This window comes from Lampris incognitus, chromosome 1, assembly GCF_029633865.1.
Source record: "Lampris incognitus isolate fLamInc1 chromosome 1, fLamInc1.hap2, whole genome shotgun sequence".
Classification (NCBI taxonomy): Eukaryota; Metazoa; Chordata; class Actinopteri; order Lampriformes; family Lampridae; genus Lampris; species Lampris incognitus.
In genome coordinates, this window is record NC_079211.1 from 131,356,501 (window position 1) to 131,478,548 (window position 122,048).

General features: G+C 42.0%; 5 protein-coding genes across 7 annotated transcripts; 2 read left to right on the forward strand and 3 right to left on the reverse strand.

The window, feature by feature from the left end:
• Positions 1-1,300: 1,300 nt before the first annotated feature.
• Positions 1,301-5,636, reverse strand: LOC130109196 (ubiquitin-conjugating enzyme E2 G1-like). Its single transcript, XM_056275972.1, has 6 exons — positions 5,488-5,636; positions 4,500-4,602; positions 4,252-4,349; positions 3,866-4,044; positions 3,635-3,749; positions 1,301-3,541 (listed from the first exon to the last, which is right to left on the reverse strand). The coding sequence occupies exons 1-5, from the start codon at positions 5,528-5,530 to the stop codon at positions 3,663-3,665; spliced, it is 510 nt and encodes a 169-aa protein (XP_056131947.1). The 5' UTR covers positions 5,531-5,636; the 3' UTR covers positions 1,301-3,541; positions 3,635-3,662.
• Positions 5,637-7,759: 2,123 nt separating this feature from the next.
• anapc7 (anaphase promoting complex subunit 7) lies at positions 7,760-27,228 on the forward strand. The gene is made up of 11 exons (XM_056286147.1): positions 7,760-7,954; positions 9,139-9,325; positions 19,177-19,296; positions 20,706-20,817; positions 21,129-21,282; positions 21,424-21,566; positions 23,000-23,117; positions 25,068-25,264; positions 25,389-25,613; positions 25,910-26,060; positions 26,361-27,228. Exons 1-11 carry the CDS (start codon positions 7,854-7,856, stop codon positions 26,548-26,550), a joined length of 1,698 nt encoding a protein of 565 aa, XP_056142122.1. The 5' UTR covers positions 7,760-7,853; the 3' UTR covers positions 26,551-27,228.
• A 122-nt stretch (positions 27,229-27,350) lies between these two features.
• Positions 27,351-64,039, reverse strand: LOC130123620 (sarcoplasmic/endoplasmic reticulum calcium ATPase 2-like). 3 transcript variants are annotated; one of them, XM_056292859.1, is made up of 21 exons: positions 63,732-64,039; positions 63,384-63,608; positions 62,329-62,346; positions 62,152-62,234; positions 58,980-59,084; positions 57,066-57,204; positions 38,231-38,311; positions 37,549-37,634; positions 36,936-37,400; positions 35,595-35,683; positions 35,358-35,460; positions 35,117-35,248; positions 34,908-35,027; positions 34,532-34,750; positions 33,938-34,273; positions 33,602-33,822; positions 33,069-33,271; positions 31,619-31,704; positions 31,394-31,527; positions 31,141-31,258; positions 27,351-30,442 (listed from the first exon to the last, which is right to left on the reverse strand). In XM_056292859.1, the coding sequence occupies exons 2-21, from the start codon at positions 63,499-63,501 to the stop codon at positions 30,173-30,175; spliced, it is 3,126 nt and encodes a 1,041-aa protein (XP_056148834.1). In that variant the 5' UTR covers positions 63,502-63,608; positions 63,732-64,039; the 3' UTR covers positions 27,351-30,172. The 3 variants fall into 3 exon arrangements, with proteins under 3 accessions (XP_056148834.1, XP_056148826.1, XP_056148842.1); XM_056292851.1 differs by having other exon boundaries at positions 63,384-64,039; XM_056292867.1 differs by lacking the exons at positions 38,231-38,311; positions 57,066-57,204; positions 58,980-59,084; ... (2 more) ...; positions 63,384-63,608; positions 63,732-64,039 and adding an exon at positions 37,877-37,973.
• Positions 64,040-68,860: 4,821 nt separating this feature from the next.
• ift81 (intraflagellar transport 81 homolog) lies at positions 68,861-83,961 on the reverse strand. Its single transcript, XM_056288516.1, has 18 exons — positions 83,487-83,961; positions 83,216-83,319; positions 82,887-83,067; positions 82,682-82,771; positions 82,416-82,481; positions 81,994-82,104; positions 80,918-81,002; positions 80,157-80,320; positions 79,947-80,042; positions 79,436-79,582; positions 75,450-75,599; positions 73,764-73,892; positions 72,385-72,474; positions 71,479-71,565; positions 71,204-71,275; positions 70,948-71,033; positions 70,640-70,685; positions 68,861-70,392 (listed from the first exon to the last, which is right to left on the reverse strand). Exons 1-18 carry the CDS (start codon positions 83,628-83,630, stop codon positions 70,210-70,212), a joined length of 2,031 nt encoding a protein of 676 aa, XP_056144491.1. The 5' UTR covers positions 83,631-83,961; the 3' UTR covers positions 68,861-70,209.
• Positions 83,962-84,863: 902 nt separating this feature from the next.
• On the forward strand, positions 84,864-121,474 carry si:dkey-91m11.5 (PH_BCR_vertebrate and RhoGAP_Bcr domain-containing protein). Its single transcript, XM_056293972.1, has 23 exons — positions 84,864-86,568; positions 96,982-97,166; positions 98,213-98,317; positions 98,492-98,677; positions 99,732-99,839; positions 100,079-100,139; positions 100,244-100,296; positions 103,801-103,941; positions 107,597-107,718; positions 108,267-108,432; positions 108,970-109,089; positions 110,507-110,582; positions 110,662-110,766; positions 111,085-111,159; positions 111,710-111,807; positions 112,089-112,220; positions 117,450-117,509; positions 117,604-117,713; positions 118,668-118,807; positions 119,086-119,220; positions 119,315-119,420; positions 119,802-119,964; positions 120,060-121,474. Exons 1-23 carry the CDS (start codon positions 85,233-85,235, stop codon positions 120,147-120,149), a joined length of 3,873 nt encoding a protein of 1,290 aa, XP_056149947.1. The 5' UTR covers positions 84,864-85,232; the 3' UTR covers positions 120,150-121,474.
• Positions 121,475-122,048: the final 574 nt, after the last annotated feature.

The window sequence follows — 122,048 nt, forward strand, 5'->3', positions numbered from 1 at the left end:
GTATTTAAATTGTCAATATTGAAAAATTTTCTTCCGGGGGAGCATGCCCCCCGGACCCCCCTAGGGAATTCCAGGTCCATCCATAATTGGCCTGGCCCACCCAAAACTGAAATCCTGGTGCACAACCCTAAACTAATGCTTTGAAGTGCCTTCAGATATTATTTCAGCGCTCAGTCTTTTGGGGTAAGTCCAGCAGCTTGGCACATCTTGACTTGGCAATATTTTCCCACTCCTCCTTGCAAAAATGTTCTCGATCCGTCAGATTTTGAGGGCAACTCCAGTGCACATTCCTCTTCAGGTCACCCCACAGATTTTCTATTGGATTCAGGTCTGGGCTCTGGCTGGGCCATTCCAAAACTCTGATCTTCTTGGTGAAGCCATTCCTTCGTTGATTTGGATGTATGCTTTGGGTCGTTGTTGTGCTGAAAGGGAACATTCCTCTTCAGTCTTCTAGCAGATGCCTGAAGGTTTTGTGCCAAAATTGACTGGTATTTGGAGTTATTCATGATTCTCTCCACCTTGACTAAAGCCCCAGTTCTGGCTGAAGAAAGGCAGCCCCAAAGCACGATGCTGCCGCCACCATGCTTCACTATGAGTATGGTGTTCTAGATGATTTACTGTGTTGTTTTTGCACCAAACATACCTATTGGAATTACAGCCAAAAAGTTCAACCTTGGTCTCATCAGACTATAACAATTTTCCCCCATGGTTTTGGGCAACTGGGTGTATGTTTTTTGCAAAATTTAGTGGGGCTTGGATTTGTGTGTGTGTGTGTGTGAGAAAAGGCTTCTGTCTTGCTACCCTACCTCATAGCCCTACAGGAACAGGTGAACTTTATTTAGGGTCAATCACAGTGACTTTAATTGATGGCAGGTATACACTATTTAACATGAGCTTGAATGTGATCGTTCAATTCTGACACAGCCACATCCCCAATTATAAAAGGGTGTGCAAACTTATGTGACCAGGTTATTCTGTTGACCTTTTATATCCATTCTACATCCATTTAGTGATTCACGAAAATACATGTCTAGAAAATAACGTTTTCTCATTTTTACTTGTTCTGTCAATATGAGCTGTTATGTAGTTCATATTGTGGCTACAACCACGTTTTAGCCCATTTAGTACCGTATAATGCATTAGAGCCAGAAAGCCTGATACTCTGAAACGAAACCAGCATTGATATCTGATCAATTCCAACGGTTCCAATTACTGCAGATTTCCAAGGCACTTTACACCCAATACACGATCTTATCTACAACAACAACAAAAAATGTACAAGTCACTCTGTTCATGTGAGTTTACACACTTTATTCAGCGTCATGTCCAATATACATTGCATTAAGATAAATGGGGGGAAAAAAATAGTGGGGCTAGGATGGATGGTCAGGACACTGATTTCAGAGCGTATTGCTTAATGACATGTCATATGCACAAAGTCTGTGCAAATACAGTGAACACCGGTCAGAGGAGGTCACGGTAGATTTAGAAAACAAAAGTCAGAAGGTAATGTCAACTGCAGTTATGTGATCATTTTAGTGGTCTACTGAAATTAAATGTACACATCACATCCACTCAATGTATTAACAATGGTATGCCATTTAAATTTAACCGACTCCAGCAAACCTGGTTGCATGCACAAGTTGGTAATTCAATGTCAGTCATAGATCAGTTAGTCACTGATGTGACAGTATTCTAATTCAAAATGGACAAAATCATGATCTGAGAGTCAGCAAAACAATCAGTGAACATGGACTCACTGGAAAAGCAACTTGTGTCCAGTCCCCACAAAATTCAAACTGCGATTGTACAGAATATATGAAATTAAAACCGATGCGGCAAGATTTTGTCCATTTTCACTCAAAATTATCATTTCGAATTGTAGTTCAACTGCATGCCTCTGACGAATTAAAACCTGATTTCACTGGGTGAAAAAATAAGATGATAAAACACTGCCATAAGATGCACCAATTATAACTGAATGTTTATTGAGAAAAGGATCTCATTAATTATTCTAAATGTAGCCCTCAAAATCTGTGTGAAAGTGAGAATCATCTCACAATTTACTCACATTTGGATTGAAAGCCAAATGTACCACCACAAAAAAAAGCACTGAGGTGCCTATATCAACCATGTAACACAACACAAAAAAACCCAAAACAAAACAAAAAACAACTCATAACCTCTTCAAATGTTTTATACTGTTAAGTTGAGCTAAACTCAGATGCCAGCAAACACCTGGAAAATCATCCCCGTTTATGCTAATTTTTACAGACTATGTTCTGTTGTTAACAAATTTCATTTCATCATTGTGGGAACACATAAGACGAGCAACTTGATTAAAGACATCATGGTTATCCATTGGGGCTAGGGCACAAAGGGGAGGTTTGAGAATTTCAAACATCTATCCTACTGAAGACTTATCACGAGCTTTTTATGAAAAACTGCAGCAGACAGCTGGGAAATTGACACCAACCTTCGCACTCATTAGCAATGCTAGTTCAAGGTCAATGGCGTGTGCACTACAATTCAAAATGAATAAAATCGTTTCAATTATATGCAGAATTTTTGGTGGAATTGAAAGATTGAGAGTAATTGAAATTTTCGTAATAGCAGTCATTATTATTAAATTACTAACAAATACTAGATGGCCAATGCTAGATAAAAAAATACCATGAAAACATGATTTTATGATTGCAACTATTCCTCAATCCTCTGAATAGTACACATGGCCATGGTAACTCTAATTAATGGTCATGGCAATTTGCATATGAAACCAATCACTGGTTGCGGTTGTACGCAACTGTGCTGTTTATAAGGTTGGGGATACCTGCAGTCAGCTGACCGATGAAGTCATTTAGATGAGTGACGAAACATTTCTCCCAATAAACATTGTGTAGAGATGAACTGACTCAACTTTCTGTGATTTCATTACCTGGAAACTATGACACCATGAAAAATTTTTATAAGTCCTTGCAGTGGACATGAATAGTGCTCAATAAAAGGCTTCTAAAATCTTGAACATTTTCCTTCAAACGACAATTGTGTCAAAAGCTTTCAGAGGACAACCTTGATGAGGAATTCAGGGCATCAAAAGGCAGCAGTGATTTAGTGACAGAAAGAATTAGTCTTTTGACAGGACTTTGCAGTGCCAACATTAATATGGTGGTAGATATGCAGAAGTGATGATTTAATGATTACTGGCTCTCATTTGTTTTACACAATAATGTCCACTAAATTGCATAAGAAACCTGGTATAAAGTAGAAACTGTTCAGCAGCAGATAAAAAAGCAAGTTAATTTACAGTAGTGACATATCTTACATCATAATATTTCCAAAATAAATAAAGTTAAATATACAATTCCAGGTAGGAAATAAGTAAATTTCGCTGGTAGTTCTCAGATTGGCTCATCTTGCTGAAAAAAAAAAAAAAAAACCTTTCACAGAAAAATGGTTGGAACCAACCAATTCCTTTGACTGGCAAAAGAAGAGGTGCAAAAGCCTTTTGCTGAAAATTTTCCTGTGAGGGCATTTCCTTTGACTGGATAAAAAAGGACATTATTAATACTATTGTTTACAGATGCAAGTTGTCACATGTAGGTCTTATTCAAGTTGAACCATTACATTTGCTTACCCTGGAATTTAGCAACTGAATCTGAGTCCTAATCAAATGCCATCTCTTGACTTTTTCTTACACAGCGAGCCACCTTCCTCTTGAATTCACCATTAGGGTCCTCTCTCCATTCTTTCTGCATGAGCAACACAAGATCACTTTAATAACACATCCTACAATTTCTTCAACCAAGAAAATAATGAGAATAAGACATGGGAATTTACAGTATCAGTGGTATAGTAGTATACTCACAGCAGCATCCACATTAGCTGGTGAATCACTGTTGGGGTCAGCCAGCATAGAAATAACGCTAATCATGATTGTCTCTACTGTATGGATAGGAAGCCAGCGTTCTTCTGGTTTTTCATAGCCAAACTTATCTTCTCCGGGCTCATGAAGAATTGAGATACAAACATCTCCATTCTTTGCAACTGTGAAGAAGGGAATGTGTATTCAACAAGTAGATATTGCATGCAGGATTGTACTAAATACACAAAATTCACATTTTAGTTCAAAATTACAAAACTGCTGATTCACCGAAACCTTTGAAATAACCAAAATCTGGAAAGTCCAACTGGCCAAATCATAATGTGTTGATGATAACTGCACTGCGACTGTGCAGACTTAAATGTGTATACCATTTGGGTGCCAGATTTCAGTGATGAACTTCATCTTGGGAGGCCGTAGTGGATAATCATAAGGAAAAGTCAAATATGCTTTGAAAAAGCCACCTTCACTGTAATGAGACAAAAAAACAAAAACAAACAACAACAATCAAAACGGTGAGGTAAACAAAGCTATCAAGACAAAATTTTGATTTTGCACATTTACTCTGGACCCAAATGTTTTCATGTAAAATAAATACTTAAAATATTCCCTCACTTACAACAGGGTATCTTGTGGACCTATGATGACAACTTCCCATTTGTATATGTCTTCATCATCTATCAGACCAGCTGAAAAGCCTTCCACTGGATTCTTGTTTAGCTCTGAAACACAGGCAACTCATGTAAAATGTAAATGCAAGGAAAGGACATGTTTTGAGGGGAAAATAAATGGTCCATTCTCCAGTTTCAACGACTTTATGATATGCATTTTTTTTAAATATCTTGAAATAAAAATCTTGAAATTCGTGCTCGGATAGAAGTATTCTGTATTACAAATAAGGCCATGCTGGATAGGACCTGCCATTTTCTATTCTGATTCAGAGTTTTCTTTCTCCAATATCTAGTATCTCATTGAAAACTGAACAAAACGGAAACAGTACCATTAATGTATTACTACATTTTAGATGAATAATTAATTCTGGTTATTAACGTTGGGAAAGGTCTCCCCTTAAAAAATAATCATTTGCCATCAGAAACGTTAGCTTTAATCTCGTTTTGTCCGGCCAGTTAATGTATTTGTTAACTGGCACTAGTTGTTACTTTCGATGCGGATTGTTTGTCAAATAAAATGTTTAGTTTTATTGGTAGTGGTAGCTCAACTAAGCCATAACATCTGACAGACCGGACCCCGGACTGATTATTCCTTTGTTCCACTGCTAACATGAGCTATATAGAATGTCGGATTTGCTAACCGGCTAGCATGGCTGGCGTTGCGATTTAGTTTAAATTAGTGAATCACTTAAAATATTGAGCTTCGCACATTTACATACATATATTTACACCCGAAATAGTTCATCTAATAGTATACAAACTCCTAAATTGGGTTGCCGTGGTTGAACGACTCCAATCTGAGACCTAAACAGCTAGCCAACGGTCCCCCCCCCCTTTGGCGTAAAGATAGCTTTGCGCATCTAAAAGCTAATCTTAACTACTGGTTCGTTAGCATTAGCTGGGTTTGTTTATTTGTCATGCAGCATTTCCTTTTACCTGCCAGTTGCTTTCGGAGGAGTAGCGCTGACTGTTCGGTCATGGTACGCAGACTTTAACGAAAAAAATAAACGCTGCGTCGTCGAATTCAACAAAAGAAATAAAACTGAAATAGGAGTTCGCGTTCTCTGACTCGCTAACGTTAGCTGCCCCCCTCTGTGTTTTGACAGAAGGTTCAGCAGCTGGGTTGTTCCAATGCGCAGGCGCGTACTACACGGAACCGTCGCTGTTTCTGTCCGCGTAACAATCTTTATAAAAACAATCAAATTCGCAAGGAGTGGAGGGAAGCAGATCTTTTTTGAGATTCGGCCCTAAATTAATAAGCTTCAATGAAGAATTTAAAAAAATAATAATATGAGGTTCTGCCAAAATATAACGACTTTATTTGAAAATAAAGGAAAGGGCTTCACACTGTCCATTATTGTTTCTAACTTCCAGTAAATACAATGTTTATCAGATGAGCAGTAACAGGACACAATGTGACAGCTGCAGCAATGCAATGCCTTGACTTCGACTCTGCTCTCAGCAACGTAAGAATAAAAGTAACAAATGATAACATTTAAAAAGAGAAAGAATAAAACTAAAAAAGGTTACTTAACGTGCATGTTCAAGACAGTCATTTCACAATGCATTTCGAACGATGGATGTGTCATTAATATTAGTGACACCGAAATTCATGACATGACTTTGATTGTAATAGAGCCTCGTGGGGAAAATGCGAAAAGGGAAAAATATTTGTACAGGTACAAGTTTGTATTTGTACAGTTTCACGGACTAACGACTGACCTATAGATGGAAACTCCACTTCAGTGCTGACCTGTACAAAGGAACTTAATTTACAGTAGTGAGGGAAGCACAGCAGAAATTTTATGTTATTTATTATTTAATTGTATGCATTTGCATACAATTGTATAATACAGCACATAAAATTGTATTTGTATGCAATTGTATGTATGAAAGGCGACGGGCATGGGTGCAAGTTCATGAATACTGGGATGGCATCCAGCGCAAGAACCAGTGCCCCGTCCATAGGGATAGTGGAAGTGTCAGGAAGGGCATTCGGTGTAAAATTTTGACAAATGCGGATTGACAAGACTACCATCGGTGCTGCGCCCTCACAAGATACCGATGGAAACTATCGAATCCGCTGTGGCGACCCCTGGGAAACAGGGAACAAGCCGAAAGAAGATTATTTAATTGTATGCAGATCATGGATTCCATACGGTACTCCACCTGACATTTTAACAGCAATAGTGGCCAGGACTGACAACTATATACCGAGTTGTAATGGAAATTAAATCAGGACTTTGCTATTGAATATACATCACCTGACATTTGAAAATGTGTACTAATATTCGAGAGGGCGTACCCACATTTCGCAAACGCAACGTTAAGGGGACTATTGGAGGAAAGCAGCACACAGAACCCACTGAGTAAAGGGATTTTATTTTTTTTGTATAAAGTTCAAAGTAGGGTTGATGAAACATTTAGAAATGTTGGTAGATCAAGGAGAGTGGAAGTCATTATCGTAATGACAACTATAAGGCTGGGTAATTGCTAAATGAAATTGTAATTGTAACTATGTGACCTGTCAGGTCGGAGTGTAAGGAAATGAGCAAGAAATATAATAAATTAAAGGAGGGCTCGGAAATTATGCAGTTCGTTAGTTTGACATGGAAATAATTCGTAATTTAACAAGTGGTGCGAAGGCGCGGATCTACGGGGTGGCAAGGGGTGGCAGCTGCAACCTCTGGGACACAGTCTTGCCACCCCTGTTGCCACCCCATTCATAAATCAGATAATATGTTTTTAAAGTATATTTTATGTACATGCATGGTGAAGGTCAATGAAACCCGCACCAAACTCATCTCAAACAGTAGAGAACAAAATACATTCGATGAAATCCGAGTTTTGAATAATAATACGTTTAGAATAATGTCCATTGCCCCCTCCTTGAACCTCATGCCACCCCTTTGCCACCCCAGAAAAAAATCTCTAGATCCGCCACTGGTGGTGCGTGTCGGCCCAGTGATGGTCTGGCGGCCTGTCCAGGGTGTCTCCCCGCCTGCCGCCCAATGACTGCTGGGGTTGGCTCCAGCATCCCCGACCATGGGAGCAGGATAAGCGGTTTGGATAATGGCTGGATTAATGGGTTCTTTGACGTTATCAATCGAAGGGACCATTTCGCGCTGGTCCCACTTCGAAGCAGAAGGGGGCGGTAATGCACCGGACGTCAACCACCAACAGCCTTCACAAAGAAGAAGTCGGACGTTAAACTAGATTGCTAACGTTAGCCGTTCACTAGCTCCGAATCTATAACTTCAAAATTTTACTTCGAACAAAGTAAACCCTAAACATAACCCAGAATGAATACGATAGACCATGTACGGGATATGGCCGCGGCTGGGCTTCATTCCAATGTTCGGATTATGAGCAGTTTGTTGCTGACAATGAGCAACAACAATCCGTAAGTAGCATTGCCTTGGTGGTCGCCGTCTAATTAATTGCTTGGACAAGTGGTTTATATTTAGATTGGATGTGGTTATTTGCTAGTATACTTAGGACAGAATTTGTATTAATGTACGCAAATAAGTTTTCGTTTGAACCATCCTGTATTACTAAATTAGTGTAAACACACCTTGCAGAATCCCAGAGCAGCGTAATATTATAGTGCGTGTAACGCAACAACCCCAGCAGTTGGCTGATATTAATTTCAATAGCCAGTCGCAATTCGCTACCATAATGATTTCGATCAGCTGTCAGCCAGTTTAACGTAGGTTTCATCAATCAGTTGGTCAAACTAGCTAGTGTAGTGGTATTGTAAGATTCGACTGTTGTGCTGTGCTGTTTTCACAAACGGTGATGTTTCAAGTTGAAGTTGACCAAGTGAAAGCAATACCACACAACCAGTTGAAGTGCATGATCACAGTGTTTTAAAGGACCCCCCCCCCCCTCATTAGCTATGTGGCTGCAAACCAGCCTCAACAGTAGCTAAACGGCAATTAACTTGTACACATGTAGTGGAGCCTTATGTTTTTTTCCCCCTCCCAAAATGTGTGCATTCATGTCAGGGAGGTCCAGATAGCTCTTTTAAACGACAGTTTTGACAGATGACTGGTTGAATCGAAACATTGCATCGGAAAGGAGTGCACTTTAATTTCTACTTAAGTCTTTGAATAGCATTTCCTAGATGAAGATAGTCAAATTTAAAGGAAAGAAGGAAACGACACTTAATTGATCCCCGTGGTGAAATTGTCTTGCACACTGCAGGACAATACACAGTCTCAGAACAAGAGCATGAGCATGTATTAAAATATGACAATAACTTCTGGTCAGTAACTTTGTTGTGTGGTGTACACATATGGGTACATTATAGGTAATGGATAGAAAGTAAAATTGTGCAAAAGAGCCATCAAGTTTAAATGTATAGGTATTACAGGCAAACATGACTAATATGTTACATGTACATGAGTAAAAATAAGTGGTTAAAGGGAAGCTTGCATTGAATTAAAAATGACAAATGCTTCTAGATCTGCAGCTGGAACAACTATAGAAACATTTATTACTCAGAAATTGTGTCGACATATGAAGTTATGTGATCTTTTTTCTATTCTGATTTTACCATTTTCTTCTGTATTTCTTTCAATACAGAGAGCTGTTTTCACCATCCCAGAAGTACCAGTTGTTGGTTTACCATGCCGATGCTATTTTCCATGATAAGGAATATCGCAATGCTGCCTGTAAATACAGTATGGCACTACAGCAGAAGAAGGTCATCAGCAAAACATCTAAAGTTCGTACTTCTACTGGTGGAGGAGCATCTAACATACAGGGACAGGTAAGTTTTAATTGGTTTGATTATAAGTGTAATTCTATCAATAGTAATTTGTAATTGGCATTTGTTTTTTTTTTTTGCTTTTTTAACTTATTATCTGACTGCCTGATCTGGATTGAGGAATTGTTATTCCGTTCCAAATATTACTTGCCGCAAGATCACAAATGCAAAAGCTCACAATGCTATATGTTTCCAGAATCAGGTTTATTGGTCATGAAAGTTCGCACATGGCTCTCAGTGTACTTAACATAGAATAACAACACAACAATCTTGAGATATATACACAAGGGTTGACTATAAACTGGCAAAATAAGGGGCATTAAAGTGCAGTGGTGCAGGGAATATATCAAAGATCCTGAAATAAATGTTAACAGGTTACATAAAATGCCTGCGGTAGATGGACATGACAGAGCATACCAGTATACATACAATACACAGTATATACAAAATGGTTGGATTTATTTGACAGTATTAAGCGTTCATTTGAACAACAGCCCGTGGAAAACTTTTTTTTGTACTGTATATATAGGGTTTTTTCCCCTTAAAAATATAAACACAAAAATTAAAACATACAACCCCCCCAGAACAAAAAACAAGCTAGTGCTAAGTACATACGTATATGCACACACACACACACACACACACACACACACACACACACACACACACACACACACACACACAATACATATATACATATGTACAGTATATGTAAACATGAAATGTAATAGATACTGGGAGTATGCTGGGCCACATTAAAGGTCATTTACACGTGTATTTTCCAAACACCACATCTCAGTTGCTTTCAAACCCCAAAACATGCTGTGCCAGAAGTTGGTCCACCCCAAGGATCGGGTCCCCCGGCACAAACAGAGCAACATAATTTATGCTGTTAGATGGCAGGATGATTGCCGTGACTTGTACCTTGGGGAAACTAAACAGACACTGGCCAAGAGGATGGCACAACACAGAAGAGCTAATACGTCTTCGCAGTCTACACCCATCTACAGGCCAGTGGCCACTCTTTCAAGGATGAGGATGTGCACATCCTTGATAGGGAGGATCGCTGGTTTGAACGGGGAGTCAAAGAGGCCATTTATGTGAAACGGGAATGACCATCCCTGAACCGGGGGGTGGGGGGGCTAAGAGTACATCTGTCGCCATCTTACAATGCTGTGATTGCAAACATTCCCAAATCCTCTGTGGATTGTAGACATGGCCATTGAAACTCTAGTTAATGGTCATACCCATATTTGCATATGAAACTGGTCGTTGGTTTCGGTCGTTATGCAACTGTATTGTTTATAAGGGTGGGAATACTTGCAGTCAGTTTAGACTGAAGGGATCACATAGTTGAGTGATGAAACGTACCTGTCAATAAACGTTGTATCCAGATGAACTGATTCAACCTTCTTTGATGAAGAGGAGTATGGTATGGTTGCTTGGAGGAATCTTGGAGGCCAAAGTTGGACCAATTTCTGAGGAAAAAGCTATTAAAATAGTTGGCAATTGTGGATCAGTGATAAGACCCCTATCAACCTTAAATTCATTAGGTAACTGCTTGTATTTTTTTTGAGGATACAATTAATTGTTTTCCAAAGAAAGGTCATGTGATTTTTATGTTTAGATAGTTCTACATTGTAGTAGTGTTTTTAGCTCCTTCTGATAATATGGTTTAAATTATTTCTATAATTTTTTTAAATTGGGCAATTAAATGGAGTGGGACTGTAAAGATAGTTTTTGTACAGTCTATGTTTAGTATTCAAGGATTTCGTGATGGTTGAAGTTATCCATGGTTTGGTCAGTTTATGATGAGGTTTGGGAGACACCAGTACAAGGGGAAAGCACAGATCATATGCCAGGGAGATACATTCTGAAAACAAAGTAAAAGCCTGTTGTGGATCTATAGACTGAAGGATATCTGACCATGGATACTCGCTGACCGTTAATCCGAACTTCTTTATGTTCGCTTCATTGAAGGTTCTCTTCTATTTGGGATATAGTGTAAATGTAGGCTTATCATGTTCCTTGAATATTATTAAAAATATCGGGCAATGGTCAACAATATCCATACACAGAAATCCTGATTTCATGTTCTTACACAACACATTTGTAAATAAATATATTGTTTATCAGCGTGGCAGAGGTCTTTATCACTCTGGTTGGTACTGTAATCATAGGATGAAAATATGAGAGAACATTGTGTCAATAAAGTCCTTAATTAAATTATAGTTTACAATATTCATTCATTCATTATTATTTATTCCACTCATGGTAATGCACAGCTCCAGACAGAAACAAGCAATTCATAATCAAACACATCAATTTACACATTCCATGATTGAAAAGGAGCAGGGAGAAGAAAATCTCATTTTACCTGCCCCTTACTCAAGCCTAAATAAACAACAGAATAGATGGTCTGTCAGTCAGTTACTCAATGACTAATACTTACAGCAACATGAGAAATGAAAAAGAATCAAAAAGCCATACACAATAATTCACCATCAACTGAAAACCCATTACCGGACAACTCCATATTGTCTAATTATTCTTTCCTTATACATTTTTCTTGAACTGAAAGATATTTATACAATCCTTTAGATTGTTCTTTAAAGAATTCCACAGTTTGACACCACATACTGAAATACACATCTGCTTTAAAGTAGTACGTGCATACTAATGTTTAAATTTAAATTTCCTACTATGGTCCTCATCCTCTGAACTAAAAACAAATAATTTTTGTAAATCTTCTGGTAATACTCTGCTTTTTGCCCTGTAGATAACTAACAATGTCTGTAATTCAACTAAATCTTTAAGTTTCATTAATCCTGACTTAATAAACAGTTCGTTTGTGTGTTCTCTTGGATCCACTTTATGAATAATTCTTACTGCCATCTAACACGTACTTTGCTTTGTTCAAAACAGAAATATTCTTGGACACCTTTTTTTTTAACATATGCTATATGAGATTTCCATGTCAGTTTTTCATCCATTATTACACCCAAAAAAATCTAAACTCAGATACTCTTTCAATATCAACTCCATCGAGACAGTAAAACATTTTCATCCCTTTTCTGTTTAGCAAAAACCATGAACTTAGTTTTGCTCAAATTTAATGATAACTTATTTTCACCAAACCATCTTTTTAGTTTGACCATTTCATTTACAATGCTTTCTGCTAAACTTTTTAAGTCATCTCCTGAACTAAAAAAATTAGTGTCATCTGCAAACAAAACAAACTGCAGTATCTTTGACACTTCACATATGTCATTGATATATAAAATGAAAAGTTTCGGCCCCAACACCGAGCCTTGTGGGACTCCTCATTCAGTCTTCATGTACTCAGACGTATTGCCAGTAAACTGTACAAATTGTTTGCTGTTATCTAAGTAATTGCTTAACCAATTTAAAATTACTTCTCTCATACCATATGTATGTAATTTAGAAATTAATATGTTATGATCTATTATGTCGAATGCATTTTTAAATCAATAAATACACCTATTGTGTATTTCTTACATTCTATTGCTGTTGTAATCTCTTCCATTATTTTCATTAATAAATATGTTGATCGATTTGTCCGAAAGCCAACTGACTCTCACTCAGCAATTTTTTCTTTTCAAGAGAAGCATCTAATTTTTGTACAAACAGTTTTTCAAGCACCTTGGAGAATTGTGAAAGCAAAGACACTGGTCTATAGTTAGTAAAACTGTGTTCATCTCCCTTTTTAAAAAGTGGAATAACCTTTGCTGTTTTCATTCTGGCTGGAAAAATGCCTGTGTGAAAAGAAAGATTAATAATATAACTTAGAGGTTTGATTATGCAGTCAGTAGTCTTTTTCTAAACCCGTCGATCCTATCACTGTCAGTTGATGTCTTGTTTTTGGATTTTGCTACAATGGATCCAATTTCATTTTCACTTACCTCTCCTAGAAAAATAGACTACCACTTTACTTCCCTCATTCCGGCCAACTTCTACTTGCCCATCATTATGTTTTTTTAGTGGAATTTGAGAGATTAGACCCAACATTAACAAAAAAGGAATGAAATTCCTTTACCACTTCATTCATGTTTTTTATAACCTTATTATTGTCATTGATGAAATAATTGGGCAGGTCTGTAGACACAGAGTTATTTCTGATTACATTGTTTAATATTTTCCAAGTACCTTTAATGTTGTTTTGATTTTCTTTCAACATTTTATTATAATATTCTTTCTTGGCTTGTCTCAATATCATTGTCAACTTATTTTTGTAAACCTTATATTGCTTTTCAGCTATCTTTGTTCTAAATTTTATGAAGTCTCTGTAAAGTTTATTTTTCTTTTTGCATGCATTTTGTAAACTCTTTGTTATCCAAGATTTTCTATTATAGCTACGTTTATATTTGCATGGCATTATTGGACAATTGAATCATACAGCGATAAGTAGCTCTTCAGAAATGTCTCATATGAAGCATTTACCTCTTCTACATACACCCCTTTCCACTCTTCTTTTAAGAGGTCATTCCTGAATTTGTCTATTGCTTCATCGGTTCTTACCCTTACATATTGATAGAAATGTTCTTCCTTATTTCTCTGTATTTGACAATCATATGTTAGAAATACAGGTAAATGGTTGCTTATGTCATTTATTATTAGCCCACTTTTAACATTATTCTCCATAATATTTACAAAAATATTGTCAATTAATTTTGCACAACTTGAGGTTATTCTACTGGGCTTGGTAATCAACAGGTATAGCCCTCAGCTATATAATGCATCCAAAAAATCTGATGTTTTTTAATGTTTAGATACATTTCGAAGGTCAATATTGAAATCTCCACAGATTATAAATGTTTTACTTTCATTTAGCCTGTTCATTAATTCTTCCATACTATCTTTAAACATTTCTACATTTGACCCTGGTGTTCTGTATACACAAGTGACAACAATATTTCTCATCCTCTCCATTTGAATTTCCACAGTTACGCATTCCATTAAATCGTCAGTTACAGTTGTCATGTATTCAACTGGTTTGCATTTCAAGTCACTGTCCACATACAAGGCCACACCCCCTCCCCTCTTGTTGACTCTATTGATATGATGTAACTCATAACCCTCAATACAAAAATCAATACCTTTCTCTTGATTTAACCATGTCTCAGATAAGGCTATCAACTTCAATGTACTTTTAAATGTTTTCAATTGATCTTAGTGAAGTTTGCATAAAGACTTCGTCAGTTGAAATGTATTAATGAAAATTTATTATTCAGTTCAGCATCATCATTAAATTGATCCTCAGAACATTTACAAGTGTCACTGATAAAATTAAACACATGGCTCTCCGGATCGACATCATATTCAAAGTCATACATTTTATGCTCAGAGTAGTCAGGTCTTGAAAAGATTTGACGTCCCGAGTGGCTCAGCCAATAGTTTGTTTGAAAATAAATGTGTGTCCCTGCAGGGAATCACACCCCTGGACCTGGACAATAAACTCTGTTTTGGAAACCCATCCATACCTTTTCAGTCCTTTGCTCTTTCGTGCCAATCTAGAGAATCAAGTAGTGTCTTTACGCCTGACATCAGCTCACTTGCTGGCACTCTCCGGGTCCTGGAGCCAGTTAAATAACAGTTTTTCCCTTCTCTAGAAATAATATCAAGAACATTTGCAAGTATTGCTTGTTGGTATTGAATACAGAGCTAGCTGGTCTATAGATACATGCAATTATGGTCTGGCGGGTTTCAACAATTACAGCCGCAGCAGAAAGGAAAAAATACTTTTCAATATCATATCTTTCTTTGTAGACCAGGCTAGGGTTGAGATACAAGGAGACACCCCCACCCATTTGGTCTTCTCTGCATATACGTATACGTATATATATGCTTGTAGTTGTTAAATTCATACAAATCAGCATTGTTTTTAATCAAACAAGTATCAGTTAGCCCTATTACATTAAAAGAGAAATCGAGGTTGGCCAAACAAGGCATAAAGTGTCAATAGTTTTTTGCCAGGCTGCGGAGATTAATATGAAGAAGGAAAAAGTCACTCTTCATTTTTTGGCGGTCAACAGAGGATTTAAATTCATGGTAGTAATCACATATTCCAAAAGAATCAGTCGAGCAGGGGGCCTGTGATATCCTTCAGATGGGCCAACACCAGTCTGTCGAAGGATTTCATGACCACAGACGTTATGGCAACGGGCCTATAGTCATTTAATCCTGTGATACAGGGTTTGTTGGGGACAGGGATGATAGTGGTGCCTTTGAAGCAGGAGGGGACTTCGCGCAGCTCCAGTGATCTGTTTAAGATCAGTGTGAAAATCCATATTGTATGTGTGGTAGTATGGGTGACATCACGGGGGGGGCACGGGGGGCAATTGCCCCCCCCCAACTCACAAAGAATAATTAAAAGAATATATCACATAATGTTATTTAAAAATATACAAATACTATTTGCTGTAATTACACATACGGGCCGCTGGGGGCAATGTAACGAGCCGAAGCGAACCATGTTAGCTAGCTATGGGAGGCTAATTGAAAATGCCCAAACGTGTTAACACATTATTAAGTTATTTTACAAAGAGAACAAAAATGAAGAACCGTGTCAGGACGATGATGTGTCTCTCACAGAGACAGGCAACATTTCAGAGCAATCTCTGCGAGAAGTGAGCAATGCAGAGATGGAGCCTCCACAGCTTCAGCAGCGAGAAGCAGGCAATGCCGTGGTGTTACAACCTGCAGCTCGAGATCCTATTCACGGTGTAGGAAACTGTTTGAATTTCATGGAGAACGGCTCCTACCAAACTATTCTGTTATTCCCAGCAACAGGAGGGAGAAGATTTCGAAAAGAATGGTATGTTACCTACACGTGGCTTGAGCACAGCCCCGCCGCTGATCGGGCATCCTGTTACTCATGCCGCGCATTTAGCACTGCTGGCCACAACAGAGAAGAAACGCCTCGAACGGTAGGATTTGGAAATGGAAGAAGGCGTTGGAAAAATTCAGCGACCATCAAAAATGCAATGCACACATTTCAGCAGCTACGAAGCTGACCGCTTACATAAATTCATTAAAAACTGGCAGCGTTGCTTCCCAAATCAGTACAGAACATAGCAAGCAAGTGGATGAAAACGAGACAGTACCTGAAAAAAGTGTGTCTTTGCTGTTTATTCTGCCGTCGCACCTCTGGCAGCTTTGTACTGCTAGACAGATAGTTCACACTAAAGGAAATGATGTTGAGGCGTTGCTTGTTGTTGAGGGTTGATGTTTTATCTTTTCGTCTCTTCTCCTCAGCTTTATTTCTTCTCTTCACCAGAACAAGAACTTCTTATTTCCTTTGTAATTTTTTTGTAAGACTGCAAAGGCAATCAACAGAAAATAAACAAGACAAAATATACTGTTTGTTTTGTCTTGAGCTTAACACGTCTGTATTATACTACACATTTTAAAGACCAGGGTAACCAAATTGACAGATTTTTTTCAAAATACTTTATAAATGTGGGAGATGTATTGCTGTTGGGGGAGCTGTGGGATATACATATAACCGAGAATGGGCGGGGAAATAAAGCATCTTTCTAGTTCCGGACATCATGCCTGACGCATCTCCTTTATGCTCCGTGAACCTGTTTTTGAAGCTTTGTTTTATATACTTCGCAATATTTTTAATCATACAGAATTGGCTGGGTGGTTACTGATATTTTTTCCTGGGGTATGGGTATCCCAAAACACAGATTTGAGCTCAGTTACCCCCCACTTTAACATGTATATAAAATACATACATATGAAATGACACATCTACAGTAATAATGCAATATTACTCTGTTTTCCACACAATTTTACACTATCTAAACAGATACATGGCAACATATAACCAGGTATGTATCGCCATAAACAGCCTACATTAGCCAGTCAACATGACATGCTATCGCCAAAAATATGATACAAACAAGATAAAATGCACCAACCAAAATTACCTAAAGTTAGATAAGCTTGTACTATCATAATTCACAATCTTGAACATGTCAGTACTTACAAAGATTTAACTGAGGCTCGTAGTGGAGTCAACTCTAAACTGTAACCATGCTGTTCAGAATCCAGCCCGGTATCATGAGATTTTGTGTCATAGTCACGAAATTTAATCTATGAAATTGTGCTGGGGGACACAATGTCAATGAAATTTTCTTGTCCGGCACCATGAAGTTGTATTCTGTGGGCCAAGTTTTTCTTGCATGAGTCACGTTATCAAGATGCTGGCTCTGGCTGGTCTGGCCTCCAGGGAGAATGCCGGTTACTTACATATATTTGAAAACAAAAAAACTAACCTAACCCTAACCACCGTAGTTTTTGTGTAATGTGGAGTGTGGAAGGGAGGTGAAGAAGAGAGTGCAGTTGACCCCAAGTATTTAAACTCATCCACTTTTGTCAACTCTACTCCTTGTGTCCTCACTTTTCCGCTGTCCCCCTTCTCGTTTATGCATATGTATTCCATCTTGCTCCTACTGACTTTTACTCCTCTTCTGTCCAGTGCAAACCTCCACCTCTCCAGGCTCTCCTCAATCTGCTCCCTACTCTCACTACAGATCACAATGTCATCTGTGAACATCATAGTCCACGGAGACTCCTGCTTGAGCTCATTCATCAACCTTTCCATCACTGTTGCAAACAACAAAGGGCTCAGAGCCAATTTAGAAGCCCCTAAATCTGCATGGTGGCCCAGTTAGTTGTTAGTGCTTTTGCCTCACAGTAAGAAGGTCCTGGGCTCGTTCAAACCCCAGGCTGTTCCAGGTCCTTTCTGTGTGGAGTTTGCATTGCATGTTCTCCCTGTGTCTGCGTGGGTTTCCTCCGGGTGCTCCGGTTTCCTCCCACCATCAAAAAGACATGTATGTTAGGGTTAATACTCCTGTCTGTGCCCCTGACCAAGGCAATGGAAAGAAGAACTGGAGTTGGTTCCTTGGCGCTGCAGCTGCCCACTGCTCCTATACAACAGGATGGGTTAAATGCAGAGAACAAATTCGTTATAACAATACAATTTGTTGTAAGAATACAATGACAAAATTATGTGGCTTTCTTTCATTACTTCTTCTTTCTCTTGGCTTTATGCCATATCTTGTAATCCTGTCTACTGTCTTCATCTCTCTGACTATTCCAATTGTTCTTTGTCAACCTCTCCCTCCGTATACTATGCTGTACTTCCTCGTTCCACCACCAAATCACCTTGTCTTCCTTCCTCTGTCCAGTTTACACACCAAGTACCTTCCTAGCTATCTCCCTCACTATTTCTGCAGTGGTTGCCCAGCCATCCGGCAACTCTTCATTGCCACCAATTGCCTGTCTTATCTCCTCCCTGAACTCCACACAACAGTCTTCCATCTTCAACTTCCACCATTTTATCATTGTCTCTGCCTTCACTCTCTTCCTCTTCTTGCTCTCCAAAGTCATCCTACAGACCACCATCTGATGTTGCCTAGCTACGTTCTCCACTGTCACCACCTTGCAGTCTCCAATCCCTTTCAGATCGCACCTCCTGCCTAAGCTATAGTCCACCTGTCTGCACCTTCCTCCACTGTTATACATCACCCTGTGTTCCTCCCTCTTCTTGAAATGTGTAACAAGAGTTTTATTATAATTGTGTATATATCTGATGATTGTTGTGTTGTTATTCTATGTTAAGTACACTGTGACAGCCACGAAACCAGAGTCAAATTCCATGTATGTGCAAACTTACATGGCCAATAAATCCGACTCTAATTCTGATTCTGTCACGAACATTATTTTCTAATCCAGGAAATGGCAAAACATATTTGTAGAAAGTGGGCAAGAAGATGTGGCTTTTTTGCACCTTTCAGTTTAATTTCACTGATTGTCTTTCACAGAGCTTGCCATCAGAGATTGAGGTGAAATACAAGATAGCAGAGTGCTACACAATCTTGAAATTAGATAAAGATGCTATTGCAGTGCTTGATGGGATTCCATCCAGACAGAGAACTCCAAAGGTAGGCTGCTGTTCCCTCCAAACCTTTATGTGCATATAGTATACTTTTATCAGTAGCGGACCGTGCATTTCAGACCTAGGCCTTCGGTGAGACGTCACCTCCTCATGATTACCCAAAGGCAGCCATCATATCGCCATGCTACAATGTTTTAGTCGCAGAAGTGGTTATCATCACAATCATCACCATCATGAAGTTATTTGACACTTCATGTTCACAGCAGCGACATCGTTTCACGACTGGTGTAATGTACAGCTTTACTGGAAGTAATCCCGCTGGGCATATTATGCTGTCAAGAAACTCAACAAACACATCCCAGCTGGGCCGCTGAGCATAAAAACAATCAAACATTAAGCAAATCAACTAACTGTGCAAAAAAATATATTTGACTCACCAGTGTTGTCTATTTGAAGATAAAATCCATTCTCCTTTCTTTCTGGATGAAACGGTCGATCACATGGTCATAGAGCACTCCTTTGGCTTTAAATCCATCAGAATGTCCTTTGGCAATGGAGGCCAATGCTGTGAGTCATGTCTGTCCCGTTGTATTCCCGGAATATGTTTTTGTTCTTTTAAGTTCTGAAAATGTCCTTTCAGCAGATGCCGTGGAAACCGGGACTGTCGCAGCTAAACAAGTGAAATGTCACACACACCTCTTGAAAATGGTGTGACTAATAAATCTGCCACCACATCATTCACGAGTTCTCCTTGAAACATTATTCTCATTCACGGCTAGCTAGCTTAGCTAACTAAATCAAAAACACAAACGCCAGCTAACATTAGACACCAACTACCGTGATGCACTGCGGAATGCAACCACAATGGTTTCAATGACAGACCTAGGCGCTGCTGCTGATTTGCTGAACAATCGGTCACGTAGGCTGTATGCAGCGAAGGCCCTATGACGCTGGGCAAGTATAAAAGAATACGCTTATCCGCTACACATCAAAATCAGATTGGTTGAGTAATCTATCAATCCAGTATTAACACCTAACATATTTAGATAGCGTAGACCTTCACTCGAGATGCCGAAGGCGCTGGCAGGAGGAGTCTTCTCCCACGGTTACAACAGAGGGAAAAAGCTGATTGGATGATTTTTTTTTTTTGGCCGAGAGACTGCAAGCAGAGCCTCCCGAATTCGTATGTGTAGTCAAATTCGAAATGTAATGCGATATTAACAAGTTGATTAGAAGATTGTATTATATTTATGAAAGTGTTTTCCTTTTTCTGTGGAGTCTTAGGCCTTCGCTGAAGGCCTAGAAGGCCCTGGCGGTTTGCCACAGACTTTTATAATAAAGTGGGTTACTGTATCTCACAGATCAGTAAGCCTCCAGTGCTAATTGTCAAGTGTTCTGGTAAATTAGCTTTGATAGATAAATGAAATGAACAGATTTGTTTTCTTCTTACCGTAGATCAACATGATGCTAGCCAACCTATACAGGAAAGCTGGCCAGGAACGCTCTGCTGTGACAAGCTACAAAGAGGTCCTGAGACAGTGTCCTTTAGCCCTGGATGCCATCATTGGTGTGGTTACAGAGACATTTTTATCTTACTTTGTTAGTCAATAGTTGAAGCACCCACCCTGCTAGGGTTCTCGGCCTCTTAAGTTTATCTTCCATCTGTTGAGACTCTTAACAATCATGTGCACAGTTGCATACATGCATGTAGATGCACATACGTGTAAAAGCACTCATCCTGTTTGTATTGCTTTTGCTTTGTCTGGACTTTTTTTTTTATACAACAATTTCACCCCATGTTTTCTGTTAATCAGTCTTAGCACACCGTTTTGCTGAGTGCACTGCATAAATAGACGTAACTTGATGTTTCCTCTGTAGGCCTTCTCTCCTTGTCGGTAAAGGGAGCTGAGGTGGCGTCCATGACTATGGATGTGATCCAAAGTATCCCCAACCTTGATTGGCTCTCTGTTTGGATCAAGGCTTATGCCTTCATACATGCAGGGGACAACCATAGAGCTATTAACACCATTTGGTGAGCAGACCAGTCATCCTCCATATTGAATAAATTATTATAAAATGTGATTTTATTTAATAATCATCCTTTTTTATTGGGATGTGCATGTGTGTTTTTGTCCCCTGTGTGTGTCTGTCCTTGTCCTGTGCTATTTTGCAGCTCCCTGGAGAAAAAGTCTCTCTTGCGGGACAATGTGGACCTACTGGTGAGTCTGGCAGATGTCTACTTCAGGGCAGGTGACACCAAGAACTCCATCCTGAAGTTTGAGCAAGCCCAGATGCTGGACCCATACCTCATTAAAGGTGTGCATACTTCTTTGGTCAGTTGTTACAATGCTAAAAGATTTTGAAAAAGAAAAATCATTTAAAAGGAACAGCCACAAAGTAACAGTGCAGCACTGACCTTCTGCCTGACCTTAAAGCAACATTGTCATGCTCAAGTGTTGGTTTGAAATGTTTAAAGTCTATTCCTGTTTTCTATTCACCACTAATGTTATTGATCAGTAGATTTCATTTACACGTTCATCTATCTTGTACTTCATACTGGACACGCGACTCCTGCTAGCCAGCTACATTGCAATGCAAGCCACCGGGGACAGTTGAAGGATTACCATTCATTTCAAAAAAAGCATTCCGTCCGGGTAGCATGGCAGTCTATTCCGTTGCCTACCAACATGGGGATCGCTGGTTCGAATCCCCGTGTCACCTCCGGCTTGGTCAGGCATCCCTGCAGACACAATTGGCTGTGTCTGCGGGTGGGAAGCCGGATGTGGGTACGTGTTCTGGTCGCTGCACTAGCGCCTCCTCTGGTCAGTCGGGGCGCTTTTTCAGTGGGGAGGGGGAACTGGGGGGGAATAGCGTGATTCTCCCACATGCTATGTCCCTCTCATGAAACTGCTCACTGTCAGGTGAAAAGAAGCAGCTGGTGACTGTACGTGTATCAGAGGAGACGTGATAGTCTGCAGTCCTCCCTGGATCGGAAGAGGGGGTGGAGCAGCGACCGGGACGGCTCGGAAGAGTGGGGTAATTGGCCAAGTACAATTGGGGAGAAAGAGGAAAAAGACAAAAAAAAAAAAAAAGCATTCCACGGTTCACCCAAAGCCAACATAATGCTATGGACAGTAATGGTAAATTAGTGTGGTTATTCAACAATGTTAGTCACTTTATTACTAAATCCGTAAGTGTTTGCTGGACTTACATTCTTCACTGTATATGACATTCTTCACTGTATATGTCGCAGTGACAATCAATATAGAACTGCTGTTTTCATGTTTAAACTACCTGCAACACAGCCTACCTGCGATATTATTTTTTCCAAACGCAGGCAATCGTGCACAGGCCACCAGCAATTGGCGGTTCATCTCTTCCACGCACAGCAGAGGACAAAGGTCCAACAAACACTAAGACATGAAATGACTTAAACTTTTTGAAATAACCATTAAAATTTGCCATTGTAGACTGCCATTGCATTATGCTGACTTTGGGTGAAATATTGAATGCTCTTTTGAACTGAATACGAATTCATACATTGCATTGCACTGTAGCTGGCCAGCAGGAGCTGCGAGTCCAGTATGAAAAACAGGAGGGATGAACATGGAAATTATATTTACCAGTTGACAACGTTAGTAGTAACTAGAAAATATGAAAAACTTCAATAATCCCTTTAAGTAATAAATGATATAATTTGCTAGTGATACCATGAAAGGTAAACGTTTAGTTGTGTTGTTTGTTGTCAGGCATGGATGTGTATGGGTACCTGATGGCACGTGAGGGCCACTTGGAGGATGTTGAAGTCCTTGGAGGAAGACTGTTTAACATCTCAGACCAGCATGCTGAACCCTGGGTCATCTCTGGGTGAGCCATAGAATAGTCACATAGAAATGGAGGTGGAATACTGGCGTAACTGTAAATTAACTGTAACAGAGTATTTTGGGATGCATGGATTTATTATATTCTAAATGGGCTTCGCATTTATTAATTTTAGTGCATTTTGTTTTCGTTTTTCAGAAGCTATTTTCCTCTTAAATTCATTTGATCCTACAGCAATATACATCATATACACTATATGGACAAAAGTATTGGGACACACTTCTTAATCATTGAATTCAGGTGTTTCATTCTGACCCATTAACACGGGTGTATAAAATCAAGCAGCTAGCCATGCAGTCTGCATTTACAAATATTTGCGAAAGAATGGGTCGTTCCGAAGAGCTCAGTGAATTCAGGCGTGGTACTGGCATAGGATGCCACCTTTGCAATAAGTCAGTTCGTGAAATTTCTTCCCTACTAGATATTTCATGGTCAACTGTAAGTGGTATTATTGAAAAGTGGAAGCATTTAGGAACAACTGCAACTCAGCCACGAAGTAGCAGACCACGTAAAGTCACGCAGCGGGGTCACCGAGTGCTGAGGCGCATAGTGTGTAAAAGTCGCCAACGCTCTAATGACTCAATAACTGCAGAGTTTCAAACTTCCTCTGGCATTAACATCAGCACAAAAACTGTGCTCCGGGAGCTTCTTAGAATGGGTTTTCTCTCTTTTTTTATTTTTGAATAAATTTATTTCTAGTTTTTCCCCTTATCCCACCTGATTAACCCAGTGGCATATGGCCGGAACTCTTGTCAAGTAACTCCCCTGGCTCATGTTTCCACAGGAAGCAGATGGTCGTAACACCAGCTTCCTTCAAGCTCGTGTCGGCTGCTCTCGCTATTTTACACGCTGAAGCCTCGCATGGCTTGCATTACCTTCAGGCCGCGAAGGAGATGTAGGGAGAATGCTTTTGGTTGCTTGGCTGCAGGCGCCCGGATGGGCCAGAGGGGTTGCTGGAGAATGATGAGTCCCCGAACACTACACCGATCTACACCCACTATCCCTCGGGTAAGGGTGGGCTAATGAATGCCTTACCCCGTGGACGGTAATGGGTTTTCATGACCGAGCAGCTGCATGCAAGCCTTACATCACCAAGCACAATGCCAAGCGTCGGATGGATTGGTATAAAGCACGTTGCCATTGGACTCTGGAGCAGTGGAAACGTGTTCTGTGGAGTGATGAATCACGTTTCTCTGTCTGGCAGTCTGATGGATGAGTCTAGGTTTGGCTGATGCCAGGAGAACGCTACCTGCCTGACTGTACTGTGCCAACTGTAAAGTTTGGGGGAGGGGGGATAATGGTATGGGGTTGTTTTTCAGGGGTTGGGCTAGGCCCCTTAGTTCCAGTGAAGGGAAATCTTAATGCTTCAGCATACCATGACATTTTGGATAATTCTATGCTTCCAACGTTGTGGGAACAGTTTGGGGAGGGCCCTTTTCTGTTCCAGCATGACTGTGCCCCAGTGCACAAAGCAAGGTCCATTAAGACATGGTTGGTTGAGTTTGGTGTGGAAGAACTTGACTGGCCCACACAGAGCCCTGACCTCAACCCCATCAAACACCTTTGGGATGAACTAGAAACGGAGATTGCGAGCCAGGTCTTCTCGTCCAACATCAGTGCCTGACCTCATAAATGCTCTTCTGGATGAATGGGCAAAAATTCCCACAGACACTCCAAAATCTTGTTGAAAGCCTTCCCAGATGGGTGGAAGCTGTTATAGCTGCAAAAGGAGAGACCAACTCCATATTAATGACTATGAATTTAGAATGAGATGTCATAAAAGCTCCTGTAGGTGTAATGGCCAGGTGTCCCAATACTTTTGTTCATATAGTGTACCTTAGTTATGGTGGTTGACATAATTTAATCAGGAGTATGGTATGATAGAAGTGTCCTGTTCAGTTTGTGGTTATCTTAACGTGTTTGTTTTTTGTTCAGCTGTCATAGCTTTTACAGCAAGCGTTATTCGCGAGCTCTCTACCTTGGGGCCAAAGCCATTCAGCTGAACAGCAATAGTGTGCAGGCCCTTCTCCTGAAGGGGGCAGCACTGAGGAACATGGGTCGTGTCCAGGAGGCCATCATCCATTTCAGAGAGGCCATGCGTCTGGCACCCTGTCGGTTGGACTGCTATGAGGGCAAGTTTTTTCTTTTTAATGATGTTTCTCCAAGTCGTTTTAGAATATCCATATTTTTTTTGACAGTGACTGATACTGAAGGTGTTTGCTTTTTAGAGGTTACTGTTGTCTACTCCTCTCTCAGGTCTGATTGACTGTTACCTGGCATCCAATGGGATTCGTGAGGCCATGGGAATGGCAAATAACATCTATAAGACTCTTGGGGCCAACGCACAGACTCTGACCATCCTTGCCACAGTGTGCCTGGAAGACCCTGTAACTCAGGAGAAGGCCAAAACCCTGCTAGATAAAGCACTTGCCCAGAGGCCTGACTATACTAAGGCTGTCGTCAAGAAGGCAGAACTTCTAAGTATGTTTGATGATTAGAATTTACTACCAGTCATCAGACAAACTGCAAATGAATCTGTGGCTATGTTTGTCTAACAGCAACTATTGAAGGAAACTAAAATATACTTTGGACCTTGTTTTGTTTTCAAAGTCAATTTGACTGGTGAAAATTTGGCATACATTAGCTACATTGGCAGCGACACAAAAAGTTTTCTTTCATTCCCTGAGTTTGCGGTGCAGAAATTTACTTTTTAGTCAATTACGAAAAGATAATCGTGAAAAAAAAATTACTTAGTTTTATTTATTTATTTTTTGAAGGCCGAGAACAGAAATATGAAGAAGGAATTGCTCTCCTCCGGAATGCCCTGGCCAATCAGAGTGACTGCGTCCTGCACAGAATGCTGGGAGATTTCCTGGTGGCAGTCAATGATTACCAAGAAGCCATGGACCAATACAGCATAGCACTTAGGTTAGTTACAACAGATTCCCATGTTGTTTCATTTCCAAACTTTTCTGCTCAAGTTTACTCCTGTACAGGGGATGCCTGCGTGTACTGATCACATCATCAGAACTAGTCATGTATTTCATTCTGCACTTTGTAAGAGGAAATTATATTTTTGCTAATTCATATGTGGATAAGGTTACCCCAAGCAGGAAACTACCAATCAAAGCACAAACTTCGAGAAGCGTTTGTTTTGTGTCAGTATGCACACTTGTGTTCCACACCATATTCTCAGATCAGTTTGTGTGTTTCTCTGTTTTGCACAAGTCTGGACCCCAATGATCAAAAGTCCCTGGAGGGAATGCAGAAGATGGAGAAGGAGGAGAGTCCCACCGATGCCACAGTGGAGCTGGATGGGGACGATATGGAAGGCAGTGGGGAGGATGGAGACCTGGAGGGCAGCGACAGTGAAGCAGCCCAGTGGGCAGACCAGGAGCAGTGGTTTGGTATGCAGTGACCCAGGCCCATTCAGGGGGAATTTAAGGGCAAGGGAGAAAGGTATAACTATTCATCACGATCTACAAGTACTCACTGAGAATCCTCCCTCCGTCAAAGATGTCCCACCAATGTTTCTAATGTGTTATATCAATAACCAAGGCATTGCAGACATCAGCAGTATGTCATATCTATGCTTGCACCCATTTATAAGACAACGGACTGGTCTGCAGTAGGCTGCAGCTTAAAATGTGTGTAGAAAGCAGTGGAGGGAGTGGGTGCAAGGACTAACTGGTTTATGGTTTTGTTTGTGTGCCCAAGTTTGCTGCAGAGGTTAAAGAAGCCATGTGAAAAAAGTGGAATAAACCTTTGAATTTGCCTATGACAAGTTGATGGGAGATGTGTGAATGAAATAACTATACTATATTTTTTTTGCTCTGCTGTTGTTCAAAGTGCTTCTTCTTAGTTTTACATCATCAGAATTTGTTTTGTACCATATGTATATGCATCTGATGGACATTTTTGTGTAAGATGTCCTGTTGAGTCTGTTGTCGAAAAAAAATGACAATTGTAAGATGTTATCTAATCCTTTCGTCAATGTTTGTAGCATTTTGTATATTTTTAAAAACTGCATAATACAAAAATATTTTCATTTGGAATTGGTTTGTGCACTGACACTTGAAAAGAATGCCAATGATTGACAACACATTGAGTGGACTAGTTATTTTTGAATTAATCTTAACTCTGTTAATCTTCTGCAGTGGGGCGACATTTTAAATAGGAACTTTAAACATCAGGTGCAAGAAGGCAGTTGCAGTCAGTTCATGTTTAAGTTTTATTTACCTGAAACCACAATTCATGTGATGCGTTATACAATCGTCATCTCTGAAGTTACAGTACAGCAGTTCGGCAACCATGCCAATGAAGGGACTGACTGCCTATCTCAAGGTAAAACGTATGCCTCACTACACCTCTGCCTTCCCAGATACCGCAAAATCTGCTTTTCAAACATGTTGCACATCTCAGTGCATAACGAAACAGTCCATTTGCTTATTTTACATATCTCATAAAATTATTTCCTTAGGAAAGATGACAGGTCTTTTTGAGCTTATTTAACATTTGTACTATTTGATGAATGTCTATTCTATTTACCAATACTTTACATTGCCTACTACACAAACCTGGTAAAACAGATGTCTGATTCAGAGGACATGCACCATGGAATATTGTACAATTACTGTACATGGTACCAACACCTAAGTCTAAAAAGATGGACTGAAAATTGTCCTCTGTAGACTTGAAGGATAAACGATGGCTCTCCATGCAAGAGGACGGAAGGACTGAAGACGTGGGGTCGGCTCGTTTGAATCAAATGTTAGACGCTTTATGCCCAATATTTAATAGAAAGGGTTCATGAACTTAATGAGCCATGTCTTTGACTGTATTTAACAGACATGCAGGTCTTGAAGGATGTGGTGCTGCTCAAAACACACATGCACAACACTGAAACAGAACCTCACAGCTCCTGCAAGGGATTTAGAGGAGAGGTGGGCTTACTTGGCCTTAGCTGCAGAGAAAAGAGACAGAGGAAGAAACAAATCAACAGAAAGGGAGTAATTCAGGCTAAATGTTAGGTATCTGATGGTGTATGCTGAGCAGCAAATAACTTATCTAGTGATTCCTTTCACAAACGGCAAAGATGTAAAAGGCCATGCCACGCGCAAGCAGAGAACTAGGAGAAAATATAAGTTGCAATTAAATATATAAATGTTGGAAAATAAAATGTAATTGTGTGGGGCACTTAAATGTCAGTTTTTCGGCCAAATACCAAATCTTGCTACTGCGGCCCTTTACAATCATAACTGGCACCAGTGATACTAAATTCAATACCAAAGGCCCCTATTCCACAGTGTGTACCTGGCACTTGGTGACATTGAAGGCATTGTGAAATAAAATATCAACCGTGATTTTCTTCACAGTTGCACCATGAAACAAATATGGAAGAGCAAGAGCTGGTTAAGAGGAGGTAATAAATAAGAGATGCTCTTGTTGCTGTCATTTCAAGGAAGGAAAACCCCTCCCCTGAAAGTGAGCAACAGCAGGCTGCAAAGCATGTTGTGTAACGATGTAAATATTAAAAAGGAAAGCGCTACTCGGCCGTGGGCATGCAGCAAAAGGGTACTCACTCTGTTGACAAACAGGTGGAAGGCATTGGAACAAACAACAGTTAGGTTTAAGACAACTCCAGCGCTCACTGGCCTGGTATTAGAGCTGGCATGCACCTACCTAAGCCTAAGAACACGCTCATGGAAACTGTCAGGATATGCTAAATTAAAAAAAAAAATTATACATACAGAGACTACTTTGTGTGCTATTTACAGATATACAAACTCTTCTGAACGGTCTTTTTAGCCTTCCAGGGTAGTACTGCCAGACAGCATTGTGATGATAAATTGCTAGCCAAAGAGGTTTTGACCACATACTGGTCACTGCAAACTGTCCATTTTCCATTTGTGCTCAACTGATAACATTATCAGTTTCTTGGTGCCTTTTTACATATTCAAGTACAGTATGTGCACTAATTTTATATTATATTGTATATGTGTGTGTGTGTGTGTATATATATATATATATATATATATTATTAAGATTATTATTGGAATTAAGATTTCAGATTAAGACTGCAAAGTGAGACTAAATCTTAAAGGTGAACCTATAAAGAAATGAAGACAAAATGTGTTCAAGTAGACACAAGTTTAACAACAGACCTGTCTATATAAAAAAATGCTTTCAATCAAACTCGGGTAACATTCATGTCAAGCCATTTTCTTTTCTCAAAGAATATAAAAGAAAAAACAAAATTTAACTTAAAAAAAGGTGTTAAAATAAAAGATGTGTGAGGGTTTTAGGAAGTGTGTACTGCAAAAGCAAACTGATGCATACCTCAACAATTAATATGACAACATCTATGAAATGTTTGCTGAGACAAATGGGTAGCAATGGTCATATCAACAGCATTGAGGTAGCTGTGCTCTGCCTAATGCAGAAATTAATGAATAAAAAAATACATGGAGCTCAAAAATGTGGGATAGAGAGCGTTCATGCCAGGGCAAAATATATCCAAGTCTTTGTCCAGATTATAGTGTCCAATGAATAAATTTATATTAAATGGTCCTTACAATTGTGTCCTCTGTACACCCATAGTTCCTCTGTGCCCACATCCCTTTCCAAAATTATAAAAACGTTAATCATCATAAAATAGTGTAAATTTTTCTGTACAGATCATTACATAGCTCCTACACAGTGGGACTCTTTGCTTGTTCAAAAAAGGGGATCCGAACAAACAAGAGCTTGATGAAAAATTAGTTAAGACACTGATAAAATGACAGACCTCAAGCCAATAAAATATGCTGATCTTAAAAAAAAAAAATTCACACAATAAAAACAAAAATGGAATGCTGAAAATGTCCTCGATACAAAACAATTTGACAGTTGATAGACCAAGTCTGTCAGCACAGGTGCAAAGTGTTGACTGGAGCCATGACAGCTGATGCAGTTGTTCCGAGTTAATGTGATTGTGTTAGACGTGTGTATTAATGTCCACTTCACACTGGTGCACAGGGAGGATAGTGTGCTGGAGTCAGTCAGGGCCAAAACAAGGCAGACACATTAGTGTCAGTGCTGTAGATCCAAAACACCAAGGGGAGGGAGATGGCCACAAAGGGCCAGGAGATGCCCTCCGTGCATGCAGACAGGGAGCAGCCTTTGCTGGCTGACTTGTCCAGCTTTTTACCAGATTCTAGGTAGTTCCTGGCAGCAAACTTAAGCAGCTCATCCAGCAGGATGACGGGCAGTGAGATCTTCAGCACCATCATCCACTGAGTGGTATCCAGAGGAGTGATCTGGAAGATGACCTGGAGAAACAGCAGCACAACATATGCCATTTAATGTGAGCCATTTGGTGAGTCCTTCATATTCAGAGTCTTTTACAGAGTCATGAGCTTTGTTTCAAAGCATATATTCTTATATCCAACCATCTCAGACGTGTTGGAAAGTATCACTTCAATCTTGAGAAAGGAAGACCACTCGCTGCTCTTGCTCAGCATGACAATTTATTGATTGTACTAATGTTTCGGTCCCTTTGGACCTTTGTCAAGAGCCAAAATATTTTCATTAAGGGTAGACCCGGTGGGAAACCACTGCCTATCCTAGATGGCGTTAACTTCCATACAAGACCCATTATGACAAGGAAACTAGGGCTGTCGGTAAGCATAGATAATCTGATACAGTAATTTAACAGTTATTGAAGAGCAGGCTTATGTGCCATATAGCTGTTTTGTATTCATCTACCCTCTTAACTATTTTGCTCTCACACAGGTATACCTCCTTAGATTTTAGTGCATGTCAACACATTGAGTGTAATAAAAGTACATCGCCACTAGGGGGAAGCTGTAATCTTCAGGGAGCTAAAGTTTTAAAAAAATCTACACCAGCAAGTTTGATAGCCACCGAAGAGCCCAACAGTTTCGGGTTCCATTCATTTTTAAAGAAAAAAAAAAAAGCAACCCAAATATTTCTAAATCACTGAGTAAACCTTAGGTGTAGTACTTACAGGCAGAGGCTCTACATAGAGGATGAGAAAGTGGAGGGACATGGAGAGGCAGATTGCCCCAAGCAGCCAAACGTTCTCCCAGGGAGGCATACGCAGCAGGGACTGGTTCTCAGAGAGACTTTGGAGAGGAAGATGGAGAAGGTGACCACAGATGGCATTTAAATGTATTCTGCTGTACAGCTGGCCCGTTAGCCACTTCATGCAAATGATCCATTGGAGAAGAGAGATTCTCCCCTCTCAGTGAGGCACTTACCTGTTAAGCGCATTGCACATCTCAATGGTGACAAGCACTGACAAGGCCATGGTCATGGGATATGGAGACTCAAACAAGCTGCAGTCCAACCCTTCAAACTCCGGGTTGTCTGGAGAGCACTGGAGGAAATGGCTCTGCGGAAGGAGAAGACGGGGGAGTCAGGGGAAGGCACAGTGAGCTACAGAAAGGTGAGGGTTGGCCCCTCAGACAGACAGGCAGTCTCACCAGCTGGTACAGGGTGATCTGGGGTCCATCCTCTGAAATGGTAAACCACCAGGCAGCGGCCCCTACAGTGGCAGCACCAACATAACCTAGAGCATGGACAGCAATCAGAAATTACCATTCATAATGAAAATTACATTGAAATGTGCATTACAGCTTCTTATGAAAACTTAAAACATTAAATACCATGACATAAGCCATTTAAAGGGTGCTTTTAATCCTAGGTGCCTCACTATACCATGAGTGCGTTCATTTTTTAGCATCGTTTAAGTGGTATTTTAACCCCTAACCATGTCATCTATGTGTGTATGTGTGTGTAAATTAATTAATTGTAAAGCGGTCTGAGTGGCTGTTGCAGCTAGAAAAGCGCTATAAAAAATCCAATGACTGATTGACAGAGTTAGCACTCTGCTCTGCACTAGGGATGTCCCGATCCGTATCGGGCTGATACTGGCCCAGAATGCTGGATCGGATATCGGTGGGGAGAAAAAAATATATGATTCGATACAAACCATGGGGTTATCTAGTTTACACCATCACCTAAATGCTTGTATACTGGCCCTTCGCGTGCTGTGCGAGATCTGGTTAAGCGGTGTGGCATGTCAAGTGGTAACAACAGTAGTAGCCATATGGCTGTGAATAGTCTCAAAACCTGCACACATAAAAACCATGCACCTATACTTGATACGAGCAAACAGAACAGTATCCGCTAGTGGAAAGCATCCTCACGAGGGAGCATTGATGCTCCACATGCACAAATGCGGTTCCGCGAGCACAGGGTTGTGACAAGCGCAAGCTTGACCCTTCCTATATGCGTGCAACTGCTTAACACTTGCTCGCTCATCAAGTTAACTTTTGAGACTTTGGAGGCAGGGATGGAATAGACAGTGTCCAATGTCTCCGCTCCTTTGATCGGTCACTTTTAATACCAACGATGACCTTTGATTGGCTGTTTGGTTTGATCACTGACACAGTCGAAGACAGGCAGTTGCCTGAGAGAACAACCATTTTCATGGGGCCATCATGTCAGAACAAGTAAGTCTTACACCAAGTTAACATCTTCCAGAGATACCATTTTAATATTGTTTGAAGGTACTGATTTCGTTTACTGTATGCACTATAATACTCTGTCCAACAATATTAAAATGCGTGGCAGTCCACAACCAACTGTTGTTGGGACTATATACTAGGGAAATATTTGTTTGTTCTTCATTCGAGTGACATGTTTTTAGGTGGCTAATTGGCCATCATGAGCAAAGTGCTTCAATATTTTATTACTATTATTATCATTATTATCATCAAGAGTAAAACAAAATATCGGATTGATATTGGTAGCTGTGGTATAGGTATTGGAAGTGAAAAAGTGGTATTGGAACATTTCTAGTCTGCACACTGTAATACAGGAACATACAGTATTAATTGTTAAATAACTATTGTATCATTTTTAACTAACCTCCAATGGCCAAGTATCTGAAGAAAAGCCAGCCAGAAATGAGGGGCTCCTTAGCATTTCGGGGAGGCTTGTCCATGATGTCCAGATCTGGTGGGTTGAAGCCCAGGGCGGTAGCAGGGAGACCATCAGTGACCAGGTTGACCCACAGCAGCTGAACTGGAATCAGAGCCTCAGGGAAGCCCAATGCAGCAGTCAGAAAGATGCTGCCCAGAGAGATAACCCAGTTAACTACCGCGTTTTGAATTGGTGTATTCACAAGAGAAAAAACTCATTCAATTGTTTTTTTATGTAGATTTGTGTCAGTCATCTGGGTAGTAAAATAGGTTTATATCCATGCACTAGACACTGACGTCCATTTAAACGTCTCTTGAATATCGTTCAATTGAGCAAGTGACCAGAGAGGTCTCTACACAACATACAAAAGAAAGTCAACCAAAGATTATTTTTCAGTTATTCTGTAACAAGACCAAGAGGACATGTAACAAAAACTGTTCTCATGCTCATCTCAAACATCTCATCCTTGCAAGACTCACCAGACAACCTCTCCCACGTTGGAGGAGATGAGGTATCTTATGAATTGTTTCATGTTATTGTAGATAGCTCTGCCTTCCTCAACAGCAGCTACAATGGAAGAGAAGTTGTCATCAGCAAGAACCATCTCAGAGGCTGACTTGGCCACAGCAGTGCCAGAGCCCATGGCAATGCCGATCTCTGCCTTCTTCAGAGCAGGAGCATCATTAACGCCATCACCCGTCTGCAGAGAAACACGGTATCAGGGAAGCAGGTCTACTTTGCTCAGAAACACTATCAAATCAAAACCATAGACAAATGGTCAATATTGTTACTCAGGATCATCTCAGATTGTTTACCATGGCTGTGATCTCATCAAAGCCCTGCAGGAACTCGACAATTTTGGACTTGTGGGAGGGCTCGACACGGGCAAAGCAGCGAGCATGGGTCACAGCCTCCCGCTGAGTTTGGGGTGAGAGGTCGTCAAACTCACGGCCGGTGAAAGCCATGCGCTCCACATCATCATCTTCAGCCAGGATACCGATGCGGCGGCAGATGGCCACAGCTGTGCCCTTGTTGTCACCTGTGATCATAATGACACGGATGCCAGCCTGGGAACAAAGCTTGATGGAGGCAGCCACCTCTTGTCTGGGGGGGTCCAGCATGCCCACACAGCCCACAAAGGTCAGGTCAGACTGAACACAGAAAAAATACAAAGACATTGTGATAGAAGGTCCAATGCGCACTTGAAGAGTTGTATTTGTATGTATAGTGTACCATCTACAACCATCGCACTGCTTGCACTGTGTCAGACCCTGTTTTTCTGCTATCATGTGCCAGTGTGCACTGTGCTACAACTCATGTTGTTGAGGTCTCTGCACCAAAAAAATGCATTCCTGTACATTCATTACACCTGCATTTAAATGATGACACCAGCAGCAAAATGAGACTACCTCATACTCAGAGAACTTGGAGGTTTCAGACAGCATCATGTCCTCCATCTTGGGTGGGCTGTCACGGGTGGCTAGAGCCAGGCAGCGCAGGGTGTCACGGCCTGTCCCATACTCACGGATCACAGACATGATCTTGTCCTTGATGCCTTGGTTCAGCGGGACTTTGCTGTTACCAATTCTGACATGAGTACATCTCTCAATAACCCCTTCTGGGGCACCCTGTAGGAGAGAACAGAGGGGTGAAAATGAAGGAACATGGTAGAAAATGACGAGATACAAAAAGATACACACAGCTGCAAAATTTGTCAAGACACGGATATGGTCAAATTAATTTTCCATGATTTATTAGGCCTGTGTTGGATCCTTGTCTGTATACCTTGACAAACATCTTGCCCATGGAGGAGCGTGACTTGTTGGGGGTACAGTAGACAGACATGGACTTCCTGTCTCTGGAGAACTCTAGGGTAAACTCCTTCTTCATCAGCTGTTTGATCACCTGATACAGAGAGAGAAAAGCCTCAGAAACCTGGATGAAAAAACCTGTGGGAGCCTGTAATCTTTAAAGCTGAAGGCGATTGGACTCACAGAGTTGCATGCGTTGGCCCTGTCAATTTTTGACAGGCTGTGTATGTCGGTGTCAAAGGCATTCATCTTCTCAACCAAACAGGTTAGAGCAGTTTCGGTGGCCTCGCCTACCTTCTCATAAACACCCTTGGCCTGACCAAAAAAACAAAAAAAAACAAAAAAAAACAAAATCACTTTTGTGGTTATCCAACTTCATCTGAATAGAGTACCTCAAGTTAAGAGTCTGCAGGGAGGTTCAGACCTCGTTGAAGTCCAGAGAGGAGTCATTGCACAGAGCACAGATGGTGGCCAACTCAACCAGTGCATCATACTGGGAACACTTCACTGGTTTGCCATCATGATACCTGAAAGAAGATAAAGAGCATAAACCTGTTTGTGTGCATCTTAAAAAAAAGAAAAGAAACACAACTAGAATACAGTATAAGGCACTCCTGATATTTTGTACTTGTAGTGTACAGAGTATTGTTAGAATACTCACACTTCTCCCTCTGGGGCATAGGTAGAGCCTGTGATAGTGAACTCAGTCAAGGAGCAGCTCTCCACTTCAGCTTTGTTTACAATGAACATCTAAAGAACAAAAGTACCAACATTAAAGAGGTGATTATAGTTTCTCACAAGCAGCAGGAAGTATTATGTATTATTATTATTACGTGTCAGCCACTACAATCATCTGGCTGCTGCTTCAATGACAAAGTAAATGGTAGCAGACATCTTGTTAGTCCCTGGTGGACCTGATCAGTAAGAACTGAAACACTTGAGCTCAGCCTGGTGCTCGTCTCTGTGATGGTCATGCTGGGTGGCAACCTGCCTGCAGTGAGGAGAGTGTGTGTTTGGTTTCCCGCCAAAAGTAAACATTAGATGCTGCCAGGAAGCCAGAGTAAAGAGAAGCAGTGCCAAAAAGCAGGACATTTCAGGGCCCGGCCAGTTCTAACAAGGAGGTCCCATAGAAAATATTCTGTGATAACAGCTCTGTTAATATCAGCGTTGTTACAAGAATATGATTATCACTCCTTTCTACCACTTTACAATGTACCAGTGCATTCAGATTTAAGTAAATGACCAAAAAGTATTTGGTCTGGTGGAGAGAAGAGACAAACAAAACAAAACAAACAAAACACCATACTCATCATAATTTACCATCAAACAATATTGCCATAAATTTCTAGCATTGTACTACCTTCTATTGCAGAGTTACTAACTAACCTGAAGCTTTATTTCAAGAAATTCCTTTAAATTCTTTCAAGCTCAAAACTTTAAGCATTTCCTTGACATTGTCCTAAAGGCTAATAAATTCTACTTCCAAAATGGTTTAGTTCAAGTCTGACTTTGAATCTCAAAAAAGGACACACTATCATTTCCCTATGTAACATGAAATACCCAGGTCCAGACAACCTGGGAAAACTTTGATAAAACGAGATAAAATAATGCCTCAAGTCAAACTCTAAAAGCAGCTCGGCCAGCCATTCTGAGCCAATCAATGTTTTGGTAACAGCAGGATTAAACTTTAATAAATGCGCAAATGTCCCTTTAATGTGTGTGTGTGTGGGTGGGGGGTGGTGGGGACTACAGGCTAACCGCTTTGCAGCATGGTGACGCAAGTCGGTTATGCAACAGCGGCACTGCAAGTCATCCAATGGCCCAATGTAGATTACAGCAGCAGCAGGATGTTGTCTCTTTGTTAAAAAAAAAACTATTCCTCTCCTTTACAAAGAACTGCCCGTTCACCAAGTAAATCTTTTTTTTTGGCGTTTAAGCCAACACTCTTTCAGAGCATATTTGTTGAAAGGCACTTCAACCAAGTATGTGTGTGCGTGCTCACCCTGCAGACAGACATCTGGTTGGTGGTGAGGGTACCAGTCTTATCAGAACAGATAACGGAGGTGCAGCCCAGCGTCTCCACAGAAGGCAGGCTGCGGACAATGGCATTCTTCTTGGCCATGCGGCGGGTCCCCAGGGCCAGGCAGGTTGTGATGACAGCAGGCAGACCCTCAGGGATGGCGGCCACAGCAAGAGCCACAGCAATCTTGAAGTAGTAGACGGCCCCACGGATCCAGGAGCCTCCGTGGACAGGGTCGTTGAAATGGCCGATGTTGATGATCCACACAGCAATGCAGATGAGGGAGATGACCTTTGACAGCTGCTCACCGAACTCATCCAGCTTCTGCTGAAGCGGGGTCTTCTCCTGCTCGGTGGCCGCCATTTCGTCACGGATCTTGCCAATCTCTGTGTTAACACCAGTGGCCACTACCACACCCATGGCCTTGCCAGCTGCAATGTTGGTGCCCTGAAACGCAAAGTAGTCACGTTTCTCTCAAGTACAAACGCTAAACTCTCACAAAATGCTGAACTTCCGATGAAACTACTGACACTACAACAAACTACTAGTTGAAGGGCAACAAGAAGAGGTGGGATGACTTTAGCAGACTGCTTACAGAGAACAGCATGTTCTTCTTGTCCTGGTTGACGGCACGTGGGTCAGGCACAGGGTCAGTGTGTTTGATCACAGAGACAGACTCACCTATGAAGACAACAGAGAGTGATGGGCCAAAAGTAAGCACAGAGCTCCTTGGAGAAAGTACTGACTTCAGCATTGATCTTTACACAGAGTAATTTTGTGCCGCCAATTCAGTAACGTGTCAAAAAATTCACACTACCTAAAAAAAGTGAATTGGAAGCACCTTGTACGGTAGGACTTGTGGTGGGATAATGGACATATGCAATTACGCTCCTAAATGTCTTTATCATGGTAATGAATCTTACAGTGCAGGAGCACGTGCTTCTTGGAAAGAATGTCAGGATGAAGCCATTCATCAAACAGTTCTCCAGGTATGAGTGACTGAGGTGGATTCTCAGAAGAGGGTGGCTTTTAAGCCTTGGTATGATAACATTAACCAACCTCATTTATTCCTCCTGAGAAAAATTGGACAGCAACCAAGTCATCAAAAACTAAAAGGCATTGTGAAGGGCTAAACAGGGTTCAGACTTCACAATTCATGGCAAATGAAATACTATTTTGAGGCAAATGAAAATGTTCAAAATATTGGAATGTGGCAAATGAAATCGTTTTCACATCTGTTAATTTGATTAACCTCACAACCAGAAGACATGTCTCACCTGTCAGAATTGACTGGTCTACCCTCAGGGTGGTTGATTTGATTGAACAGATTCGGATGTCGGCAGGCACTTTGTCTCCAACTAGAGCAAAATGGAACCACGGTAACTGATTAGCCACAAAATGCCAGCAATTGATTAACAGCAAACTAAAACAATATTATCCAGGTTTCAGAATAGGCCTGACGTACAAGGACAGTTTGTACACAAGCGCAAAACAAAAGTGACCCCCCCAATACTATTAGCCATATTCATTTTGTCAGATGATCGCTGTCTCCATCTCTTACCATCATAAACGAGTCAAATACTGATGATGAATCATCATGCTAATCAGTAATTTTGCTTTTCAAATACTGGAAAAAGCGTCTATGAATTGACATGATATAATGTCCAAAAAGTGTGGCGAGGGAAAAGGAGTGCCAAGGCAAAAATATAAACAAAATGGAAAAAAGGAGGCACTGCTCCACTATATATAATAATAAAGTTTAATCATTAAGTAAGGCTCACACAGAAAACGATTCTTATTTGTGGCATATCTTCAAAGTACAGAACACAAAATGGTGAATGGACTGCATTTATATAGTACTTTTCTAGTCTACCGACCACTCAAAGCACTTTACAACTTGCCTCACATTCACCCATTCACACACACATTCATACACTTATGGCGGAAAAGACAATGTGCTGAGGACACAACTTATTTCACCCACTCTGCAGCACCAACACATTACAGAAAATTTTAATTGGTAAGAGCATGGCAACACTGGCAGGATTAGGAGTATGATTCCCACTGGTGCCACCCATGCTAAAAATATAGCCTTATGGTACTGTAAGGGGTTTCAGGTAAAATTGTCCAAATGGCATCTGTAAGGATTATGCTACTGCGCACCACTATTGGCTAAAATCAGACTTAACTGAAGAGGCATTTCTCTGATTTCTCTTGTCCTTCTGCATCAGTGTAAACTTACAGAGGGTTGGTTGCTATGGCACACAGCAGCAGCGCAGTGCTATGCTCCCATCGCTGTAGGGAAAGAGACGGAGCCAAAGAAAGAGGAGGAAATGGAGGACTTCTGAGCCATAAAAGTCCCGTCTCAAAGGAAAAGGCTAATTTGGGCACATCTGAATTGCAGTGACCTAATTCAGCTTCCTAATAGTACATAAAGGCAATTGAAACTGGGGAAACAGCTCAGGCTATGGCATAGTTCCTGTCCATAGTCTACATATAGATCTACTTTGTTAAAAATGCAAATTGTGCCCAAGATTCATGATCCTCCCTCTAGAGCACAAAAGGCCTACAACCTAGAACTAATTGGGAATGAACAAAGTCAAACCTAAACCACTACTTCTTAAATCGGAGGATGTGAAAATGTTAACATCTATGCGAGAATAAAATACTATTGTAAAAAAGTTAAATGCTAAATTAAATAGATGCTTAAACATTGCGGTGCTGGGGTTTCCCTTACAGGGAAACATACACCGGGCTAATCCAAGCTCCCCGGTGCCCTTGACAGAAGGGAGGGGCAAATAGTTATGGGACCAACATTGCATGCAACCAAAAATGGGAAAAGTATTTCAATATGTTCCCCAATGCGCTGATCAGGTTCAAATGTGGGCACATGATGGCAGCTGTTTCCCTCTCATCCCTACAGCACAGGAAGAGGTGAGGACAATACCAGCCACTGTCAATCAACAGAAGACAGACCAAGCTCAGCCTGTGAAGAAAGTGTCTCAAACCGTTGTCTCCAGGCTTCTGTACATTTCAAACTTAAACTACATAAGCCCCATCACAACTATGTGTACATCCAAAGTCTTGGTTTCCCAGGTGTTGATGTCCCACTATATATATATAACTTTGTTAAAAAAACACTCAATAGTAGGGAAAATGCTAAAAAAATAAGGAGCAAAATAATTCAGTGAGTCAAGTAAATTCTTTACAAGACAGTACAAGCCTGTTTCATGCCATAAACAATCCTCAGCTGTCAATAAAGCTACTCGGGAAAGAACATACCATTTATTGCCTCATCATGCATATCACGTGCACAACGTTCATGGGGAAGGGAGAGGTGCAACATTCAAAAATTCAAAAACATGTGATCGCTAACAGTCCAATGGGGGTTGTCTACTGCTCTTTCCCGAGTAGCTTTATTGACAGCTGGTGATTGCTTATGGCATGAAACAGGCTTATACTGTCTCAAAGAATTTACTTGACTCACTGGATTTTATATATATATATATATCTCAACACGGTAAAGCAGCTGATGAATGCGAGACGCACGAAACAGGCCTGTACTGCTATGCGTTAAAATCTTTTTCCTGTATCCGTGTTGATATTCTGCTCCTCATTAGTCGAGCACTCAACACCACTGACGGTTTCAGGAAAAAAAACGCTATATATACATATATATACATACACATACACACACATATATATATTTATATATATTCATGACACTCAAGGTCACCTTACATAAAACACAATAAAACAAAGCAGTAAAAAACATTAGTGCAATCAACAATAAAACACACAATAAGCACTAGCGCATACAACAGCAGGAATTAAAAAAAGATGATGTTGTTAATGCTGTTAAAATTTGATGCTGTTAATATTGTTAAAGTGATTATGCTAGTTCAGGGGTGGCTAACCATGTGCCATGGAGAGCCATGTGTATGCAGGTTTTCATTCCAGCCGGACTCCACACCAGATTTCACTGATTAGCAACCCTTCAACCAAAGAGGAAGAACGTATCGGTAAACTCACCTGGTGTGGAGTAGGGTTGGAATGAAAACCTGCATACACATGACTCTCCATGGTACATGGTTAGCCACTGCCATACTAGTTTAATAAAGTGGGTTTTAAAAGCAGTTTTGAACACACACACACACACACACACACACACACACACACACACACACACACACACACACACACACACAAACATCAGCCAAAAAAATTAAAACCAATGAAATGTAAGTGAATAACATTATCTCGTTACAATGGCACCTGCCAAGGGGTGGACTATATTAGGTAGCAAGTGAACAGTCAGCTCTTGAAGTTGATGTGTTGGCAGCAGGAAAAATGGGCAAGTGTAAGGATCTGAGCGACTTTGACAAGGGCTAAAATTGTGATGGCTAGGTGACTGGGTCAGAGCATCTCCAAAATGGCAGGTCTTGTGGAGTGTTCCCGGTATGCATTGGTCAGTACCTACCAAAAGTGGTCCAAGGAAGGACAATCGGTGAACCAGCGACAGGGTCATATGCGCCCAAGGCTCAGTGATGTGTGTGGGGAGCAAAGGCTAGCCTATCTGGTCTGATCCCACAAAAGCGCTACAGTAGCTCAAATTGCTGCAAAAAAGTTAATGCTGCCTATGATAGACAGGTATCAGAACACAGTGCATTACAGCTTGCTGTATATGGGGCTGCATAGCCACAGACCAGTCAGAGTGCCCATGATGGCCCCTGTTCACTGCCGGAAGCACCTACAATGGGCACGAGAGCGTCAGAAAAGGACCATGGGGCCAGCGGAAGCCAAGGATGTAAGAGGTGTCTCCTTATCGCTCCTGAGTCAGTGACCGAATTTGTATATTTAACCTTGCAATATCTTACATATTTTCATTTGGTTGGATGTCTGGTGAGACCTCTTGGCAATTCCAGTCACATTTGAGCAGTTTAATTTTACGATGACATCTACTTGGCCAAAAACAGTCTACAAGAGTAGGCCGCAATAAGCCTGTACCCTCTCCTGACCCATCCTCGCCACCGGATGCTGCAGCTGAAGTGACTGCAGAGCTGTTACAGTCCTCGATGGGCTCTCTCAAATCCAACATTTTCAGTAAAATAGACCGTCTCTCCACTAACATTAGGTCAGAAATGTCATTAATTGAAAGAGCTCAAAATATCTATTGAGATTTTGCAGAATAAGCTCAACGCACACGGAGCAGCCCTATTGGAGCTGGAGCACGGAGCTACTGATCACAGCACATGTATTAGGGAGCTGGAGGCTAATGTTGGTTCATTAATGACCAGGATGGCATACCTAGACGACAGATGCGAGGACCTGGAAAGCAGAATGCGGAGGAACATCTTCTGGAGTACCGGAGGGAACAGAGGGCTCCAACATTGGCAAACTGTTGTTCCAGTTTTGTCGTATGCTCCAGCAAACCACTGAGGGTGGATTCCACCCTAGATAAGGTAGCCTTCATGTCTCGAGAGGCTTCCGTGTGTTCCTTCCGTAAGTTGTGAAGTTCTTTAAGCAATACCGCCATGTTGTCTTCAGTGCATGCTTGACCTGTGTGTGGCGAACTCGTCCGTTTGGTCTCCTTTATCTTCTTTTTTGGTAATTTTCCCTCTCGTTTCTTAGAGTGGACATTGCAGTTTTTTAAACAATTGTTTAAACGGATCAAGGTGCTACTCCTGCTACTCCAGATGGATCAAGCTGCTACTCCTATCATGACGTCACTGGAAGTCCATCCAGTTCTTTAGTTTATATTGCGCCTTATCTTTATAAGTCCTCTCTTTTAAGACATGGTTCAGCCCAGTGTAGCTCATCCAACCGGAGGAAATGGCTTTAATTTCATACTGGAACTGCAGAGGCATCAACAACTCAGTTAAACACAGTAAGGTACTCCACCATCTTCACCAATTGAGAGCTCACAGCATTTTTCTCCAAGAAACTCACCTCAAGGTATCAAGTCTTAGGTGTAGCTGGGTGGGCCAGGTGTTTCATTCCTCATTTCAGAGTAGGGCAAGAGGGGTGGCCATTTTATTTCACAAATCAGTACCTTTTACCTGTTCCAATGTGACTGCCGATCCCAGTGGAAGGTACGTAATTGCCAGTGGTAAGCTGTTCAATACAAATGTACTGTAGCAAATTGAGGAGGACAACCACAGGAACTGCCGCAGCCGGGATGCGAACCCACATCTTCTGTACTGTGGGAGACATCGCTAACCGCTCGACTAAAGGGTCCAATCCGTTACCAAATGGCAACGTGTCTACTTCTCCAGGCACGTTACAGTACTTTTCCTCAACATTTACGCTCCGAACTGAGACAATGGTGATTTATTTTTTTAAATCGGTTTTCTCTACACTCCCCGATATGTCTTCCCATATGCTGATCTTAGGTGGTGACTTTAATTGTTGGCTAGACCCAAGGTTAGACCGATCCTCCACTAAGCCTACCACATTGTCTACCTCAGCTAGGGTTGTTCGATCCTTTATGTCTGAATTTGCAGTCTTGGATCCTTGGGAGAATTTTTAACCCATCTGGAAAAGCATATTCTTTTTTCTCACTGATTCACCATATCCTCATGTTCATATAACCCAATTGTTGTATCTGGCCACCCCGTTATTATGGAAGTAGTCTTTCAAACTGTTGATAACATGCAACCGCCTTGACGATTAAACACTCAATTGCTTAGCGACGAAAACTTTATCAAATTTGCTTCGGACAAAATTGACTTTTTTACTGCTACAAATAGAACCCCAAATATATTTGCGTCTACTCTCTTGGGATATGTTAAAAGCCTATGTCAGAGGCAAAATTATCCCCTACATCGCACACGAGAATAAACTCAAAAAGGATAGGCGTTCGTATCCCTGACTTGCCGTAACCAGTCACGGCCAGAGCGTCCACGGGGTAAGGCATTCATTAGGCCACCCTTACCCAAGGGATAGTGGGTGTAGATTGGTGTAGTGTTCGGGGACTCGTTCTCTAGCGACCCCTCTGGCCCATCCGGGCGTCTGCAGCCAAGCAACCGAAAGCATTCTCCCTATGTCTCCTTCACGGCCTGAAGGTAATGCAATCCATGCGACGCTTCAGCGTGTAAAATAGCTAGAGCAGCCAACACGAGTTTGAAGGAAGATGGTGTTGCGACTATCTCCTTCCTGTGGAAACGTGAGCCGGGGGAGTTACTCGACAAGAGTTCAGGCCATATGCCATTGGGTTAATCGGGTGGGATAAGGGGAAAAACTAGAAATAAATGTATTCAAAAAAATAAAAAATAAAAAAAGGATAGGCAATCTATGCTGGTACACTGTATTGCCCAATTGCCTGACATTTATGCAGTCTCACCATCTCCAGACATTTATAAGGAGCATTTAACTTTGCAAGCAGAGCTTGATACGTTATTAACAGATCAGGTCACCAAACTGCTTGCAAAGTCTAGGAGCACTTATTATAAACAAGGGGGATAACGCCGGTAAATTATTAGCCCACAAATTACGTCAAGTAACATCATCACATCAGATTCCTAAAATTTGCACATCATCTGGGACATCATTAGACCCTAGGGGAATCAATGATGAATTCAAGAGATTCTACCAGTCTTTATACACTTCTGCAAATGAGGCGGATGTATCAGAATTGAATTATCCCCCCCCCCCTCTCTTGATGTGCCTTTGGTCAGCCGGATTTTGGTAAAAAAAAAAAAAAATTGAACAACCAATCACTGTCAAAGAACTGTCTAATGCTGTCAATTCCCTTCAATCTGGGAGAAGTCCTGGACCTGACAGCTACTCGGCAGAGTTTTACAAGAATCCCCCCCCCCAAATAGCCCCTATTCTAATTGAAATGTATAATGAAGCATTTGTAAATGGCACTCTCCCACAGATTTCACCCAGGCAACTATCTGTCTTATCCTTAAAAAAAAAACAACAAAGAACATCTTGACTGCGCATCATACCGTCCAATTAGTTTGCTAAATGTCGACTATAAAATTCTAGCCAAACTTCCGGCAGCTGTGACGACCCCTCCGCTCCACTAGGGGCGCCTGTGATTTTGTGTTCTTCTTTGTCTTGCAGGATCTTGGTCAGGGGCGGCGGCTCGTCATAATCTTTTTTTTTTCTTTCTTTCCAATTTTCCTCCTTTTTCCTCCCCAATTTGTATCTGGCCAATTACCCTTTTTTAGCCGTCCCGTTCGCTGCTCCACCCCCTCTCTGCCGATCGACCAGAGGAGGCGCTAGTGCAGCGACCAGGACACATACCCACATCCGACTTCCCACCCGCAGACACGGGCAATTCTGTCTGTAGGGACGCCCGACCAAGTCAGGGGTAACACGGGGATTCGACCGTGTGATCCCGTGTTGGTAGGCAATGGAATAGACCGCTACGCTACCCGGCCGCCCAGGAGGCTCGTCATAATCTTGATCAGGGGCGGAGGCTCGTCCTTTTGTGCTCATGAGCAGAGTACGGACTACCACGTTTATTTCGCTGTTCATTTATTTTTATTTTTTTTAAATAAATGTGCTTGGGCAAAATTGCAAACTCGTCTGGTCTCTCATCTTTGTCGCAGCCTACGAGCCGGGCAGTGACATATGGGGGCTTGTCCTTTGTTGATCCCGTATTGGCGTGATGTCAGGTCAGCTGTAGCATAGTAAGCGGGGCGCTTCGTTTTGAGACTGAGTTGCGCAGTCTGTTGGTGGGAGACCGACGAGTGTGGTAAGTGGTTGTTTGATGTTTTGAGCCTTCTGTTACAAATTGAAAAATTGACGAGGGAGGCAGAAATTAAAAGACTTGAGGTGGAGGAGCGGAGGTTAAGTTCGAGTGCTTCTGTTACCGGTGTGGGCCATGCCTCTTTTCCTGTTCCTGGGTAGGTCTAACAGTACATCTGGTTCTTTTGATGTTGCCAGTAATCTGCGGTTGGTTCCCCAGTTTTGCGAACGGGACCCAGATACTTTTTTTCCATTTTTGAGCGTATAGCCGAGAGTTATTCTGGAGCAGTTCAAAAATTCTGTTCCAAGTCACATTGCCGTATATATCAACAAACATGAGGTGCAGACTGCTGCGGAGGCAGCTAAGCTGGCAGATAGAGGACTATGTGCTGACGCACAGGGGTGATCGTGAGCATCATGCTCGTGATGATGGCAGCAGGTTTCGTGTAGCAGGTAAGTGGGAGGAAAGAATAGTTCTCGACTGAGTGGGCCAGAACGGGCTACACGGGGCCAGATGTATGTTGACGCAACCAAAATGTGCAATTATTGCAAAGACAGGGGACATTGTAAAGCTGACTGTCCTAGACTTGGGAATAGTGGAGTGCCGGGGAAGTCTGATGCATGTGCTGTTTCTGTGCAACAAATCAGTCCTGTAATTTCTCCTTGTCATCAGGTGAGAGCTGAGGCAAGTTGTAAGTTGGAGGAGTCAGATTTCTCTGCATTCGTGTCTGATGGCTGCGTGTCACTGGAGGGGAGTGACTTCACCGTGCCGGTAAAACATTTTGAGATACTGGGGCTTTTGATTCATACACCATGAGCTGTGTTGCCTTTTTCTCAGGAAACCGATATGGGACATTATCTTTTGATGCGGGGGATGGGGTTAACTGTGTTGCCTGTTCCACTGCATAGGCTGGTGCTTAACTGTGGTTTGGTCCAAGGTGAGGTTGCCATGGGCGTCTATCCTGCACTGCCAATTGAGGGCGTGGACATCATTTTAGGGAACGAACTGGATGGTAGCCGTGTGTGGGCCGATGGTTCACCCCCCCCCCCTCCGAGTAACGTCTTTACCACCTGTTACAGGGAAGCCAGATTAGAGTGCTCAGTGTTTCCCTGACGTGTTTACAGCATGTGCGGTGACACGAACTATGCGCCGTGCGGAGGTGGAGCCTGAGCAGGATGTAGCAGAGAAGAGTGGGGCATTCTCTGTGGTTATTCCTGATTCTCTTTTGTCTGTTTCTCTTAGTGACCTGGTGAGGGAGCAGAGAGCTGATCCCTGGCTAAGTCAGCTGTTTGATGGAGTTCTCAGCGTTGATGATGGGAGGAGTGCTGCGGGTGGTTACTTGCTGCAGGACAACCTGTTGGTGAGGAAATGGGTGCCACATGGGGAAAACTTTGTTGGTGATCCCATTTTTCAGATTGTTGTTCCTTCCAAATTTCATGATGAAGTGCTGAAAACATCTCATGACCAGTCAGGACATCTGGGGGTCCGCAAGACCTATAACTATATTCTGTGGTATTTTTTCTGGCCTCGTGTGAAGAGGAATGTGTCCAGGTAGATTAGAACATGTCGTACATGTCAGTTGACTGGGAAGCCAAACCAGAACATAAAGCCAGCTCCTCTGTGTCCTATTCCAGCAGCTGGGCAGCCATTTGAGCACCTGCTAATTGACTGTGTGGGTCCTTTACCTTGCTCGAAGTCTGGTAGCACATATTTGCTTACAGCGATGTTACAGAGCACAAGGTATCTGGCTGCATATCCGCTGCATTCCATTACTGCTGATACACCAAGCCGTACGCACTTGGTACAGCATGATATTGATGTAGGTGAGGCACAGCCTATCCGCCAGCATTTTTACTGGGTATAGAGGAAAAACGAAAATTGATGGACAAAGAGATAAAATATATGCTTGAGAACGGTATAGCAGAACCCTCGTCTTCTAGCTGGGCATCACCTTGTTTGCTGGTTGATAAGTCTGATAAAAGCCCTAGGTTTTGTACAGATTATCGTAAGGTAAATGGGGTCACTAAACCAGACGTGTATCCACTGCTGTGCATTGACGACTGTGTGGATCAGGTCGGCTCAGCTCAGTAAGTCAGTAAATTTGATTTACTGAAGGGTTATTGGCAGGTACCGCTGTCCAAAAGAGGCAGAGAAATTTCGGCTTTCATAACCCCTTCTAGTCTTTTCTCCTATACAGTCATGAGTTTTGGGTTGCGTAATGTGCCACCGACATTCCAGCGTGTGATGAATATGGTTGTGGCTGGGCTGAAGGGGCGTGCGGTGTCCCTCGACGACGTTCTCTACAGTGACACGCGGGAAGAGCATTTGATTTGTATTAGAAAGCTGTTCGATTGCCTGGGTGATGCATGCCTGATGGTTAACTTGGCAAAGTGTGAGTTTGCTAAGGCCATTGTCACCTACCTTGGTAAGGTAGTCGGGCAGGGGGCCATGCGTCTGGTACAGGCAAAAGTGACTGCAATTGAGCAGTATCCAGTGTCAGCGACCAAGAAGGAACTCCAGCATTTTCTGGGTCTTGTGGGTTACTACCGCAGTTTTTGTAAAAACGTTTTGACTGTGGTAGCTCCTTTGACAGATTTACGGTGGATTTTGTTTTCGCAGCTTTATTGTTTGGATATCTGCCACATTAAAGGCTCTGAAAATATTGTGGCAGATGCTTTGTCAAGAGCACCCTGCTCTTAAGTTGTACTGTACTGTTTAATGTGTAACCTCTCTGGCCTTCTATCTCACTTTGTCACTATTAAATGCTTCTCCAGGCACCAGAGTTGCTGGGTTGCAGGGTGTAGTTGGTTGGCTGGGGGAGACTCTAAGAATCGGTCTGTACAGAACATGTATATGGTTAACAGCAATTAAGCTATAAAGTTATGTCTATTCACTGTTTTGATTTTTGAAGTAGTTGTGGTCTGCCCTTTTTCCCGATGGGAATCCCGTTTTCATGGGGGGGGGGGGGGTGACGGCCCCTCCGCTCCACTAGGGGCGCCTGTGATTTTGTGTTCTTCTTTGTCTTGCAGGATCTTGATCAGGGCGGAGGCTCGTCGTAATCTTGGTCAGGGGCGGAGGCTCATCCTTTTTTGCTCAGGAGCTGGGTACGGACTACCACGTTTATTTCGTTGTTCTTTATATAAATGTGCTTGGGCAAAATTGCAAACTCATCTGGTCTATCTTTGTCGCAGCCTACGACCCGCGCTGTGACACAGCACATCTCGAAACAGTTTTCCCATCAATTATCTCCCATGATCAAACAGGATTTATTAAGAACAGACAATCATTCTTTAATCTACGACGGTTGTTTAATATTATATATAATCCCTCTATCACAACCACTTCTGAGGCCATCATATCCCTAGATGCAGAGAAAGCGTTCGACCGGGTGGAGTGGAAGTACCTTTTTTACACCCTAAACAAATTCAGCTTTGGCCCCAAATTCATTACTTGGGTAGGATTTTTGTACTCATCACCCTAAGCTTCTGTCAGGACCAATAACACTCAATCAGGGTATTTTCTCCTGCAACGGTCGACACGCCAGAGTTGCCCTTTAAGTCCCTTGTTATTTGCCCTCGCCATACAATCCCTGGCAATAAAACTTCGTTCCAATCCTCTCATTAAAAGTATAGTTAGATACGGGCACGAACACAAACTCTCTCTATGTAGATGATTTATTGTTATACCTATCCGACCTTTCCATTTCTGTCCCTGCAGCCCTTGCCACTTTCACATCCTTCAGTCACTTATCAGGGTATAAACTGAATCTTGGTAAAAGTGAATTGATGCCGCTTAATGTGGCCGCAAAAAGTATCTCTCTACATAACTTTCCATTTAAAACTGTTCATAATACTTTTACTTATCTTGGTGTGCATGTCACAAACAGATTTGAAAAACCTCTTTCAGGCCAACTTTGTCCCCCTTTTAACCTGTACTACGAATGATTTGCTACACCCCCTCTTTAGTCGCAAGAATCAATTCTATTAAAATGAACACCCTCCCTAAATTCCTATATCTCTTTCAATGCCTACGGATCGTTCTTCCCAATGTTTTTTAAAAAGATTGATGGCCTAATTTTACCTTTTATATGGGATGGAAAGTCTCCTAGGATGCAAAACCAGTTCTTGCAGAGGCCCAAGCCAGACAGAGGTCTAGTGCTACCAGATTTCAGATTTCCTACTACTGGGCTGCTAATCTCAGGATCATTCAGTACTGGTTGCGGAGCAAAGAAATACCCACACCCCCAATTTGGCTAGAGATGGAGGCCGCCTCATTTGCACTGTCATCATTGTCTTCCCTTGCCCAATCTTCCATTACAGCCCCTTATCACTTCTTCACTAAAAATGTATATGTCAAAAAACAGTGAGGATCTGGAACCAATTTAGACGCCATTTTTGGGTTTCAGACAACCTCTTTTTATGCCCCGGTGGCCTCAAATCCAGCTCCCCCACCCCCATCTATGGTGGACAGTGCCTTCTCAATGTGGTCTAGTTTTGGTACTAAAAGGTTTAGAGATCTCTATATTAATAATACAATATATTTCCTACATTTGACCAACTCTCAGCCAAATTTGAGCTTCCCAGACATATTTTTTGGTACTTACAGATCCGGAGTTATATCTGCAGCATAGATCTTCGATTCCCTGCTCTTCTTGGTGACACACAGTTTGACACTTTTCTTACCCCCCTTCCTACTCTGAAAAGTACCCTGACAATAGTCTATAGACTATATTTGTTCTTTACAGGCCACCTCATTAAACGATATTAAATCTTCATGGGAGGCAGAACTGGGTGAGGAAATATCTGATGAATTATGGGTAGAGGCACTCAAAAGGGTACACACCTCCTCTATTTGCGCCCGACACGGTCTCATCCAATGCAAACTCATTCACAGGGCTCACTGGACCAAAGCAAGATAATCCAAAATTTACAAAGCTATTAGCCCTAACTGTATAAGATTTAACCAATCTCCTGCAAATCATGTTCATATGTTTTGGGGTTGCCCATCTCTTGTTGTTTTTTGGGGAGATATATTTAACACACTCTCTGAAATAAGCGGCACACAGATTGAACCAGACCCACTCATTGCGCTATTTGGGGTTTCCTCACCAACATTACAACTGACCAAAATGAATAAGGACATAATTGCCTTTGTCACCCTGTTGGCAAGGCGACTGATCTTGCTTAGATGGAAATCTCTGGCACCCCCTCCCCATGCTCTCAGGATTAAAGCTGTTTTAAATTGCATAAAGCTGGAAAAAATTAGACATACATTTAAAGAATCCATAAACACATTTTGTGTAATGTGGACTCCCTTCTTTTTTCATTTTAAGCGATTACGCCTCCCTGCAGTTCCAGAGTGATGTATAAGCATTTTTTTTATATGTAGCCTGTATTCTTATCCTCGTTGGATGAGGTTGAGGACATGATACATTCCGGTGATGCGAAGGGCCTGGTATATGTGTATAGGACACCCAAGGTGAAATGTAGTCTGAATTTATGAACTATGACAATGACAATGGTATTTTGTTTTGTTTGTTTGTTTTTTGGTCATTGTTATGATCTTGTCCCATGTTCTGTTTTCATTTTTTTGTTGTTTGGATATGTTGTTTTGTTTTCCTAATACATAAATTTCCGGTTCAATTATTGTGTAAATACTGATGTTGAAGACCCAATAAAGAAAGCTAAAAAAAAAAAAAAAGGAACATGGAACAGTGGAAGAAGGTGACCTTTTACATCATGTAGACAGCGGTGTGCGTGGGCATCATTTACCTGGGGAAGAGATGGCACCAGGATGCACTATGGGAAGAGGGCAAGCCGGCAGAGGCAGTGTGACCCTCTGGGCAATCGTCTGCTGGGAAACCCTGGGTGCTGACATTCATGTGTACTTCGACACATACCACCTACTTAAACATTGTTGCAGACCAATTATGCCCCTTCATACCAATGGTATTCTCTGATGGTAGTGGCCTCTTTCAGCAGGATAATGTGCCCTGCACATTGCAAAAATTATTCAGGAATGGTTTGAGGAACATGACAAAGAGTTCAAAAGGTGTTGCCTTGGCCTCCAAATTCACCTGATCTCAATCCGATTGAGCATCTGTGGGATATTCTGGAAAAACAAGTCCGATCCATGGAGGCCCCACCTTGCAACCTACAGGACTTAAAGGATCTGCTGCCAACGTCTTGGTGCCATATACCAGAGGACATCTTTAGATGTCTTGTAGAGTCCATGCCTTGATGGGTCAAGAGCCGTTTTGGCGGCACGAGGGGGACCTACACAATATTAGGCAGGTGGTTTTAATATTTTGGCTGATCGGTTCTAGGTTCTATCGATTCTTGTCCTGGATCATCACCTTGCCGTGGTGGAGAAGGTTGCGTTGTGTGTACCAATGATCCCAAGAGCTATGCCATCTGCACCTTGGCTCCTGGTAGGGTCAACCCAAGGCGGATTGGTCAAGGGGGAGGTTCCAGATGACGTATAATCCAACAAAGACCACAACAGCGGAACTGGCAGAAGAAGTCTCCAGGTCACAACGTCAGTGAAGGCAGATGAAGGCTGCAAAAGAGGGTGGTCCCCAATCGTCTTGGTTCTCCATGCCATTGGACTCTGGCCACCCCCTGCCAAGGACCGTGTGGTGGCTGCAGGCACATCAGCCACTCCACGTAAAAAGCTGTCACATGCAAGCGCCCTCCCATTATGCGGCTCCAGGATCAGCCTCTACACCCACCTGAGAACCTAGAGGGAGGACGGTCATACTCAACCCTGAGTGACTGCCGATGATATAAAAAAATGTTCCTTTAATGTCGACATCCTACCTGTTAGCAATCGTAACAGTCCCCTCAAACATGACCACTCTTCCATTCCCATCTTTGCCAATAGGTCATAAGTCTTTCACAGCAATAAAACAACAAGAAGACCAGACTTGGATTAATATATCCCACAGAAATATGACTCCCGGAGGTGCCCTTTACAAAACGGCAAACAAAGCCTTCACAGTACCAAAGCTGCCAGCTTTAATTGGCACATGCCCCAGCTGTGTATTATAGAGTGGTGTATAGTTTCGTAGTCTAAGCTTTCTCGTGGCCAGTCAGGAGGCCGCATGTGCAGATGACAGCTGAAACAAAAGGATCAGCTCCTGCCACGTGGAGGGGGGGGGGGGCATTTCAGGAGCACAGTCAACAGGTGACACCCAGCACCTTTCCAGTCCCCTTATTCTGCTGCTTCCAGTTCTCAAAAATAAACAAACAAAATTAAACTAGAAAAAAAGAAAAGAAATGTACAAGCCATCATAACTGGTCCATCCCAAAAATCAACAGACTATTGCTGTATTGCGGACCAATAAGTTTGTTAGAACAGAATCTTTAAGTGATAACTGGTTTATGAGCCAAGTAGCTGAAGTGAGAAGTAGAGGTGACAGATCAACACTTGGCTGGTAACTAAAATTTCCACCCTGCTTAAAGAGCCATGTTACCGAGTCATCTTTGACCTCAGTTATGTCAGCACCATTTCCCTATTCCCCAGGGATTGCAGAGTGCATCTGTTATGCATCTTAAGCAGCGGCCCCTACATAGCATCCATCCATACTTAGCATGTTTGTTGTCATAGTAACAAAACTCATCTCTGGACTGTTGTGTCATGGGAAGCTCTTCTTGTCAAAGGGAATTAAGGAGGCTAATAGAGTCAATAAAAACAAATTTAATATTAACGTCAGACATAACTAACTTATATTTAGAACATTAAAATTTACTGGATGCATCATTATAGCCCATGTTATTATCTATCAAATTACAACGAAGCAGTTTCGAGACAGGAAATAATTTATGTTACTTGCCAATAACAAATCCGTGCAAACATCATCAAAGGTTTAACAGAAATACATTTTTTTGGGCATAAGATCTTTAAATACCTTGGCCTATAGTAGCAAGATTCCCTACTGCCCTCAATTCGTGTATCACAATTTTATGACCAGTAAAAAAAATTTGAGCTTTGGACTTTCTGAGGTTACAATCTCAGGTTTAAAATGATATATATGTAAAAAGAAAAAAAAACTTGTGTAAAACTTGAGTTTACAGTAGAAACTATGCAAATTGACAGTAAATTTCTGTAAATATTCCTTATCTTCATCTAGTTCTTGCAGCAGCATGTTAATTATTGCATTTACTGTAAGTAATGTTGGTAAACAAATAGCGCTCAGCTCTCAGAAACTCCTAGGACGGCCTTGCTTACTCAGTGAAATTAAATAATTCTGGCTCTTCTGATCAAGGGCAGTGGGCACCTGGTGGACAAGACCTTTACCAAAAGACAGTCCCAAGTGACAACAGACGCTTGCCAGGCCACACAAAATGCCACATGCCATCCATGGTGTCTGGAATCCCTGGCTGCGGAGGGTGTGGGTGGTGATGGGTAGGGTCTCTGCTCGTGGGGTAGAAGTGTTATCCATGAAGCACTTCCCTATAAGGTCATCCAACTCTCCACACAATAGGAGCAGATGAGACCCCCCCACATCAGTCCCTATCAGTACCAGACACCACAACTTCACATACAGTATGGAAAAAAAACCCACTCAGCTCTGCTGCTCTACAAAAGGGTCTACAGCAAATCCTCTGAACCCTCTTCACCATAATCTAAATTAGCATCATGCGGTCTGTGTGTAGCTAAGTATTCATGTATGCATGCATGCATGACCTTGCCAGAAATGTTTTCTTTTTAATCTGCAGCCTGCAATGGCTAACGGATTCCAACTTTTATTTATTTATTTATGATTTTTCTCTTTTCTCCCAATTTAGTGGCCAATCGATCCCTATTTTAGTTCAAACACCCACCCTCGTACTGCATGGGTTCGCCAACTGCATCTCTCTGGCCGGCAGTCTCAAACGAGAAAGGGATTCCAAATTCTAATCAGTAACTTCATTATTTAGCTAGTTGTGTTTTTAAAAACAGAAATGAACCCAAATGAGTGGACTTGATTTCAGCCACAGCAAAGACCTATTATTTTGCCTGGAAGCACCTCCCTATCCTGATTAGAACTGGTGCAATATTAGAGTAACATCACCCCCCAGGTATCAAGTTTGAAATTAGCAAATGGTTATTAATAGGGCTGAAAATTATCCATTGGATGACACGAGAATGTATGCCATTCAAGGACAATAAAACTAGTGAGTGGAATAATCTTTGGCACTTTTGTTGTTCTGCAGTGCAATTAGTCTGAGCTAGATCACTGTGAAGAAACCGTCCGAAGCAGCTCCTTTAAATTAAGCCGGCACAAACAGTCACACAATTCAACAGGGGTTGCAGTCTGGCCCTGGGAAAACAGCTCAGCAAGCAAACAACAGCCCAGCATTCCTCTAATCCAACAGCGGGATGACATATTTTGGGTTTGAACAAGGAGAAATTAAATAACACAGACTGATCCACAAATGATAAAAGTCTGAGATTTGATTTATAAAGACATGCAATAAGCAAAACAACTCAGTTTTCAGATGTTAAATGCCATGCATTGGTATGAGTCAGCTTCTTTGGGTGGGGTGTCTATATTCTAAGGGCCGATGGAAATCGAGAAACAGGAGGCAGCAACAGAGATTGGCTACTTGGGTATTCTTCTCAGGTCTGAGCCAGCTGAGAGGGGCATGTTCTTATGTCCTCTACCCGAGATCTGCAGTAAGCTGGCTGGCATCTGCGTCATCATGCTTCTCTCTCCTGCATGGCAGGTTTGGTCATTTTTGAGCCTTGGAAAATATTCATAAAAAAGCTTCGACAGGAGCCAATATGAAAGAGCTTTGAAGGATATAGTAAGCAAGCTAAACTGAGGGCCTCTCTCCTGACCACAGGAATAAAGCATTTGATTTGTTGATGGCTGGGTTGCATTTTGGAGTGGGGCTCAAGCTGCTGACAGCAAAATCTCCAGCGACCTTCACTATGACTGTATAAGTAACTAGGCCTCATAGTTTGCAGGAGGGGAGTGACATCACACTAAGTGCATCTGTCTAATTTGTTTCTCTGAACTACATCCCGCTTTTCAGTCCACTAATCTTTCTAGCTTCACCCTCAGCCCATCACCAAAATGTCATGATGAGCATTCCCAAGTGATAAATGAATTCTACAAAATGCTTAGGGAATAGGGACCAAGTTTCTCCTGATACACTCAGTGGTATATTTGTCCTTGTCAAGGTGACTTTGGAGTCCTGTCCCACGTCATCCACAGGAACAATCATTCCCTAAGTGGGAGGGAGGGGAGTGGGGACTCACCAGACACCTGTCATCTTCACTATTGTCACTGCCTACTATTAATAAGGTATTCCATAATCTAAACCGCCCTATGATGGCTAAAAATAAAAACCCACCACCATGCACAGAAAAACACTGCATCACCTTGGTGGCTTAAGGTTAAACCCAATATCATGATAACGCTAGCGCTTCAAGGACTCCAGCATACCACAATGCATCTCTCCTTGTCCAATCCCCTGTGTAGCCATGTACGTGTGTGCTGCCAGGCTGAACAGCTCTTTCAAAAGCACAACATCACATCCTGAGACTTAGGAATTCAGCAACTGAGACGTACAAGATGATAGAAATAGGCAGCAAACTTTAACTGAGCTTCATAAAGCCTATGTGTGCACCCCCAGAAAAGACATTCTCTCTCTCTCTCTCTCTCTCACTCACACACACACACACACACACACACACAGCAACTGGGTCTTGGCACCACTTGTGCCCAGCCCTTTGAGACAATGGGTTAATAAGAATATCTCAAAATACACCGCTCCTGTAGGGTGAGTCACCTCTGCAGTGCTACTTGGGGAGGGGGTGAAAAAGAGTTTGTGCTAAATGTAATCCATGACCATACCTGGATTCATATGTCCTGTTGAAAATAGCCTTTACCTGGGGCAGACCCACATTATCAGCACACATCTATGCTATCCTTCAAAGCACCAAATTAGGTTATGAAAGTGTCATAACAGGCTATGCAAAGACATTTACATAAAAACAGTGATGTCAGCAAAATCCTCAAATTGCTGCTTTTCTGTCTGTTACAAGATAGCCTCCTGCTTTTTGTTTGGCCTTAAGAGTTGTCTAAGAACAAAAGCACCTCAACATTTCACATTATAGACATTTATAAGAACAACTTGAAATGGGTATAATCTGGGTATAACAATAAAATATGATGACATTTCTGTAACAACATTTCAAGTAACCATTTGTAAGAAGGCTAACGGTCAGAGCCAGTGTCCTGACAAGTTGTTGTTATATTCCCATTTCTCTGGAGACAAAGAAGAAAACAAATAAGAGCTGAGGGGAAGGGGAGGAGAATTTTTCTCCACCTTAGATGACCTTTTTAAAGAACAAGTACAGTATGAAAAACATAGGCCAGTCCTACTGAACACAGCACGGGACAGAGAGGATGAACATACCAGCAACCTCCACAATGTCCCCAGGCACAATGTCTTTGGCCTTGATCCTCTGGACAGTTTTCCTGTCCTGGCGGTAGACTTTACCCATCTCAGGCTCATACTCCTTAAGAGCCTCAATGGCATCCTCAGCATTACGTTCCTGGTAGAGGGGGAAAAAATAATGTTGGGGCCAATATCACAAAGTTTCTTGGAGGTGTACCGATTAAATTATAAGTCAGCTAATATCATCCCCTTCTGAGGATTAATTAGCTTTTCAGTACATAAACTATAGAAAGGCCTCCACATTAAATGGGGAAGTTTAACTTGATATCAGTATGTGACATCCAACATGTGTTGAATACATTGACACAGACTATCGACATGCACATACACGATCATGCTGCGTCTTCCAGAGTTGCCAGGAATGCTTAGTACTTTAGTCTATTTCGGACCTGCTTCCAAAAGTTCATGAGCAAATCACACCAAAGATAGTCACACTACCATGTTCAGTAAAGGGATGTGGGGTTTTCAGAGTAAGGATTTAATCTAATGTGCACACTTTTGCGTGATTTTTTTTTATACTTACAATAAAAACAAGCTAGTAAACTAAGTCACAGCAGCATAACTCCATACAGTTTCCATAATGTCTTGAGTTTATCCAGGGATGTGCTCAGAGATAGACCTGTGACTATAACTACAAAGAACATGTCCCTACTGGTTTAGGCCTACTCCCACAAACATTTTATCCTTTACGTCCCTGCCAGATGTTTCCTATGTCCCATCCTTTTTCAAGATCTCCAATAAAACACTTAATACACGAACACAGAGAATTATGATAATCTAAAAAAAAAGAAAAAAGTTAATAGCTGTTTTTTTTTTTAAAATGTGTAACAGGTTAAGATCTCCCAACTAGGACAACTGACAGACTAGTCATTTAGAGGAGGTTGGTTTTGTGGTAACACAATCTTAACATAATGAAATAAACTTTCATTATGCGAACATCCATAAAGAGAGCATATGATAGGTACAACTACAGCTAATCTCCTTCCACTTGATGGGTGTTATAGGTTAGGACTTTCGCTTTAAAAAGGATGTTGTTCTTCATGTTCTACAGAAGGGTTAGGTATTGAATAACAATATTTCTATGTACTGTGCAGGCTTTTGAAAATGCACAATTTCCACAAAAAAAAAAAACTTAAAAAAAAGGGCACAAAAATGTATCAAAAAGATTCAAAGTGTTGTTAAATTTTATTTAGAAATGCAGATGCTGTGAACAATTATTATTATTTCCCCCCTTTTTCTCCCCAATTGCACACGGCCAATTCCCCCACTCTCCGAGCCATCCATGTCACTGCTCCACCCCCTCTGCCAATCCAGCGAGGGCTGCAGACTACCACATGCCTCCTCCAATACAAATGGAGTTGCCAGCTGCTTCCTTTTCACCTGACAGTGAGGCGTTTCACCAGAGGGATGTAGCATGTGGGAGGATCACACTATTCCCCTCAGTTCCCCCTCCCCCCTAAACAGGGGCCCCTACTGACCAAAGGAGGCACTAGTGCAGCAACCAGGACACATACCCACATCCAGCTTACCACCCGCAGACACAGTCAACTGTGTCTGTAGGGACACCCAACCAAGCCGGAGGTTACACAGGGATTCGAACTGGTGATCCCCATGTTGGTAGGCAACAGAATAGACCGCTACGCTACACGGATGCCCCCAATGCTGTGAACAATTACTAAGCAGAAGACAACCCACAATACTGCATAATAAAATGTGCTTTCATTTGATATAAACACATTAAAAGCCAATTTTTAAAAAAGTTATTTGAAATTTGTAGAATCAGAAATCTCCACCGATAACTAACCCATACTGCAGAGCTAAATACAGACTGCTGCTCGAGGACAAATAATGGTAGATCTTGAGGTTTCTCACCTGCCACACACCTACAATGGCATTGGCTATGAGAATTAGTAGGATCACAAAAGGCTCCACAAAGGCTGTAATAGTTTCCTCTCCCTCTTCAAACCAGGCCAGGACCTGAAAAAAATATAAATCAAACATGTCAGGAATTTATTAAAGACAACATTAACATAGTGAATAAAAAGTATGTTCCTCAGCTTGTTAGATACTTTTAGGGGATCCAACCAGGAACCTAAAAACCAGAAGGAGAAAAGGCCATATATAAAAACCCCGATTACAAAAAACAAACAATTTTTTATTTAATTTTTCAAGATGAATTGGTCAGATTTCCAACTGTCATTTAAATAGCTCTCAGTGGATGTCAGATTACCTTCCAATATTGCCCAAGTTTGGCCACTTGTGAACAACCAGAGGCTCAATGTCAGAGGCAGAAACTACTTTTTATGGTCAAGCCCATGCATTTCTCATGGATCTGCATGATTCAGATAGAGATAGTAGCTAATCCCAATTATTTTGCTACACATTGTGATCGTGATTATAAATTTTGATTTCAGGAGATTAAATTACCTCATAGCATATTTCTAATCTATAACCATAGGCCAATCCACTCTTTTCACTTAACTCATCAGGCTTCCGTTAAGTAGGTGCCGAACCTTGGATTTATTCTCTTCAGTAATGTGAACTGACCACTTCAAATCAGACTCGTGGAAAAGACATGGAGTGACTACAATGAATAATAATTTTCATTGCAAACAATAATTGAGACCCTCTCTTCCTTTACTCATATCATTATTTCATTTTTAAAACAACAAATTGGACCATGTTGGCCATTCTAAAATATGAGTGAATGCAGGTTTAACAATTGGCATTCAGTGTAACTGAAAAATCCAAAAAATTCCCATCTTCCAGATAACCCTTGTCCCCATGAAATTCAGATATAGACTGTTAAAACAATACTGAACCTTACAGTATTTCAACTTCTCCATATGACCCGAGATATAAAGCTACTTCTACCCATCAACATTGCACAAGAACTTGCTGCATTGGGAAATTCACGGTTAAAGTATTGCACATTTTGACCTGGCAGTGATTTTGCTTCCCGTTACTAACATGACACTTCAAGTGTTACTGCACATTAGAACCATGAGTTACATTTACATAATAACACAATCAATGCTCAACATCCGTAGCTAGCTGTACTTGATGCCAAGGAACTTTTCAATGGCATAACTGAAATGACAAGCATGACTTTCAATACTTGTGTCAACATCTAACACTTAAGGTCGTCTGTCGCAATCCACACATTTCGCTTTACATTGTCTTAAAGATTACATATCTGCAATTTCAGAAACTGGCAAGTTAGTTCAAACTCTGTCAAGATGGCTGTGCAGCCATCTCTAAGTCACATGAAGGCATGTCTGTTTTGTTCTGAACCATGTCTGATTTATCAAATTGATCACTGGAAGAATACGATAATGCTGTTGAGACATCAAGAACAATTAAAAGGAATTTATATGTACCTTAACTCAAGCTGAATCTGGAAATTCACAGCAAAGGTTTAATGCCTGAACCAAAACTTTTTGTTTGTAATTATCACTAAATAAACATTTTAAGAGGTGCATTTTGACATTACATGATATTATGTTTAAACCAGTGGGGGAAAAAAAATCCTTATTTCATCAATTTGGAATTCTGGCTTTAACATCACAAAATTCTGGGAGGAAGAAAAAAAAAGGGGGGGGGGCAAAGACTTTCTGGCAGCATTGTCTGCACAATAATCACTCGTCTCAAAACAGGACTGCACTCTATCATGACCAAGCAGAATCACACAAAATAAGACACCGATGCTTCTTTATTTAGCTTTGTGTTACGTCTTTAACAAGCAGCCAGTTGTTTGGGTTTCTACAGTTGGATTGCATATTTGTGCATTCTTCTTTCTTCCTTGCCAAACCACGACCATTAGAAATCTAAATCGTGCTCAAATTTACCCAGTCTCATTGTACACAGATCAAGGGTTAGGTGAAAGTTTTTGATCCTTCTTAAAGGAAGACATTTCACTATGGGAGTGTGAGAGTCAATGTGGGATGTGCACATTCGTCTACTGACTAGTGCCCTCCCACCAATGCTCAGGGTCCAAATTTGGTCTGGAGAAGTGCCCTGGCTACCCAGCAGCCACTGACACCTCTCAATCACCTAACTAGGCACCACACATTTCAAATTTGTTTCCCTGGTTCTCTCTCTCTCTCTCTCTCTCTCTCTCTCTCTCTCTCTCTCTCTCTCTCTCTCTCTCTCTCTCTCTCTCTCACTTAAATAGCTTTCAACTTTCAATCAATTGTGCTAGTAAAATATGCATGGAGGTAAACTTGTATTTTCATGTAAAGGGTGTGGGAACAATTTTCCTCAAGGACAGCAAAGTAGCTATCTATCCATCCAGTAAATGGGCCTCTATAACCCGACGACCCAAGTCATCACTTTGTGTCAGTTCACTATTGAATACTTAGCTGTCAATTGATATGGGAGAATGGCAATGACCAGTAAGAAGCATAAACAAGCACACGAGGAAGTCATTACACAGCAACAGTGCAAGACAACTAAGATGTCTTACTTGGCACATGGTGATAGCAACTCAATACGAGCAACTGCTGTTGTCACCATTCCTCAGATAGGTTGCTAGCCCTCTCAGCTATTTGGCTTCCTAATCTGTGAGTGTAACCCTGGCTGAACTACATAAACTGAAGACGTTTACACTTTGCCTGCTATGTGATGCATACAATTTCCCTGGCCATTCATCACCCTGGCCTTATTATTAGTCCCATCTGCCATTTAACTGCATATTATAAACAAATCCTTCCAGCCAAAGGTTGGAAAGGGAATCTCTCTGCAGCAGAATACACCCACAACATTAGATTCACTCAAATGTTTTAATTATTTTTGATAACCGCTGTTTCACTGTTTATGCTACAGCAAAAAGAAAGAAGAGTGAAAGTGATGAGGGCAATTTGATTTCAACTCAAAACATCAAAATTAACCAGTTAAGTGTCTCAGTCCACAATGAGCACTCCTAATTCATTCACTGACCCAAATAAAGTATTGCAAATTGAATGAAACAGTCAATCATCATCACTCTATGCCAGTCTATCCAGGAGGGCAATAAAAAAGAAATAAAAACATGCAATATACTTACAAAAGATATACATGCAGCCAAAAGAAGAATTCGAACAAGTAAATCCTCAAACTGTTCAATGACAAGTTCCCATAGAGACTTCCCTGTGGAAAGTTTAAGTTTGTGAGTAAAAGAGTTCATCATAGTGACATGTCCTTATAAAACAATAGTAATAACAGTAACAATAGTAATAATTACCTTCTTCTGCCGGTAACTCTGTCAGGGATTAATCCAGGTAACATACAGGGAAAAGAGGAAACAATCAGGACAGTCAGTGATGTATAATTTTTGTAACGTAAAATACAATAAGTAATGTGAAAAAAGTATTGATTCTTCCCACTTAGATGGTAAAGTAGCTACAAGAGAAGGACACATTTCAATACAAGTGAAATCTGAATACAAGTTATTGACAACATTGCTCCTTTCCTTTACATTTTATTATGCAATTTTGTCAAATTGGCATACTAATAACTAATATGAAATAATGAGCTGATGAAAGGGAAAGTCTGAAAACTAGAACCACTTCTTTACACAAAAGGCATGAAGGGCCCCTCTGATGTAAAAACCTGACGATATTAGGCTAACAAAATAAGTATCATCTTGTAGGTCACTTTTTAAAACTTATGTGATAGTCTAGTAAAGGCTTTCCCGTAGGGTACCTTTTATTTATTAAAATTCAATTCTGTCTCATCTCAGATTTTTTATTTATTTTTTGTCCACGTTTTAGCCCTCTTATGTTTTGAAATGCTGTTGATTTGGTCTTGTTTTTTTTGTATAGGGATTTGTAACGGTTTTGAAAAGTGCTATGCAAATAAAAGTTATTGTTACTACCATCATCGTCATTATCATAGGAAGCTTCTGCTCCCAATGACACAGAGGCGGTTAGCAACGGTTTAACATCAGCTGTCTCCCGGAACTCTGGACACATGGCGTGGGCTGATGCAGCAGTTCATCTATTTTAGCAACATTTCTCTAAACAAGAAAACCGGTTTTTTTATTACACAATATTTCTCTAAATCGGAAGTTAGCTTGCTAATTAAAAAAAGAGGCAATTCATGGAGTCATCCGTGATGACGTCAGAAAAATAATTTCATGACCAATCCAACCGGCCCGGTACGGCTGATGACATTTACCCCGCTTACAGTACAACGTACACATAATGGCTAAGAGACACCGAGGACGTAAAATGCATTTTAGAAAAATCTATCAGTCACGACAGCAGCATATGCCGAAGACGGTTTTGTTTGGCGTACCGTTTAGGCCCCATTTCTCTTTCTGTCGTTTCACCTGGTCCAAGGCAAGTCCCGTGCTTTCATTGACGCAGAAATAACTGTAAACTTCTTCAACACTCTTCGTATGAGAGTTCTCCATGATGGTCAGTCGACTCCTGCTACCCACAGGGTTTTTTTCTGTTGTTTTTTATCGTAAATGTGTGTTTTCTCTCGACTGTCCCGTTCTTTGGAAAAAAAATATCAACCCTTAAAAAAAAGAAAAAAAGACAGTTTGCCAACTAAAGACGGGACGAGTATTCACAATCAATATACTTATCGACAGCACAGCAACACTACCGTAGTACCAGAACCATATGACTGGTAGTTTACCGGAACGTATCCCCCCTCTGTGGATTCTCTCTCTCGCGCTCTCTTATCTCTCTCGCTATCCAGGCAGAATCCCGGGAAATACGTCGGTTGCTTAACTAATTAAGGTTCTTCCCTTACTCGAAATAGTAATAATAATAAAAAAAAATTCTTTTTTCAGTTTCCTCTGATCTCCGAAAATGGTGGAAGAGAGTGTGCAGCAGTGGCCCCTGTCGAGAACTGCATCAACCCAGTGAGAGGCTTCTGTCCTTGGCGTGGCGCAGCTCCGAGTGGCGGTGCCGTAGCCGATAGTCTGCCTTTATCAAAGAGTCTCACCGCTGCCCCGCTTCCCTGCCCTGCATGTGGAATAATGTCATTGGACGAAACACACAATACGAGACCAGGAAGTAACTCGCCGACACGGTGCACACTCGTGGATGACACCGACGTCTTTCAACCGTATCGGCGTTAATATTACATATTTAGTTTGTGCCTTCTTACCCTTTCGTAGTGTATATGCAGTGTGCGCTTAAGTAAATTTGTCTGTCTCCACTGACCAAGGGACTGTGTGTCAACAGTTTTATAGTATTTCTATAGTTTTGAGGTAGCATTGCGAGGCTAACCGGCATTGCAGGACGGCAAGCGTGTGTGTCCATGTTGGTGACCCGGATGAACTTGTTTGCGTCTGTGTGCCAACTTTACATTCATAGCATATAGTCATGAATTTATACCGACACAAACATATGACAGGTTTTCCAAACAATATGGAAATAAAACAAGGTATACTCACATATTTTACAATACTACAAGAATTATAATAAACTATGGTGAAAAACACCCGACATTTCCTTAGCACCATTGTTTGGGAAACATGACAGAGAGGAAACAAGCGATAGTCATTCATTAGTCTTGAAAAATGCTTTTTTAAAATTACTATTATGAATTTAAGATTTTTCTCATAAAATAAATGATTTTGCTCAAGAATCAGAATCAACTTTATAGGGCATGGACTTTGGGTTCATATCAATTGGAGTACCAAAACAATGCCAAAATTATGAATAATCCCTGGCTTCCTGCACTTGCCAGTTTAGTTTGCATATAATTTCAGGATATTCTTATCAAAGTGATTAAAAAAAGATGTTCAATATACTATTAGAAATAGGACTGTTACAGAGATAGTATTTATGGATAATTTTGAAATATATCTCTACCCTTATTTAATACAGTGTATTTGAGAGCTAGAGACCATAGTTTTTTCCAAGTCACATCATAATTGGAAGCCCTTTGTGTTTGTTATGATCTATCTGTAATGAACTTGTGGCATAGTCTTCAAATAGAGTTAGACTTCATAATGTTTAAGTAATACTTCACCCAAAATGTATAATTCTAATATCAAGGACTCACCCCTGTAGGTTGGAAAGGTGGATACTAAAAGCTGGTACTTGCATCCTTCACAAAAAATTGGACCTCTGGTCAGCAGAATTTATGTCAGTTAAAAGAGTTCAATGGAGGCCATTTTTGTGGCAGAAAAAAAAAGTATGAAAACATTTATAAAAACTTCTCAAACTATTCCTGCAGCGTAATCCTGCTCTCCGGTGTCAACTCTTATGTTCAATATGTTCCACACACACACATAGATTCAACAGAATATCACTAAATAAACTACGTCCATTTGAATGCTCATGCATGACTGTGTCGGGCTCCTGGGCAGGTGTGTGCGTTGCTTGGAGCGCCCACCTCTTGCTCTTCCACTGGTCAGGAGGCCTGCCCGGATCGAGATACGGTCATGCACGATTGGTCAAACGGATTCACCTGGTCGCCTGCTGTGGCCTACTTGTGGGTAGCAACCCATAGTTTTAAAACCACTGGTGCAGATCTATAACTTCCTTTATATTTTAACTTTAAGACATTATGCTACAACCACGATACAGAAGTTGCAATATCCATCTCTGGCCAGTTAGTCTTTCCTCTGACAGCTCAACCTAACAGCACAGCCTAACATGCTTAACCTAACATGCGGCCCACTAAAAGGTAAACATTTTTCTATATGCCAAGATATTTATTGGGTTTCAACCCCCCTAACACCTTATATCTTTGCAAATAGATGTAACATATGTAGGCTACTTGACACTTCCATGACAGCACACAAAGGAGGTAGGAAACAGCAGTGGAGGGCAGAGGGGCAGGAAGGAGCAAATAACCCTTTCTGTACTTTTGTATTTTATTTTAAATGGAAAGGTTGCACTTTGAACACTCATCCCAATACAAGGACTTGACCTCTTTTCACAGCCTAATGCCTTGAGTGCTCCACTGCTTTCCAAAGTTTAATCATTTTCAACTTTCACTTAAAAGTACAGCTTACTGCTTATCATGTCGCTGCTGGTTCCACAAACCAATAAGGAAGGATGCATGTCTCCACTCCTCTGAACGAGCAAAATAGCCTTTTTTTGATCAACCGTCAGTCTATATGCAGACTTGTCACCATCCCAGATAACGCCAATGATGGGGGGATGGTGACGAGTCTGCATATAGACAGGAGGTTGATCAACTGGCGTGTGGCCGTAACAACCTGGAGCTGAACATGCTCAAAACAGTGGAGATGACAGTGGACTTCAGGAGGAGTCCCCCCAAAACTGCCCCCCTCACCATACTCAATAGCACAGTGTCTGCAGTGAAAACCTACAGATTTCTGGGTTCCACATTCTCTCAGGACCAAAGATGGGCATCCAACATAGACACAGTCATCAAAAAGGCCCAGCAGAGGATGTACTTTCTTAATCAGCTCAAGAAGTTCAACCTGCCTCAGGAACTGTTGATTCAGTTCTACACTGCAATAATCCAGCCTGTCCTCTACACAGCCATCACTGTCTGGTTTGGTTCGGCCACCAAACAGGACAGGGACAGACTACAACGGACAGTTAGGTCTACAGAGAAAATCACTGGTACCAATGTGTCCTCCATTCAGGACTTATAGACCTCCAGAGTCAGGAAACGGGCAGGCAACACCACTGCATACCCATCACACCCTGGTCACAACCTGTTCCAACTCCTCTCCTCTGGCAGGCAGTACAGAGCACTGTACCCCAAAACAACCAGATATAAAAAGTTGAAATGAACGCTTAACATTGTCAAATAAATCCAACCATTTTGTATATACTGTACTGTACATTGTACGTATGCTGGTAAGCTGTCATGTCCATCAGGCATGTATGTAAGTAACCTGCTAACATCTATTTCAGCATCTCTGATATATTCTCTGCACCATTGCACTTTATCACCTCCTATTGCGCCTGTATAAGTCAATCCTTGTGTATGTATCTGAAGATTGTTGTGTTGTATTGTTGCTATTCTATGTTAAGTACACACAGCCATGAAACCGGAGTCAAATTCCATATGTGTAAACCTACATGGCCATTAAACATGGTTTTAATTTTTGCAAACTAAGGGACAGCCCCAAATAAGGACAACAAAGGATGTATCATAAGTTGAATTATTCTTGATGATATAGGCTAGTTTTGATAGCTGTAGTGAATGTCTTTGGCAAATCTGCATTGGTATTCTGGATAAAATCCTATTGAGTTTACCTTAAATATTCACCATAGATGTGTTGCTGTGGTATTCAGTCAATCTGAAACAAAGTACACACTGTGTATTCAATATGACGTTGTATGAGGGGAAAAATTATACTTGAATGCCAATACTTAGGCATCAACAGACTATTTGTGGGAAATCCACCAACTTGAGGAGGCACTTACCACATCTGAAGTTATCACATTTGTCAAGCATACAGTTGGGATTATAAAAGCATGTGATATCAGGTCCTGAACCGCAATATCTTATCCAGCTCATTTTAAAGATGTGATTGTGTTAAATTCCAAAGCAACAGCAACTGTTTCTACTCTGATTTAATAGAAAGTTGGTGGTTCCTGGGCCTCTTCTATGCTGAGATTGAAATGTAATAATTCAATCTAAGACAAAATTACTTTTTTTTCCAATTTCACCATGGTATTTCAAGCTAACACACACACACACCATACATACACATATATATACTATACACACACACACACACACACACACACATACACACACACCTCTATATATATAGAGGTGTCTCTGTTCGGGTAGGCAGTGGCATACTCTCCAGCGTGTTTATTAGCGGGCAACACTGTCAGATTTATAACTGGCCTGGCATGTATCACCTGTTGACACATCTTAATGACGGCCCAAGTAGCACGAGGTTAATCCTTTGCTGTAATAACACCTTACTGCCCAGTTATACATCAAGCTACCTTCCAGAATTCACACATGATCCATCTGGTCCAAGGATCTTTAATGATGGCTGTCGGCAGCAGATTGCATTACTACAGGAGGGAGTGGGTATTGAGACCAGATCCTTTAACAACTACGGTATGAGCACATTGATGGCCACAACAGGAAGTTAGTCCAACTCCCTTTTCATTTCATTGATCATATTATTCAGTTACGCAGAAACAACCAAAAGCCAAGTGCTGTATGAGTATTATAATGTATTTTGAGCATTGCGTTCATGATTGGAAGTGTGATAATATATGTAAAAAAAAAAAAATTAAGCATGAAATACAGAGTGGACCTTTTAGATATTAAAGAGCTTAAACTTTTGTCAAAAAATGTTTTTCTTTGCTCGTGACATGGTAAATGTGACTTAACATCAAAAAGATAAAAAAAAAAAAAAAGAGGGCCATCCAGGTGGTGTAGTGGTCTATTCCATTGCCTACCAACATGGGGGTCGCTGGTTCGAATCCCCGTATTACCTCTGTCTTGGTCGGGTGTCCCTACAGACACAATTGGCCATGTCTGCGGGTGGGAAGCTGGATGTGGGTATGTGTCCTGGTTGCTGCACTAGCGCCTCCTCTGGTCGGCCAGGGCGCCTGTTCAGGAGGGAGGGAACTGGGGGGAATAGCATGATCCTCCCACACGCTATGTCCCCCTGGCGAAACTCCTCACTGTCAGGTGAAAAGAAGCGGCTGACGACTCCACATGTATTGGAGGAGGCATGTGGTAGTCTGCAGCCCTCCCCGGATCAGCAGAGGGGGTGGAGCAGAGATTGGGACAGCTTGGAAGAGTGGGGTAATTGGCCAGATACAATTGGGGAGAAAAAGGGGGGGGGGGAATCCAAAAAAGATATAAAAAAAAACAGTTACTTAACATTATATTAACCTCTAAAGAAAGTCAAGAAAAATACCACTAAGCTGTCAGTTACAGAATGCTGTAAATGTATCACTGATTTCCAGAATTCAGGGAAAAAGTTTTACTTTTGGGTTTTGAGGGCTCATTTAATCTAAAATAAAGTAGTTGAATAACTGAATTGGGTATTTGGTTAGGAATAGTGGTGTTCGGGTAAAGTAATTTTGGTAACTGCAGTTTCTATACTATGCTTGATTAATCAAAAATGCAACTTATTTGAGTCAAATTAAATACATCACAAATTTATGAGAAAATAATATGAAAATACTGAAGTATCGACTACTTACATTAAACTTTTTTTTTTCCCCCATCTGGGTTCTCTTGTAAAATCAGGCAGTGTTATAAAATGAAAGCAAGCGGAACATGACAAATTCATCTGCTCTGAAGTGCCTGTAAAAACAGAGGTCCCATAGAATTCCAAAATTGGCAAGATACCCTGTCCAAAGTCATGGCTGTTGTTTCCAGGAATAGCTGAGTGCAACCACATCCCAAGTGCACCCACTTTGTACGCCGTTATCTTCTGACACTTTGATTAAAGATGTATTCTTAAAGATGTGAGGAGGACATGGCACATGTTTGAAGTCAGTGGGCCGCAGAGGGTGAAAGCCCTTATCCCGCAGCACGTCCCCCATACATGTTTTCTTTCAATTCTCAATTCACTAGGCACCTCAAACAGTGTTATCACCGGAAGAGCACTCCTCACAGAGATAAACCATCAAGTGAAACTCAGCAGCATTGCATTACAAAATCATTAATAAAACAAAAGTAGTTCTAGAACAATTGTTAATCTTTGCACAAATGACAAAAAGCTGCTTGTGCTCTACAACTGTTATAAGCAGTCTGTTAAGATTTACAAACCACAAATATGATTAAGATGCACGGAAAACACTCAGTTAGTTGCATGAAACAAAAAAATGTTTAACTGAAAACAAAGGAGATTTGATGTTTCTACAATACTTCTAAATTATCTTCAAGCCAGTGGTGATGAACAGTTGGCATTTGGCTTTTCAAACTAAAGCTAAAACTGGTATGCACTGGTTAATTTATGGCATTCATTCTTATTTCACTAACAGCTTTAGCATTCCATAACATTACACAGACAGGAGTCTCTAGAATAGTTTCATCAAAAATCCAAAACCTCACTAAAAAGTACTCCAGATTGTAATGTATGTATGTGCAAACAATGTTGTTGAACGATAAACCACAGTGAGATAACTCAAGATTCTCTGTAGTGAATTTGGGTATCTGAAGAGATGACCTTGTCAAGATGGGATCCTCACAGCACAAGCCGATCCTCTCCTCCCTCCTGGATGACCTGGCCAATGGAGGCCTGGCTCTGGGCTCTTACGAAGCACTGCCTCTTGCATTCCATCAGCTGTTCCAAGTCGCTCCACATCTTAATCTGCTTCATGTTGGGGCCATGGCTCTCCCTCACTGCCTTCTGTGTCTCCCGTAATTTCTGCAGTCCAGAGGAGAAAGATCAAGAGTAAATAATATAGGGATGGAACCAAATCGCCATCAGCTGGTTTTTCTCGGTTTTCCTCTTTTAGCTGCTGTTTAGGATTGATGTATTTACTTTAATTTAGGACAGTTCAGTTAAGCTGACTTGCACTTTAAAAGCATTTTTATGACTTTTTTTATTGTAATGTACAATTTTCAGCTATGAAAGAGAGGACCTTACATTTACACCAACCTACTCTACTCACCTTGCCAAGGGACTCCTGTTCCGCAATGTTTTTCATATATAGCTCTCTAGAAAAAAAGCACAATTTAAATTTAAGCCAATGTAATTTCAAATTGAATGCATCTATATTACTAAGGGTTTTTATAGATTTCTGATATATCAGCATATCTTAATATTAATTTCTAAAAGGTGTACAGAATTGTTTCTGATTTCTCCGTGTGCTGGATAAATATGAGGCAACATCGCTATAAGCTAGAGTGTGTTGTGATAGATGCTGGGCAAGATGAAAAGGATACTAAACTTCAGAGTGGGTGGTAGGTGTGTGTTCACCTGATGGTCTTTTTTCTCTCTTGTGGATCAGATGACACATAGGCCTTTGTCTCCTCTGCCGCCTGCTGCATTTGCACCTCAATGATCTGTGGGTGACGAAGATGGAGGGCTCAAATGTATAGTCATAGCACAGGTGTTTGGGGGCAGGGTGAGAAATCAACCGCAGCCATTAGCTGAATAATGGTATATTTTGAATGTAGCTGGCCAATTTATTCACTTGTTAAAAATGAAATGGAAATGAAATCTTGGTCCTTGCCTGCTTCATGCAGTTGACATAATGGTATCGGTTTTCCTCCTGTGTGGTCTCCTCTCTTAGTGCTTTCACCTCCTGGAAGAGAAACAGTGGCGCAAGAATATTGTAGACTAATACCACTGGGGCACAAAGGCAAACACGTTGTTTGAAATTGTTAACAGACAAGAAGTAATATGAGTGGACAAATTAGTACAAACATTTTAAGAATTTTAAGTATTTTATGTAATGTTGGACGATGATATGCATTGTTAAACCTATGACACCGCATACAATTGTACCTGTTCTAATTTGGATCTGTTGCTCTCCAGACCAGTAGCACAGCTTTCATACTGGGACTTCTTCTCTTCGTATTCCTGTGTTAGCTCCTGTTATGATAGCAATGCCACGTGTCATACAAAAAGCTAAATATACCATTTACCATATAGACATATACAAATTACATGTAAAACAGTTGCAACTATTTCATAGTGTCGTCATACCCTCGATGCTGTTTTACAGCAACATCAGATTTGCCATTTGAGCAATGTGAATTATACATAGCTATAATTCATTTATGTATTCACGATTAAGTTCTTCATTAGTTGACATTAGCTGGTGCAATGGCAGACCAATTCTGGGAACATGTGTAGGAAAATATGATCCTCTATTTTGACTAAGCAATGTGAGGGGCTTTCCCTATCATCCATTTTATTTATAGACAATGTGTCAATTATTCTGAATGGAGTATCATGATAGCAGAGGGAAACACAAAATAAGCTTACACTTGTTGACCTTAAGGGAAATTGTGAGGGTTTCTCCCATCCTTCTGTCAAACTTAAAGACAGTCACTTCTTGAAGAAGAAGCAACAATAAAAACTGAATTTCAACTATTTATACCTTTTTTTGCTTTGTGGTGAGAACTTGGGAGTGGTATACTTTGGGAGTGGGGTTTGTCTAATTATGGGGAGATGGGCATAGTTGAATAAGAGCATGACCGAGATGGGCATAGTTGAATAAGAGCACGACCCTTTCTCCACTCAGCTGAAGGGATGGACTCATACAGATGTCAGTCAATGGTGGCTGATTACCAAAAACAATGGCTATTGTTCTCAGTGGAGGAAGATGTGAGGATTTTTTTTCAATCTGAGGATTCTTCATTCTTATAAGTGGGGAACTACTTGTTTTATAATGTGCATAATGCTCACCTGACACTGTTGTCTCAGAGGCCTCAGCTCTTTGATGATAGGGGCCAAAGCAGATTTTTTCTCCACTATCATAGAATTTAATTTCTTCACCTGTAGAAAAAGATCAACCACAAAAGTTGCATTCGCACTGAATTGATTAGATGCACAAATAACAAGAATAAATCGTTAGTTGACACCAATGTTTAAAATCTCTGCCAAATATCTTCTAAAGGCTTTGTGAAGCTGAGCAAGTAGAATTTAAATCATTCAGGATATCTGCAGGTTAAGAGGAGAGGGAAAGGCTACTTGGAGACTGGAGCCAAGGATGTATGAATCCATCATCAGAAGTGCTCTGCCTTATGTCGAGTGTCCAAGCTGCCAGCCTTAGGAGAACTGAACAACAACCCTACATCTTGGAACTGGGCCTAATCGTTTGCTACTGGCTCCATTTGGGGCTTGACATGATGGGATGGCAGGCTGACAATTCAGGTTTATATTGTGTTATGCACTGGCATGAAACTATAAACTGCTCTTGAGTATTTCTATAAATAGTACTGACCAGAAGCAATTTTGTATGCAGGGGAGGTATTTAGAATTCATAAATCACACAAGTCAATCAAAGAACCAAAGAACTAAAATGATAATGGATGATTTGTGGAGGCTCTTCTAAAGTAAACCATTGACTCAGTTTACATTTGAGCTGTACACTTGATTGGATTTTTATTGCTGTAAACAGCAGGTAGTCCGACAGTTGATTACTGAATTTAAATACTGTTTAGCAGCTTCAGGAGAAATACTAATGTGTTATCCTGATTTTGAGAGAACATTTTTTTTACGCTTTTATTTGTCCAATACACATTTGGAAGAATGAACAACTCTCTTTCAAAATTAGCATTGAGGTCCCAGAGCTATTCTGCAACGTCATCAAGCGTCAATAGCTGTTCTCATGACAATAAAAAGGGAGACTGATTTTGTGGACCTCTACAGTGTTTCAGCTTTTCCACCTGTATAAAATGTATTTCCACTTTTATCATAGAGTCCACCAATTCAGCGTTCTTTCAGATATTAGTGTTGTGCAGGTGTTTACGGAAGAAAAACAATTTCATCGATATTATCTAAACTGATCATGGGAATAATGAATCATCATCTTGGGACAAAATCACCATGCCTGCAAAAAAGAAGAGTTTCAGGAGGAAGAATTGTAGTTTTGTCTGTCACTACAGTACTGTCAAATTAAGTAATAAGTGTTTCAGAAGGGGTGAGCAACCTCACTCAACACACAAATAACCAGGGAAACTTTGAAGAAAAGAAATATGCTAACAGTTTTGTTTCTCCATCATAGGGACAGGTTGAATTTGCTTTGGGGTTGATTTTAATTTCGATAGCTGTGGTATACTCACCATTTCAGACATGTCGTCAAGCGTGCGGCCCTTCACATCATCCAGCTCGCTCTTGATGGCCGAAACCCTCTCCAACTCCTCCTGAGTGTCACTGTAGCCAGAGATCCCCTTCTGAGCCTCTATAGATTGCTTCACGCACAGAACGGAAGGAATTGTGAGAAGGCAACCATGATTAACAAGTGTTGCTTTTAATGGAGAAATCAAAACAGTTCCTTGAAAAAAAGGCATCTGCAAAAGACAGCTGAGTTATATTAAGCTTGGCACCCTGGTCCTCCAGGAATAGGTATTGGCGAGACAGCCATAGAATCTGTGCTAATATGACCTTCATTATTTCACAAGTCTTCCAAAAGTAATACACAGATTACTTGACAAGATAAGCCCACCCTTTTTTAGATTTATTTGAATTAATGTGGCATATTTACTATTCACTACATGAATTGATATTCCAAATATTAGCATTGCCTGAAAAAGGTATGTAAAGATTTGGTTATCTGACACCAATTCCCTGCTTCTAGTCTACTGTGTCACCCAAATTAAGATTTTTCTCTATTACTTATCCCTATCCCTGCTGTACCAATTTACATTTCTATAAGCTGTATATCACCTGTCAATCTAATCAATGAATTAAATAAGTAACTCACAATTTGTCATGAAATCATACCCTGAACTAACTCCCAACACTACGGTTGCTGTGTTAAACCCTAATTCATTCATTATCCTTGACTACAAGGATAATGAATAAATCTGTGCTAAACAATTACACCACTCTCTATTGCATTTGCTCAAAACCTTATCAAAACAGTTTTGAATTTTGTGAATTGATAAAACCTGATCTCCTTATACCAAGAAAGCAGAGGAGGGTTGCGGGTATCATTTATGAAAGTCTAGCAATGTGGTTTGACTCTATGCTGAATGAGCTGCCCCATTTTAGCTGCACTCCAGCATGTCTACTTCATGATTCCTTCTGTTTGATACAAAAAAAGCTGTACAATGCTGGAGGCATCTAGGCCTTCCACTAAAAAGCAATGGGGCATGCAGGGAGGGGAATAGGTTGAAATACCTCCGGCTGAACACATTACTCAGAGGAAAACGCTCACTGCAGAACAAAACCTCGGTATGGGATGCATAGACAGGGGGGCAAATAAAGCCATCATAAATAGCAGCAGCTTAGTCTGGCCTGCGTCAGACAGGCTATCAGCGAGTCAGAAGCTGGGGCAGTGCAGAGGTGCGAAATCATTTCCAGGAAACTTCTACCACTTCATGATGTGCATAAATAGGGACATATTGAAATGGCACAAGTAGTGTGCAACGTGGGGAGGAGGCGGGGGGATGAAGGGAAAAAAGTAGGAAGACTATGGGGCATAGTGCTGTAAGAATGGATAGAAACTTCAGATGCACGTGTGAATGTCGGTATCCTGAAAGTCAGACAAGGGGGCTTACTAAAAAGGTCACTAGCTCAAATCTCCTCTCTCTGTCACCTCTCTCTTACCAAGTGCTGCTGACATGCCCTGGCACAGGGCATTATGGCAAGCAAATTGTAGTAATATTCAGTAGCTACTAAGTGTGAAAATTTAACAGAGGTATTACATGCAATTCTCCTTGTAATCATTCCTCCAGGCTGCTCCTGTCAAAAAGATAACACTCAGCATTTCTCACATTAGCGATAGAAAAATGGGGAGGCTTTACCAGTTGCTGTTGAATGGATTCATGTCTCTGTTTGAGAATCTCCTCTGTGCGCTGCAGAACACCGTACTCTGCTTTCAGCTCCGCCATCTCCTGCCGTTTCTTCTTGTACACTGTTCCTTTGCTCCGTAATTTCACCACCAAACGCTTTAACTAAAAGAAGAAACAGAACTGGATATAATTTTGAAATTCATTTAATGATACATTGGTAAAATTACAACACATTTTCCCAAACTGATGTCAAGTCATCAAGGAAAGAACATCTAAATGTAAAGTGTGATACTGAATGTATGACATCACAAGAAATGTAGATGTCAACTTTGAGCCTGCAGCAAAAACCTTGAATGGCCATGCTTTTTGGAACTGAGAAGTTTCGCTAAAATTGAAGATGTCCTCTCTTCTAATAACATAGAAACAAAAGTATCAATGCTTTTGTGTCATCATGCCTTGACTACACCTGCAATGTTCTGTTTACCTGTATCAATCAAACGGCTGTTGCTTGACAGCAGTTAGTGCAAAATGCAGTTACTTATCTTTAAACAAAAAGAAGGTTTCACATTACCCCAATGTTTGCATCTCTTCACTGGCTCCAATTGAAACCAAGAATAACATTTTAAGTTCTTTTAATCACTTTTAAAGCATTGCATGTTCAGGCTCCTGACTACATGGGTAAATTGCTGCAACTCCATAATGCTACGAGATCTCTTGGGTCCTCAAGCCAAGAGCTCTTGGTGTTTTGTTTTGTTTGTTGGATTTGTGATTTAAGACTCTGTTTCCATTTTTTTTTAAAAAAGGAAAAAAAAAGAGTGCAGTGATTGTGCTGTGGTTGCACCTACATTCAGTTGGCACGAGACGGGTTCAAACGCAGCTGCACCCCAACGAAAAACACACCAGAAACAGGGAGAGAGCTGAAGGCTGTGAGGACATGGATTCACATCGCTCTCCCCCCAACAAAAGACTTAATAGACGTCTGTTTTACAATACACAGTCTGCTTTGCCTTCACTTACGATCCGTCTCTGTGCCTGAGAGCCGAAGCTGTTGAAGAGACTTGCTACAAAGGCCCATTTGTTTTCTTTGGCCTTTCAGTCTACTTAATGTTTTATGTTGTGTACTGTGATAGTTTGATTTAGTGTCACCCGCTTTAGTTAACATACTGTCCATCTTTAAATTTGTTATTGAATTATCTGTTGGCTGCACTTGTGTGTATACCATTGTGAAACACTCTGGAACCTTGATTAAAAAAAGATGAGATATATAGAAGTTATTGTTTATCAAATCTTAACCATGGGTCTATGGCTGGCTCTAAGTGGAAAACATGGCTCTAAATGTGACGCACTGCGTATTTAGAAAATGGAAAAAAGGGCAAAAAAAAATAATCTAGCAGCAATAAAAAGCTTTTGGAGAGGATAATGGGTCCAATTGTCAATTCTTTAATTGATTTAAAAAAGGAGCAGTGCCTACAGCAGAGGCGCTTGAAGGACACTGCTGTGGTCTCTAACAGTCACCTGATCCTTTCAGGCACACAACCAGCTACATAGAGCACACATCTTTAGCTGGCAAACACACCACGGACTGTCCCAATGGACACAGCATTCACTCACATCACTCTCCACCCTGACTCTTCTCTGGCGGAACACAATGAGGAGCAGCTATAAATGAATATGGGCACGGGAGAACAGCCCCAGAAATCATAGAATGAATGTGCTTTATGTCCCTTGGGGGCAAGCTTGGCTTTGTGTGGATGAGAGTTTATAGTTTGTATATTTTGGGATGTCAAGGGCAGACAAGGTTGAGGGAGGAATTAGCATGGCAGAATGATGCTGCATAGCGTTCCCTTGTCACCTAGAGTGTGTCCAAAAAACAACTGCTGTTAAATTGGCCAGCAGCTGAATCATAACACACACAGACACACACAGACTCACACACACAGGTCAGTGGAAACATGAATGGTGCAGCGGATAATTCAAATAACTACATACAGGCCATAAAGCAGGAGTATATGAAATTTGAACAGTTAAGGTGAACAGCTCTTCCACACATCAAGAAAAGAAAGGAGCATCTGTTATCTCAGATTGCCGATAAGGTTTGAATTGAACTGAGACTGAATGTAGCTACCGGCATGATGGGCTGGTTTACACAGTGTTCTCGTGTCACCAGCCAACAGATAATAAGTGTATGCACACACACACACCCACACAGTCATCCCTAACAGAGATCTTGCAGTTGGTGGGTAACATGTGATGACACACAACCAGCAGAATGGAAAATAACTGATAAGGTGATCATTTCCACAGTGGCCGATGGCCCCGAATAACTGCAAGGAGAACCCGATAAGCTGTCTGTGACAAAACGCTTTCCACTAACTATTTCACTAAAGACTCAGCTGCTTTCTTTGTCTCAAGCAGCAAGGTTCCTCATCAGTGGGTTCACTTTTTAGATCAGACTTTAGATGCCCACAGAGTTGCAGGCTTTTAAGGAGCCTTGGTGACTAGCTAATACTACTTAACAAGTTCAGCTCTGACTCCTGTATGATCATTTCCACAGTGGTCGATGGCCCCAAATAACTTCAAGAACCCGATAAGCTGTCTGTGACAAAACGCTTTCCACTAACTCCAGTCCCCTACAGACTCAGCTGCTTTCTTTGTCCCAAGCAGTGAAGTCCCTCATCATTGGGTTCACTTTTCAGATCAGACTTTAGATGCCAACAGAGTTGCAGGCTTTTAAGGAGCCTTGGTGACTAGCTAATACTACCTAACAAGTTCAGCTCTGACTCCTGTATGATCATTTCCACAGTGGTCGATGGCCCCAAATAACTTCAAGAACCCGATAAGCTGTCTGTGACAAAACGCTTTCCACTAACTCCATTCCCCTACAGACTCAGCTGCTTTCTTTGTCCCAAGCAGTGAAGTCCCTCATCATTGGGTTCACTTTTCAGATCAGACTTTAGATGCCAACAGAGTTGCAGGCTTTTAAGGAGCCTTGGTGACTAGCTAATACTACCTAACAAGTTCAGCTCTGACTCCTGTAAGCCATCTCATGCACACATTATTTATAGGGACTGAAGTCTCCCACTATGGGCAAGCAAGATAAAGGAGAAAGTCATCTCCATTTCACATATTCTGGGACTCCTCAGCCAGCTGGATTTGGTTGGAGCATAACCTGTGTCCATTGATGGGCCCCGCCAAAGCAAGCCTGTTTATGGTCTATACACAACAGGGAAGACAAGGAGAAGCCATCTTCTATCCTTGATTGACTGTATGTATCGTCCAAAGTGGGCATTGACACAAGGCAGCAAAGGCTCTTAACACTTTGGCTAATCTGCAAAGAATGGCCAAAGTTCTCCAAGAGGACAAGACAAAGTGAACTATAGCAAGCATTTTACAAGAGACGCACAGCTTCATAAGGGAAGTTAAATATAGATGAGATTTATGTAGCAGCTCTGTTTAAAAGCATTCTGCTGACTTGAATTAAAAGACTGACTGCAGTAAAAATGAGAGAAAAGACCAATATTTCAAGCAGCTTGTCCAGTTCATTTCCTTGTTCTGGGTAATCTCTGTTGTGTTCTATTTATAGCTTTGCATGGGAATGTGAGGGAGAGTGGGGAAAAGGGATAAATTACATTAGACAGTGAGCCCCTCAGTGTTTACATAAGAGCAGAAATAGCCTCCCATGTTCTCTGTGCTTCACAAATCTACTGGTGTCCATTCTGCTCAAACTGGAGTTTAAAGTATAGGGTCAGTGGTATTGTTAGCAGCAGCCTTTATTCAACACAACAAAAAACTCAATTAGATTAAGTGCATCGTTTAGTCTGATGGTGGAAAAACATGCCACGAAGCAGACATCAAGGAAAACAAAACAACAAACAAATCAAAAAAATGTCCCGGATCATATCAGCTCCCAATAATTTGAGAGCTGCCTGACATTTCCTGATTGACTTTGTGTGACTGTATTAGTGAAGAAACAGTAAGAAGTATGTCCAGTGGTGTACCTCATCACCCCGGATAACCTCATCTCCGTCCACATCTCGTGCCGTGCTTTTCCTCTTGGCCAGTGTTCTCTCTGCTGCTGCCAGCTCCTCTCTTGCTTCCTGCAGCTCCTCTGCCTTTGCCTCCTTCTTACGAATAATGATAGAGGCCTGCAAGAGAAAAAATATTGAGGGCATATAAACAGAATCATCATGTCCAGTCAAACGGTGTATTTGTAATCCATACACTAGGTTGGTATATGTAGGCACTATGTAAGTAACATCAGTAAGATGTTGGAAAGGCAAGAAAACTGTACCAGTCTTGCCTTGCCATAGCACAGAAATTGAATCAAAGGGAGTCACACAAAATAAATATTATAAGGTATGTCTGTCATTTGGTTAAAAAAAACAAATGGCCTCTCAGTTTCAACATCTTACAACATCTATTCAAACTGAGCACATGAGTGGCCAACCTTAAACAGAACAGATGAAGTGAAGACAAGACATTGGAAAGGCACTGAGGAGAGGGAACCACCTGTTGCCTGAAAAGGGTCAGTTTGTCATCCATGGGATCATTTCTCATCATCCTCTTCTCACTCAGCTGGTTTATCTGAGTGTTGACTTCTTTAATCTGTGAAGTAGTGAAATGCAGAAGCCTCAGACACACATCAAACCCCAAAACAAATAATCATTGACTGGTGTACATGGACACAAATATTGCCAGTCACCACATCCTGGTCCGTACATTGTCCTCCAGTTCCTGGAGCTCAGCCTGGCCCATGGCAGGCTTGGACACCACCTTCTGCAAGAACTGCACCATTCGCCTCTTACTGTCAAGCTCCTTTGGGAGTTTTTCTGTCACCATGTACGTGTTAATCTTGACCTCTTCTTCCAGCCTTTTCATTAAGCCTGGGGAAAACAGAGCATTATCTTCTGGCTTTTTATTGATTAAGAAAAAATCTGAGGGGCTTTCCAAACATGGCGAACAACAGATCATTAACCTGCACCAATTACTCACTGAAATAAAACATAACATCGAGATCATTATGCAGAGCCACTTAATACATGAACAAGAATTTTTTCTAAATGAGTTGGTTAAAAAAAATTACAATACTCAAGTGTAAAATGATCTGTAGATGTTTATGACAGTATTTCTGCCTTCAGTCTTTTGTCTTCCTGCCATCATTACTTTTGTAACGACAGCAAAACACTTCATTATGATCGATGACCTCACATATACAGCCCCATCTCATTCTGCATTGGCTTGATCATTTTAGAAACTGTTAATATGAAACTCTCATCTTGGCTGAAGGGCTCGCCCAGACATGACAATATAATAAAACAGATTCTAGATCAGATAAGCTCTTTTAGATCACTTCAAAGTGCAGTATAATTATATGCCCTTAATGGAGGTGAGTCAACCTGGAGATACCATGACACTGCTGTTATCTTGAATGTTCATCCAGCCATGGCGTTTGGCAGCAACACTACAACTCGCTTACTCACTCTCTGGACTGGCATCTGCTGCTGCCTTTCGTAGGTCATTCAACTGCTGCCTGGATCGCTGCAGCCTCTGCTCTGCCTGAAACAGCTGAGCACATGCAAAAGATAACTCCATTAGTAGAGCTTAATATCACACACGCAAGCTAGATAATTCAGCCATTACAGATTGATAAATCTACTGCATTTTACAGTTTGAAATTCTACTTAATCAACAGACTGGTGGTATCTAAAGAACTACTGAATGCCTTACTGTATAGAACTCTCGAATGCCTTACTGTATGTAGCTCAAAACACAAAACCCATGATTTATCAGTTGCAAATGCATTTTGATGGCATACAGTGAATATAAAAACACTTGTGTTATTGTATGTTTTTTATTTTTTCCTTCTAAAATGTTCTGATTGTTTTTCAGTGGAAAAAAGTTCTGACATGATTTATAATGGTTTAATTTATTTTTTTTTTAGCATCACAAAAACCTGCCATTTTAACGGAGGTGTGTAGACTTTTTATATCCACTGTGTATAATTCTACGCCTGTGGATCAACAAGTGCTCACTTGGAGTGTCAACCCTGTTCAAGATTTCATAAAACACATTCAGGGGCTACTGATAGTATCAAACAAGAAACAAGATTCACAAGACTTTTTTAGTGCGAGATGTTGAATGTTTAGTGTGACATGTGAGATGATTTAGCCACACCATAGTAGAAAATCTGGTTGCTACATGTGACTAGTTGCACAATTTTCCTTTTCTTTTTACAGTACAAAAATTTATTTTTTTCCATCTACAAGACTCTGATACACTAATAAATGTAATGTGAACAAGGATGAGACAAGGTATTGAGACATTTTGTTGATCACTGTGGTGAATCCACCATCACACCTACCACGAGTTCATGGTCAGTTGTAAGAGTGCCCCCAGAGTTGGTGAGGATTTAAAGTCTTGCTCACTTGTACTTCAGCAGGGTGTTCGCCTGCCAACATGGTGGCTTCAACCCATCTCATCCAATTCAAGGGTGGTCACTCTATTCACTATACCAGCTGACTAGATATGTGATCATAAAAACTTCAAACCTAATTACTTGGTTTTTCTGTTCTTGCTTCTGTTGAGCAAGTGACTCTTCTCTCTCCTTCTCTACCCGGAGTTGTCTGGCCAGTTCTAGCATGCGTTGGTGGTTGGGCACTGACTCCACCTAGTGGACACACAAGTTAAAATATGAGCCTACTGTGAGAGTGGCACAGGTCAGTAGAAATAGCCAAGCATCTCTGAGTGTCTCAAGTTTTATCTTCTGGTGCTGTGTATAAGTCCCTCTAATTCAACACCAAATTAGCCAAAGCATGGTTAAAGGGAGAAACACTAGAGCCTTTCAGATCCCTGTCAGCAAATATTACATCTGGAATACATCATATCACACCAGGAATCTACTTGAGGTCATGTTTTCATTCCTTAGTGAATCCCAAAGATTCTCAGGTATTATCTGTGTAATACAGCTGCCTTCCTTACCCTCTTCTTCAGCCTCTCCACACGTTTAATTAGGTGGTCTTTCTCCTCTTCCATTGCACTAATGTCCTTTGTTTGGGGAAAAGATGGAAAGTTTTAGAGCACTGTATTAGCTTAACCATTTAAAAAGTGACCCATTATTCTTAAATTTCACAGACTATTGGTACAAGTGACCACTGATCTGTGTAACACAAATTCCATATAAAAATCTAAGCTGGGCTTGCTTTAAATATTTTCTAGAAGACAACTATTTTGAGTCCTTTTTTTACCCTTCTGATTTCTGCTGTGGAGAAGCCTGATGTCCTCAGCTGCTCACACTCCTTATGACAAGTCTTGAATGCTTCCACCAGCTCTTCATACTGTAAATACACGATAATAATGTTAAGGCTCTGCTGCCATTTTAGTTGTCACCACATGTCATTCAAAGACTAAACAGGAACATGACCATTACGTATATGTAACACTCTATCAAACCTGGTGATACGTGTCATTGATGACATCATCCTGCAGAAACTCGGCAGGCACCTCCAGTTTCATAAGAAATCGAGCCAGGTATGCCCTCTTCTTGAGCTCTGGGACTCTCTGAAGCAACCAGTGGAGGATAGGATGGATCACAGGCTTACTGCCCATCACCAGACCCTGCCTAAAACTGCTCCTGTATGAGATGATAAAAGTGTATGTTGAAAACATCCTAAAAAATGCCACAGGAGGTGCCTGCTTTATTATTATCATCATCAACGTATTCTCGAACAAATGACAAGAGAACGTTTTGACTTTTCGCAGAATACAGTAGATATACTTACACATCTGAGAGATTCCCAGGAGGCTTATATTTCAGCATTCCAATTACAGTGAACATTCTCTTTGCCGTTTGTTCAGGCATTTCTTCTCTGATATCAATAGTTTGCTGGGGGAAAAAATAAAACAAAGAACACCTTCCACTTTACATGATCGGAAGACGTATAAGTACAACGCTGCTGAAATTACACATCTGGCATTGATTTAGTTATGGATGATCATGCATACAGTCTCTTTACTAACGTCTGTACAACTGATGCGGTTTAATTAACTCACCTTTGGCTCTATTTCAGCCAATACATCGTTTAGTACCTGCAGCAGCTGCATTGGTTCAAGAGAGTCAAATTTGATTAGGTTAAAGTTCTTCTTGAAGGGGTCTTTGTTAAGTTGTTCAACGATGAACTTCAGTTGTTCACCCATCTTTAAAGCTTTGGAATATGTTTACTGCTGTCGATCTTCGCCGCCGTCTTCACCGAAACCAACACAGATCAGCTACTTGACGCGAGCTTTAGGTGAGTTGTTCGCTAGCCGGCCATGAGTCTTTCTTAAAAGGCCACAGAACTTGGAGATGATTACGGAGATGATTACGAAGTGGACATTGTTTGAAAAACACACAATATCCAGACGGTAAACTAATCACACGAAGAAAAAAAAAACAGATCAGGACGCGTTTGCGCACTAATTTATTTACATACCAGCTAGTTGGCTGATGTGAAACTACGTCTTGGAAACCAGACACAAGCGTCGTACACTGGTTGCTAATCGGAAGTGTCCCGAAACATACTATTTACGAAAGTCATTAAGCGTCCAAAATGCGCAAAGTCTCATTCGTAATCACTATTTGCTAGTCGTGACACTTTCTACAAAACCTACACTCTTAAAATTATGAGTTTGTTGTGATGTTTAATTTGATAACTTGCTGAAAGCGAATAAACCTGAAATTGTTAAAAAATCTGACATGGCCTTTCTGCCGCATGTATGCGTCGGATGAGCGCAGCGTTTGCCTGTCGAGCGTCAGTGAACTTTTGAACCGTCAGATGGCGATAGTTTCACAAGAAAGAAAAAAACCTCCCCGAAGACGTCTGATTTATAGAGCATGATTAAAGGCAGGTATACATTACAAGAAGCCCCTGTTTAGAGTTCATGTTTAGCAAGAAAAAAAACTGTTCGGCTCTAAAACAGAAACGATCGCTGGGGATAAGTATATATAAAAAATCACTCAGCTAAGTTCAACAAACATCAAAGACAGCTCGGTGTTAAGGAAAACTCGTCAATTAATCGAAAATGGGACCTCGGTTATGAACAGTCTCCTGAAAATGTAAGCAATTCTCTAAAAGCTAGCTATTTGCTGCCTAAAAAAGCAAAGTCGGACACGAGGCTCACGTTTTTTACTCTGAAAACATTCATTTATGTAGCCCTCATACAATAGATCGAAATTAATCAAACCTTGCTCGGGCACTACATTAGCTATATGTTCTTCATCTCTCGCATATGACTGCCAATAAAGGTATGTATATGATATGACACGCTTGTTGTTTTGACGAATGACGATTATATTCTGTCAATCACTCCCATCTAGCCCCTCCCTTTTCTGCACCAGCTATTAACGCCAAAGACCAGCAGGCAAAATAACAAGAGGAGCGAGTCCGTCTGGCGGCGGGATGCACTGAAGAAGACGAGACCTCTAGAGAATACGATAGAGTCGACAAGTGTTTGGGAGAACGAAACAAAGAGGAATACATTTTGTTATTGTGCATTTTATCAAAGTGGAAGCAGTCTGTCAGCATGCGTTGGAGGATTTGAGTGTTGGTAAACACGACTAACCACAACGAAAAGAAATTTTGCCATAGTTGGAATCTCCACACAGCCTTTCGCCGAGTAACTTTTCTCCTTTGTTTCTGTGTTTACCATTGCATGGGGTAGTAATAATGAAAGCTGCGAGTTGTGGACAGTTATTTGCTTCAGAATTGGGCTTTTTTCTTTGTCTTTTTGTTTGAACATTTTTTTGTCATAGGAGCCGTAATGGTGGAACCAGTGGGGTTTGTAGAGGCATGGAGAGCCCAGTTCCCTGATTCTAAACCCCCTTACATGCAACTGAACTCATTGGGGGACATTGAGCAAGAGCTGGATAAATGCAAGACTTCAATTCGGCAGCTGGAGAAGGAAGTGAACAAGGAGCGCTTTCGGATGATCTATCTGCAGACTCTACTTGCCAAAGAGAAAAAGTCTTATGATGGACAGAGATGGGGCTTCAAAAAGATTCCCCAGATGAATGCAGGAGATCAGTCTAGTGATACAAACGGCCAAAGGTCCCACACAGATGGGGCATTAATAGAGGAACAGCAGCGGGGCACTGGCAAAACAGCAAGTTGTAGACAGCATTCAGAAGGCGAGATAGATGGTTTATCTCTAGCCAAACAGAGGGCTGATGTGACACCTGTTCAACAAGATACAGAACCACCCAATTTCCCAGTGGGCATGGGCTCCGTGGCAGCTCTTAGATCTAACTTTGAACGCATCAAGCGAGCCAATTCTCACACAGCTGGGGATGGGAGAGGGTTGTCAGTGATGAGTGGCCCTGAGAAACCCTTCTATGTAAACATGGAGTACCATCACGAGAAAGGGCTGGTGAAAGTCAATGACAGGGAAGTCTCGGACAAGATCAGCACACTCGGCTGCCAAGCCATGCAGATGGAGCGGAAGAGGTCTCTGCATTCTCTCCCAGGGAACCTGTCAGCTGCTGCAGGAGACATTAATAAATCGGTTCACAGAGGCCGCTCCACAGACAGCTACAATGGGTCATATGATGACATAGAGGTCAGTCCACACATCCTCAAAGACAGTATAATTCGCTCTACCGGGGGGAAGTCTGAGCGCCCGCTGGCTGACTGTCAGCCCTACACCACTGTGTATGTTGGGGGAATGATGGCTGATGGGGATGCCAGAGTCATCCACATCAGGGACCAAAATGTAGAGGAGGATCCACACCTCACCTGGCCGAGGCGCTCCTACTCACCTGGCAGTTTTGATGATGTGGGAGGAGGTTACACACCAGACTGCAGCTCTAATGAAAACCTAACATCCAGCGAGGAGGACTTCTCCTCTGGCCAGTCAAGTCATGTTTCACCCAGCCCCACCACCTACCAGATGTACAGAGAGAAAAGTCGCTCGCCCTCCCAGCATTCCCAGCAGTCCTTTGAAAGCAGCAGTCCCCCCACACCCCTGTCTCAGACACGAAAACAGCAGGTGGTGGTGTCTGAGGCTGCCATCATAGGAGTCCGTAAAATGTGGCCCGGTGATGGGGACTCAACCACATCCAGCAGGACCTCTCATGACAACAGTGTCCAAGGAGACTTAGGTAGGTTTACAAGGAAAATCTCATAAGGCACACGTTCCCCCCTTTCATTGCAGGATTAAAGACAACAAAATGTTTTGATGAGTAGAGATGAGAAAGCAGAACTACTAAAAAGCATATAAAAAAGGCCCCACTTTAATCATTCTCTAAGTGATGTCTGTGCATGCCCTGGATAACCTTGATCTAGGCTGAGGCAATGATGTGTTAAATGCACCTGCAATCTCTTTAATGAACATCTAATGTTTTACCCCGATAACACAAATCTTCCTAAAATGTTTCCTGGGGCCAGGATTATCAAACGGTGTGAAAGCACTGAACCCCACCCCAGTGGTTTCCAAGTTCTTTGAAGAGTGTATGAGTTGCTTGCTTTTACCCTTTGTAAGCATGTCTGCCCTTTCTTTTTGCCCCCTCCTCCCATTTTTGCCCACTGATTGCTGTAGTGCTCTTATGGAGGAGCTCTGGTTGAGACAGTGGCTGCCCCCAGGCCTCCCAGTTGCTGGGCCTTGTCCACCCAAAGTGTTTTCCTGTCAGCCCACATCAGCGTCGTCGTCCTTGGTGCCGAGTAATTAACTTAAAGGGTTTTTGTAGTGTGATTAATTTAGAAAGGCTCTTTGTTAGCAGAGACTGGTTTGGAAAAAGAAGCCCTGACAACTCTCACTAAAAAGAGGATAGATGGGGCTCAAAGTGTGTCACGCGGCTTCCCATCAAAATTTCAGCCATCGGTGTTTCCTGTTGTTATGACTGAACACAATAGAGGAATCACTCACCCTCGGCATGTATTGACATGGTAACAATGCAGCAATGTTAAGTGGGATAAGGAGGGTGGTCATGGCAACTCGATGCTGCCAAGGACACTGAAAGAGGAGTGAGTGAGGGTGCCTCTTGTGAGATTGTTTATCAAAGTAATTGAGACACAAGGACATGCTGCTGCTGTATAATAACACAGAAGTGAAAGGATTTACTATACATCATAACTGTCATACGCTGACAATTTTTGAAGCCAAAAATTGTCTGCTTATACTAAAAAAAAAGTGCTATCCACTCTGGAGCAGATTAAGCAGACTATGGAAATAGGCTTGCGTTATATAAGGTGATCGGGTCTAAAGCTGTTGACACAAAGCATGAGATGTGCAAGCAGATATTCCGTGATACAATGGCCGTAAAGAGTACGCCAGCACCCTGCTCAAATGACTGAAATGTGCAAATCCATTTGTTATGGGTCTGTTCCATGTGACCATGCAATTTGTCTCAAGACATTGCATGCATTTTGTCATGTGAACATTTCGCTCTATTGTGTTCACTGTGCTCTAAGTTGTGCCCTAAGAAGAGAAAAATACCAACAGATACATGGATAGTCCCCGTTTCCTGGTGATAATTTCTTGATGCTAATCAAAGGTGTATATAAGTGGAATAAATTGCCCGGATAATCCCACTGGAGAAAAAAGACGCTGGTTGTTTATTCTGTTAACGTTTATTTGGCTTGGCCAAGTTTTCCATTAAAATTCACGATGTTCCCGAGTCTTAAATGTAGTGTTTGTCAAAAGGGGACACATTGCTGAGGTAATGGCACTGCTGCTTCATGAACCACGCTTTGTGGATTACCAGAAATCTGGATTTATTTTCTGATGTCATAACATTACTGTGCCCATTGCTGGATCAGGGTTTGGGCAAGGAGTGGTTTTGAGGCAAGCCTTACAATAAAATGCTGTCTGTTGTGGTCAGCGACTTCTGGGGAGTAGCTGGAAAGTTGTTTTTTGTTTGTTTGTTTGTTTGCTTGTTTTTTTATAGTAGGGCATTTTAGCATTCAGTTGCATCTGATAAAAAGTAGCATAGTAAAGCTAACTAAATTCCACTGTTGTTAAGGATCCCCGTATTCCACTTAAGCATTCCACAACTGCTAAGCTTAATACAGTATTCACATGTCTGTATTTATGCCTAAATTAAGGTTTAGAATCACAAAGTCTGTGTTTCGTGTGTATTGTAACTTTACACACCATTTCTGTGTTAATGTTTTGAACAGTGGAGAAATGATATGGTTCCCAGTGCTGTTTACCAATGTTTTCATGCAGTGTATGGTGGTAGGGTCTTTTCCTAGAAAGTCCAACAGACTTGGCAATAGGTACAATGTACTTGTGTCAACAAAGCTTCATGCTGGCACTAACCCACTGCAACCAACCCTGTAATGTTAGCAAAATGGTTGCTCTAAAGTGGTCACATTTCAAGGGTCTTTTTTATGAATAGGAGCATGAGTCTTGTCTCCCTGCTTCTGGTTATCTAGGCCAATTGTCAAGCCAGGCTGTGAATAGCACTGCTGATTAGCTGTGGGCCTTTAAGGAGGACAACTCTCCAATGGGTCTATTTTGCCATAATTAATTATCTTCATGATACTGACATGCCCATGGCCAGCCTTTTGCTGTAGCTGTGAGAGAGCCTGGGTCTGTATGCTGTCTCGTGGTTAATATATTACACTGTGTAGATGAGGGCATGGGAGTGTAGGTCGGCCGAAGGTGAAATGATAAATCTCACATTAGTTTAATTGTAAACCTTCTTCCAAAAATAGGAACCTTTTCTGTTTGGAGGCATTTCAGTTGAGCCTGTGTCGGCCTGCCATTTGGTTGCCAGGCATAGTTTCTCTAGGTAGACAGGTCTGTCTGGTATGGCCCTGATCTGTGCCTTTGGTAGTAATGTAAAGTGTCTGTCTGAAAGGTGATGAAGTCTGTCTGAATGTCTGGCTTCAGTCCAGAGGTAAGCACTATATGCCGCCTCAGCAGGAGTCAAAAAGGTGCTGGCCCACACTCCTGGTTAATTGCAGACTCATGAATATTTGAGGCCCCTTAACCCAGACAGGCCTATCGTTGTACCTAGATGTCAACATCTAGGTGTAGTGGTTAAGGAAGTGAAAGAATTCGGCCTCTCCCTTTCCTGAAATAAATGAATGCCCAGACTTGCAAAGTGAAATGCTGCCAATTCTTTTGGGCAGCAAAGTTTTCTGTTTGTGCACATGTGTGTGTGTGCATGTGTCTGTGCACGTGTGTGTGTGTGTGTGTGTGTGTGTGTGTGTGTGTGTGTGTGCGTGTGTGTGTGTGTGTGTGTGTGTGTGTGCGTGCATTCGTGGGTAAGACACCTGTCCTCTTGTGTGGTGGTGTACTGGGCAAAGTGGTCAAAAGTTGGCAGGCCATCAGTACACCAGCCAAGGCTTCCCCAGCTGCTCACTAAGTATAGGGATGAATAGCCTGGTTGTTGTGTCAAATCAGCAGCTACAACTGTGTTAATAATACTCCCAAGACTACTGAAACTCAGGAAATTCATTCATGTCAGTGTTATACTAATGTCCACGTTCACACAAGATAGACCCTTGATTGAATAAATCTTTAATGTGTTTATGAGACAGCAGCCCTCCCCCACGGGCCTCCCTTTTCTTAGCAATCTTCCCTCGTGCTCTACCTCAACCCTCTGTTCCTGTAGTTGTAGCTCCCCTCCCTGGTCCCGCTCAAAGGGCTCTCTGTGCTGCTGGCTGGCAGGCCAAGTGTTTATGGAATGTCTCAGCTGCTTATGGGGGGGGCAAATGAAATTTAAAGCGCTGCATGAGTTCACCTCTCTTAACAACAGCCCTGACCCATCCAGCTTGTTGTGCCACCAGTCCGCAGAGTTTGCTTTAGGGGAATGTAATGCTCTCTTTGCGCGGTGAGCCTGCTCGGTGTGAATGGAAAGGGTAATTGAAAAGATAATTAACAACTGGTGGGGAGAGTGGCCAGATCACTTAATTTTCTTAATTGTGGCATGAGTTTAACTGTTGATGAAAATTAGTCAGAGTCAAAATTTTACTACCTGACAGTCACAAATCGAATCTATTTCTAACTCAAATGTGGCCTTATTAGTTCCATGATGTGCTTCCACATAAGGTTTAACTTGCATGTTTGTTAACCTCATGGGTGGTAGAATCTATGTTGCCAGGCAGATAACCTCCCCGCCAATCAGAGGGTAAAGCATGTCAGGTAAAGAAAATTTCACTAATAATTAATGCTCGTCTGAAATAATGAATAATGGATCATGCCTGGAGTTCACTGTGATTTCCAGTCCTGGCCTATAAATACCCTTTGCAGTATGACCATTATCCATGTGCAACAACAACAAGCGTATTGTCATTTATGCCGGTTTTCCTCATCGAACTATTCAAAGTATGCTCTCCTTGGGGGGGGGGCCTCAGATGAAGAGAAAATCATATCTATAAAATGCTGACTAAATTGTGTTCAGACTGAAATATCAGTGACAATCTTTTTCTAACACACCAGTGGGACACGTGTGAAGCTATGAATAATTCATTTTCCATGACTAAATAAGACCACACGGGTACTGTGCCATATAAGACGTGCTGTTCTTTCCTTCCATTAATGTGCCACCAAAGTGTTTCTGTATTACAGCTGTGCATGCCTCATTGTCTGTGTTTGTTATTCAACAGGGTCACAGGCCGGAGCAATTATTGGGCTTTGATTCTCTCTGTTGAGCAGGGCATTATGACCAGTAGTCCGACCACCCAGATCTATTTTAACACGCTGATTAGTAGGTGTTCTGGGCTGGGCGGCCCGGCTCTGACCTACACTGCTCAATGACTGGCACTAATTTAAGACTGCCCCACAACACATCAGAGCAGAGCGCTGGTGGGCCTCGCTACCTTCACCGGCCCTGTGGTTTTGAGCACCTCCTACTCGAGCACACACTTCAGATGGCCCAGGATGTGATGATGTTTGGTTGGCTGAGGCTTTGACAGTTTGCCAAAACATACAGTCAGTTTCTTCTTCTCTATATTGGTCCCCATGACATATGCTACATTTAAAAAAAAAACTAAAAAAAAAACTGCTCGTCTTCAACCTGATGTCTCAAGCCTGAGTTGGGGGGAAAAAGTACTGCTGAAGGGAACCGAGTGCCACTATACACACCACTATACACGTGTGAACTATGTAAGGTGGCACTTTTTTTGTGATGGGGGAAAAAAAAACTGCAAAAATTGGTGAGTTTTAAGTATATCCTTTTTACTCTGAGGACCTATTGTCTCCGTTGAGTCTTTCTGAAGTGGATCTACAAATTTCCATTTGCCCTTTTACAAAGTGAGGGAAACTATGATGCCCACCAGCCGGGGGTCATCGTGTCTTGTTTCTGGAAGCATTCACCTTAATGACCCCCCCCCCCTTTCTTTTTGTGACCACCGTCTCCCCAGTGACTGCACAGTCAGGGGGAGAATCCATTTACTGGAGCCATAAAACATCTCTAACCTGTTAACATCTTACATTGGTATTTTCTGTTTTCTCTTGAGGGGTAGCTTCCCATCAGATCTATCCACCAATTACAGAGGAGTCAGAGAGGCTGTCTCTCACTGTGCCTTTGTTAGGGCTAAAGTGATAAATAATAGGTACTAAAATCCCAATTTAGGCCCTTTCTCGATCGATAATACATTTGATATTCAGTGACTTTTTTGGGACATTGCTATGTCTATTTGTTAGATTGAATTGATGTTTGGTGTTTATTCAATTTAATCCAGCAGTTGGCTTGTCCAGATGGGCCAAGCGGGATCTACAAGCTGTCACTCGGGTAGCTGTCTGGATCACTTCCTTCTCTGGTTATTTCCAGAAATGGTGGAGTGCTCATCTTTCCCTGTGTGGCAGTGTCATGAGAATACAGTTAATACAGCAAAGTGTTCTGTCATCCAAAAGCAGATCTATCAACAAAAGGTTCCCTAAAGATGAAATCAGTTGTTAATTTGTCTTCATCCTGTGTACTATTTTTTTTTGTAAGCTGTCCCCTTTGAGCTCCGTAAGGCTGCATTTAGTATTGCAATGGTGAATCTCTGCTTCTGTGAAACAGCCTTGGCTGCACATCTGTCTGTCCCTGTCAGCCTGTTGATCACTGTGTGTTCATCTCTATGGATTAAGATTACAGGTCCGAGTTTGTGTCCTTGTTTTGTCTTCAACAGAGACTCATAAACGTTTAAAAAAAATTCTGTCTTTTTCTCCCCAATTTTCAATTTTACTTGTGAATTGTTATGTTAAGTACACATAGAGCTATGAAACCGGAATCAAATTCCATGTCGTATGTGCAAATCTACATGGCCAATAAACATGATTTTTTTTTTTTAGGGGAATTTTCCCCCGTATTTCTCCCCAATTGTATCCGGCCAATTACCCCACTCTTCTGAGCTGTCCCAGTTGCTGCTCCACCCCCTTTGCTGAGCCGGGGAGGGCTGCACATGCTCTCCCACATGCCTCCTCTGATACATGTGGAGTCGCCAGTCGCTTCTTTTCACCTGACAGTGAGTAGTTTCGCCAGGGGGATGTAGTGCGTGGGAAGATCACGCTATTCCCCCCCAGTACCCCCTACCCCTGAACAGGCACCCTGGCAGACCAGAGGAGGCACTAGTGCAGCAGCCAAGACACATACCCACATCCAGCTTCCCACCCGCAGACACAGCCAATTGTGTCTGTAGGGAAGCCTGACTGAGGTAACACGGGGATTCGAACCGGTGATCCCCGTGTTGGTAGGCAACAGAATAGACCACAATGCCACCCGGATGTGCCCCTATATCCTTGTATTAAACTAATGTAATAGTTCTGCGAAGATTTTTGTTTGCATGATGCAGGAAGGAACAGGGCTTCAAGATGATGAATTACTCTCCTGCCTGAAACTCAAGAGTTTAGAACTAGTCATTTGGTTAATCTGCATATATCCATAGGCTACATTATTTATTATTTTCTGTCTTGTATGTCATATGTTTGCTATGATATGGTTATGATGGTTAAATGGGAAAGCAGAAAAACTGGCCTCAGTCATTCTAGATTGTGTGCTGAACGGTCATTCTGGTTAAATATTATTCCCCCCGCCCCGATCTGAGTTCCCTAATACCAAAGTTTATTGGAGTGAAGTCAAATGAAATTCTTGAAAAACACCAAATTACAGGGTTTACAGACAGTCCAGCAAAATCATTCTCCCTCAGATCCTCAGTGCTATGCAGCTGAAAGTCACAGCTGTCGGGCTAAGCGATCTTATGTAATGTCATTAGAATGTATTTATTACAGCTCTATTGCACATATTGAAACCGTTTTAAGCTGTAGCCATTTGCAAATGGCTCAGAGTGAGTATAGGACTAGTTAGATTGTACTGCCATCCAGACAAACAACGGAAGGAAACCATAGTCTCTGTAGTTTCTCACACTGTTATTAATGCTCCATTCTGTTGTCCAAAACATTAATGGCCTGTCAGCAATTCAATTTTAATTCTCAGAAATTGATTGACTGAGCTTTCCGTTACAACGACTTATAGTACTTGACTGCTATGTCATTTTAACATCCAGCCTACTTGGGCTAGAGGTTGTAAAAACTTTGACACAGGAAATTACAAGAATATAACAGTATTTTATTTTTAGTAGCAAGGTGCTATGAAGTCTTCAAAAGCTCTTATTTCATAAATTTAAAGCTAAATAAATGCTATAAAACTTATGGATAGGGATCTTAACTTGCAGTTGTAAAAGGTTTTGTTGCAAAGAGGTACATGTCTAAAATAATTAGTATCACATGGAAATATAATAATCGTGACCGTAGATGGATTGTGTGTCTTGGTGGTGGGAGGGGGAGATGTTTGTAGAAAGATGACCTTGTGCTGAAAGCCCGTTTCCTCTGTTAAGCTGATGAATCACTGAATCTTCCGTGCAGACCTGTTTGGACACTTCCTCCCTAACAGTCCTTGTGATTGGTAGAGTAACAACGCTTTCTGGGATCTATTGTGATATGCGGTGCTTTCTCACACTGCCGTGGTCAAGTGAGTCCTCTGTATTTTAAAGAGGCAAGATTTTGTAAAGGACCCGAAAGGCCTCGGATTTGACAGTGGACTACATTTTAGACACTCATTACTTGTGCTGTGTTTCAAAGCTCTGGCTGTTCCATTTTGTGCTGGAAGGAGATAGTTGGTGGGTCCTCTGAGGGCGAGTTTCTAGGCTCCGTCTGACAGAGGATGTGTGTTATTCATCCAGTGCCATGGTTGATGTATAATCTCTCAGGAACACAGAGTGGCCTTTCACATGGACGTCCCCTGTGTTGTAAAGGCTGCCTTGGCTTGCTATAGCCTCTTCCTCATGCAGTTAATACAGCTCTGTCTGTCTTTCTCTCGCTCTCTGTCTTTCTCTTTGTCTCTCTCTCAAATTTCTCTTTATCACTCTCTCTTTCTGTTTGTCTCTGTCTCCTGTCGTTCTCTCTTTGCTTTTCTGTTGGGCTGCTGGTGCATTGTGTTTTTGAATTTTCTCCCCAATTGTACTTGGCCAATTACCCTATTTTCCAAGCTGTCCCGGTTGCTGCGCCACCCCCTCTGCCGATCCGGGGAGGGCTGCAAACTACCACATACTTCCTCCAATACATGTGGAGTCACCAGCCGCTTCTTTTCACCCAACAGTGAGGAGTTTTGCCAGGGGGACGTAGCGTGTGGGAGGATCATACTACCCCCCCCCCAGTTCCCCTTCCCCCCTGAACAGGCACCCCGACCAACCAGAGGAGGTGCTAATGCAGCGACCAGGACACATACCCGCATCTGGCTTCCCACCTGCAGACACGGCCAATTGTGTCTGTAGGGACGCTCAACCAAGCCGAATGTAACATAGGGATTCAAACCGGCGAGCCCTATGTTGGTAGGCAATGGGATAGACCCCCACGCCACCCGGATGCCCCCCATTGTGTTTGTTTAAGGTCTTTGTCATGGCGTGTATGGACTGGGACTTGTCAGCCTGACGGTCAGCGTGTCCTCTCCAGGGAGCTTGACTTTATATTTCCTGGTTTCCGGAATCCTCTTTTTCCTGTCCGTTTTTCAAACAGAGCTGATCTTGTTTTGTAGCCTGTTCTTAACCTACCAGGCTCCGACGTAAACAATCACCTTTTTCTGTTTTATTGCTGCTGTTTGACTTTTAACATTAGACCTGCAGGAATCCACGCACCTAACAAAGATAATCATGGTAATAATGGAAAGTAATGGTGAGTCAGGGTGACCAGCAGTAATGTAACTACTGAGGACATGCTGTTTCAACTTCTAGATGAATACAAAGCAAACATTTAAAAACTGAACATAACTCCCTCCCCGTCCTGTCCTGTTCCCCCTCTCTAATGAGGACTTCCATAAAGAGCTCCTCTTCTCTCTGAGCTGTGGGAGCTGTACGGGCTGCAGTGTCTTCTCTCAGATTCACCATGGCCTAATCCTGAAAATATGTTATATAGAGGCTGGTGAAGATGTATGACAGGGTTGTCGTGAGCAGACATGCGCATTGCCCCGGCGGTTCCCCAGGCTTATCTGCTGTCATGGGACAATCTCTCCATGACTGGCACAGGCTCAGCGATGATAGATTTGGGCGGGCCACAGGTTTATGAAAGTTAAAGAGGATTTGATACAAACACACACACACACACACACACACACACACACACACACACACACACACACACACACACACACACACACACACACACAAGGCGCAGTCCTCTAGTTTGTGCTTATTTTCAAGTGAATGAGAAAAGAATAAAGGAGAATACTGGAACATAAGTTGTTTCAGTTCCTAGCCCGATAAAAATATTTCATTTGGATAGAGTGTTTTCCTTTGCAAGCACATTCACCTCGTGGTGGATTACAATAGGTTTATTGGCTGACATGGGCCGCCCTGGGAATCTATAGTCTCCAAAAGGCTTTTTTGCAAAATGTTGCTGTCAAAAATTGCCGGGTAATGTAGTTTGGGGGAGGGGGGGTGAGACCCTTGATACAGAGAAAATATACTATTGCAGTGACAGGCTGGTTTAGTATTAACATATTCTGGCTTTAGTTGTTTTGACTTAAATCATACACCTGGTTAGTTTAAATGAACGTCATTGTGCAGTGCCAAAGGGTAACCAGCGTTAGTTGTTGATTGTCCTTTTTATAGATGCTAAAAACTGAAATATTGCCTTCAACTTGAAATCTATCCAAAATTAATACTGTACTAGAGTGGTTTTCAAACCAGGAGCCTCATCGTCACAAATAAATTTCCAAATTCCAACTTTTAAATCAGGCTATATCACAGTCTGACAAAACTGCTTTTTTAAGGCTACAGGTCTTAGGCTATAAACCTACAATGCTCAGTCTCCTTTACATTGTATTGACTTGAGAAGCATATGGCAGCTTACAATGAATGATAACTTTTTCATATCAATTTCCCCTCTATAATTTGAATTGACGCTATAATTGCAATCCAATTTTGACTCTTCACCCACATTTTGAAAAACACCGCTGTGCTAAGCATTGAGGATACGTCAGTGGTTGTTGTTGTTGCAGTTAGCTGCATTTCCTGTTATGCTAAGACCTCAAATCCTGGTGTCTGTATCATATGACCATTGTCATTTGTTTTACTGTTTTTTACAGAAGTGACCTATAGTGAGACTCCTCTCTCCTATGGCTATGACCTGGAAGAGCATTCAGAAGAGCACCAGCTCCACCATGACCCCTTGGCCTTCACCGGCTCTCCGCCCTCCTCGCCACGTCTCCGCTCTAAGAGCCGTAGCAGCAGGGACACTCAGTCCTCTGGCTCCCTGGAGTCGGCTGTGTCGGTATGGTTACTGGGTCAGCTTCCACTGCCGTCTCTCTTGTTACTGTGAATGTGCAATTCGATGTACTGCAGCCTTCTCCTGCCATTTCCACTGGCTGTTTCACTATTGCACTTACCTTCACCCCCCTCTGTCCAGACAAAAAAAGTCATCTGCCACTTTCATGAGCTCTGGTTTCTCATTCACTTTGTCAAGTGGCAATGCCGTATTTCCTAGCCCTGCCTCAGTGAATCGGTGCATTCTTGTCATTTTTATTTTTTGTGTAACGGGGACATTCTAGTCCCACCACTTTTACTAATTTGTTAACCTGGGGGAAACTGTTGCTTAAAGGTTAGAAAAGTGTGTTGGAGATTGCAAGGCTGCAGCTTTGAATCCCTGGACAAGATGGGTAATTCTGGGCAGACGAAGACCATGACTAATGTTCTCACTTCCCTAAATAATCTGCTTAAACTGTAACAGTGCTCATAACTGACCGTGAAGCAGAACATTACTGAAATAGACCATGGATGCTCAGCAAATATTCACAGAGTAAACAAAGGTTAAAAAAAGAAAGTTCCCTATCTTATAGGTAGTATTATTATCCTGTGAAATGTTCCATTTGCAATCTTAAAAGGCTATGCTGTGAAGGGTTGGGCTCGCCACACCTTCTATAACATCCCGCCAAGACAATGTCAATGCTTGATGGAGCTTTAATTGGCACTCTGTTGAGCTTTTTATTAAATTAATGTTATGCACTAAGTTGATGGATGACCTTAAGCCATTTGTTATACAAGCTCTAGGCTAGAAATACCTTTGTTTCACTTATGATGCCATGACCCTTTGGCTCAGGCCTCATGGCCTCTCAAACTCCCACTGAGTTTAATAAAACCTGTTCACTTTTGGTCCCAGCAAAATATTGTCGAGTTTTCACTGAATACCATGGGTGGATTGGCGAGGATTATACTCATTTACATTTGCAATCCCTTACCGTCTTTTACCAAGTCTACCAGGGAATGTCCCTCCCTCTGTGTCATGCTTTTCCATATACAAACACTTAATTTTCCAACCAGGTGGAGCTGGATCAGGAGAAGGGGCTGGAGATGAGGAAATGGGTGCTTTCAGGAATTCTTGCTAGTGAGGAGACCTACCTCAGCCACCTGGAGGCCCTTTTAATAGTGGGTGTTGGATAATGCACACACACAAACATATGTGCACACACAGACATACAAAATTAGTTACTTGTTAGTTAATAGTGAATTTTTTGTCACACAAATGCACAAATTACACACAGTGTGCAAGCCTATTGCATGCAGTACATTCACTGCTGTTTCCACATTTTGACTGGCCAGCCTATGAAGCCTCTGAGGGCAGCGGCCACCACCTCCCAGCCCATGCTGACCATCCAGCAGATAGAGACCATATTCTTCAAGGTCCCAGAGCTTCATGAGATTCATAAGGACTTCTACGACGCCCTGCTGCCCAGAGTGCAGAACTGGAGCCATCAGCAGTGTGTGGGCGATCTGTTCCAGAAACTAGTAAGCTTGAGATGGTTTAAAAAGTTTAATCACTGCTTTCAAGCATCAAATGGCATGTTTTTTTAAAACTTTTTTAGATTAAAAAAAACAACTAAAACAGATGAGTCAGGATTGTTTCAAAGGTTGTTAGGTATGGCAAACCTGAAAGGTGATTTTAAATTCATCCATCCATCCATCCATTATCCAAACCGCTTATCCTGCTCTCAGGGTGGCGGAGATGTTGGAGCCTATCCCAGCAGTCATTGGGCGGCAGGCGGATTTTAAATTCAGTCATGAAAAATTCAGTTTCTAGACCTCTGTAAACTCCTTGTTTTAGGTAAAGAAAACATAACTGTCAAGTAGTCAATCACTTTCTAAACTCGTTTATTCAGAGCTATCTTTTGTTCAAAGTTACAATGCCTGGACCTCCTCTAGCATCAAATCGAATGTAGGTTTCTGATCAAACAAGCTGATATTAATCAAGTAAAAAAACAGTTAATTATAGTTCTCCTTAAATAGCATCCTTTGATCATTAAAATAGGGTGATTTTTACCGTCAAAGTAGAGTAAGTCTATGCCTGTTTGTAATGCTCAGTGGATGTTGGAGAACACATGTGAGTAGACTGCCTGGAGACATCTCCTGCTCAGATAAAAGCCTTGCTTTACCACAAGACAGCCAGTAAAGAAGAATAAAAACACTCTATAGGAGGCTGTAGACTGTAAGATCTGAAAAACATGAAACACATGTGCACACACATCCACAGCGACACATACATGGAATACACTAGCATGTGTGCACATGGTTAGAAATTCTTTCTCTCTCACACACACACGCAGAGGATAAATCAGCACTTCTCACCCATTCTCTCTTTCTCTCATTAATACACACACACACACGGGGCACCAAATGCGGTCCGTTCCTTCCATAATCCTATTATGTTACCTTATGCCAAATCATGCTTGAAAGCAGCATACACTGGCATTATGCCTTTCTCTTAGGACATCATGGACAAGTAGATTCTGATCTGATTTATTGTGGAATTGAATCTAATCTCTTCTCTGCTCATGCCCCATAGGCCAGCCAGCTTGGAGTGTACCGAGCCTTTGTGGATAACTATAAAATGGCTGTGGAGACCGCAGACAAGTGCTGCCAGGCAAACATCCAGTTTGCTGAAATATCTGAGGTATGTAATCACACTACACACAGCACGACACAGAAGTGTGGCAGGCTAGTGTTTGATGTTACACAGACGTCCAGGGAAAGTGATGATAAGGCCATTCAAATACTTATCACCGTGCGTCTTTCAGCTTACTAGTGACCCTTTGGAGTACTTTAAATAGTCCTGTTTCACAATCACTTTGATTTGGCAAGAATATCTTGTTTGTGAATAAATTTTTATTATCCCTCTGCCATGCCCCATAGAATCTCAAGGTCAAAAGCACAAAGGACTGCAAAGACCAAGCTTCCAAAAATTCACTGGAGAGTAAGTACTGTGTGAAGTTAATGGAACTGCCCACATTAATTAGTATTGCTGTAATGGGTACACTTTGCCTGTTGACTTAAGGTCTTACTATTACTCTTCCACAGCTCTTTTGTATAAACCTGTGGACAGAGTGACACGCAGCACCCTCGTCCTGCATGTAAGATGAACAATTACATTTTCTTGTAATATAGATTGTATTTTGTTTTTACTTAAGGATGTTTCAGAATCTTCTCACATCTTTTATTGGATATTCATTCATCTTCAGCTGTTTCTCTGGGGTAGGGTCGCGGTGGGAACAAGCTAAGTAGGGCACTCCAGACGTCACTCCCCAGCAACACCCTCCAGCTCCTCCTGGGGGATCCCAAGCCGTTCCCAGGCCAGATTGGACATGTAGTCCCTCCAGCGAGTTCTGGGTCTACCCTGGGGTCTCCTCTCAGTTGGCCGTGCCCGGAAAATCTCCAAAGGAAGGCCCCCAAGAGGCCTCCTAATCAGATGCCCGAACCACCTCAACTAGCTCCTTTCGATGCGAAGGAGCAGTTGCTCTATTCCAAGCTCCCTTCAGATGTCTGAGCTCCTCACCCTATCTCTAAGGCTGAGCCCAGACACCCTACAGAGGAAACTCATTTCAGACAATTGTATCCACGATCTCACCCTTTCGGTCACTACCCAAAGCTCATGACCGTAGGTGAGTGTTGGAATGAAGATTGACTGGTAAATTGAGAGCTTTGCCTCCCGGCTCAGCTCCTTCTTCGCCACAATGGTCCAGTAAAATGTCCGCATTACTGCTGATGCTGCACCAATCCGCCTGTCAATCTCCCATTCCATCCTACCCTCACTCGTGAACAAGACCCCGAGATACTTGAACTCCTTCACTTGAGGCAACAACTCATCCCCAACCTGGAGGGAGCAATCCACCATTTTCTGGTAGAGAACCATGGCCTCAGACTTGGAGGTGCTGACTCTCATCCTGGCCATTTCACACTCAGCCGCAAACCGCCCCAGTGCGCGCTGGAGGTCACGTTCTGATGAAGCCAACAAAACCACATCATCTGCAAAGAGCAGAGATGCAGTTCTGAGGTTCCCAAAATGGACACACTCCTCACCTTGGCTGCGCCTTGAGATCCTGTCCATGAATATTACAAACAGAATCGGAGACAAGGCACAACCTTGGCAGAGTCCGACACCCACTGAAAACATGTTTGACTTTGTGCCGAGAATGCGGACACAGCTCTCACTTTGGTTATACAAGGACCGGATGGCTTGTAGCAACTGCCCCAGTACCCCATACTCCCACAGTACCCCCCCCCCCCACAGAGTGCCACGGGGTACACAGTCATAAGCCTTCTCCAAGTCCACAAAACACATGTAGACTGGCTGGTCAAATGCCCATGTCCCCCTCAGCACTTCCGCAAGGGTATAAAGAGTTGGTCCGTTGTTCCACGGCCAGGACGGAATCCGCATTGTTCCTCCTGGATCCGACGTTCATCAATCGGTCAGAACCTCCTTTCCAGAATCCTAGAGTAGACTTTCCCAGGGAGGCTGAGCAATGTGATGCCCCGATAATTGGGGCACACCCTCTGATCCCCCTTTTTAAATATGGGAACCACCACCCCAGTCTTCCACTCCACAGGTACTGTCCCTGACCTCCACGCAACACTGAAGAGGCGTGTCAACCAAGACAGCCCAACAATGTCCAGAGCTTTCAGCATCTCAGGGTGGATCTCATCCACATCCGGCGCCTTGCCACCGAGGAGCTTTTTAACTACCTCAGAGGACCTCTGCCAGGGATATGGGTGGGGCTTCCCCTGAGTCTTCAGACTCTACCTCCTCCACTGAGGACGTGTTAAGCCTGGTTCAGCAGCTCCTCAAAGAGTTCTTTCCACTGCTTGATAACATCCTCAGTCCGGGTCAACAATTCCCCTCCTGGGCTGAACACAGCCTGAATCAAACCCTGCTTCCCCTTCCTGAGTTGCTGGATGGTTTGCCAGAACTTCCTTGAGGCCAACTGAAAGTCCTCCTCCATAGCCTCACCGAACTCCTCCCATACCTGAGTTTTTGCTTCCGCGACCGCTGAAGCAGCAGCCCTTCTGGCCTCCCGGTACCAGTCTGCTACTTCAGGAGAGCCCTGGGCCAACCAAGCGCAAAAGGTCTTTTTCTTCAGCCTGACGGCTTCCCTCACTGCCAGTGTCCACCAGCAGGTTCTTAGATTGCTGCCTCGACAGACACCAATGACCTTATGACCACAGCTCCTGCCTGCCGCATCTGCAATAGAGGCTTTGAACATGGCCCACTCAGACTCCCTGTCCCCAGCCTCCCTCGGGATATATGAGAACTTCTTCTGGAGGTGGGAGTTGAAGATGTCATGGACAGGGGCCTCAGCCAGACATTCCCAGTTCACTCTCACTACACGTTTGGGTTTGTCAGGTCTGTCTGGCAGCCTCCCTGCCATCTGATCCAACTCACCACCAGGTGGTGGTCAGTTGACAGCTCTGCTCCTCTCTTCACCCAAGTGTCCAAAACATACAGCCACAGATCTGATGATATGACCACAAAGTCTATTTGATCTTCGACCTAAGGTGTTCTGGTGCCAAGTACACCTTTGAACTACCTTATGTTCGAACATGGTGTTTGTTATGGCCAATCCATGACTCGCACAGAAGTCCAATAACAAGGTACCGCTTGGGTTCAGTTTGGAGAGGCCGTTCCTCCCAATCATGCCCTTCCAGGTTTCTCCAGCGTTGCCAGCGTAACCATTGAAGTCCCGCAGCAGAACTATAGAGTCCCGAGGCGGAGCCCAATCCAGGACACCACCCAGAGACTCCAACAAGGCCCGATACTCCAAACTGCTATTCGGTGCATAAGCACACACAACAATCGGAGCCTTCCCCCCAGCGACTCGCAGTCGTATAGAGGCAACCCTCTCATTCTCCGGGGAGAACTCCAACATGGCAGTGCTCAGCCAGGGACTTGCGAGTATCCCCACACCCGCTGGCCCGGCACCTGTCACCGTGGCCAACTCCAGAAAAGTAATGAGTCCTGCCCCTCTCCTGGAGTTTGGTACCAGAGCCCATGCTATGTGTGGTGAGGTGAGGTGAGGTGAGCCCAACTATATCTAGTTGGTACCGCTCCACCTCCCGCACCAGCTCAGGTTCCTTCCCTGCCAGAGAGGTGACATTGCATGTCCCGAGGACCAATCTGCAATGCCAGAAGTCGGCACGCCCCGGTCCCCACCTTTGCCTGCCACCCGGCCTGCATTGCACCCTACCCCAATGCTCATCCCCGCATGTAGTGGGCCCACTGGGTGGTGGCTCTGTGTTGTTTTATCAGGCTGGGCCCGACTGGGCCCCATGGGCCACAGCCCGGCCACCAGATGCTCGCCAGAAGGCTCCCTACCCAGGTCTGGCTCCAGCAGGGGGCCCCGGTTTCCCTTTTTCGGGTGAGGTGCTGTAACTCTGCTTGTGTAATTTCACTGGGTTTCTTGGGAATCGCTCTTAGTCTGGCCCCTCCCCTGGGGGGAATTTGCCTTGGGAGACCCTACCAGGGGTAACAACACAGCTCCCAGGATCACTGGGACACACAAACCCCTCCACCACGTTAAGGTGGCGATTCTCGGATGGGTTATTGGATATGAGAATAATATTGAATTTTTGTTTTTCTGTAGGACCTATTAAAGCACACCCCTTGTAGCCATCCAGACTATCCGCTGTTACAGGATGCCCTGCGCATCTCCCAGAACTTCCTGTCCAGCATTAACGAAGAGATCACTCCACGCAGACAGTCCATGACGGTTAAGAAGGGGGAGGTCAGTTTGGCAGATTTACCCCCGTTGGCTTCGGCATCATTTAAACTTGAAAATTATAATCGCTTGTATTTTACTGTGTGTTCGCCAAAATGTGTATGCTGACCATTGTTAGATGAGATTAACTGAACATGAACATGTGGTATTATTCTGGACACACAACAGGCCTAAGTAGAGAGAAAGGGCACAGTAGGAGGGGACACACCGTGTGGTCATTCCGTAGATCCAAGGAGAAATCCAGCAGTTGGTCAAGGAGCCACTGTGCCACAGACGCCCAGGCCTTGGCTCTGTCATACTGACTCCCGGGTTCGCTCTTTCCCTGTTTTGTTTTGTTTTCTTCAGGAGTTGGCTTCCCTTCCTCCAGCACTCTTTTGTGAAATAGAAAAGTTTCTGAAGTGTGAAATCCATTTCCATAGAATGACCGATGGCCCAAAATGCAAACAGAGCAAGTAGCTTTTTAAGTCCATGATGCAAAAAAAAAAAACAACAACAAAAACGACTTTTGATGATGACCATGACTGAATCCTCCATATTTTACTGAGGTGAGATTGAGTCTTATAACTAGATGGCCAGTTAGTTCTTTCTCCCACTCAGAGAGCAACCTGATGAGTGTCTGAGTTAATTATTCAATGGTAATTTCCATCAGATCCTGACTGGTGACAGTAAAAGCAGAAAGCACAAGGCGGTCTGGAAGCTGATTAAAATCGGTGTGTGAGTCAGGTTCTTGCCGAGTCATCTGAGCCTGTCCACTTTACTTGCGGGTGAAGTGGAGCGTACAGGAAGGTCAAGTAGTAAAAACACTGAAGCCAGGGGTGTCCGTGGCAAAAAACCAGGAAAGCCCAACGCCTACCTCTCTGCTCACTCCCATCCTCCTTCCCCTGAAGCTCAACTCTACTTCCCAGAAATGACCTGCAACGCAACTTATCAAAGTAATGGTCTAGCCCTCCTTGGTTTAGTGTGTTCCCGCTATACCATGCCTTATCACCTTTCCCGACACACCATCTCCACACCAACAAATCCCAAGACTGTGATTCAGATGATCTGATAAGGAAACTTCCTTTTTTATTTGTTTATTTTTGTTTTCCTTTGAAATATGCCCTGTCTGCCATACGGGAGTATTGTTAGACTGAATTAAAGAAGGATTCTTGGGAAAATCCTACCTCATGTTGTCCCAGACACTTACTAGAAACTCTGCACAGACAGGCAAATAACTGTGTGACACACAACAATTAACTTAAAATACAATACAAATGTGGTATTGTACCAGATTGTCTCTCTACTGAATTGGCACTCGGCACTGACCATTGTCAGTGTGGTTGTTCATAATTATTGTGACCATTTAAACCCAAGTTGTTAACTTCACCTCCTCTACATGTTTTGTCCCTCACCGTCAAATTATAATGTGTGAAAATAGAGGAAGCAGATGCTAATGGCAGCAGAGGAACCACAAATCCTGAATTGCCCTTCCTCGCAGAGTATTTTGCGGGACCCAAACTGGGCCTAATACGGGTATGGTACAGTATCAGCACTCTGCACAGGTTTCCTGTTGGAATATTGAGCAGATGTGGCCCTGTTTGTACAGGGGAGGAATGTGCAGATGTAACCCAGCCAGCCCTCTTTGAAAATGGGCCATGACAAAAATACGTGCTCTCACCAGCATAAATCTAAATAAACCAGTGCCAAATTGAACTGCACAAACTATTGTATTGTAAAAAAAAAAAAAAATGTTTTTCACAATGGGTAAGATATGGTACACTTTGGCATTTGGCCTTAGAAAATACTTTGCACACCTATCAGCTATTTGGGCAGATGCTGAATTGGAGGCAAAGTGGTGAAACACACCTACCTAATAAAAAAACACTACACTCCTGCATAACCGGTGAGGCTTTACTAATGTTGCATGTCTTCTTTATGACTCATGACTAGACGAAGGGATAGTCGTCTAGTTCCAACAAAAAACGGAGGTCCAAGGTCCATACTTGCTACATTTCACATAGACAAACAGAAAATAAAACAAACGGACGAATATTAAAAAAAAAAAAAAAAAAAAGCGGAAGCGGAAGCGGAACTTTTTAAAACTGTATTAACTTTTTAAAAGATAATGTGAAAAAAAATATGATAGTGAACAGTGGAAGAATATAATTGAATATATATATATATATATTTATATATATTTCCCCCCCTTTTTCCCCAATTGTACCTGGCCAATTACCCCACTCTTTCGAGCCGTCCCGGTCGCTGCTCCACCCCCTCTGCTGATCCGGGGAGGGCTGCAGACTACCACATGTTCCCTCTGATACATGTGGAGTCACCAGCCGCTTCTTTTCACCTCACAGTGAGGAGTTTCACCAGGGGGATGTAGTGTGTGGGAAGACAACGCTTTTCCCCAGAGTTCCCCCTCCCCCCTGAACAGGCGCCCCGACCGACCAGAGGAGGCGCTAGGGCAGCGACCAGGACATATACCCACATCTGGCTTCCCGCCCACAGACACGGCCAATTGTGTCTGTAGGGATGCCCAACCAAGCCGGAGGTAACATGGGGATTCAAACCGGCGATCCCCATGTTGGTAGGCAACAGAACAGTCTGCTACGCTACCCAGATGCCCCTATATAATTGAATATTAAAGAGCACATTGTTGAAGTATGTTTAGAATGGGATGGTTGGCTCACATGGGATGTCTTATTGTAAACAGCTTCAGCCCACAGGTCAAAAGTCATTAAAGACTTAACAGAGGCCCATACATTCGCCTGAGTGGCCTCACAGGGATTAGAGGAAGCTCTGAAATTAGAGTCTGTTGCTGAAAAATATGGAGAACAGGCTGGCAGTCCGGCGAGTCAATGCCGTGAGCAGCCTAATTTACCGTTACAAACACAGTGACTGCGGCTGAAGTTCAGGGGAACTTTTAATTTGACTCATAAAGTACTCCATTATTTATGTGTGAGAGCTACGCTGTTGCCTGAAGAATAGCCCCAGAAGTCTGGGAAATAGGCCACTTTTGTTATACAAGAAAGTGGCTGTTGTAATTCAGTCAGATCACAACTGTATTGTCATTAAATTTGTTGTTTGTTGTTTTTTTGTTGACATTAGCCAGTGGGTCGGGTGCCATTCATCAGACAGCAGCATCTCCACCACAGGCTGTAATTCCCCTGCTTGTTGTCACGTGTAGGCAAAACATCAGAATGAGCTCATTGTTTGTGAACCTCAAATTAACAGCGGCTTGTTCTCCGATGCCGTTTTTGAAGTTGTTTGTTGCAAAATAAGTCATCTACCCTCTGAAAAAAAAACCCCCAGACATATTCCTGTTTAAGCTTAAGAAACTTCTGGCTTGTGATTGTTGGCTACCATTGGCCTTTTGTGATAGAATCAAATATTACACATAAACAACTCTTCAAACATTTACCTGTGTTATCAGTTGCTGGACCTCTGCAAAATGCTTTTCATCAAGTATTTAATGCAACGAACAAGTTTCCTGTTTTGGGGTGACAATGAAGCTTTATAACACTGGGCAAACACACTGATAAAACAGTGGTTGAATACATATCACCACATGCCAATTTTCCATTTGCGCTAACTTTAATGTTTAAAAAAAGAGAATTGAGATACTGTATTTAAGATATTTTGCTTTGATTCTTCACAATATCCTATTTCCTTTTGCCAGAACCGTCAACTTTTGAGGGATCGTTTCATGGTGGAGCTGGTGGAGGGCTCCAGGAAGCTTCGTCACGTCTTCCTCTTCACTGACCTGCTGCTCTGCACCAAGCTGAAGAAACAGGCTGCAGGGTGAGTTCTGCCAGTTAGCATCTACCAGGAACAGGATTACCTCCAAGTAAAACAGTCCATTTAAAGTGAAGTCTTGTGAATATGCAGAAGACTCCAGTGGAATTTGATATTTTAGTTTTTCTTTTTCTTTCACCACTTTTCACTGCTCCTATACAATAGGGTGGGTTAAATGCAGAAAACAAATTTCATTGTAACCGAACAACTGTACAATGACAAAACAAAGTGGCTTTCTTCTTCTTTCCTCTTCAGATACCTATCTTACATGGGTTCAAATTTTCGAGATTTCTTAATTTGTTTCCCCAAAATAGATATAAACTTGTAGGTAATCAAGACTCTTGGCTCCCCGAGATTTGCTAATGATACTAGCAAAATGAAAGCGAAAGTGAAGGACAGTCTTTCAAGGGTTTGGCAAAAGACATACAAGCAAAACAAAATATTCCCAAGAACCATCCAACAGTTAAGCTGCCCATCCATTTTCACATGGTCTTGCTATGCACATACACATCTTTCTATGTGTACATTTTATTCTCCTGTTTGTCTGCTAACAGGAAAGGACAGCAGTATGACTGTAAATGGTACATACCACTAGCAGACCTGACCTTCCAGACCATCGAGGACTGTGAGTCCACTCCCATCCCTCTGGTCCAGGATGAGGAGGTAGACGCCATGAAGATCAAAATCTCCCAGATCAAGAATGAGATCCAGAGAGAGAAGGTGATGATGGGCTGACAAAAATGCTCTGCGTAGGCCATACGGGTCTACATACAGGTCTACATAGGTCATACATCATAATCAAAACCCTCTTGTTAAACAAATTCAAAGGTCAGGAATTTATCCCTGTGATAGCAGTGTGGAGACCAAGACATTTAGCACTGTACTAATGCTTATGCTGACACAAATGAGACAGGGATAATAGGACTTTACATACAGTGTAGGGAGACAGCTTATCATGGACTACACTTAAAGTGAAAAGTTAAAGTTTACAGCTTGAAAATAACAAGCATTTTCACAGCAAACAAACGAAATGTCGATCACACATTAAAATACACTTGATGATATTAGGAATGTGAAAAAAGACATCTCATGAAAGGCTTGTTTCTATCACAGTGACACAAATATAGACAATAGCAGTGCGTAAATGGAAAAAAAAACAGTTTAAACAAGACAAAGAGAAATACACAAAGTGCATAGTTCATAAGATACACAGTGGTCTAGACAAAATTCAGTGTATAATATTAAGTCTTTCTGTAGAGAACTACTAAAGGAGCCAAAGTGATTGAGCGACTGAGGAAGAAGCTGTCGGAACAGGAGTCTCTACTTCTTCTAATGTCCCCTAGTATGGCTTTTAGAGTGGCCAACAGGAATGGCAAGGTAAGTCCGGGCAAAAGGTGTTTCACAAGGGAGTAATATAGTTGTATATAATGTCTGAATGGTTTAAGCCCCTTCCTTTTCTCCACCCACACCTAGGTCCTAAGATATTCACCAGTTGCCTTTGATATTACACATATGAGTGAAGGTACACCAACTAGTGTACACACAAGAGGAAAACTATTGCCCAACTGGTTTTGAATAATTTCTCAGATTGGTTTGATACAAATCCTAGAAGGTTTTTTTCTGCCCTCATTCACATCTGACCATGTCTTTAGCCAAAACATTTGTTCTTTCTCTGGCACGTTGTTAAAAACCGAGGAGACGTTTGCCAACAAAACACTAAAGGGCTTAGGGCTCCCCTGACTGTGAATTTCCGAGTCTGTCTTTAAAGCTATCACAGCTATAAAACTATGCAGAGTCCAACTGGACATTAGCATGGTCCAGTGTTTTAGAGGATGGCACAACACAGAAGAGCCAGGACTAAGCAGTCTACACCCATCTACAGGCCAGTGGCCACTCTTTCAAGGATGAGAATGTGCGCATCCTTGATCGGGAGAAACATTAGTTTGAATGGGGAGTCAAAGAGGCCATCTAGTTAAAGAGGGAATGACCAACCCTGAACCGAGAGGGGAGGGAGCTAAGAGTACATCTGTCACCATCTTACAATGCTGTGATTGCGTACATGAAATGAAATGACAAATAAATGTTCCTGATTACTGATTCCTGAATAGTACATGTGGCCAGTGAAATTTTAGTTAATGGTCACGTCAATTTGCATATGAAACCAATCATTGGTTTCAGTCGTTATGCCACTGTACTGTTTATAAGGTTGGAGATACCTGCAGTCAGTTTAGACTGAAGAGGTCACTTAGATGAGTGATGAAACGTTTCTCCCACTAAACATTGTGTCCAGATGAACTGATTCAACTTTCTGTGAAGTCCAGTGTTTTACACATGGCATGTAGAATGACAACAACTAAAACCATAACACAAAAGAACATTCTGAATCATTGCAATGACTAAATCCTACTTTCATTTGTATATCCAAAGGATCTGAATCAAGTGCAACTGGACTTGGTATATCTCTGTGAACCATGACCTGGATGAATGAGAACATTCACAGACATACTTTCACTTGTGTCCCCACCTTTATCCTCTTATCCATTTCATGACTGAGCTGAAATAAATAAGCAATTTTACCTGTCCAGTCTGTGTTTCATGAAAAATGTAGCTAGTAATAGTATCTTTTTGTGCCATCTTGTACACCTTATTCATTGTGGTGTTTAGTGCCCTCTGTACACCTTATTCATTGTGGTGTTTAGTGCCCTCTACAGGTAACACTATTTAGTGTTTTTTTTCCAGTTTGGCATAACCCATTTGACTACAAAGCAAAGTAATATTGCTTTGTATCTTTCAGGGTTTTACTTTTCTGATTTCATCTGACTACGAACGTGCTGAATGGAGGGAGATTATTCGCGAGCAGCAGAAAAAGTGTGAGTTTTGTGTGTATTGGCATGCTAACACCAGGGTGCCTTTCAATAACATTTGACTAACCTTGATTTTGCGCTGCAGGTTTTAAAAGCTTCTCCCTGACGTCTCTCGAGTTGCAGATGCTCACTAATTCATGCGTGAAGCTTCAGACTGTCCACAATATTCCAATGACCATGAATAAGGAAGGTAAAGGTCATATATTAACCTTACTTCATGGCATAGATATGAATATACTATTTTCAAAGTAATGTAAAATCAGAGGTCGAACACATGTGGCACGTTTAATGCAAAGTATTATGACTGTCATTGTGGTAATTGTGTTTTTTCAAAGGGAGAAAAAAAATCAAGATTTGTTTATTTGTTTGTTTGAATATCAGTTTTTCTAGACACAGAGAACTGGTCTTTACTTTTGTAATGAGCTATTGCTGTTTCCTGCATTTCCTACTTTGGTGTGCTGCTGATCTAAACCCACATAACATCAGCTCTCCAATGTTCATCCCACAGATGATGAATCTCCTGGTCTTTATGGATTTTTAAATGTCATTGTCCACTCTGCATCAGGACTCAAGCAGAGCTTAAGTAAGTGGCTTGTTTTTCCACATTCAGGACTGCTTGTTAATGTCATTGATAAGTGAAATACACTGATTTTTGTAGAGATTTAGAGTATCACAGTCGTCTCATCCGCTGTGTCAACCCAGCGCCATTCTGCTGTGCCTGCTCTGTATCCCGTCTGTCAGCTGGGAGGGCAGCTGCAGGACAGCAAGTGGGATTAACCAGCAGGGACACTGTACCAGCCTCATCATATATATGTCTGGGTTTTCAAATCCCTGCCAGTTTATGCTCCGCTTGTTTTGTCTCAAACACAAATGCATAATAACAACAACTACCAAGTGGGCATTCCATTCTCATTCGTATGTTTCTGTAGTGAGACACAGGAAAGAAAGTGCTGATGAGTCAGTATTCTTGATCAATATGTGAACTTGTGATTTCAGACATGGGGCCTTATCAAGTATAATATTTCTCAACTCTTAGACTGATGTGGAGCCTTAGTTTTGGCTTCACAGATATTATTGGATTAAACATGCTAACTGTGGTTTCTCATATGTCTTCTCATGCCTCCTCTCACTAGACCTGTACTGCACTTTGGAGGTGGACTCGTTTGGCTACTTTGTGAACAAAGCTAAGACACGGGTGTACAGAGACTCCACAGAGCCCAGCTGGAATGAGGTGAGAGGGCAAATCTAAGTGGAGAAGTACGTAACTACTGTCAAAGTGCCCTTGAGCAAGGCAGCGAACCCCTAATGGTTCCAGCGCAGCTGCTAATTAGCCAACACTCAGAAGACTGGGATTGCATTATGTAGCCCCCAATGCATCAATGTGTGTGACTGTATAAACATTAAGCAGAAAATAATGAGAAAAGACCATACATCCTTAGCAGAATGGTTAAAATTTCTTGGCTGCAACCTCTGCAGTGCTTCCCTGATGTTTCTGATCTGTTTTGCATGCAGGAGTTTGAGATTGAGCTGGAGGGCTCTCAGACTCTCAGGCTGCTCTGTTATGAGAAGTGTTGCAGCAAAACCAAGCAGAGCAAAGAGGACGGAGAGAACACAGACAGGATTATGGCCAAAGGACAGATAAAGGTATGGATAGATAAAGTAGACCTTGTTTTTTTGGGGGGTTTTTTGTTTGTTTTTAGTTTTTGATTTTTTTTGTTTTTGTTTTGTTTTTGTTTGTTACTTTGGGGAAAAAAGACACTCTACAGAGGAAAAACAGCCCTACTGGCTTTCCCAGGAAAAAATATTGTAGTTTATATTGAGTGAAGTTCTCATTCTTTCTTCTTTCTATATTCACTCTGGTAGCTCCATAGTAGTGCGTGTGACTTGTTCACATCATAAAAGCAATACTTTTCCGTAGATTATCCTTCCCCATTGGACAAGAAGTCAAGTCAAGTTTATTTGTGTAGCCAAAAATCACAAATTTGTCCCAGAGGGCTTAACAATCACAACTACAACTAGACGAGTGTACTCAGCAGAGTGCCTATCTCCACCAGGCGTACGCATCTCCCCTTCGCCGGTGTTTGAACTTGGCAACAAACCACCCCTTTTTTTGCCTACCGGGAGAAGGGAAATACAGAAAAACCAGTGTTTTTCCTGCCATTATAAGACTTTTATGCAGCACCCAAGTCGATTGAATGAGAAATATGGAAAAAAAAAGGTTTTAATATGCAGTGCTCGAGCTAATAAATTCACCTAATAAAAACGTTTTGCCTGTCAGTCTATGGATGTGCAGCCTCCTTGGCAGACGAATGCGACCAAATCTGACATGAAATGACGGAGGCTATCATAATTTCAAAGCCCTTATTAAAGACTTCAAATGTGTTTAACCGTCGCGGTTTTCATAATATAAAATGAATAAAGGTGAATGGCTGCTCTGCTGATTGACTTTCATTCATAAAACAAACTTAGCTCAGCCATGGGAAATGTTTCATTGTAGCCACTGAGATGATTTCCAGCTGTGACTAATTAATCCGACTCTTGAAATTGTATTTTTATGGTGGAGTTTTAACATTGGACACTATGGTGCTTCCGCATGGCGGCGAGGTAAATAAGGTGAATTATTTTTGGTTCAGCCAGTGTTCCTTCAGTTCTCCTGTGCTGAGATCAGCAGTGAATGATTTGCTGGCTTTTGAAATATGATTGACTTCTCATTTACTTTCTAGACCCATACCCAAATACGTAATGTTTTGGTTTTGACACTATCAATGCCTGATCTGACTCAACCATAGATGTGAGTTGCGCATTTACACGGTTGACTCAGATTGGCAGCGACGGAGAGCATTGTCAGTTGAGCAAGCTGGAGAGTGAATGAGGAGAGGGAGCAGCGATAGTGAGAACAAATGTTTTTCAAAGGTTTTGAATCACCTCAACCATGAGAGGTTCTTCATCATACACTCATCACTGTGCACCAAAAAAATTGCAGTCAAAATTTGATAGGTCCAGTAGTTTGCAAGATTAGCTGTGGACACAAACACACACACACACATGTGCGTGGTGGCCGGGCCACCGTGTTGCCAAGCACAATGGCTCAGTTGTTAGCACTGTCACCTCACAGCAAGAAGGTCCTGGGTTTGAAACCTGGGGTTGTCCAACCTTGGGGGTCATCCTAGGTCGTCCTCTGTGTGGAGTTTGCATGTTCTTCCCACGTCTGCGGTGGGTTTTCTCCAGTTGCTCAGTTTCCCCCAATGTAAAAAAAAAACAAAAGAAAAGAAAAAGACATGCATGTTAGGGTTAGTACTGTCTGTGCCCCTGACCGAGGCATGGCAACATGAACTGGAGTTGGTCCCTGGGCACTGCATGGTGGCTGCCCACTGCTCCTAGCTACACAGCTAGGATGGGTTAAATGCAGAGGGAGAATTGCCCCATGGGGATTAATGAAGTAGTAAAAAAAAAGCTAATCAGTACAATGTATGACACCCCCTATCCTTAGACCCTTGACTCAGATGAGGAAAAAGTCTGCCCGAAAAAGCCTTATTAGGAAGAAAATGGGAGAAATCTCAGGTAGAGTAAGTGTCATGTTGCGTGCACGGAGTAGACAGGAGTAACGAAGTAAAAATATACAAAGAAAGCATTATACATAATGCAAAGTAATGCGTAATATAAACAAAACATAAAACAAGGCAATTAAAATGGATTGATTTTGAGGAGTTGTACGAAGAAAAGAAATGGCCTGGGAGGTCATTGGTAGGTCGCAGTAGCCAGATTGCTAATAGGGTTTTGTGACAGGGGAAGGAATACAGTTTGGGAGAGACAGTGCAGCCGAAGGTCACCCTTGGTAAGATTGAGTCCCAAAAATGAAGGAGTATGTCATGTGTGCAAGAGCATCTTCAATAACAGACTGGCCATATTGTTTCAGGAGCAACTCACATGAGGCCCAGACACCTGTTGGGTATTATAGGCTCTATTCAGAGTTGGAGTATAGTGCTATCACTGGTGGCACGTTTGCCTCTTTGCTGTCTTTGTTGACATCCACATCAGGGGTTTGAAGATGTATTTCTCGTCAAACTGACTAACAAGTGGAGGGAGACTATAAATGTAGGTTAGATGTATGTCTAAGCTTAAGATGGTTTGGTTTGTCTTTTTTTTAGATTTTCCCCCTTTTTCTCCACAATTGTATCTGGCCAATTACCCCACCGTTGTGAGCTGTCCCGGTCACTGCCCCACCCCCTCTGCCGAGACAAGGAGGCCTGCAGACTACCACATGCTCCCTCTGATACACGTGGAGTCACCAGCTGCTTCTTTTCACCTGACAATGAGGAGTTTCGCCAGGGGGATATAGCGCGTTGGAGGATGACGCTATTCCCCCTAGTTCCCCCTCTCCCCCAAACAGGTGCCCCGACCGACCAGAGGAGGTGCCAGTGCAGTGACCGGGTCACATACCCACATCTTGCTTCCCACCCACAGACATGGCCAAATGTGTCTGTAGAGATGCCCGACCAAGCTGGAGATAACACGGGGATTCGAACCAGCGATCCCCGTGTTTATAGGCAATAGAATAGACCACTATGCTACCCAGACGCTCATGGTTTGGTTTTTCTTTGCTGTGCATGTGAATCTGAGAAAAAATGGCCTTGTACTTTGCCCAGCAATGACATTTCACATTTAGTTGAGATTATTTGGTCAGCAAGTCCTGTCCACCGTGAATCGATCCATAAATGATACATTCAACAAACCCCCAGACTGAGACTTTACCAACTATAAATAAGTAAACTGTATCACCTCCACTTATTTATGAGACTTGGTAGGACTCTAAACATGGCCTTCTGCCCTCTATCTGGCCTGCTATGTGGGAAATGAAGAGTTGGCTTCTAGTTGGAGAGACGATCTCTGGACAATGTGTTGCTGGTTAGGCTTGTTATATTGTGGGATTCATCGATGAAATATTTCTTATATGGAAGTGCCACGGAGAAAGCTATAAACATTGTACAAACTGCCCAGATGGTAAGCCCCTAGTATAGTCTATAATTGCCCTCATAGAGTCCTGGAAAGTTCACTTGAGACTGGGGCCCCAGCAGCCCTGACAGGGAGCAGCGGTAGGCAAGAGCATGCTGGTAATGAGGGTAGGAGGGGATTCTCACGAGTTAATCCGCAAATCCATCTGGGAAGTAGAACAACAGAGAGGCAGCTTGTTTGGCTGGCTGGCTTGGCTTTGTTCTTTCTCTGATTGCTGCTCGAGCAGAACAAGGCTGAAACATGGACAGCACATGGAAACAAAACAAAGATTCACCTGAACCATGTTAATGAAGAGCCTCAGGATTCATCAGGGCATTGTGATACATGTATGTCCTTCTAAGTGAAGAGGGACCGGTTGTTCTCGTTAGCTGAGTGACTGAGAAGAAGGTGAAATCCCCTGTCTGGACAGCAGTGTTTTTTCTTTGGCTAGTTTCTGCTAGCCAGTGAAAGTGACGTTTTGTTTTTTTTGAGAGGGAATAAGTTTTGAGGCCAACAATGGCAGAGCGGTGTCACAGTGTGGAGAGCCTGGATCAAGTTAGCAGCAGCTGTAGTTTGGAGGAAGAGGGGGATACCGCTCCCAAGAAACCCCCAACTACCGGGGCTCGTCTGTGGGACAGGGTTCGTAACACTCTGCTCAGACAAAAGGTAAAGATATAACCATTGTGTGAAGCGATGGATGTACCAACATGGCCCATCACTCAAAACACACGAATTTGGAAACTGTTGATTTGAAGACAAAACTCTTTTAGTTCTCTCTTCTCATTCCAATATTCTTATTTGAGTCAAATCTGGTCTGCGGTCTTGCGATTCACCTCTTTTAACACGTACAGCATGTACTGTGCTGCATATGATTGTTATCCTGTCAATAAGTACACTGCTGTATTAAGTACACTGGTGTGTTATGTAAGAAATTGATTTTCACTGAACAAAGGATTATCTGGATGACAGTGGATGTCTGCCAGTTTCTTGGGGTGAAAGAACATCTGCCTTGTTGCTTAGTAGTGAGGACATGGTATTATCACATTACTCATGCCTGTCCTGTGTAAATAAAGACTGGCAGCTTGGTATTAGTCAGATGATTAAAGCAGATCTGTGGCATGGGTTGACACCATGTAGCCATATGAAGATAATATAAAGGTGAGTGAAGTCATCGAGCAGGTTATTGATAATACTCTCATTAACCTTATTAGGTTCTGGCATTTGGTTAGGAATATGTTTTCAGGAGTCCGCGGTGGCGTAGCGGTCTAAGCATCGGCTTGGTGTCGATACAGTTGCCCACTGGGGACTGGAGTTCGCGCCCCGGTCTCATCAGATCCGACTATGGCCGGACTCGATGAAGCAGCAATCATTGGCAACGCTGTCTTCGGGAGGGGGGGCGGAGTCGGCTTGTGTTCGTCATGTGAATGCGTCTCTGTGTGTGTCGGAAAAACAGTGGTTCGGCTTGGATTCGCCTTGTCACGAAAGTGGGGAGGCGTCTCCTTCGAGACTGCCGGCCGGAGAGATGCAGTTGGCGAACGCATACAATACGAGGGTGGGTGTTTGAATTAAAATAGGGATCAATTGGCCACTAAATTGGGAGAAAAAAGGGAAAAAATCAGAAATAAAATTTTAGAAGGAATATGTTTTCAGGTGTGCAACAGGTATATAATGTTAAAGGTAACATAATTACTCTGGAGCCTATCTTTTCATTCATACATTATACGAGGTTAAGAATGGATGCAAAAATCATTTCGAGACCCAAGGTTTTCTGTTTTTGCGATGGAACAATCCACTTCATGAAGTCAGTGAAGTAAAAGTGAACTGACTTCAAGTGTTTGGGGTAAAAAATGTTGACCGCTACCCCTCTTTAATGTTTTGCAGCTGGATCCCCAGACACTACAAAATAAGGACTGGCAACGGACAGTCATCAACATGAATGGGGTAGGTATTGGTGGCAACCTGGGGTAAGAGAAAAATGTATAGGTCTATAACTGGAAATCACTTGGTTTTTTTTTCTTCTTTTACTATGTTTCAGGTTGAGGTGAAGCTGTCCATGAAGTTCACTAGCAGAGAGTTTAGTTTGAAGAGAATGCCGTCACGTAAACAGTCCGGCGTGTTTGGGGTGAAAATCAGTGTAGTAACCAAGTAAGTTGTTGATATAAATTTAGCATGGGACAAGTGCCAGTTTTTGTTTGTTTGTTTTTTGTAATTTTTCCTCCTTTTTCTTCCAATCCAATTACCTCACTCCAATTGCCCGTCCAATTACCCCACTCTTCGGAGCTGTCCCAGTCGCTGCTCCACCCCCTCTGCTGATCCGGGGAGGGCTGCAGACTACCACATGCCTCCTCCGATACATGTGGAGCCACCAGCTGCTTCTTTTCACCTGACGGTGAGGAGTTTCACCACGGGGACATAGCGCGTAGGGGGAATCACACTATTTCCCCCAGTTCCCCCTCCCCCCGAAAAGGCACCCCGACCGACCAGAGGGGGCACTAAGTGCAGCGACCAGGACACATGTCCACATCCGGCTTCCCACCTGCAGACACGGCCAATTGTGTCTGCAGGGACACCCGACCAAGCCGGAGGTAACACGGGGATTTGAACCGGCGATCCCCGTGTTGTTAGGCAATGGAATAAACTGCTACGCTACCCGGATGCCCTGCGCCAGTTTTTATATTGTATGTCCTTTTATGTGTCAAGAGTTTTTTTTTTTTGCTTCTTTTTTTCCATTCTCTCATGGTGAGGTTTTATACAATAGATACTTGAGTGCAGAAAGAAAGGATCCCTCTTTAATGTTGAAGGCGCCATCTAGCGGAAATTAAGTTTCTCGATGTGCCTTATTCTTGAAATAGATAAAGAGAAAACAAATGCATAGTTGGGATCGGATATTTTATCCCAAAAATATATGAATCTAGCACTGAAATACAGAGAGATTCAGCTTTATTGGCCGAGTATTATCACATATGCGGGATTTGACTTGAACCCTTGGCATGCTGTACACCTCTCCTGTAATTCCTGTCCAATAATTCAAAACTAAAATCCAAAGCCTTTTTTAGTAACTGACCACATTAAACCTCTCTTTATGCTTGTATGTGACAGACGAGAGCGCTCCAAGGTTCCTCTGATTGTGAGACAGTGTGTAGAGGAGATCGAGAGAAGAGGAATGGAGGAGGTGGGAATCTACAGGGTGTCCGGTGTGGCCACAGACATCCAGGCTCTGAAGGCTGCTTTTGACTCAAGTAAGCTCCCCTCTTAAAGTTGATTATATTTCAGTCAAATAAAAAGATAAAGAACAACTCTATCGTAGTAAGGAAGATGCTAATGCTGTAAGTTAGTTTAGGCGATGTGGAATTTGAGTCTTTGATAAGTGTTCTAGACAATTTTATTACAACCACAACTGGCTTTTTTTTTTCAAACATGGCGTTCAGTTTTTCAGTCAGTTCAGTTCAGTTGTTTGGTTGGGACTGAGAATTCCCTTCATGTTTAGTAAGTGTTGTCTCATCCATCCAACTGCCAGACAATAAGGATGTCTCTCTGATGATGAGGGAGATGGATGTGAATGCGATTGCTGGAACGCTGAAGTTGTATTTCCGCGAGCTGCCAGAGCCTCTCTTCACTGATGACCTGTACCCTAATTTCACTGGAGGAATCAGTCAGTTATTCTTTTTTTCTCCCAGTTAATTACACTTAAATAAGACAACAGTTTTCAGTCTGAACACATTAACATGTGCCATATTGCCTCACAGGTCTCTCTGATAGTGTGGCCAAGGAAAGCTGTATGCTGAATTTACTGCTGTCTCTGCCTGAGCCCAATCTGGTGACATTTCACTTCTTACTGGACCACCTGAAGAGGTAAGTAGGCTTTATAATTACAGAACATCGTTGATCGTATATGGATATTGGATTAAAGATGTGCTGCATCTCCCTGTTAAATACCATAGAAACAACCAGTAGGTACACGTAACCGTCCAGCTGTTTGCCAGATGCAGTTAACTCAATAGTGATGCTACTGGCTTTTCTCTATGCCTGTCAGTATGGAAAAGTAGTTGATTGAAATCATTGAAAACATTTTAGTTTGTTGGCAACATCCATGGCCAAATATACAAGAGTTGGTCTGGTTAGCATTTTTTCACCAATGATCGATATTGTGTGCTGTTTGGATAAAAATCGTGGGTTATTTTCAGTATTTTTAATCATAAGAACTTCAAATGCTTCTTTTATTTTTGTTTATAGGGTTGCTGAAAATGAGAGCATCAACAAGATGTCTTTCCATAATCTAGCTACAGTTTTCGGTCCCACTCTACTCCGCCCCTCAGAAAAAGACAGCAAAATTTCATCCAACAGCACACAACCGATCTCCATGAAAGACAGCTGGTCCCTGGAAGTGATGTCTCAGGTAAGGTTGTGAAGATGCAGTCAGTGGAATTTGAAGGTAAAATTTTTGACGTATCCCGGAGATATCGCCTCACAATTTCCCACCGTTCTCCATAGGTGCAAGTGCTGCTGTATTTCCTTCAACATGAGAGCATTCCAACACCTGATAGTAAACGTCAGAGTCTTTTATTCTCCACTGAAGTATAGCAGGAAGATGGATTTGTTCAAAAATTGTTTTAAGTTCTCTTCAGATCAAGAATGTTTGCTACTGGATGGGATGAGGGCTGCTCAGCAGCCCACGGCTTGCTGGATCACTGAGATTGTGTGCAACCAGGCCACCAGGGGGAACCAAGACCATAACGTAAACTGGAAAACCATTCCACCAGGACCAAAGTGACTTCTTTTCTTAGAAGTGATGAGCAAGAATTGTTCTGATTATGGACAGGCATACTTGTTTTCTTGTTCAAAGTAAAACTATATATGATCCATATAGCTAAATCATTCCTTGTTTGTTTTTATTTTATTTACAGGTTTTTAAAGAGCACAGTTTGCTTCACGTCAATATTGTTTATATTGTTCCACTCTTGTCACCAACTACATTTACTTTATATTCATGCAGGGGAAATGTGATTGTTAGCTGAATTTTAAAGATTTGTTGCTTTGGATAATGAGTGGTTGGATCAATGAATGGTCCCTTTTTCCATGTCTACGTGTACATTTTTTCCTGGAAATATTTGAGTTTGACAAAAACTCATTTGTGCCAATATTTCCCTGCTGGTGTCAAATAGGAACATTGTCATTTAGTTAATGTTTACGCACATTATTAAATTTGTACAGGACTTAATGTATGGGACTGAAAACAATGTAACGCAGAACATGCAGGCATGTTTACTAAAGGTTTGTCTTATTCTCTGTGATGCAACTTGCATATTCACCTTACTGATTCCACATGCTCCTTTAGAACTATTGCATTCAACTTGGCAGCTTTTGAGAAAATGTGATTTGGTTTTGCGAGGCCACTCCATAGGCATGAACAACTAATTATTTTAGGAATCAAACTTTGATGCCTAGACAGGATATCAAGGAGGCCAAATTTGTATACCTTCCACACGTGAAATATACACTGTATTGTGTATTGCTGTAACAGATGTTTGTCCTTTGTTCAGTTGCCCCTTTAATTCGTTGACCTGATTTATTTGGATGAAAGTAGCCTGTTGTTGCTTACTCCATTCCCCCTTTGTTGTGTTCTGACTTGATGTGTCAAACCACAAGCTGTTTTGCCCAGTAGAAACAAGTGCATCTGGAATTAGTTCTTATTTAATACTTGTACTGCCCATGGGGCTGCTGTGTTAGTAGCCATGTGAAAATGTGTTCTTTAATCAAGATTTTTGTTTCCTTAAATCTTGAAAATATAAGACACGTGGCACATTAACCATCAATACTAATGAGTCATGTAAACTGATAACTGTTAATTCCTTACTGAAGAACAGCTGTGCCCAACTCTGTATGATTTATGTAAATAAAAATGCTGATTACATGATTCTTTTTCTATATCTTTCAATCTGAGAAAAAAAACATTTAGAGTTAATAATTGCATTAGAACCTTGAGACAAATCAGGCTCACCATTTTTCACAAGGGTAAGCAATATTTCATTCCAATCCCCAAATCCATCCTTTCTTCATTTTGAAGCAGCAACTTATTCCATTATACATTGGGAGGAAGACAAGCCATTGCATGGCCAATACACAGATAATATAAACATTCATTAGAGTCTCCAGTTTTCATTGCATGCATCTCATCGGGCTGATGAAGACAAATGGAGCTCTAAGGCAACAGTGCTAACCACCAAGCCACTGCCACTCCTAGTTTACAAATCACCAAACCATTACACATTTGGTAAAGCTTTCGGCATTTTTATGTTATATAGCACACCCCTATTCCGCGAAACATCTAATATTGCTCATACTAGCATCGGCACACATACACATTTTTACTTTTTAATCTTGTATTTAGTTTTTATATCGTAACCTTACACTCAGCTCTTTGTTTACACTGATCTTGCAATGTACATGTGTACATACCAAGTCCAACTCCTCGTATGTGAC

Coding starts and splice junctions, on each gene's coding strand:
- LOC130109196 (XM_056275972.1), bottom strand. CDS start 5,530: ATGACCGAACAGTCAGCGCTACTCCTCCGAAAGCAACTGGCAG. Junction 4,350..4,499: donor GGTCCACAAGATACCCTGTT/GTAAGTGAGGGA, acceptor GTCTCATTACAG/TGAAGGTGGCTTTTTCAAAG. Junction 3,750..3,865: donor CAGCTAATGTGGATGCTGCT/GTGAGTATACTA, acceptor TTGCTCATGCAG/AAAGAATGGAGAGAGGACCC.
- anapc7 (XM_056286147.1), top strand. CDS start 7,854: ATGAATACGATAGACCATGTACGGGATATGGCCGCGGCTGGGCTTCAT. Junction 9,326..19,176: donor CATCTAACATACAGGGACAG/GTAAGTTTTAAT, acceptor TGTCTTTCACAG/AGCTTGCCATCAGAGATTGA. Junction 21,283..21,423: donor AGAGCTATTAACACCATTTG/GTGAGCAGACCA, acceptor GCTATTTTGCAG/CTCCCTGGAGAAAAAGTCTC.
- LOC130123620 (XM_056292859.1), bottom strand. CDS start 63,501: ATGGAGAACTCTCATACGAAGAGTGTTGAAGAAGTTTACAGTTATTTC. Junction 35,028..35,116: donor GGGCCAACGCATGCAACTCT/GTGAGTCCAATC, acceptor TCTCTGTATCAG/GTGATCAAACAGCTGATGAA. Junction 34,751..34,907: donor TGGGCAAGATGTTTGTCAAG/GTATACAGACAA, acceptor TCTCTCCTACAG/GGTGCCCCAGAAGGGGTTAT.
- ift81 (XM_056288516.1), bottom strand. CDS start 83,630: ATGGGTGAACAACTGAAGTTCATCGTTGAACAACTTAACAAAGACCCC. Junction 83,068..83,215: donor CCTGGGAATCTCTCAGATGT/GTAAGTATATCT, acceptor CATCTCATACAG/GAGCAGTTTTAGGCAGGGTC. Junction 81,003..81,993: donor AGCAAGAACAGAAAAACCAA/GTAATTAGGTTT, acceptor GCATGTGCTCAG/CTGTTTCAGGCAGAGCAGAG.
- si:dkey-91m11.5 (XM_056293972.1), top strand. CDS start 85,233: ATGGTGGAACCAGTGGGGTTTGTAGAGGCATGGAGAGCCCAGTTCCCT. Junction 108,433..108,969: donor ATGAGATCCAGAGAGAGAAG/GTGATGATGGGC, acceptor GTCTTTCTGTAG/AGAACTACTAAAGGAGCCAA. Junction 111,808..112,088: donor CAGAGCCCAGCTGGAATGAG/GTGAGAGGGCAA, acceptor TTTTGCATGCAG/GAGTTTGAGATTGAGCTGGA.